Source organism: Abramis brama (assembly GCF_963993115.1).
Source record: "Abramis brama genome assembly, chromosome: 5".
Taxonomy (NCBI): domain Eukaryota; kingdom Metazoa; phylum Chordata; class Actinopteri; order Cypriniformes; family Leuciscidae; genus Abramis; species Abramis brama.
Window position 1 is genome coordinate 44,599,909 of NC_139967.1, and position 121,896 is coordinate 44,721,804.

Here is a 121,896-nt window from a genome sequence, read left to right on the forward strand (position 1 = left end):
AGAGAAGAGAGGTCGTTTCGAGGGGGGAGGGAAGGGTAATGTATTTGATTAAAGATTATAAGGGTACATGAATTTTAAAAAAATAATGAAGTGCACAGACAAATCATTCATAATAAACACTACAATATTACATATAAAAAGAAGATTTGTCAAATTTGATTTCATGCCGACTTTAAGTTACTACTAGCTACTGTACTTTCTACTGTTATGTTCTCATAACCACGGCTGCCGTTTTCTAAAGTTTATGCAAGCTGTTATAAAAATATCAAACTGAAAATGTGCTGCTTATTATTAAATAGTTTACAGAAATATGTAATTGAACAACAGAATGTGTTAAATGTGTTATTATTTGTGGACATGAGTCCATTTTTAGATTTTTGTGTGTGTTAGTGAGCGTGTTACAAACCTGTGAGTATGAGCTGGGACGGCAGCGGATTGGCCGGGACAATCTGTCTCTGTGGGTGTCTGGCCTTTTTGCTAGGAACAGAAGGCAGAATGGATTTGGGCAAGGCGAAGTTGACTGACTGTGAGTTTGGTGAGGCAGAGGTTGATGCCGCAGGCTGTGGAGACTCAAAGCTGGACCTGCGACTGAAGGTAGTGGCAGCATCAGTGGGAGTTACTGTGGAAGGGGCGGAGTGTGTTATTACAGAAGGAGATGGGATGTTTGGGGTGGGCTGAGGGACTGCAGTGACCGTAGAAACATCTCCTTGTGGGAGAGGTGGAGCTGGTGGTGGCAGCAGAGATGGGACGGAGGGGGTCACTTGCTCTGTGAAAAGAGGCATGTAGGCTTGTTGGTAGGACGGGCCAGCAGCATTACCATTGTCCTGGTTGGCGACTGCGAGATGGCTGGGCAGTGGAGCAGACGGGATGAGGCGGTAGTCCAGAGGCAGAGAGGGAAGCTCTGAGGAGAGCGGCATGGATGACAGCAAGGGATTCTAGCAAACAACAGGCATCAATATCAGCACAATGCATACTCTTTTCTGCCTTTGCTTTGTGCGTATGAGAAAAACAAGTACTAAACCTAACAAGTAGGGATATACCTAATAGTAAATATTTGGAATATTTTTGCTACTACTTTGCAAATGTGGTAGAAGATATAATACATTAATACTCATTAAAGCTACAAGAGCAGGGAGTGGTTTCTTCATTTTTGGTAATTACAGTTGTTTTAATTAATATTAACAACACAAAGTCAGCAATAGGTATTTGCAGCTATTATTCTGCATTCAAACTTAGTTAGTCATTTGATTAGTGCAAAATATAAATCCTAATTTATGCAAGTTCAATTTCAGATTGCAGTAAAAGTGTTTTGAGTTCATAACAGTATTGTGCAAGGAACAGCACAAAAATAAGCCATCAATCGATAATCTGCCTCTGTAATCATAATTTGCGTGAAAAGGAATAAAAGTTGTTGTTTACTGCGACTAGTGTTCATTTCAGCTGGAAACTGCAGTAAAATTGTATGTACAGGTATCCTTTTCGGAGTTTTGCAAAAATGTAGATTTGGGTGCACTTTTTTCAATCAGTGTTGGGTTTAATGCACTTTTTATTTGAACAATAGCTTTGTAAAAGACTGTGCCAGTATGCTAATTTAAGGCCTCTTTCGCAGGCATGACAGTGTTACAGATACATGTTAATAGTGTCTACAATTTAAACAAATCATGTGTGTCATGTCTGAAAATTATAAAAGTCCTCCATATAAAATGTTTTAGTAAAAAATATACAGTTTTGGTCAGTTGTGGCAGAATCTGTGCCATGTTAATAATTTTAACAAAATAAGAAGGATAATAAAAATGTCATGTTTTTTTAATTACATTTTTTTTAATTAGTACAGTCATGAATAAGCTATTTTAAAGCCATACATCCCATCCCTGCTGTCAACTGTAACCCATTGTGTCTTATCATAGTATGCATATTTACACAGTTCAGTTATACATACTAATCTTTAATGATTCTAATGGGTTACAAAGACACTGAAGAGTTTCGTAATTAACATGAAGCAACTGTGCATCTGCGGTGGAGGAAAGGAAGTGCACACAAAACAGGAAGAACTTCGAGCCCTACAGATCTGTGATGCATGTTCAGGATGGTTACCTGTGTTTGGGAGCTGCTGCTGGTTAAGGGAGTGACTGGTGGGGAAGTTTGGGAAGTGAAGGGGAAGGCTTGCGGACGCAGGGCGTGAAACAGATCTAGTTGGGAACACAAAAAAGACTTTTGATCCAGTGAGTTAACTTTACAGCTACTCTGACAGAATGAGTGAATTTGTAGGAAATTCATTGATGACTTTGATGAAGAATGTTCCACAAAACTGTTTGATTGATTCATGAATTCAAAATTAACAACTAAAAGAGTGATTTAGTCACAAAATCACCAGTTGCCAGTAGATGTTAGGACTTGGTTGACTGTTGATTTCTCAATTTTAAATTAAAGTAATCGTAATTTAATAACATTAATTACAAACCGCTTTGTGCTTTGTTACTATTAATATGAAACAAAGTCAATTTTATGACAAAATTCAAACAATAAATACCATTTTGGCATAATGTGGCGTGACAGATCTCTGTAGTGCTTCAGTTCAAGCGGCACGTGAACCGATCATCTCTTCCTCTTTACTACTAGTTATAGCATGAAATAAACATGAATCAGAATGTATGTTGAAAGATACAGTGCAAGCGTATGGAAATGTATCATGTCTCATGTGATCTTGTTATTTATACAAATCACAACATGTAAATAGGAAAATGTTGGCGTTATTCTGTCACTTATTGGGAGCAGTATGCTAGCTGGAGCCGTTTACCTCCAGTCTTTGTGCTAAGCTAGGCTAGCGGTGGGTGCGTCAGACAGAGTTACGGCACACACGGAGATGAGAAGGGTATGTATGGGCTTATCTAACTCTGGGGGATACGGTGATAAGCTAAAGTCCCAAAAAGTCGGCGTGTTCCTTTAAATGTCTTTATACAATTCAGTTGTTAATTCTAGCCGTTACAATCAGGTTTCCGGAAGTAAAAACTCCATTCATTTTCTCCTTTGAAAAAAAAAAGTTTTTAACAATGATTTATATAAACCTTTAAAGGAAACTTTACTGTGGGCTACGAGGTTGTCAATCGTTAGTATTTGCAGTTACACTTTATTTTAAGGTGACGTAATTACATTGTACTTCCTCAAATAAGTACTGAGTAATATTAATAAACTACATGTACTTACTATAGAGTTAAGGTTAGGCTTTGGTTTAGGGTTTGTTACTTGCAATTATGCATAACTTACTGTTATCACTATAGTAAGTACATCTCGTAACGTGTAACCACGTCACCTAAAAATAAAGTGTTACCGTATTTGCATCTGTTGAAGACGTCGGCGCACATTATTTCAACTACATTTTAAAAATACTTCCAGAACCAAAGCCGCTGAAAAAGTAGGCAGGCACAAACATTATTTGAGAGAGATTTTTCATTGAGAAAAATTGTCATGTTATGTACATGATGAATCCAAATGAATCAATATTGAATCTAAACGAGATTGAGATTAGAACTGAATTGTTAGCTAGTGAATTGAAATCGAATCATGAAATTTGTTTCAATATCCAGCCCAAGTAGATGGAAGGCCGTAACATTTCTTCATCAACTAGTCATTGTGTCAACAAGTCAATCGTTAATCTGCAAGTTAACAAGAGCTCGCTCACACCTTGCAGAGGCTCAAAAGTGTCCATGAAGTCCAGGTTGGGCTGCAGTGGGATGAGGCCTGGCTGGATCATATCTGCATTGCCTGCATGGGCTAAGAATACAGGAGGGGGCTTGTCAGTTCATCAGTTCATCTTACTCAAGAATAAATGTGTTAACAATGCTGACTTGACTCATTTCTCACCAATCTCCCTTGGATTGGGCCATGCTACAGGTTGATGAGAGGCCAGTGTGGAAAAGAGTGTGTCTGAGAATTCAGACATGAGCACGTCCATGTCAAAAAGGGAGTCCATCTCCATTGGGACGGGTGAATCACTACTCTTGCGGGACCTGCGACGACCTCCCACACTGACATCCTCATCCTGGCAGAAGAGGACACGGTAGGTGTCTGGCCACACTTCCCCAAAGAGCGAAAACTGTTCCTCCGCACCCTTTGGGAGGTCAAAATGCAACAAGCAGGCCAGGTCAACAGACACACTCGAGGTTCATGCAGAGCAAAATGCATCAAGCATCAAGAGTGTGTATTAGCAGCACATGCACTACCAGTCAAAAGTTAGAGGACACAACTGACTTTGTGATCTTTAAAAGCATTTTGATCAAAACCAGGGGTTCCCAAAGTATTTCTGTCAGCCGAAGTCATAAAATATATACCTGAAGTACTCCCTGACATTTTAAGTTAATATTTCAAGGACACATTTACATGTTTATGGTTCATCCAGTTATTGGCAAATGGTTTGGCATTCATCACTACAGGCTTAAACAATTTTGGAACTGCCATTTGGCTGTAAAATAAAACCGACTTTATTCCAGTCATCAAAAGCCAGCCAACCCTCCATGTTCTTGCACTGACTGACACCTGAAGACACAGCCAACGTAACTTAACTTTGGCTTCTCCCATATTATACACATCTCCTCTCTACATGCATCTAAATACTACTATAAAACGTCTGTGCTCCACTCTAAACTTTAGTCTTGCCAACATTTGTCCAGGACCAGCAGCAAGGATCCAAGACACTCAACAAGGAGTCACAAATTAACTTTCCAAAGCAATTTCACTGCCCAAAGGAAATTCAACAATGCAACTTTTAAACAAGGCACCTGTTCAACAACCATTATGCACTTAATATACTCAACTTACCCTTATAAGGACATGGTGATTTTATAAAATGTATATTTCAACACTTTTGCATTCAAAGTTTGCTCACAAAACTTTTATGATTTAAATAATATGACGTGGGAACGCAAAAGCATTGAATTATAAATTTGCCTCCCATCTCATATTTTATTTCCATCACCGTGTCCCTTAAGTGGCTTCAGACTAAACTACTAATATATATATATATATATATATATATATATATATATATATATATATATATATATATATATATATATATATATATACATATATATATATACATATATATATATATATATAAACATCTAATTGAATGTGAACTGCTGTCTTTCAAAAGATTTCAACAAAAATTTGGAGCATTTGAACCAAGATTCGTAACTGAAAATTAGTCTTTGCAAAAACTCTGAAATGCATGGATTATTAAAATCTGATGTGACGTTAAGACAGGCAGTGCTGATCTCTTTATATCAATTAATTACATATGAACAACAAAGTTTGTGTAACAAATAACAGAAAACAACTGCATGCATGTGCACACTTTTTTCTTAGATGCAAAATTACTTGAAAGCAAAGCTTTATCAACAATAGTGGAGAACATTCCAGAAATTACCTTGAGAAGGCTGGACAGGTCTTCATCCTTGTGCTTCTGTAACTACAAATTCCAATTTGTGAGTGCTATTAAAGAAATCTTATTAATTGGTGTATTTATGTTGTAAATATAAGACATTTATAAATAAGATCTGAGTTACACAGTACTGTAAGTTAGTTCAATGTAAGGGGAAAACAAACATACCCTTTTCTTAAAATATGTTCTCCATTTATGATATTCCCTGATGACGATTTCAATTCTCCTTTTCCAGTACTTGCCTTCTGTTGCTATTGCCTATGAAACATAAGAACATGGTGATCTAACTCAAGAAATGAACAGTGCAAATTCTTCAAGGGAAAAAACAGGTTTTTAGGCCTTCAGGTCTACAATATCTGAAAAGTCAAATGACACTCCAAACATGCTCACCTCTGTTGGTCGATGTACTCCCGAATCCATATTGCCATCCAAAGGTGTGACAAAATGGCACACAGGGTTCTGTCTCTTCTCTACATCTTCAAGAAAGACAGGCATTGCAGACAGAAATCAACAAACTCCTGTGTTTTCACATTTCTAAGCAGTATGCATGTTTCGTTATTAATCTTACATTGCATATACCAGGCTCTCCAAATAGCATTGTTGAGGCGAATCTTGTCCCTCCACAGCAGCTTGAGGCCTTTGAAGTTCTTCCATTTTGGTGACACCAACCTTCCACTGTGGACACAGAATAAATGAACCATTTAATTGCCTGTTCTGTTCATGTCACTTACAGTCTAAGCTTGATATACATTGCACATTATAGATACCCAAATATTGCATGGTCAGGGATGGAATTAGACTAAATATTTAAAATATTTTGCTTTTGTATCCACTTAACTCCACTATTCACACTTATTTTCTGGAACCATCAACCTGAATTGTACAGTAATATGTATTATCAGGTGGCCTTAACTACTATGTACAAAGATTCAATGCCTACAAGACTATGAAATTACAGTGTAATTACATATTCTGAAAAAGTATCCAATATTTACCACTAATGAGTTTAGGTTTAGGAGTAAAGGCAGGGTTGGGATTATAGGGGTTCGAGTTTTGGTAATGGTTGGGTTACGGTTAGGGGTAAAGTTAACTACAGATGTTAATCAAATGCAAGTACTTTAAATATCATTACAATGCACCAAAATGTATGTTCATAAGTAAATTGAGTCAAACGATTAAGGCCACTTTATATAAAGTGTGACCATTATTATATTGGTTGGTGTTGCTGTTATGCATATTACAATACTGTGAAAATATTTCTTCATGCATCATTGTGGTCTGACTTATAAAAGGCCAAATTTTTTTGCCATTATGCTAATATATAAATAAAATAAAACAAGAGCGTTTTTCTCAATTTTCAATTGATTATCATCATAATCGGTCTATTGTATTGTTTCATTTCTTGTTGTGTTGAGTATTTGTGCCACATAGGCCTTTACATGTAACTCAAATGTGACTAATCTGGTTAAAAGAAACACTTGCAGCTGGAGTAAACTTGAAGATAATCCTCATGGAGGATCGCATTGCATTGTGGTCATAACACCACCTCAGGGAGTAGTAATGTTAAATAATGAAATGATCTGTTGTCAATTATTCCTTATTAAACCAACAGATTACTTTGGAATATGGCTGTACAGGCAAAATTCATTTTACTACTAGTATAAAACATTTACAGTGAGGAAAATAAGTATTTGAACACCCTGCTATTTTGCAAGTGCTCCCACTTAGAAATCATGGAGGGGTCTGAAATTGTCATCGTAGGTGCATGTCCACTGTGAGAGACATAAAAATAAAAATCCAGAAATCACAATGTATGATTTTTTAACTATTTATTTGTATGATACAGCTGCAAATAAGTATTTGAACACCTGAGAAAATCAATGTTAATATTTGGTACAGTAGCCTTTGTTTGCAATTACAGAGGTCAAACGTTTCCTGTAGTTTTTCACCAGGTTTGCACATACTGCAGGAGGGATTCTGGCCCACTCCTCCACACAGATCTTCTCTAGATCAGTCAGGTTTCTGTGCTGTCGCTTAGAAACACGGAGTTTGAGCTCCCTCCAAAGATTCTCTATTGGGTTTAGGTCTGGAGACTGGCTAGGCCACGCCAGAACCTTGATATGCTTCTTACAGAGCCACTCCTTGGTTATCCTGGCTGTGTGCTTCGGGTCATTGTCATGTTGGAAGACCCAGCCTCGACCCATCTTCAATGCTCTAACTGAGGGAAGGAGGTTGTTCCCCAAAATCTCGCAATACATGGCCCCGGTCATCCTCTCCTTAATACAGTGCAGTCGCCCTGTCCCATGTGCAGAAAAACACCCCCAAAGCATGATGCTACCACCCCCATGCTTCACAGTAGGGATGGTGTTCTTGGGATGGTACTCATCATTCTTCTTCCTCCAAACACGTTTAGTGGAATTATGACCAAAAAGTTCTATTTTGGTCTCATCTGACCACATGACTTTCTCCCATGACTCCTCTGGATCATCCAAATGGTCATTGGCCAACTTAAGACGGGCCTTGACATGTGCTGGTTTAAGCAGGGGAACCTTCCGTGCCATGCATGATTTCAAACCATGACGTCTTAGTGTATTACCAACAGTAACCTTGGAAACGGTGGTCCCAGCTCTTTTCAGGTCATTGACCAGCTCCTCCCGTGTAGTTCTGGGCTGATTTCTCACCTTTCTTAGGATCATTGAGACCCCACGAGGTGAGATCTTGCATGGAGCCCCAGTCCGAGGGAGACTGACAGTCATGTTTAGCTTCTTCCATTTTCTAATGATTGCTCCAACAGTGGACCTTTTTTCACCAAGCTGCTTGGCAATTTCCCCGTAGCCCTTTCCAGCCTTGTGGAGGTGTACAATTTTGTCTCTAGTGTCTTTGGACTAGTGATGGGCGGATCGATCCTTAAGTATCGATACTTCGATACTGACGTGGTATCGAAAAGGATCGATCCTCACATAAAAATATCGATCCAAATGTGTTTTTTTACCAGTAATTTTTTATTAATTTAGCACGCAATTCAGTGCATAAAATAAGCTTCTAATTGGAAAAATAATCGAATGTTAGCGGATAATTGTGTAGGATCATTTATATACTGTCTATGTGTAGGATAGAACTTTTTCTCCTAGTCATCTGGATACAAGACGAAACCAATCAATCACAGAGAGCGTTCGATGCTGGTGCTTCGCTGAGCTCACAGGCCCAGTGCGTTTGGGAAACGAAGCCTTGCTTAGATGACAGAGAAACAATCGGGTTATTTCGCAATAAACAAACCAAAAGTGTACATAACGGTTCAAAATGTTGACGTCAGTAAGATTTTTTTAATGAAATTAATATTTTTATTCAACAAGGATCGATGCATTAATTTGATCAAAAGTGATCAGTCAAGGTAGACTGTTAAAAAAAAATCTACTTCATATAAATGCTGTTCTTTCAACTTTGTTCATCAAATATTTCTGTATAAATGTATCATGGTTTCCACAAAATTATGAAACTGTTTTCAACATTGATAATAATAAGAAATGTTTCCTGAGCAGCAAATCAGCATATTAAAATGAAATATCATCATGACTGGATTAATGATGCCGAAAATTCAGCTTTGATCACATGGATAAATTACAGTTTACTATGGCATAGAAAACAGATAGCCTATGTTAAATTGTAATATTACAGTTTTTACTGTAGGCTATTTTTGATCAAATAAATGCAGAAGAGAATTAAAAATCTTACAGACCCCAAACTTTTGAACAGTAGGCTAGTAGTAGGCTAGTACTATAATTAGGGTAGTTTTGTAAAAGTCACTGACTAATTACAGGCGAGTTGAGAGCACAAAATATTTAGGGCTAGTAGTTATGAAAACGTATTCAGATTTAGCATATTAATGATGCATTCACCTCATAAATCATGACACACGGCTCTAGCACAGGAAAGTGCATACAAGTTCAAGTGCATGCTTTTAAAATAAAAAAGTATTGGTATCGGTATCGATATCGGTGATACTGGCTCTGTATTTACTTGGTATTGGATCGATACCGAAATTTGCAGTATCGCCCATCACTACTTTGGACAGCTCTTTGGTCTTGGCCATGTTAGTAGTTGGATTCTTACTGATTGTATGGGGTGGACAGGTGTCTTATGCAGCTAACGACCTCAAACAGGTGTATCTAATTTAGGATAATAAATGGAGTGGAGGTGGACATTTTAAAGGCAGACTAACAGGTCTTTGAGGGTCAGAATTCTAGCTGATAGACAGGTGTTGAAATACTTATTTGCAGCTGTATCATACAAATAAATAGTTAAAAAATCATATATTGTGATTTCTGGATTTTTTTTTTTAGATTATGTCTCTCACAGTGGACATGCACCTACGATGACAATTTCAGACCCCTCCATGATTTCCAAGTGGGAGAACTTGCAAAATAGCAGGGTGTTCAAATACTTATTTTCCTCACTGTAAATAACACTCTAGAGAAACTCTAATTGAAAAATAAAATCACAAATACAATGATGGTTGTTTGCTTTCTTTCTAGGAATAATTCATTCACAAGCACAATAATAATTATATTTTCCATGCGTGCCCATGTGACGTTGTTCAGTCAATGTCTTGATTGAGCAATAAAGTAAATAAGGAACACTCAAGCGCTCCACTTGTTTTGGATATGTAGCATACAACCAAAAAAAACTGACATGGTAGTCCAGGCAACTAAGCAACGTAATTCAGACAAAACTACACGAGCAAGATCTGATTAAGATAGCAGGGTCATGACTCATATGATTTCCACAAGGCGGAAGAAAATTGTGAAATTTGAAGACGGAAATCTAAAAAGACGAAAAGATAACTACAGTATTTGAACGGATACCGGTGAATGAAAACGAGCGTTTGTTGTTGGTTTGAGATGAATATGCTTGGTAATAAAACAACCACCACCAACACAGATGCTAAAAAAAAGGATATTTAGGACAGAACCATTTCTGAGGATTTGTAAAGTCAAAACTAGACTGTTTTGCTATCATACTAAATTCAATAGCACAACAGATTCATGCATGGTTTGAGATGAATATGCTTGGTAATAAAACAACCACCACCAACACAGATGCTAAAAAAAGGATATTTAGGACAGAACCATTTCTGAGGATTTGTAAAGTCAAAACTAGACTGTTTTGCTATCATACTAAATTCAATAGCACAACAGATTCATGCATTGTCCACATAACATGAACAACCCAAGGCACAACCCTTAAAGCTACAATTAACAGCACAGTTAAATCACTGGATGTGAGATTTAAGGTTTTTTATTCTCCAAAACTAAAATTTAACTATTAAAGATGAAAGAAAAAAGAAGAAACATCCTTGCATAGTAATTACATACTATCAAATGGCTTTACATTTAATCCATATTATCACTCATCAAAATGTAGTGTATTCTGGGCAAGCGCACTAAACTTGACAACTGTAATCCTTTTGAGCTAATTTTCCAAAGCTAAAATCTGTATGGAAATTTACTAAATGCATATAGGATACTTCTACAGTCAACATTATATATTTCTATACACAGTAGTCAACATTTGAAGTGGACCAAACCTTTCATTAAAGTTATACATGAATTTTGAACAATACCCGTTCTTGTTTTAGGACAACTTTGATGAACTACTGTAAATATCAAAGCATTTAAAACAGCATAATAATCATCAGAACATTTCTAGTCACAAAGAACACGTTTTCACAAACTGTCTAATCTTCAGCATCATAAAACAGTGCTTTAATGTGTTTACTGTATTTAACTTTTTTGTTATTTTGTGTACTATACAGCTTATACAGGGCATGCAATTTTTATGTGTTTAGGACCCCAGATTGGTCTAAAACGGGGAACTGAAGGGGACTGGAATGCACCGCTGCTTCAATGTATATGAGATGAGTGATTATAATCAAGGTATTAATCAATGTTTCCTTCTAAATCTCAAATGAGTTGAATGACTTCTCTGGAGATTTTACTTTGTTATAGAAGTTACCAGTGTGATTACTGAAATATTATTTTCATGTGTTCTCTAATGTCTGTATTTGATATCTGAATGCAGTGCTTGCTTCTTTAGCCCGGCTTCCAGAAATGAAATAGGGACTGGTTTTGTGTTTGAGAAAGGTCTTCAACGTGTTTAAACATAGGGGTCATTGAAGCCAACAGTTTAAGGGTCCATTTCTTTGTTAAAGCCTTATTTCCAGTTAGACTAAAGAGTAGCTCTCCTTGAGAGAAAGAACACATTATCTTGATGTTTTGAGACGACTCTCCGGTTTATAGTTATAGTCTGGCCAAACCCAACCTTGGAAAAGCTGTGTGTCGGTGTGTGTGTTAGTCTTCTTGGTTGCAGGTTAAGGAACCACTGGCATTATTGGAGATTGACTGAGTTGTTGTTCTGGACATGCTGGCGGCCGGCAACCCAAATCTGCGACCTGGAAGGTCACGACGACGTGCCTAACTCCAGGGTCCGAGTGTCAGCCGCATTATTGATGGAGATATGCTTCAGTTTATCTGTATATGTGTGGAAAATTACTGTTTATCTATTTCTTAGCCAATCAGAAACTGCAACCTGTAAGCAATGACGTAGCTTAGACCTTGGTGTAGGGTATAACTGCTGTGTGTGTGTGTGTGCGTGGTGTAGGGTATAACTGCTGCAGGGCTGCCAACTCTCACGCATTGAGCGTGAGACTCACGCAATTGACACTTTTCACACGCTCTCACGCCACACATCCATTTTCTCACGCACAGAAAAATTGTGGAGCAAAGAGGTACTTTTAATATTAAACTAATTCTCAGCTCTTAGATTCCGTCAATTTTATTACGAAATTCAGACAAAAATACGTTTGGCGCTTGTAAATGTGACGTGACAGATCGCTGAGCGCCTCAGTTCAAGTGCACGTGAACCGATCACCTGTTACTTTTTTATTTAAAGATGCAGTACAACTTACCGAAAGTATACATAATATCGACCAATTAGTGTTTTTCAACCACGGAAAGAGGTCAATATAACAGCAGGAGAACAATTATGTCACATAACGTTACATTTACCTCAGGAAAGCCATTTAACGACCATAGCATGTTAATTGAATAGAAAAAATACTACATATTTTTACTTATGTCATTAAATAATTGTTATTATAACAAAAACTGCATTATATTTAATTTAATGTTATTTTTAATAATACCAGCAGATTGGGCCCTCTATGTTTACAGCATTAGGTGAGATTATTTTTTTAAATAAAATTTAAAATAAACATGTATCCAAATTAGTCAATATTGAATCAAAATCGGAATCAAATCACAAGAATGGAATTGAAATCTTGAAATTTTTGTCAAGCAATAATAAAAACTGTATCCTATATACCAGTCATTGTACAATGTAAACATTGTAACATGTTGTCACTAAACTTTACCAAATGTTTTGACAATTACACTTATTGTGATGCAATATTTGTTTTTACATCCCCCCCCTCGCCAAAAAAAAAAAAATCTCACTCCAAGCTAAACTCAAAAGTTGGCAGCCCTGCTGCTGTGATCTTAGTAACTGTAAGCGGGGCGGCCTACGAACTCCTGTGTGAGTCTTGAAGCTGACTTCTGCCTGATGAAACTGCAAACTATCTTCAGTAAAACTTTTCTTCAATTTATTATAATTCTGACTCCGGGTCTTCTTTCAAACATCTGGTCCTTGGGTCCTAAACTGTTACCCCTAACAGTGTGTGTGTGTGTGTGTGTGTGTGTGTGTTGTAACTGTAAGCGGGGCGGCCTACGAACTCCTGTGTGAGTCTTGAAGCTGACTTCTGCCTGATGAAACTGCAAACTATCTTCAGTAAAACTTTTCTTCAATTTATTATAATTCTGACTCCGGGTCTTCTTTCAAACATCAGGTCCTTGGGTCCTAAACTGTTACCCCTAACAGTGTGTGTGTGTGTGTGTGTGTGTGTGTGTATGTATATATATATATATATATATATATATATATATATATATATATATGAAGAGTTCAGATGCAAAAGCCTCTAAGTGCATTAGTAGAATTCAGTAAATTCACTTAAATGGTAATGAAAATTACCTATTAATTGTCATTTAAGTGAAATTACTGAACTTAAATATACGAGCTTGATAAAAATGATCATTCTAGAAGAAAATTTCAGACGGCACTTTTGCATCTGAACTCTTCCCATATATATATATATATATATATATATATATATATATATATATATATACACACACACACACACACACACACACACATATATACACACTTTACACATATATAAACACATATATAAACAAAATCATTTTAATTCAGAAATTAAATACCATGTCCATGGTAGAATGATTGTGTGTATGAATTTATAGTGCATTTCTGAATAAATAAACAGATCAGAAAATGAGTTTTGAATTTTTATAGACACATTACACATTTACTACTAAAATGCTAATGTTTTGACTGTCTGTGTGTAGTAGGTTGCTAAGATTGGAAGGGGGAAACAACTATGCAACACTACCTCACAAAAGTGGCGTCTAATTTTGTAAACAGTTTCACTTTTTTAGAATTATAGTCTATTATGTCATGCCTAAAGTCAATGTTGATGAGTTTCATCCAAACTAAAAGTACAACCCTAAACAGGCTAATACAATTGTACTTGTGCCTAACAAAAAACCTAGGAGTTGTCGGCTGTTAAACACCCTGATAAAACACAAACAACACCTCGGGGAAATGAAACCCCAAGCCGAACTAGTTTCTCTACAAGTTTTTGGCCCAGCTAGCAGTGCGCTAACATCTTCACAGGAATGATGGAATAACATTTAATGTGGCCCAACTAAAGTCTTCGCACAAAGAGGCAGTAAATCGCTCTTTTGTTCACTAATAAACCCACCTGTATGCAAGGGTCATGCACTCGAAGAGCTTCGTCAGGGAGGCATCAATAGAGAGATGCGACGTGCTAGTCTTCCCGAAATGATACGTCTGGCAGGTTTGTTTATTCACAGTGTCGAAATCGTAACCTTTCTTTGGGGGGTGATCGGTGTGAGGAGAAGACACCATAAAATGACCACTATGGATGATCTGTGACTCTCGTCCATCAGGTTTCTTTAACGAAATAGTCGATTCCTCTGCGTCAGAGTCGTCGTCCTGCTCTTGCTTGATAGGAGCCCTCCGGTATTGCCGTGTATCTCGACTAGCCATATTAAAAGACTTTTGCTACAATTTTTGGCACTGGCGATACTTCACATTATGCCACGACTTTCGTCCATTGCTACTGAGTTGAGTTATATAGTTGTAGAAGCTATTTAGGTGGCCAGATTTGGCCGCTCGTTCTCAATATTAGCATGCATGCTATCACTATTAACCTGAAGGGATTCGGTGGTGAACTGAACTCAAGACGGTCGTTACGTCGATTGGTTGACTAGAAAGCACACCCACTAACGCTGGGAAACACAATGAGGGCTGCAACTGTGCAAGTCAGTCAAAACATAATTTCACAAACACGGTTTAAAGGGATAGTTCACCCAAAAATCTAAATTCTGTCATTAATAATCACCCTCATGTCATTTCAAACCCGCAAGACTTTCGCTCATTTTCAGAGCACAAATGAAGATCTTTTTGATGAAATCTGAGAGCTTTCTGTCCCTCCATTGACAGCTACGCAACTACCACTTTGACGCCTCAAAAAGTTCATAAAGGGATTTTTGATAACCAAAAACATTACCTTTGATCATAAAGGTAAAAACTAATCCATATGAATTGAGTGTTTAGTCCAAATTTTCTGAAGACTCGATCGCTAATATGATGAACTGTTTGAATTTAGGCTTTTATTCACATAAACATTCAGGGCCAGCTGGCTGAACTCTTGAGTATTACACAAACCTGCTATAATTAAATATGTTAAATAACACAAATATACTTTGGTTTTAATCTCAATTAACCAATGTATTTCCTGCAGTCTTTTTATTAAGTTTATGGCCAGTTCAACCATATGAATAAGCAAAAATTACTTTTAGACAGAGGTGGACGAAGTACACAACTTCCTTACTTGAGTAAAAGTATAGATACTACTGGTCAAATATTACTCCGTTACAAGTAAAAGTTGTAAAGACCTATTTTTACTTAAGTAAAAGTACAGAAGTACTCGTTTTTAAACATACTTAAGTATCAAAAGTAAAAAGTAAATGTCAATGCATTGTTTTATTATTGTTGCATTGTTGTATGTAATACTTAAAGTACCGTATGCCTCTGAATCTACGCCTGCCTACCTACCATCATATCAATATCAAATTTATTTCTAGAACACAGTTCCAGTAGTGGGATTGAATGTGAGATTGAATAAGTGCACTCAATAACGTCCACAATGGTTTCGGACACACAAATGGCTGTTCCCTCAAATATTGCCCTATTTAAAGTTTTTTGGCTTTTAGTATGAATATGTTAACTTTACTGTTATCTATAAGCTAGTGTGCTCCAAAAAAGTGACAAAAGTCGCATTTAGAAGACCAAACCCAACGTTGAAAATGAAAATCAGGTTTATGTCAGAATCCAATGTCAGTTTGACGTTGATCTCCAACGTTGAACAGACGTTGTATTGTGGCTGAAAATGAAAATCGGTTTGACGTCAGAAACCAACATCAGTCGGGTTCTGACGTCAACCCGACTTTTATTTTCAATCAATATCCAACGTAAATCTGACGTCGGGTTCTGATGTCAATCAGATGCAAGGTTCTGACGTCAACCCGACTTTCATTTTCAACCAAAATGCAACCCCTGCAACCAAAATCATCCACTGACTGATGTTACTTTCTACTCAAGGACCTTGACAGAATTGTAGTGGAGTAAAAAGTACGATATTTGTCTTTCAAATGTAGTGAAGTTAAAGTAAAAAGTTTCCAGAAAAGATAATACTCAAGTAAAGTACAGATACTCAAAAAGTGTACCTAAGTACAGTACTCAAGTAAATGTACTTTGTTACTGTCCACCTCTGCTTTTAGATAAACATCATTTTTGTTTCTCTTTTTTTTTTTTTATTGCTGAAGGGTGATTTTTTTGTTTTATTTTGTTATTAAAAACAAACAAGCAAGCCCAGCCCAGGAGAGAAAAAGTAGCGCAAAAGAAATGTAAAGCATTACTTTCCATAAAAAGTAACTAAGAAACACAGTTAGTTACTTTTTAGGGAGTAACGCAGTATTGTAATTCATTACTTTTAAAAGTAACTTTGCTCAACACTGCTCCTGGGACCCATAGACGTTTGTCCTCTGTAGTGGACATTGTATTTTAGTGAATTTCTCTGACAGCATATATGTCAGTTTTAATGTCCTGTAAAGAGTATATTCAGGGCTTTTCAGATATACCAAATGTTTGAAGGTTTCACCATGACTACAAATTCTCCTTGGTCTTTAAAGATTATTTTTAAACATTGATTTAGCGATCTATTTAATTTTAGTTGATAATATTTTGTAATTGTTTGTCATAAATCAACAAAGAAATGATATCAATATTCCAATGAAATATTATATATCATTATTAAAATGTTGCCAATTATTACTCCCATTATTACACTTTTTATTACGTTGCCCCAAGAACACATTAATGTGCAAATTAGATAGTGTATTGAATGGGAAAACCCATTTATGGCCATATTACCAACATGATGCATAAAGTAAAATGGTATATCAATTCATTCCGTTATATCTTTCAGAACATAGTTATGAGAATCATCTTTACACAAAGTTTTGTTTAAAAAAAAAAATCCTGAAACCTAAAAATTGATTGGTGAATGAAAGAAAACAAAACCCATTGGTTTTTCCTGTATGTCATTTAATGCATTTTTATTTTTTTAAACAATTGAGTCCTGGTGGTGTCCACTGTCCCCTACTAATAACATGTGAATAAAATATCTTTTTTCAAAAATGTTTTCCCCCCCCATTTGTTTCTTATGCTCTGAAATGTAAATGACATGAAAAAATACAAAAACAAAAAATAAAATTTATGGGTATTTTTCCCCCCTAAGGCACAATCCTGGCTCAAATCTAAGCCGGTCTGTGAAACCAGGCCGTAATGTTCTTCGCTGAAAAAACTGGTTTTGCGATATTACATCTAATCTGGCTTTGAAACACTTGTAAAATAGTCTATCCTACTTAAAACACACAGATTTAGATTGACAAAGCAAGTGCACATAACATTCAGTAGAAAAATAGTTTATTGTATTAACAGGCATAAACGAAAACATTCACCATTGTTAGTGTTTTACATGACTACCTAAAAGGGATAAATGCAGAAAAGTAGATGAAAATGAACAGCAATAAAGTAATTAAAATAAACTATATACCTACTCTTCGAGAAGGGAAAAACATTCAGAACCAACACACTGATCATTTTAGCAGGAAATGGAAAAAAAGAAGGTTACTTTAAAACAGGACAAACCGCATCCATTTACACGACTGAATCGACCATACAGGGAAACCTTCACAAAGCGCTCCAGTCGATGGACTTCTTTCCTGACTTCTTCAGCAAGTCATTGGCCTTTGAGAAATGTTTACATCCAAAGAAGCCACGGTGAGCAGACAGTGGCGAGGGATGGACGGCTTGCAGGACATGGTGTCGATTCTACAAGTCAACAATCAGAAAACAATGTACAACTGTTTGGAATATTTATCGGATCTCCTGGCATATATTTTCGGATCTCCTGGCATATATTTTCTAGTTGTTCAGTTATGAACTGAAAGAATTACACACATCAAGTTCTATGTTTCCAACATACCTTGTTAATCGCAGCCCCTTTCTTCTGAGCATAAGAGCCCCAGAGAATAAAAACAAGACCCTGCATGTTAGTGCTGAGCCAGTGTACCACCGCATCTGTGAAAATCTCCCAGCCCTTGTCTTTGTGAGAGTTGGCCTGGTGCGCGCGCACAGTTAGCACAGCATTCAGCAGCAGAACCCCTACAACAAGAGGTTGTCATTAAACACATTTACATGCACAAGGAAATTAGCTTATTTGGCTATTTATTCATTATATTGCATCTAACTGTAAACATTTTACTTTTTCTACTTTCTTTAGTGTGTAATATTGCTGTTTGAGGATGAAAAAGGTCTGCAAAGTTACAAAGCACAAAGTCACTCCAGCGGGAGTTATTCTCTTTATATCAGTAGCCGCGTTTCCATTACCCTTCACACTGCGCAAATTGAAATTGCGGAAAATCATGCCCAATGGAAACACGTCAATTTCGCAAAAACTCCCATTAGGGATGTAAACGGTTAATCGATTATCGATTAATGTCGACAAGAATTTACTCGATTAAATTAATTGTCGGCTAATTGAACATTGCGAACGTTACACGAGATTCTCGCGGGCGGCGAGAGACCCGACACAAACCTGAGGCGGCAAAAAAGAAGCCAAACATGAGGCGGTCAAAACGGAGTGGAGTGTGGGAGCATTTCAAATTTGAGGCGAAGGAGGACGAAAAGTGCCACCATTGCACATATGCTTCAGTTAGTGTGTGTGAGAGAGATCTCAGGACTGGTGGGAGCATACTGGCTTTAAACATTGGCTTTAACGAGGAGCAGTGGGAACGAAATTTTGTTGTGTACAACAATATGTTGTGTCAACGTTTGTCCACATTCCTCTCCTACGACGACACAACGTTTCGTCGGGTCATCCGTCCCTTTGCAGATGCGTGTGGGTTTCTCTCGTCATTAAACCGCGGAGACGTTGCCTAATGCCTCAGAAAATCCGACCTGCCTGTTTACATGACAGTCGCATTGGCACATATCCGATTTATTTCCACATATGAATGAGACCTGAAACCGATCTCGATATATATCCGAATGCATGCGTTTTTTTTCCTGTTTACACTGTCATAGAACACATCGGATCTGTGTCACATGTGAGCAAAAAAATCGGAATTTGGTCACATTTCACTGACAGTTTAAACAAGGGACGCCCTCTAATTTTACTGTCACCTTCCTCAGGGATGATTTAAGCTGTGTTCAGTTCTATATTTGAAGTTTCCAGGTCTAGTAATCTTACTGTTACCTTTCTCAGACCAAGGGGGATTATAAGTGCTGCTGCTGCTAATGTTTCAAGCTTTTCATTCAAGTAGTTTACCAGATAGATTATTATATGTAGGCTTAATATTGTAGGCTAAGCCGCCTACCCATGTAGATTTTTATTTAAAATTTATTTTATGTTGCTTAATGTTTCACATGCAACAGGTGAGCCAGTGCACAATTATTTTTTTATGCATTTTAATTTTCTGTAGATAATTTATTTTGTTAAACTACATAAATGCCATTATCTGTACCGTATCCCAACTGTTACAATAAAACATCAATTGAGCAATATAACATGCATTTTTATTCAGTAGCCTATAAGCAATATTTTGCTTTTTATGTTAAAGACACTATTGATACCGTGAGAAATTTACATTCTCAGGAAAATAGCTGCTTATCAGTTAATCGTTAATCGATCTATAAGGTCAATCAATTAATGATTAATGAATTAATCGATAATTTGCATCCCTAACTCCCATTTATCGCAAAAAAGTTTTTACGCTCGCATTAGGTGGTTTTTCAGGCAACTCGAAAAAGAAGTATTTCGCAAAACTGCAATGGAAACAGTTTTTGCGCATTTACAGGTCACCTGACGTAATGACTCGGTGTGTTTGGACAGAATACTGGACAGAGTTCTTTATTAAATTCATAAAAGGACAAAGAATTACAGAAATACTGGATTCTAAACCTCAAAGAAATGCCACAATCAAGACCTCAAAGCAGAAATGCGGGAGAAACACCCAGAAACACATCATATGTGCTGCTCCAAGTGTAAGGGTCTTTCCTTGCCATTAATGATTGGATAACACACATACGTCTCCTTCGATTAATAATAATGGCCAGTGCAGTGGCTGGGATATACATAAACCTACCAATGTCCGTTGCCATGATTTTTGGAATGACTTTTCGCGAGAGGAAAAAAATGAGGTTTTAGTCACATAACATCGGTTAATGGAAACGGCGTCATTTCGTAATAGTTTTTTGTCGACATTTACAAAAAAAAGGGGAAAAAATCTGTAATTGCGCAAATCTGTAATGGAAACGCACCTATTATCACTGTTTCTGAACTCCCTGAAACGCTTCAGTTGTAGTCTTGAGTTTTCTTCTGGGAACAAACATGTCACAATATTCCTCATTTTAATAATTCCTGCACAAGACATATGCTAAATAAAGGGGTTGAGTTGCTTTCGGAATGTTTTGAAACTTGAGGTTATGGTAAGAGGCGTGACATTTCCAAAACACGCTCTAAGCGGTTGACCAATAACAACACAAGGATCCAGCCGACCAATCAGAGCATATTGTCCTTTTCAGGAGGGGCTTCACAGAGACAGGAACTAAACAGGGCTGCGTTGTGTTTCGAAACTGCCAATGGTTCTATGATCAACTTAAGCTTACGATGCTTTTGAGAAACGCAGCCCTGAGCGTTACTGACAGACTGGGAAGAGAGGTGCTGCAACAATGTAAAATATGTGAAAATAATGAGGGTTTTTTTAACATTCAAGCATGAAAACCTATTCTAGTAGAGACTCTAAAGCCTGGAACACACCAAGCCGATGAACTAGCGCTGATGAAAGCCGACGGTGTTGTCGCCTTGCGTTGGGGTAAAAAGCTGCACTTTGAACACACCGAGAGAACTACTGCCGACTGTCTGCCGACCGTGTAAATGAGACGCCTGTCTATTTCTGCAGATATATTCGTCATTCAAAAAGGGAAACCGACACTGCAGGCTGCAGATACACAAACCGTAAACAAAGCAGTGCGTGCTTAACGTTTTGAATATAAATCCTGCTAAACACTTTCTTTATTCCACTCCGCTCATGTTAATATTGTGTTACGGCTCAGTTTTGTTTTGGGTTTGTTCTGTTGCTTTTCTCTTTTTTTTCTATAGGTTGCCAGATAAGGATCCACACCTGTGTTGAATTTGGAAAGCAGTATTTAAGATGGCTGTCCTTTGTGGGAGGGAGTTCTGACCCCTATCCTGCAGTTGTGCTTAGGAGCTGGACCTTCATATTGTTTTTCCCTTTATTGTTTACTTATTTTTTGTTGAACATCTATTTTCTTTATTATGTAACCCCTAGACGTAAATAAATATTTTGTCTAATTCATTTTTGGATTCTGATCCCTTTATTTTGTTACTTCATTGAGCCGGAATGTAACAATTGCAATATTCGCCAAGGAACACTCAGGTAAGATGACGTAACATTAGAACAGCCTTCTATCTGTACCGTTTTTACTTTGCTCGCTGTTTTGCTATTATTCTCATGCACTGTCTCTTCACTAGGCTGAACAGCCAATCAGAGTTCTCTCTCTCACCGACGGCCCGATGCTGATTCAACATGTCGAATCAGCCGAAAAAAAGCCGACGAGGACCAATTTCTGCCGACAGTGCGGAACACACCGAGAAAGTGCGGACTTAAGACTTTGAAAAAAGGAATAATAGGTCAGATGGGAGAAAAGCATTTTTGCAAATTACTGATTCAGAAGATTGAGTTAATCTTTGAGTTAAAAGCCAAATTAATGTGCAATTCCAAATATTAGTTGTTTAAACAAGTGTTTTCTTTCTTATTTTCTTAATAAACAATGGTTCCAGTTCTACATTTGCTTTGATTTGTTTGCATCGTCCACTGGTCCAGTGCTCCTCTCTCTGATAACATAGCATTTCTTTTACATATCCTTTTTCTTATATTTTCAGAGTGAGAGAAGACAGGAAGGAAAAGGAGAAGAGAGAGGACAGGAGGACCAGGAAAGGACCTCGAGCCAGTGGGGCCAGTTAATGCATAAGCATAGCTTCTATGTTAAGACTGTCTTAACTCTTTCCACGCCAGAGTTTACTAAAAAAGTTGCAAGCCAGCACCAGCATTTTTGATCACATTCACAAAACTTTCATAGCCCCCAGAATATTTTGTTGATGAATATGTAAACAGTCAATATCTCTAAAGAAAGAACAGAGAAAAACATTCCATTGCAGCTTCATTCATTATTTTTTCATCAACATGTGAAAGTGGGTAGGTTTCTTTAAAGGGTCATGAAACCCTAAACCAAAATTTCTGAGATTTTAACAGAGGTATGTGTGTTGAACACCATTGAAGACAATGTTAGCATCTGTTAGATTTAATAGTAGGGGGAAAATGGTTAAATTTTAGTTTTTATACGCTATTTTCCTCTTCCGGGTTTAAAATCTTCATTGTGTCCACGTCACAGGTGGCAGAGCACTATAGTACTTTGATGACTCATCGGTGTCTCATAATTATTAATGAGACTGAGTTTTTTATCCAATGAGAAGACACTTTCTCTTAATTATTCATGACACCATGTGGAATTTTCCAATGACAGACATGTCAAACTATGATATCGCGTAGTAGATGAGAGAGGCAATGATGGGACGCGCGTTTGTTTTCGTGGTGCAAAAGTTCCAGTGCATCTTTCCCCGCGATGCTGCCCGGGATGGACTCTGACTGCAGGCGGCTGGATGGCCATCAACCACGGACACTTCTAAACTATGTGTGTGTAGCAACCATTCAACGGGAGAATGGTGGACTTCGGCCTTGTACACCAATGCAGGTTTCGTCTTGCGAGTGATGCGGTCCCGTCCCGAGGACTTTTCTATCGCTTCAGAGGTGTGTGTGTGTGTGTGTGTGTCTAAAATGTAACCCTGACCGTTTTACTTGCCTTCTGTTAAATCACTCGTTATTAAAATTTAGATATTTCGATAATACCTCAATTGACCCTTCGCTAAGCCCCGCCCTCCTTAGTTACTGTTGCTACGCCTGTCAAGCTTTTGCGCCTGGCACGTCTATTACAGTATGTATGCACTGGTTTCAGACATTCCTAAGGAGATAATTAGTCATTTTTGTCGAACAGGTGAAAATATGAGAGAGCAAGACTGCAGTATGCATTCGAGGGCTATATCCACGACATAATATGCAAACGATTAGAGAATAATTTAATCAAAATTGAAGCTAAAGCCTATAACGTTAGGTCCCAGCGCAAGCAGTAGCCGCCTCGTACGCTGACCATTCAAATGGGAAACACACAAATTGAGGAACAGCTGTTCATGCACAGCAGGGTAAGTGAAATGTGAAAATATTCTAATATTTATAAATCAAACAGCTTATCCATAAGTATTGTGGAATAAACACAAGACATTAGCCTGACCACTTTGCAATGATAACATTCTCCCGCTTATATACTGTTACTGCTCACACGTCGTGGGTCATATTAGTGACTACTGTTATGAACTGATTAATTTTGCATAACGTTACCAACCTTTTCCTTGGAGATCTCCGGCAAGCCCCGTGATGTTCCCTGCTTTTACTAACTAACGTTACCTTTTACTTTTACTAGAACTAACACCGGGAGAGTCGCGATCGGATTGGGGGTAACGTTACTAGTTTGGCCGTCGATTAACAAAATGCTGAAATATATTTTTAAGTAACGTTAAGTTATGTCAGTGAGCCTCCGTCTTGCCTTTAATCACACTGTTTAATCCACGAGCTGGACAATAACTTTATTCTAGAGCTGCTATAAAGCCAAAACACTTTACTTTTAATTTCCTATTATCAATGTAAAGCTGCTTTGGAACAATCTACATTGATAAGAGCGCTATATAAATGAAGATGACGCCCAGCATTTCTCCCCTTGGGTTTTAGGTTTCGGGAAGGGAACAAAATCCACCACCCTGTCCAAACTTTTAGGATACCGGGTATCAGATTTGCACAATCCATACGCGCAACGCTTCGGCATGTTTCCCTCTCGCTCGAAAGCTTGCCAGACCTCCCGCGCCTAGTTACGGTTGCTAAGCCACGATTGGCCAGTGGCGGTTTTCAGGCGTGGCTTAGCGAAGGGTCAATTGTATGGAACGTATACTTAATTTGTGCAAATTTCTATGTCACTGTACATCTTTATTATGTGTGTTTAGGGGGTGCGTAGATCTAGGATATGTAGGCTACTGAATTTTTTTTTTTTTTAAGAGAATTTTTTTTTTTTTCAAATATATGCATTTATAGTGTGTATATAAACAAATATATATTTTATAATGACATAATTATACATATACATGTGCATTTATATGTTTTAAATACAATTATAAGGTGTCAGTGTATTTCATTAGACTATAACTTTGCCAGCTATAAAAAAAATCTAGCATTTCCTCACGTTTAACCCCCCCCCTCTCCCCTCTCCCCTGCCGTGCCATACCACACCCTCCCCTCCCTTCTTCTCACAGCCACCACGCCCAATTAAGTTGCATTTTTCAAAAAGATTGTGAGCTAGACTTGAGCTGAAAGAGGGGGGTGTCGTTACCCTTTAAAAAACAACAACATTTTGATGACAAAACAAACACAAATCGTGTTTTTGTCAAAGGCTTTACCAGGAATTGGTTCTAGAATGATCAAAACAGATGGAGTAGGTCGAGTCCATCGACACCCCAAAGCTTCACAGTCCTAAAGCTCTTTGTGGGTTCCACATTTTTCTCGCTAACGTTAGGCAGTTTTGATTTATATGCTGTTGAATGTTTGATGATCACACCTTACAAGCGCAAACATCCTATATCCGCTCCTTCTGGTTTACGCAGATCTACTTCGCCTGTTTTTGGATCCGGAGATGCTGTACTATTCCAGAAGGTATAAGAGTGAAAACACAGATTGCCCAGAATAACAGAAATAAGTCAATGACGGGGAAGCACCGTGTCATAAAAGACGGAAAATCTCGTCAATGGCGGGGAAAGAGTTAAGAGCTAGTTTGACCAGCTAGCAGTTAGCCAAGGGGTAATCAGTCTTTTCCAGTTATGACCAGTTTTAAAGAAAAGAAAAAATGAATGACTAACATGTTAAACTAGTAGTGCATAGTTTATGCAACCAGCCATGGAACTCAAACCTGAGTCACACAAAGCACTAATGCATCAAATGTTGGAACACCGCCTAAAACAATATGGCTGACAGTCTATTTGATTTTAAGACTTTCACTACGTAATCTTTGTTTCATTACTGATTTATTGTGCAATCAAATGTGGTTATTGATGACCGCACCGGTAAAAAGAGTCTCTCTTGACTAGGGCTGCATGATATATCAATTTAGCATCAATATCGAGATGTGCGTATCCACGGTGGTCGCAACACATGATGCGTTATGTCAAGTATAGGGATCGTAGTTGATCGGTTCCGGTTCGGAATGCATGTGAATCGCAGATTAATTGCAAAGTTTATCCATTATTGAAGAAAAGTTTATCATTTGCATGCGTTTATAAGTCCTGTCAGTTTACACATCGAGCGCAAGAAGAATGAAACTCACACAGACAGCACATGAACAGTGAATTCAATTCTCTTTCTCTTGAGATTAAACGGTCACGTGCACGCAAAATTAAGTCAAAATGCCCGTCTCGGCGAGTATCCTCAAAAACACAGTCTTGAGACTTGTGTTGTAAACAAGAAAACGGATGCATATCATGATTATATTGGGTCCGTGCATTCATCTTAAAGGACAAATCCAGTGAAAAATGAACCTAGGGGTAATTAACACATGGTAACCGAGTCGATCGTTCCCTGAGATGCGTTTTCATGATAATCGAATATAAAGTGTTTTATCTTTAAAAACAGATTAGCTCATAACACTAGTATATGGGGCACAGAGTAAGTAAAAGTAAATCGCTAGTTAATACCACTAACAAGGCTCAAAATAGCCTCACACTAACACGGTAGCATAATGAGGGTCCCTACATGCAAACCGAAGCATTGAGAACTTTGTAAGTGTACTTACAGTGTACTTGTAAGTAAACTTCATCTCGTTTACATGCAGGATCCATCTTGGAAAACAGTCTCGACTAATCGAGCCACGAACGCCGTGCTACGTTAGATTTCACAAACGTAATTCCTATCAACAAGCTCACCTAGCGCGGCGTTCGTGGCTCGATTAGTCGAGACTGTTTTCCAAGATGGATCCTGCATGTAAACGCGTAATGTACTGTCTTTATAAAGTATCTTCTTATTAAACTGTAAGTACACTTACAAACTTCTCAATGCTTCGGTTTGCATGTAGGGACCCTCATTATGCTACCGTGTTAGTGTGAGGCTATTTTGAGCCTTGTTAGTGGTATTAACTAGCGATTTACTTTTACTTACTCTGTGCCCCATATACTATTGTTATGAGCTAATCTGTTTTTAAAGATAAAACTCTTTATATTCGATTATCATGAAAACGCATCTCAGGGAACGATCGACTCGGTAACCATGTGTTAATTACCCCTAGGTTCATTTTTCACTGGATTTGTCCTTTAAAGTGACAGCAGCCGAATATACCCACAAAATCATGTTTGTAGCTTTAACAAAGATAAATTGTATTAATTAATTATATTTAATTTATACATTGTTATTTTACGTTAGTTCGTTTCAATGTCCGTACCTGAATACAGTTAAATTTAGCTGAAAAACAAAAAGCACTGCTTATTACATTTGTATCTTTGTCCTGTTGTATTTATCTATGCCTGTAATTTGTTTATTATTTTGATAATGAATAAAATTTCAGATGCACTCTCCTAGAAAAATCACTTCAATCATTGTAGAATGATTAATTCTGTACAAATAGAGCTATTTAAATCATCTGGTGAAATTGTTTTCATATTGCAATATATATAGCAGAATAACTAAATATCGCAATGTCAGATTTTACCAGTATCGTGCAGCCCTACTCTTGACATATCGTGCGGTGTCATCAGTTCTGTAATGAACCAGTAAAGTGCATGCCATGAAAAGGAGAAAGCATGAATCACACCTTGCGTTGCCCATCCTGTAAGATCTCCATGGCCGGGTTGCTCAAAGCCTTCGATGTCTGAAGCCAGTTCTTTGAATATGTTCACCAAGCTGTGAACAGCAAAAGTGACATAAAATAACTGCATCCAAAACAAAGAATCATATAGCCCTTATAATAATTTGAGTAAAATACATATTTTTATGCTAAAAATAAAAGAGGTTGAAATTAAACATAAGCTGTCAGAATATAATTTCGCAGAGTGTCTTGTTAAATTGTCTTTTACAGTTATGAACCTGAGAATTATGTTTCTTAACCTTGAGGCTCTTATCTCAAGGGCATCAAGCCCATATTGATCCAGACGGATTTTCTACCTCATCTGTAAATCAGGAATGACATTCAAAGACGCTTATGAAGGGTCCGATCCTGGAATCCACTGAGTGGATATCTAATGAGTGATTTATAATCAAGTTATTAATCAATATTTATCCTTCAAAATATTAAATGATTTGAATTACTTCATGCGTATGTTTAAGCATTTGTTTTACTTTTTCTCTTCGATCTCTAGAGAATAATGATAAATGTTGTTTGTACCTCTTACTGAGAGAAAGAACATGCAATCAGGATGTTTTGGGAAAGTTTCCCGTTTAGAGCAAAAGCTTGACCGACTCCACCCTTGAAGAAGCTGTGTATCGGTGTATGTGCGCTAGTATTGTTTGTTACAGGTCCTGTATTGGTGAGGTAAACATCTGGCACCCTGGGGAGATTGACTGACGTTAGAAACGCAGTTCTGTGACCTGGAAGGTCACAACGTGACTCAAACTAGGGTTCAGGTGTCAGCCCTGTTATAAATTGAGATATGCTCCTGCATATCAGCCCACGTGTGGAAAATTTCTCTATTTCTTAGCCAATCAGAATCATCCAACCTGAAGTAATGACGTAGTTGTGAGCTTAGAGAAAGGTGTAACTGCTGTGAAATGTGAACGCATGTCAGGGCGGCCTACAAATTCCTTGCTGAGTATTGAAGCTGAACAATATAGTAACATACACTGCCATTTAAAAGTCTCTTCTGCTCACCAAGGCTGCATTTATTTGATAAAAAAAAAAAAAAAAAAAACGTAATATTGTTAAATATTAGGACAATTTAAAATAACTTTTCTATTTGAATATATTTTAAAATATAATTTATTCCTGTGATCAAAGCTGAATTTTCAGCATCATTACTCCAGTCTTCAGTGTCACATGATCCTTCAGAAATCATTCTAATATGATGATTTGATGCTCAAAAAACCTTCATTATTATTATCAATGCTGAAAACAGTTGTGGACCATTTTTTTCAGGATTCTTTGATTAATAGAATTTCAAAAGAACCGCATTTATCTGAAATAGAAGGCCATTTACACTTGGCCACATAAATACGTCTCCACAAAACAAACATAAATCCGATCTAGTTCAATTCCCACGCTATATGCAGATTTAACAGTTCACGTCAGCGAAAGCAACAGATATGAGCTGCATTTTATTGATCATCAGCTTATTTCAAAATCAAAGACCGCAATAGGAGAGAGAGCGGCAACAGCACTGGTACGATCATTTAGTTTCTTTACTTGTAAATGAATGTGATGTTTTGAGCGTCTGCGACTTACAGTTTTATTTCCGGTAGTTTGTGCATTGTCTTGCTGAAGAGATACTCTGCTCATCTGCGGTCATATCTGGCTATAACGTCATATAGCCAATAACACGCTCTCACACGTTTCTTTTTTTAGCATTGTTGAGATGAATAACATTTACATAATGTGGTTTCAACAACCAGATGCATTTACACTTGTCCAGTTTCGTCTTGTTTCAGTTTCAGTTTTTTAGAGGGCATTTACACCGGATCTTTGCACGATCGGATAGCTTTCCGATCTGAGAAAACGCATGAAGTGACCAGGTGTAAACACGCCCTTTGGTTAGAATAATTAAAAAATGTGTAGTGTTGGGGAAACACAGATCTAATATCATTCAATATTAAAGTGTCTGTATAATTTGTGTTATTTAATTCAATTTTAGGGGTTGTTTTGTTTGTTTTATGGAGAGCTTAGATAATCAGGCCAATAAGAGACTTTTAACTACAATTTACATTTTTATTATACAAAAGTTTCATAAAAAAGGTCTACAGACTTATAGAGATCAGGTAAAACCATTTAGAAACTGGTTCACAGGAATTGCCCCCTAGCTGCAAACCATTAAAATGCTTTGAAACGGGTATGCCAAAGCCCTGTCACATGACTTTGGCAGTCCATGCTCCGAATCACTGGTTTAAAACAAATGGTTCAAAACAAATCAATTGCTAATTGATACAAATCACATTATAGTAACCTGTAAAGCTGCTTTGAAATGATGTGTATTGTGGATAGTGTTATGACGACTGCAAGACAATACCTTGGTGGAGGTGGCACAGGTCTCTGAACGCTGAAGCAAAGCCCATGAGCCTGGTTCGGCCCATGATAAGGGTCCTGGCCCAGAATCACAACCTTTACCTAGAATCACAAGAAAAAAAATATCATTATAAGGTGCCAGACACAGTGTTTTAGTTCTGCATGATGCCATTTCATGCAACCCCTTTGCACCCTTTTAATTTCTTATAGTTTCCATTCACCACCATAGAAGTTTATATAAATTATTTATCAGTGCACATTTTTACTATTGCGCCATTGTAATCTTTAATCTAAATATCTTCCCCTCCCTCTTGCAGCACATCTCTTCTCTGATGATGTGTTTCCTGGCGCGAGGGAACCCGTCACTCACATGAGATCCACCAAGAGCAAACCACAACCATCCAAACAATTCCCCCATGGACAAAATCAAGTCCCGTCCTACATTTTTTTCTTGCTCGAGAAGCCGTTTCACGCAGATATACGTCACAATAGTAAAGAAAAGACTATCGCAACTTCCATTTCATGTCAAGACTGTTTCCAAATGCCTATTTAACATCCGACTGGAAATGTTTTAGGAAAACATTGCTGATGAGCACATGCAAAAATACCACTTCCATCTGAAAATATGCATATCAAAAAGAGATCTTTGCAATGTATGCATGCCATCACATATATGTGCTATTAGGGGATGACTATAAAGCTAATAGATATTGAAAAACTAAAAAAAATTGACTTAATGGAGTCTTTAAAGCAAAATAAAGCAGCTAAATTCTCTGTGCAAGCTAAATGCTTTTGAACATAGTTCTTTATCTGGTGATTTTAACATTTGGCAACTAAAACCAAAATAAAATTGCCTCCTAAATGTTTCATTTTGTCATTTTTTTCTGTCTAAAGCATTGCTAGGGTTTAGTTTGACCTGCCTTACATACTAACATGACATTCAACTCACATCTTGTACGTCACATGTCCGTGTCCAGGAGAAAACTTCATTTGCAGGAGGATAGATGGTGTGTTTTTTCCTCTCCTCAGCAACAAAAGACATCAACTGCAAAAGACAAGCACTGCTGTATATTACTCTTCTTTTATCAAGGGTTAAAGTTAAAATGATTGTCCATGTCTTACTTACTGACTTAAAGTAGTTCTTTCCGAATTCTGCACTGAGAGCTTTCCTCCAGCTCTCTCCAAACCCGTCCGGAGCAGTTTGGAGAGCAGAGAGCCTTTCCAGAGCCGCCTTTTTGTTTTTGTTGATCCGTTCAAGTTGCTCAGGACTCAGAGGTAAAGATGAGCAGGAGACGTCTTCGCTCTCCAACTTTTGCTTTTTCCCCTGAGGCGATATTTTAATGTATTTGGTTGAAGTCCATGATCGTTTGGAAGCACGGCCTAGCATTTGTACATTTAAAAAACGAAGACAAGCTATACTTGAAAACATTGTCTATTTGTTAAATCATAGAATGCCTTCTCAAAATGCATCAAAGTTTTGATGCCAAGACCAAATATGCCATATTGGTGGCAGGCACGACCAGAATGCGCGAGGTTTTGATTTATAAGCAACTAAAATATGTGCAATTGACATGTAAGCAGTTTTGTTTACACTAACATTTTCGCAGTTTGTTGTTTGAAGTGATAGCCAAAACTACTTCTTCTGTATTATAAAGGTGCATTAGCGCCAACCACTGGACTGGAGTGTGGCCAGCAGATAGACGGGAACAAAGAAGTAAATAAATATAAAAATTATTATTTTATTCAATTATTACATTTTTGAATTAAATAATTAGTATTTTTCAGATAATTTATTAGGACGTAAAACTACTTCCGGAATTGTGTAATTCTACATTTCGCGGGAATAGGGGAAAAGAACAACGAGGTGTCAGACAGAGCCAATTCTATTTGCTCGTGAATGACACTATGTTCAACATATAAATAAAGCACCACCACTTTCATTCATATTTCAAGCGAAATATGTCGACATATGACTCCCAGTCCAGCCGCAACAGACCAGAGTAAATAAAGTGTGTTTTACTCACATCATCTCTTGCATCTCCTGAGCATGTAAGATTTCTTTTTTTGCACGCTGGCGAAAAGAACGACTTAATACTTTTCTGTCCAATCATTTCCGCAAATAAAATGAATAGTTAAACGAAATCGACTTTAAAAGAGCAATACTCGAGGTGCGTGCAGTTATAACTCCCGCCAGATTTCAGAGACGTATATATATGACGTGAGGACGTCACGTGCTCGGCGCGCGTACATAGAGTGACAAAATAAGATAAAAGTTGTTACATTTAATACTTTACATAAATGTTACCCCTTTCTAAGTAGGCTATATTCAAAACTATTGAGAGAAAAAAATGCTATTTTTGTTCTTTTATTTTTACAACACAAACTCTTGGATTCAGGGTTGCTATAATAGGGTATAATTCTTATGTCTATGATGGTCACAAAAAAATCTTTGAAATGTCCAAATTACCCCGTGTTTACACTATAATAGCCTAAAGCCTAAATGTTTTTCTCTGACTGTTGGTTTTGATTTTATTGATGTTGCTGTTGTTATTAGCTACTTGGTATAATTTAAAGTTAGTCGATTTTTGCATGAATAAAAAGCTTGTGTATGCCATGACTATAATGGTTTTGTACATGCAACTCTGTTTTGTTCTGTACTTAAAGCACTTTTTTTTCTTTTTTTTTTTTTACAATATAGGCTAGGCCTACTACTACGGCGACTACTACTATTAGGCCTATTTTCATTAATAATATGATTAATATTATAATTCATGATTATAAATTCTTTACTGAAAAGGGATGTGGCATAGGAGGGAAAGACAGTTTAGGCTGTAAGATAGACATGTCAATAAAACCACAGCGACCCTGTGTGGCCACTGGTGAAGCAAACTGCAAATCCATTACACTATAGTTAATATTTATTATTTCCAAACAAAGTTTGTTTTCTCAACTGTGATCATGATAGTAATATTTTGTGAGGATGACTGCACACATAATGTGTTGCAATTTTGCCAAAAAACAAGAAGCATTATTATAATGAGCATTCTTATATACTCACTCCTTATCTTTTGCTATAGAAATAAATAGTTTACTATTTAGAAGAAATATTATACCAACATGCCTTCTCAAGCAAAACATTTCACAAAAAGTTTAAATGTTTCAAATTAAGATGAAAAGCATTCGGCAGTTCTGATTATTAAATGTTATTGGAGCATAGGTCATATTCCATTGTTAATTTGATTACATAATTCTGAAAAATTAGATCAGCATAATTTGATGTCAGATGTCACTTGGTTTGATATTATCTAATGTAGAATGGGGTGAATTCATTTTAAGTGGGGTTGATTTCAGGATACTGTATATGATCTGAAATTTGTTTATCATTTTGAAGTGACGGCTTTGTCAAGTAAAAATGTATTTTCAAGAATAGCAACGTTGTTTTCCTCACTCTTCTTCAGTCATTTTCTGTGGACTTCTGTTAAGGTGAATAGCATGTGGTAAGCTAAATTAAAAAATAAAAGACTAGCCTATAGGAAAAAGAGAGATGATGCCTCATCAAGCCAGTGTTGAATGAGTTAATATGAGGTATTAAACAATAACAACAACAAATCTGAAATTAACCATGTGAAAAAGTTATGGTATGAGGTGTCATGGTATGGTATGGTATGTATGGTGTTAATGTTTATTAAGGAAAAGGTACTCTTTAATTTTGTTTTGCATTTTGAAAATGTAATTTTTGGATATTCAAAGTATGATAACAGTGTGATTAAGGATGCTTTTGTAATGAATCTGTTAATTTTATTAGTCAAATTTCACATCCATAAGTGTAAGTTTTTTTAACAAAAAGCCCATTTTCTCAGTATTCCTTAAAGAATTCGAAAATTACTTTTCTAATATTCAATCTAGTACTAATGGAAAAGCTATTAAGACTGTTAATTTGTGTACTGTCTTCAAAATCTTTGATTGATGCAAAGGTCTTGTATTTTTGTGTTTTCTTCGCTCCCCTGGCTCTAAAAGTGTATGTTGTATTGTTTTGTTGTTTAAAGCTATATATATATATATATATATATATATATATATATATATATATATATATATATATATATATATATATAAATTAACCACTTTGCATGAAAAAACAAACAAAAAAAAAACTCTACAATTATTCACTGATACATGATATCATATTAGGCTATATTAGTACTTTTTTTCTGATCCCGCCCATCGGTCCTAACAACAAATCATTGTGTATTGTAGCCTATTGGTAAGGTTATTTTTTATTAATTAAACACAGAAAGCGCAATACATTTATCATCGTTGCCAGCTTTAGCCAAAACCAGGAAAATACACATTTCCCCCCATTACGCGGTTAGTGGTGAAACGTAAGATTTGTCTGGAGTGTTTGTGTTTCATCTCTTTAGCAGTTGATGGAGCCACTTGTCGCTAATAGTCCTTTCATATCAAAGCGCATGGAATGGCCTATATGTGTATTCTAAGCTCAATGTATTGGGCTAAATGATGGAACAAAATAGAAAGGTTCAGTAAAAAAAAAAAAAGTGTAATTTTCGCAATAGGCTATCCTATATTAAACAGCGCAACTCGACGCAAAGTCATCTTTTCCCCAAATGTTGCACATGTTAGGCTAATTGTGTGCATTTGGTAAGATGGTAAAAAAGAAAGAAAGTTGTCTTTCTGACCTGAAATTGACCTGAAAGTGATGGAGCCTCATGCCAACAAAGTTGAAAAACGCACAGATTACTGAAGTAATCTCGGGTTTAGATTACTGTTCATTCGTCGTACACCGCTCTTAATCCGTAATATCATCCTTAGATAATAATATGTCCCTGGATATTAGAAAAACGCATCCAGGGAATAGGTCTAAAAATATTACCTATATAACGGAACACGATGTTTAACTGCTGACTTTAGCTTTGTGTATTGCCAGGCTGTACACAGATTGCTGTGACAAATCCTTTGCAGTTTTTCGATCATTTTGAATTTAAGTTTTTATTTGATGAATACAATTTTTGATGAATGAAACTCTCAAAACGCTTTTATTTATTCCCCTCTTTATTGTGAGGTTGTTGGAATATCAGTTGGTCTCTTTATTTTTTTTATTTTTTTTGATAGCCTAGTATTTTATTTATAGCCAATGTGTTATTATTTAATAATTGTATTAATTTATTTAGGTGCATTTTTATTTAATATATGCCTATTAATTTTGAAAATTTGCTTTGAAACAACTTGATCCAACATTTTCTGAGAAAAAAAAAGATGTTGGACATCTGAGCCTTTGAGGAGAGCGTGTTTTGTGGTTATTTGCCTGATAAAAGATCTGAAAGACATCAGACAGAAGCGGATCTCTGTTTTCCTGCAGCTTCAGGACAGGAGATGGGCACGAAGTTGCCAGACATGCTAGAGGGATTAGGTGGAGGGGGGGAGGGAGGGGGGAAAATCAAAGTTGAAAGCATTTGTATTCTCCTCTGATTCAGGCTGTCGCTGTTCCTGCGACGACACCTTGAAGGGCGATAGGAGCGTGTGGGTGTGAAAAGCAGCGAGTATAAAGTAGGTGGGTTTGAATGCGCTCGGAAACATTTCAGCGTTGGACGCGAGCAGGACTGGAACCTCAGACCGAGAGCTGAACTTTTACAGTGCAAACTGGACTATGGCATTGTTTTTTGACCAGTCGTTCGATTTAGTTCAAAAAATAACCGTGGACACTGAGAGAGATTTTATTTTCAACTCAAACATGGTCCAGTTTACAGGTGAGCAAGTTAACCCATACCCCATTGGGTTAAACACGTTTGTTGGATTGGGTAACACATTATTTTAAAGGCTATCCTTGTTAGCTACATATGTTACATGTATATATATATATATATATATATAAAGATTTATCGCAACTTAAAATTCAACATTAAAAGAAGAAATATTTAATGTATTGTTTTAACTTTTAACTTATTTAAGTTATTTTAACGAATTTTTTAAGTTGTTATAGCCTAACTAATATCAGCAACATTTTTACCATAGTAATTACAGTAAATTATGCATAATTACATGCAACTAACTCTCAACCAAACCCTAATCCTATATTATGTTGTTAATTAATATTACTTAGTACTTAAATATATAATTACACTGTAACAATGACATATTTAAATAAAGTGTAACCTTGGATTGTTATAGACTACTTTGAGCAATTGAATAATCATTGTTCTTATTCTTTCTTTTGTGTTATTTCCGCTACATATTTTTAAAATAGAAAGACCGTTCTTTATAAAAACGTCCCCTCTAAAAAATATACCAGCACTCTTCTATTATTTATTTCCATTGATGGCTCCATGAAGAATCTTTAACATCCTCTGAACTTTTCAATTGGACAAAAGGTTCTTTAGATTATTAAAATGGTTATTTTAAGAAAAGGACTTTATGGAACACAGAAAGGTTATTCAATGGGCGCGGGACCTTATTTTAAGAATGAATCGGGAAAGATGTGTTTTCTGACACTTTACTAAACAAGTGACTTTAATTTTTAGATGTAACAACCAAGCATACGCTGTCTTCTCCTGAACTCGAAAGAACGTACAGTGCTGATGGGCAGAGGAAAAGGAAGAGGACGATTTTTAGCCGCGCGCAATTGTCAGAATTGGAGCGCGCGTTCATGATTACGCCGTATCCAGACATCACTCTGCGCGAGAGACTGGCTGCGCTCACACTGCTTCCAGAGAGCAAAATTCAGGTAATACAATTGTAGTGTAATACGATGAATAGGCATATTATGTTATTTTGATTTCAACGTCTTGATTTGACATTTTAATATTTATTTCCAGGTGTGGTTCCAGAACAGACGGGCGCGCAGTATGAAAAGCAAGAAGCTGACCGCACCAGTAAGGAGGAGTCTAGGCGGGGAAGTGAGCTCTGGATGTATACCTGTCACTACCTTTCAACCAACCAGTCTTGATTTAAACCTAGAACTAAATTCTGGCGTCCATGAACAAAGAGACAGGGCAACAGAGGTCAACAGAGGCCCGGGTCACCATCAGCAAAGCCTTAGACAAGCTCTGAGTCCCTGGTCTCAAAATCTCCCGCACCCAACGCCACCCCATCCCTCTATCTCCTCAGACCTGCCTGGAGTCCTACAGTGGGGGAATAGACACTCGGAAACAACCGGAGTGTCATCTTTCTCCAATTGTCCATCAGACAGATTGGCTCAGTATCCGTTCCAAAACCAGTCGAACAGTCTCTGGCAGAATAACTGCTTCACGGCTCACCCTGAAGCGTTCTCTGGACACCAGCTGAAATCATACTGTCCTGCCAATCAGGCCATATATTCCTCCATGTCTGTGGACCAAGTGATTCCCACACATCAAACCAGTTTAGATGGAGCACTTCAGAGACAGGCTTTGACACACTACCCTCAGACCTCACTGGGAGATATTTCTGACCTCATATATAAAGCAGCTGTAGTCACCAATCTGGAGGACTGCTGAACAGAATATTTCATTTATTGTTACATGAACACTATTGTAAAAAATATTCTCTCTGGTGAACTTGTATTTGTCTCCAATGTCTTAAATGTGCTAATGGTACTTATTTTTACAGTGGAACATCCTTTCCTCCTCCTTCTCTTCTTCTTCCTTTTTTTAAAAGTTTTTTTTATTGTTGTTGCTATTTTGCGCAACTGCAAATGTGAAGAGCTAGTTTAGGATTGTCCAACATAGGCAGGGTTGTGAAAATGCTTTTATTGTTGCGATACAGCCAGCAAAAGAGAAGAAAGCCTGCACTCTAAAATGCTTTGACCTGACCAGCTGTTTCCCTGTATTAATTAATACAAAATATTTTGTATAACAAATGTAAATAATGTTTTTAATGTGTTTCTGTGGGTTGTGATTGAAAAACTTTCCTCTGTATTCTCTGTATCAAGATGTTCACATTGTGTGTATTATTATTATTTATGTAAATAAATCACTTGTATATTTATTTACATTCACATTTAACAAATCAATTGGTATATTTGCCATAAAAATTACACTTACATCTGACAATAGTAATTCTTCACAAGTAAACATCTCCTTTGTTTGCGAAACGTGTAACATATCAGGATATTGTTGCATTAATCTAGCATGTATTAATGCGCAAATCAATTTCGACCAGTCTTTTATTCATAACATCAAAGGTATTGTTGGGGTTTTATATAATCTTAAATATAAGACAACCACATGTGAAATACAATGTGTTGCAATAACAAGGAACAGAAATGAAATCAAAATTCCACCTCACCAGAACAAAAACAAAAACAAAACCTCGGAATAAACAACAAAATAAAAAAAAACAATAAATGAAAGATAACAATAAAAAAAAATATTTAAAACCCCCCAGGGCTCATGTTTTATCAGCTTATGGGTCTTAGATTACATTTGGATTTGAAGATCCAAACAGTATATTACTGTCGAAGTAATTATGGAGAAAATATCAGGGATAACTGGACACTGATCTCTATGTATCATAATCATCTCAACACAAAATAATCTTCAAATAAAATATAATAAATTCTCATAATCCTAGTGTCAAATCTACAGTCATACTCTGTTGTGTGTGTCAGCTTGTGTGTGTGTTCCTGATGCAGCTACATCCTTTAATCAAAAGGAAGATATTGGAGGGATATGTGCTTATTTTGTTAGAAGCAAAACAGGAAATATAATAATAATCATAGACAGGTTGATCGGTACACAATGTTAGGTGATCCTGTATAATTCCTTTTCATTTTCCTTTTGAGCCTCCAGATCATTCTTTCAGTACAGCACAAGATGGCAGTAGAGCCAACCTTTAAACTGTAATGCATATAAAAAAATAAATATAATAATATTTATGACACATTATTATTATTTTTGATAACTATTATTGAGTATATAACTATGTAAAAAAAAAATTTTAAAAAAATGAAGACTTCAGATGCAAAAGCCTCAAAGTCCGTCTAAAGTTTTAAAGGGGTGGTTGATTAGGATTTCACTTTTCTAACTTTAGTTAGTGTGTAATGTTGCTGTTTGAGCATAAACAACATCTGCAAAGTTACAATGCTCAAAGTTCAAAGCAAATGGAGATATTTTCTTTGAAAGAAATCGCTTTTTAAGGACTACAACAAAACCTAAAATTTACATAAACCACGCCCCCTGGGAACGCGATTTATAGATTATCAAGACAGAATATGTTAATCAATGACTAGAAGATAACTACACATAAGCTACCTAAATCAACTACCATTCAGAAATGTTGTCTATATGTTGCCACTTCTTCTTGAGTCTCTCCATCTTTGTCTGACTCCGGTTTGAAAGGCTAAAAGTTTGTGAAATTTGTCTGTGTGAGTGCAAGCAGTTGAAGCTCCGCCCCCTGTGCCGGGAGCAGCAGCTCATTTGCATTTAAAGGGACAGAAACAAAAACGGTGCGTTTTTGCTCACCCTCAAAAAGTGACAATTTTAACATGCTATATAAAAATATCTGTGGGGTCTTTTGAGCTAAAATGTACATACACACTGTGGGGTCATCAAAGATCTTGTGAAAAGGGCATTATACCACCCCTTTAATATTAACATTTTTATCAGGCTCCTATAGGTTTCTACCCAAGTACCAGCATTTCTGAATGGGCTGAGGCTGGGATTTAGTGAGTTTGAAGTGAAAGTATTTGATGAACATATACTATGTGAGGAGAGCATTCACATTTTGACAGAGGTGGCTTTGAAAGGCTTTTGCATTGGAGGTCTTCATATAGATTTTATACATCATGGATTTTATGTCATAAGTTAAGTTGGCCTGGTGTCTTTGGAAATCTTTATGATTTTATTTCTCATCCAGTGGAAGTCAGGTGATGTTTATCTGATTTCTGAATAAAGTAAGCAGCACATTCCAACATTAATATAAATCAGCATATTAGAATGATTTCTGAAGAATCAAGTGACACTAAAGACTGGAGTTATGGCTGTTGAAAATCCAGCTTTGCATCACAGAAATAAATGATTTTTTAAAAAGTATATAGAAAACTATTATTTTAAATCTTAATAATTTTTTCTGTATTTTTTTTTATCAAATAAATGCAGGCTTGATGCGCATAAGAGACTTCTTTAAAAAAAAAAACATTAAATATAATGTCCAAATTTTTGACCAGTAGTACTGTACTATTATACTATTGCTGCATAATTATCTATGCTAGCATAATTATGTTTACTGTAAACGGTGTATCAACATACATAGACAAAATACAAGTAACTTGAAAACTACTTGCCATTAATGCTACTTTTGGTGCTGGTTTTGTGCAGTGCTTTGTAGTCATTAACATCCATTGTTTCCACAACGCAGATTCAGATCCTTCATAAATGTAAATTTGTCTGTCCATGTAATTTTCAAACGATTTACATTAAATTAGAAAAAATCACTATAGGGCTTTTACAAATCAAATTGTAAACCGTACAATTTGTATCAACAAAAATCTTTTTATTTTATTTCACTGGAGAGAAAAAAATTGGAATTTGAAATGAAAGATGAAGCATACATTTAATAAGATTAGGGAGGGAAATGCCCATTAAAGGTGCAGATATGACAAAATGCAGATTTAAATATATATAAAAGCTGATTGAAAACTGATGAGAACATTGCTTCAGAATAAATTATATTTAAAAGCCAAACACTGTTTTTTTTTCGGACAAGCTGTCATGATTCTGCCCTCGTGTCCTTGATTTTCTAGTCTTGAGGCAGGATCATGACAGGGTTGCGTTTCTCAAAAGCATCTTGAGCTAAGTTGATCGTAGAGACCATTGGTGGCAATGGTTCTACGATCTACTTAGGCTTACGATCCTTTTGGGAAACACAGCCCAGACCCGTGTTTTGTGTGCAAGCACATGGCCTTGTGTTTGGGCCATGTGCTTGTGTTGTCTCGTTCTCTTGCCCCGCCCCCTTGTTATCCTCGTTTTGTCATTATTGCTTTACTATTGTGTCACCTGTTATGTTATTATTAGTCTCCCTATTTTATCCCCTTGTGTTTGCTGTCCTGTGCCGGTTCATTGTTACACATTATCATACATAGAGAAACCTTGTTTGTTATCATACCTTATGAAACCTTGTTTGTTATCATACCTTGTGAAACCTTGTTTGTTATCTTGTGAAACCTTGTTTGTTATCATACCTTGTGAAACCTTGTTTGTTATCATACCTTGTGAAACCTTGTTTGTTATCATACCTTGTGAAACCTTGTGAGTATCCTGTCAAGAGTATTGTCTAGAGAAAGTTCTGATTCTGTATTGCTGTTGGTTTATCGTCTGGTTATCTGTCAAGTCTTAGTCTAGTTTAGTCACTCCTTGTCCTGTCCATGTTTTGCCCCCTTGTGGGTTTTGTTTTCCCCATTTTTTTGTCCATAAATAAACTGTGTCATGCATCCTGTCTGCGCATGGGTTCATCCTCAAATTCATGACAGAATGAACCAGCCCAAGAAGAACCCAGCAGACAGTATGTCCTCCCAGCTCCAGCGACAATCAGAGTTCTGTGAACAATGCTGGTTGTCAGCTCCCACCGACAGAAAGAGGGTCAACCTTCCATTCCCGTCCCAGGGTGAGTGGATCCTGAGAAATTATGCCCAACTCTGGGATCGTTTCTCCCGGGAGGAGCCACAGGCTTCTTCCTCGAGGTCTCCACCTTCTGCCAAGCTGCCAGTGATCTCGGAGGGTCGTGTCCTAGCCGTAGCTACACTGGGGGACCAGGCTCATCCCTCTTCGAAGTCTCTGCAGGAAACAAGGGAGAAGGATCTCGTGGGAGTCTGCTTCGGAGTCCTCAGCGATGGAGTCAACCCTGCCTGAGACTGTCCTTCCACTACCAGTCACGGTTCCTGCTGAGCTTCCCCAACCGGTCACAAGTCCGGCTATGGCCTCTGCTCCGCGGCCAAGGAGAAAGATGAGGAAGAAGGGAGCTTTCTGTCCTCCGTCTCTGTCTCCCCCTGAGTCCGCGATGGCTCTCCAACCCGCCGCTGTAACTGAGAGCACTGTTCCTGAGCCTGCTGCTGTAAGCGCGGTTCCGGACTCTTCTGCAGGAAAAGCTGTTCCTGAACCCGTTGCAGAGAGCATAGTTCCCCAGGACTGTTCCTGAGCCTGCAGCAGTGAAGGCTGTTCCCAAGTCTGCTGCTGTTAGCGCTGTCTCTGAGTCCGCTTCAGAGAAAGCTGCGGCCGACACAGCTGCAGAAGCACTCCTCTGGTCTGTATCAGCTCGTCAAGAGATGCCTGTCGTCGTTGCTGCCAAAACTTTGTCTGACTATCTGTCCAGTCTTGTCAAAATTCTTGAAATTCCTGCCAAACCTGTCATGTCCTCAAGTCCTGTGCCCAAGCCAGCTGCAGAGTGCGCTGATCCCAAGTCCGCTGCTGGTAGCCCGGTTCCAGAGTCAGCTACAGTCTTCGCTACTTGGAGAGCGTCGATTCCGATTCTACTTCGGGGAGCATTGATTCCGGGTCCATTTCTGTGAGCCCAGCGCCTTTTCCAGCTCCACAACCGTTTGTAACGCACCCTGTCATGCGTCCTGTTTTGTTGCCCGTTGTTCCCCCCGTCAAGTTACCTGTTCCGCCACCTGCAGTTCCCCCTGTGTCGGCTTCTGTTGCTTCTCCCTCCTCTGTTAAACCTCGGTGTGTTTCCCCGGTCATTCCTGTCACAGCTCAACCCCGGACTGTTTCCCCCAAGACCACATCACACACAAGACCCAAGCCTGCCCGGATTCCTCGTCCCCAGCCCTCATCCCGTGGACCTAAGACCTCCGTTCCACCCATTCACCATGGACTCCCAACCCCCCCCCCCCCCCCTCCCTCCCTCCCTCCCTCCCTCCCTCCCTCCCTCCCTCCATGAACTTTGTTGTCCCGCCTCCTCCGCTTCCTTGTTTGTTATTTTTGATGTCACCCGGACCCTGTCGTTGTGTATTCTTGTTTACCTTTATTGTTATTTGTCATGTTTTGTTGGTCTGTGTCTCAGTCAGTCTTGTCTCGTGTTTGATGTCCTCTTGATGTCCTCTTGTCCTATCATTAGTCTCCCTATTTTATCCCCTTGTGTTTGCCGTCCTGTGCCGGTTCATTGTTACACATTATCATACATTGAGAAACCTTGTGAGTATCCTGTCAAGAGTATTGTCTAGAGAAAGTTCTGATTCTGTATTTGCTGTTGGTTTATCGTCTAGTTATGTCAAGTCTTAGTCTAGTTTAGTCACTCCTTGTCCTGTCCATGTTTTGCCCCCTTGTGGGTTTTGTTTTCCCTGTTTTGTTTTTTTTTGTCCATGAATAAACTGTCAAGCATCCTGTCTGCGCTTGGGTTCATCCTCAAATTCATGACACAAGCAACTTTTTTTACTCGGACAAGTGAATGAAAAATTTGCTTGTCCAAAGGACAAGCTCATGAAAATGCTTAACATCGAGCCCTGGCTTTAAATGACACATCTGATACAGATTCTGTTTTCTCTCCAGTAGAAAAAAAGAAAGAAAAACTTTACGTTGATACAGAGTTCAATTTGATTTGTAAAAGCCCTATAGTGACTTATTGTTATTGAATGTATTGATAAAATGTAAGAATTTGACATGAAAGATGACAGCCTGAGGTTAGGGGGAAATTGCCTTTATAAAAGGTAAAAAAAGAGAGATGTCCTAGACAATGACTAACATTAAAATTTTATATTCTTGAGAATTTTGATATGGCCGACACTCGACCAAAGAGATGACGTTTCGATGAACAAATAACAAAGAATAGGGAAAAGCATTCAAAAGGTGGTGAGAACTACGCCGGCAGAAGGGCTTCCAATCCGACATTCAGGTGGCTCTGTTTTTGCTGGACAGGTGGGTAAATACAGTTTGGTTTTTCTAGATGGACGTTCATATTCGCCTTACCAACACAAGGATATAATTCATGACTGTTTCAGGAAGCACGGAAGGGAGGGGGGTGGGGTGACGGGATGAGGAGGAGGGGGGGTCGAGCTAGCCTCCATTTTGTTTGACAATACTTTGAACGTCAACAAGAAGTGACGTCACCCAACATCGCTTAGAGCACCTTTAATTTCTTTTAAAGTCATAAAACCATATTCGACAACATATAAAAACGAAATAATCTTTAGAGTAATGTTATAAAGGTAGAAGGTGTTCTTAAAAACATGTTGAAAAACAAAAAGTTATTTGTGCCCTTTTTGTAAGACATTATTTTTTTAGTTTATATTTTCATTTTTATTGAAATTTGTCCCATTGCATCAAAACACAATACAATTAACAAAATGTAAATAATGAGTCAATACATCATCTTTCTTCCAAAACGTGTTTTGTCTTACCCTGATTCACTATGGTAAGCCTATTATAAGTGTTTATAGTTTAGACCTGTCGGGATGGTTTTTGCGGGAAGTTGCATGGAACTTACCCGTGTGTGTCTGTCATATCCATAAATTGTGTGTCTGGTGTGGGAGTGGTTGAGGTTAGTTTCACAATGAGTGAGAAAGGTTGACAGCTAAATCTCAAAAGTAGGTGAATCATCCATTTAAATAAACAAAACAAACAACAAGTTTGCTGGCAAAAAGAGAAAGCTACAGAGCTCGTAATAAAACCAGAATCAATATTGGCTTGGCTTTTCGGAGATGGCAAAAAATCCTCAGGGATTTAAAATGTTGTAGGCTAAATGTGACGTGGAGATGGTATTTTATATTATTCAACAGGTGAGTAAGGTTTTTTATTGAACATATAAATTGTCATATGTAGCTTTCTAATAGAGTTTATTGTAAAGCATCATCTATTGTGAAGGCTCATTTCATGGTTGTTGTAGCGCTGTGCTGGAATTTATTTTCAAGGAAATGCCATGTCTGTTAATGGGTCAGTATCTTCAGCTATAGTCTATCAGGAAGGAAATGATTGTCTATCTAAAATGGTTGTATCCCTTAAGCCTTGTGGTGAATGTTTGTGAGCAGTAGAATAATCCCTCTCTCTTATTTTTAGTTATGAGAAAGAACCATTTGCGCAGTCACGCAGAGCCGAATCACAATCAAAACAATGTTCTTCCGCAAAATGCATGCAGTTTTGTCTTTTAACCCCTAGAGGGTAGGCTACTTTTAAGCATGTGCCCGACAACTGCAGTTAAAAGTTCTGATTCTGCAAGACCGCACGAGCCGCTGCTCTGCTCCTCCCTCTTATCCACATGCCTTGTCAAAAACAACAACAACAACAACATCCAGTGCCCTGCAGGACATCTACATCTCCCTGACTGACCTCCTGCCTTCATTGGTGACAGACAGCCAGGTAACTATCGTGTTTGCCGTAAAAAACCTGCGCACTGCCAGTCTGCCACTGCTGTGAAATGAAACCAGCCTTAAGCAACAACAAGAGAGCTAGTCTGGTGTGTTGGCGTAAAATAGCGTCGTGCACGGTTGGAAACGCCACCAAAATGAAAAAAAAAAAAGCCCTCAAAATTCAAGACACGACTTTACAGTCGAGTTGTTTTTGTGTGTGTTTATAACATGATATAAAGCGAAATCATGAGCAAGAATACAACTTTTTTTTGAAAGTATGATATTCATTTTATACAACAGTTCAATAAACAGTAAGTAAGTTTTAGACACAGTATTGTCAATTTCGCCAACTAAAGTTCCAACAAAAAAAAGAAAAGCAGAACAGTTCCGTTTTCAACATAGAGTGGTGTTTTGTTCTTGAACGATTCAGATTTTTTTTGAACGAATCATCTGAGTCAATGATTCATTAATCTCATAACAGTATTACTGTTACAGTTGATACAAGTTTGTTTAAAAATTCACCTGGACAGCGAAATGATACACAAAAAAGAAAGGCCATCCAGACTGAACACTCATCAAAGGTGTTGTGTTGCACATTCCAGGCTAGAATGTTTCAGTGTTCCAATTGTACTGCAATCTATATAGAAATGAATGCTACTGTACCTGTGCTAAAACTATACTTTGATGGTAAGCAGGACCTGAAGGTGGACTTCAAACTGAGCCGGGTCTCTATGGGCGCCTTAATAATGATGTTGCCACATGGTTGGGGACACCACATAACTATATTGATAACCATGTCCTGGCAGCCCCATCTTTCTGTCCCGGGGCCTTTCAGGTTCCAGTAGCCTCTGTGCGCAGCTGGTTCACACAAGAATCATAAAGATTCCAGCAAGTTGCCGACTGTCCAAGAGCTTAACAATGTTGTCCTTGGCCAGTGTGTGGGTGCCATAGATGGAAGTCATGTCCGTATCAAGACTACACTGCGCCCACTGGCCAGGACTACATAAATGGGAAGCTCTGCCTTTCAGAAACAGGCAGTATGTGAAGGGCTGATTCCTTAACTTTTTTGTGGGATATCCAGGTTCTCTCCATGATACAAAAGTCCTGAAGAACAGCAGGATATACAGAGAGGCTCTGTATCCTCCACAAGGATTCATCATTGTGGGGGATGGTGTTTACTCCTGCATCATCCATTATGTGGCCATCATTTTCATCCATACCGGGAGCCAGTCCAAGGGAAGGTACAGGTCCACTTCAACCCCCAACATGCCAAGACACGCTGGTGGTGCCTGCTTTTCAAGTCTCTTTGGTGGACCACACCTTTGCCCCAACAGTCATCATCATTCTCCATTATATCTGACTGACAACCGGAGACATGAAGCCACTGAAGTTGTTGATGACATTGGTTGTCGTCAACATCGGCTGTGGGATAGAATGAGTGCACTCTATAACGTCCACTATGGTTTCGGACACCACTACAAATGGCTGTCCACTCAAATACTGCCATATTTGAGGGTATTGGGGACGGTTTCAGATACATACACATGTTCTCATGCATATCCGCCATAGTTGTAGGTCTTTTTATTCACGTTTGTAGTTCTGAACTGATTCCTTCTCCAAAGGGCAATGGTTTGTTGTGGGCAATATCAGCTGTTAGAGTGTGCACAGATCCACACTTTTGACAACCTAACAGACAGGGATTTTGGCATACTCTTTTTAACATACCATGATGCTCTTGTTCTAATCTCATGTAGCCTACTTTTTAGGATGGACTGATGCACATTAGGATGCAGGGATAGATACGCTCCAGTTTTACATTATATATGCAGAAACATATACACATAGACAAATATTGAAAATGGAAAATAGAAACAAAACTTAAAAGTAGATAGTAGAAACAGTTGCAATAGGAAATTCCATCATTTGAGCCTTAAGGAAAAATTATATAAGATAGGCCTACATGTAAAATTTGCCATTCAATCAAGTATCACTATTAGGCTGAAGTCTATCTGGACCTATTCTGAATGCAAAGAACATTTTGGTATAGGCCTACAACTAATTTATTTTGTAGCATAGTATGTAGACAAGAAACACTAAAGAATCCTCATTTTTTAACAATGTAATGAGTGCTCAGAACTAACTTTGTAACACGCACAGACTTGGCATCAACCTACACATTCAGCTTCTCTTACCCAACAACTAACCACAAACAAGAGTTCCATCTAGTGGCAAATTAATGTAAGGACATCACATATTCCCCTCTTAGTTAAATTCATTCTTTCTGTAGTCAATAAAGGGCATGAAATAGTAATAAAGCGCATCAAATTTGTTATGAATAAACAATTTCACATGTATGTAAATAATACACTAAACGGAATAGTAAATAAATGCGAGAAAACACTCAATGATAGACAATAACAGTGCTTTAATCTTTATGTGTGTGTGCTGTGAAACTCCACATCAGTTCCTGTGGCTAGTGTACATATTAGCCAGAACAGACTCGCATCTCTAACTTTTGTCAAGCAGAGCAGAATCATAAGCCTTAGAATTGTTAGGAAATGAAATTTCCCTAATAGACCATAGTCAGTGAGCTTGAGAATCTCAAACAGCAGTCTCAAAAGGGCCCACAATGTCTGCCAATTTTTTAACAAGGTGCAGAGGGGAAACTAATGGGGCTGGAGTGGCACAGCAAACTGCTCTTATATAAAGAATGACAGAGAGCTGCCACTAGTGTGGTATGTATGCAGGCATTCTTACAACTGTGCAGTTATTTCGGGAGACATTTAACTCATGTTTTAGATTGCAGCAGGAGTGTATATAACACGGGGTCCAGCATGCACAATTTACATGCAGTGCAGAGAGTTCAGAACAGTGAACACTCAGTAAAGATCATGGCGATCAGAGCAGTGGACAGGGAACATTCTCAGAACTCATGGTTAAGGTTCTGGCAAGGTTCTCTGAACAAACAATCTTTTTTAATGTAAACGTTCTTTCTGATGGTTTACAGCTGGAGACACAACAATATAGGCCTACACATTTTGGATGTCTCCTTCATCTGACTCATCTATTTGGGTTTCTACTAACGAGCTGGTGAGTTGAATCAGGTGTGTTTGATTAGGAAGAGTTCGAAAATGTGTACTGTTGACATAGGGTTGGAAAACACTGGTTTAGAGGTTTTTTTTTTTTTTTTGTCCCCTATCGTTTCAGAAATAACGGCGAGCGTGGGCGCGCAGTCAGTATATGAAAGCTTTTAGCTTTCATATATTATTTTGTATATTATTTGTCTTCTATTGATAAATGTAATAAAAGGAGTTGGGTCGTTTAGGATGAAAGCGAAGTTAATTTTAGGCATTACCAGAAATAGTGGCCTATGTCTGTAACATCCCTCTCTCCTTTCCTGACATTTGGGACACGTTTATTTTCTTTGGACTGGCATGACAACATTTATAGAAATGAAAATAAATTAAATAAACCCAATGAAAACGAATAAATAAGTGAAAGCATAGCCTTTAAAAAATAGTTATTTTTATTTAAATAGTAATTTATTCAACATCGTTTTTATCCAAAGCTTACAAATGAGTAGCGACAGCGATTCGTCTTAAGGAGGCACTAAGACTCGAGAGAAATACTAATTCCAGACGATGTTTGAAACTTGGGGATAAGTTAGGCTATAGCCTAATGAAAGCATATAAGATTTTTTATTTTTTATTTTTTGGGAGGAGGAGGAGGGGGTGCACCGTGCAGTTAAGTGCTCACGGATGAGATGAGTTTTTTGCTTCTTTAATAGGCTTCTGTAAGTCAGATTCGGCTGTCCGGATAGGGTTGGGAAGATCATTCCATCAGGAAACAATGAACGAAAACATTCTCCAAAGTGATTTTGTGTCTCTATGTGATTGTACCACGAGGCGCCGCTCACACACCGATCGCAGGCTTCTGGAGGAGATGTAGACTCGGAAAAGAGGAGGTGTAGAAGGAGGGAGCGGAGCTTGTGGTTGTTTAACCTGGGCCATAATTTTATCACCATGTGACAGTTCTGACTGGCACTTTTTCCTTAGGCTACTGCGAGTCAGTGATGTAATTTATCTATTGTCCCATATGCCAAGTTCAAGGCTTCATAAAACCTCCGTCTACCTCTGCAGTCCTTCTGTTCGCTTTAACGCACCCTTATAATGACTATGGGCCGGTGCATGACTCAATGGCGGCTCAGTGCATTATCCCATACAAGTTTAAAGGCCAATTAAAAACGGTACAGTAAAAACTACTCTAAATTTGGATTTCGTTAGAGCGGTTAGCTGCCTATAGGCCCAGCCTGATTTGGCCATCTTCAGATCGCGACCTGTGCCACTGTATATGGGGCATTTCAAGGATGTGTCAGTCCTGTTTGTTTGACCTCACAGAGGCTGATCTGCAACTGCTTCCAGACACTTACTCTTAGTCTTAAAGTTCAACCAATACAGTAACTATAAATATTAACATTAGGCCTAGCCTATAGGCTACAGCCTATAGCCAGGGGAGAACTGCCCCGGTCGTTTTTGCCCATATTTTTTTTCTCCAGCATCAAATGTATTTTTTTTTTTTTCCACACTAGGGAACTAGATTATGTAATTTAGGACTAAGTCAGTTCTAATGTACAAGTATGCGACTTTCAATTAACTTAAAAATCGTGAAAATGAACACGGAAAATGGATTTTGTCTGATAGTTCTTAAAATTGGCTATAAATGATTGGGTTAGGTCGTTAATTGGCAAATCCAACCAAAAGAATCACTTGCATGCAGTAGCTATAGCCTACATCGACTTATTAATCAAGAATAACATTTCTGAATGGGTAAAATAACTGGATTTTACAGCTGCCTGATTAAAATTTTGGTAGGCTATTAAATTACGCTATTTTTGTTCTTCTCGAGACATGACATTTGCTAACAAATTTTACCACCTTATACACTGGCTCAATTGCACAAAAATATCTTCAGTTTATTTCAGGGGCGTCTCGAGCATTTGACAGCCAACGATGGGACACGTGTAGAAAAACATAAACAAAACATTAATAGCCTACTAATATTATTGATAGCCTACATACATTATTCTTTCACAACACGTTGAAATGTTTTTGAAATGAATCTAGTTGATTGGTTGCGCACCATTCTCCTCTTCAAAGGGGCGTCTTCTCAGAAAATGACGCATTGATCACATTACGAAGACCTAAATATTAAACAAAAAGTATTTATTGGTCTTAAACCAAGTTCCGTAAAATAATAGCCTAATTTAGACCGAACCAAGAGTTCTACAAATGTTGCTGTTCTTGCATAGCCTATAGCCTATTATGCACAAAGTTAATGCTTAGCTGAACGCCTGCTGGCAGAACATTAGGCTATTTTAATGTAATATAGGCTTTATAATAATAAAGTAATTAGTAGCCTATATCTAAAGATAAAATAACCAATGTGGAAATGAAGGATTGTTTCTAAATCACGTTTTTTTATTATCTTAGAAGGAAATTCACCATAGGCCTAGCCCAAAAATGTTTTCTTGATATGATAATGTGTTTTAATGTAGGCCAAGTAAATGAACGGAGTTCGATAAATAGGCCTTGCTACTGATTCGGTGATGCGCGTATACTCACGCGAATTTTAATCTGTTACAAATTCATTTTCGTTTTTTTTCGTACGTTCTGCTGAGGGGTAATCTTGGTGTAGCTATAGGGATGGAGATATACTTTTTACATACAAATCATAAATTTTCATACTAATCACATCTAGCCAGCCTAGCCTATTCGTTCGAAATTGCGATTGGGGTTAATTACATTCACGCGTAAAACATCTGCTATCCAGTGAGGCCGGGGTTTTTTTTTTTTTTTTTTTTTTTCTTAAAGAAAAGAAATGAGTTACGAAATATTTATTATCGATTACAAAACAAACAACTATGAAATTGTATATAACATATGAAATACGAGTGGTGTGTCTAGTGATTTAGGAAACGGTGAGTGGGCTATGTTGCAGAGAGCGCATGGATTCCGCAACAGGTCACATAATAGGCTGAACAGCTGACTCGAGGCGTGCTGGCAGATGGTTGGTATAAGCCGGGTGGTGGTGGTGTGTGTGTGTGTGTGTGTGTGTGTATGTGTGTTTGGTGGGGGGGCTCACATTCATTGTTTAGTTATTTGAGCCCCACGCACAGACAATAACCCTATCCAGTAGCAAGAAAAGATGGAAAAGCTTCTTCTTACAGAGAGGAAATGGTCTAAAAAAAAAGTTTTGAAAAATCTCATTGTTTTGCCCGTCTGCTGTTTTCTACCCGCAGATGTCAGTCTTTCAAACTCATTTGCGATTCGTTTTTTCTTTGTAACAGATACATTTAGGCTACTTGCATATTTTAAATGTATAATAGCCTAAATAAATAATTTAAAAAGTCCTATATGCTTTAGGCTGTTTAATAGATTATAGACCTGTAATTCTTGAAATCCATGAAGAACAAAAAAAAAAACAATCACTGAAATTTCTCGATATTTAATTGTCCAAAGATGTGTCATGATTGTAGTCATGGTACATGCGATGTCTTTTGAATAGGCTATTCCAACAAACAGTAATTTACCGCAAGAAGTCTGAGATCAGACCCCTACGTCAAAAAATGACTTTTTAATTTGGTGTAAGCGATGTTCTTTGAATATAGTCAGACTGCAAAAACGCCACAAAAAGGGGGACCTTTCACTTCTCCAAATACGGATTTGCCCCTCCTCTTTTTCGAGCTCTGCAACCCATTCATACTATAGGTCCCAACAGACTCTCGCAGCATCATCACGGTCTTATGGTTTTAAACGGGCTCCATCCCCACCCTCACCAGTTACAGGGTAATCGGCAGAGCACCGGCACCTCTTCAGAGCATCTCGTGGATGTTTTAACTCTTATCCTGAGTGGGTTTATTTGGGAAGTGTTTGGGAAGTGAATGTTCTTCTCGTAGAACAGGTGAGCGAGTGGTCTTTGAATGGGTCTCGAAAAAGGATAACCTACGCCAAGAAAGCAAGTTTCCAAAAAAACTTCCAAAAAAGAACCACGGAGGACATCACGGTCCTTTCGGAGAATCTCGGTGTTCCAAAATTCCGGGAAATCGTTCAACTGAGTCATCAGGAGAATCTTCTGATTATTTTGACTGTTTGCTGTTTAAGTGCTTCTGCAGTTTTGCACAAGAGGGTTACCTTGTCATTCCAATTTTGTGGTAAATGTTTGGGAGTCAAGATCACTCGACAAGAACCATCACCGAATTGAAAGTGACAACTTTTGAAGAAGAAATGGATTCTGTTCGTTCTTGGGTGCGGAATGTCGGAGTTATTGATGCAAACATAGCGGCACAGAGGTAGGCTTAGTCTGCATTGATGCACACTAAAATATTTTAATCTTTTACGTACAAAAACACCACCTAAAGAACATTTCTTTATTGACAGTTCTGTCATCTGAGTGAATTTAGCCCAAATAACACGCATAGGCTACTGCACAAATGTTAAACTATTAGCCTAAAAATAATTTGCGTGAGTTTGTCAAAATGTTTTTCCCCACGTGCGGTTGTTAGTGCAGCCTATTTGTATTATTAGTAGGCTAGTATTAGTATGCTAGTAGTAGACGTCAACCACGAACTATCAGTTAACTTTTGTTTTCTATAACTGTAAAAATATCTACAGCAACAGGTTGGGCTTTTTTGTGGCCGTGGATGTAAAATGACACCGGAGATTAATAGCGCCAGAGCTCAGTCTTCAGTGCTGTTGTAGTTTGAGGTGACAGAGTCACGAGCCGAATGAAAGAGGCAAACAAGACAAAACAATGAAACCCTATTGTCTCGTGGCTGTATACTTTAAGACGCTCGAGCACGTCACTTGAACGGCGATTGTTTGTGACGTTCATCTTATTTGCTTTTCATTTCTTGCTCATTTGAAGAGGAGCCGGTATAGCATACTATTCTTTAAGAATAGGCTTTGTTTAATCCAGTATTATTGAACGATTTGTCGAACTTTGATATGCACAATTGAATCATTTTAGGAATTCAAAATCAAATCATTAAAAGTTGGATTCAGTGGTAACTCCAATTTGGCTAATAATCGTAATAGCCAACTATTAACGAAAACACACAAATCTTCTGATCGCCTCTAAAGGTGTATGTTTTGATAAGTCGAAATATTTATTTATATTTCTAATATAGCTATATGTATCGAAGTTAACAACTGCCCAGAGCTGCGTTTCCATCAAAACATCAAGTCTGCTTTTAAGAAATGCAGACAGCTGTTTGTTGGCAGGTCTATCTAGGACTATAAATAATTTCGTAGTAAATTAGCTTTTTGTTTTCTGAACAGTGTAGGCCTAGATATATTGCGCTAAAGACTGCAGCTTCTTTCCAGCTTTTTTATTTTACCTAAATTAATTAGAGAAGTCCGTGTTAAATCTTCAAATGATACATTATTAGAACAATCATAATAATTGTAATAATAATGGGAAAAAAAATGAAAAAAATTGTTGGCTACATTTGGGTTGTTCACCAAGTGCACACTGTGCCTTTGAAAGACTTTTGATATAGCCTATCTTATATTGCTGCAAACACAAACACACAAAGAAAAAAATATAAATAAGATTTAGCATTTAAAAAACAGAAAAAAAACAACTTGTAATCAAATTTGATGAGAGCATTTAATAAAAATGAAACAAACATTTTCGAAATTAGGCTTTTATAACACTTTTGTAAGTTGTGACAACAGTGTACTTTCTAGGCTTAAACTGTTGTCTTCAGAGTATGTTATAAAGATTCTGACACAAGCAGACATTTTTAATAGGTGGAATCAGTGGAAATGTGCTCCAAATGTGAAAGTATTTTTCATTTTGATCTTGTCTGAGACATGCATTAAGAATTGTACAGAGCTTATGTTGAATTTAGTTGATGGTATTATATCAGTAAATGGTCAGTTATATGAATTGTGAAAAAATTATGAAATAAACTGTCTGTTTTTTATTACTCTCCGAAACCCTACATCCACAGTGGAGTGGCCTTATCCCGCGCTCACTTTGAAAAACAGCCTCCCTCCAATCTCAGAAAGTCCAACTTCTTCCATTTTGTTCTGGCACTGTATGATCGCAGTGGGCAGCCTGTGGAAGTGGAGAGGACAGCTTTTGTGGACTTTGTGGAGCAGGACAAGGTATATTCTATACTATAGCATGTTCCCATGATTGAACATTTCTGGATTTTTGATGATGTTTCCTATGTAGAGTTCAAGCTTGAGCTTTAAGAGAGAAAACAAAACCTTATAAACACACAGGATGTATGGAATATTTAAAAATCCAGAAAAATTAGAGAAGCCATTCTTGGACACTGACACTTATTTTACAACATCATCTCCCTCCTTCTTGTTGGTCACCTATGTCATTTTTTCCCTTCCTTTTAATCCATCCTTGGTAGGCAAGACAGCCTAATGCAGGCTCTCAAACTCAAAAAATGAGTACTTATTACTGTTTTTTTTTTTTTTTTTTTTTTTGCTTTAGCACTATTTTCACAAGTGGTAATTTTAAACTCAAACTGTTCACACTTTCAAAACACAAGCCATTTTTTTTTCCAAAACATAATCTCATGCTTTCATTACAGTTGTAGCCAACATATTTTCTTTCCAAGTAAACATTGTTTCACAATGCAATATTTTAACATAATGCGAGCACAATAGATCTTCTTTCAATTTAGTTTTAACAGTAAATGCAGTGCAACAATGCAAGATACATGTTTCAAATCACTCTTGTTACTAAATATATTACAGTAATTCTATACAGTAGTTGTCACATTAGAAAATGCACTTACATTACCTAACTTTATATAAAATCTGTAATGTTTGTAATTGTATCTCTTCATCAAAAGTTGTAATAAATATATGACACAGCCATGAGTTTTACAATAAGTTTGCTACCAGTAGTAAATGTTTTCACTGTACTTAAAGACTAAATGTATACAGTTAAGGGTGACTAACAGTAATTTCAAGTTTTGAAAATGTACCACTTGCTTGTGATAATTAAAAATATATATATTGTTGTGTAGACAATACTCAATCATGAACTCCTGTATTTAAATGTTAATTTTGTGTAGCTTAATCGAAATTCTTTGTCCTTCCCTTGCCTTTCCCTGCTGTTCTTCTAAGGAGCAGACGGGAGAAAAGACCAACAATGGAACTCACTACAAACTCCAGCTCCTCTATAGTAATGGTATGCTTATCATTTCTCTTCTCATATAGACCTTTATGTCCATGTAGATAGCATATAGTATTCCACATTTTCACATTTTTAAAAAAAAGCCATCATTGTGTGATTATATTATACATTAAATGAACATGTACATTATATATTTTAGTTTACCCAACAAAGAAACAACTGATGGTAGTAAAACTACTATTGCCCAACTCTCTCCTACTATTTGATCCAGTGGCAATGTGGTTCCAAATTTGTACATTTGTTTCAGAGCGTGACATCAACAAGGTTGTTTTGTTGTTTTTGTTCACAGGTGTTCGCACAGAACAAGACCTTTATGCACGTCTCATTGATTCCGTCACTAAACAGGTAAAGCACCACCTTTTTTGTCTTCTAGCCACTAGAAACTTGTACTTAGTTTTGCTCTGTGTGTTGATGACCTCTTTTAAACTCTGTTTTACATGGTTCAGCCCATCTCATATGAAGGACAGAACAAGAATCCAGAAATGTGTCGTGTCTTGCTAACTCACGAGGTCATGTGCAGGTGAGTAAAAAACACAATCAAACCAGCAATGTGCTATTGGAAAGGGCGGACTGTTCTGAAAAATGTCTGAAAGAGTGCAGCACATTTGCTCTACAATGATCCATACTCCAGCCACTTGGCATCAATGTTTTCATGAGGAACCTTTAACAGCCATGTAACATTTCCACTGTGCAAAAGGTTCTTTATAGTGGAAAACGGTTCTTTAGATTATTAAAATGTTACAAAAATGTATCTTTTAAGGACCACCTTGTCTTTGGTAACATGTTAATAGCAGAAGTAGCTTCTGTGTTTGAATCCCTTGGTAGAAGTTTACATAAAAGAAATACATCTTCAGGAAACATGCTGAATTTCCAGTCTTCTAACAACCAAAAACATTTCTCGAGTCAGTTTCATGCACAGTGATGTTCGTTAAGAGTGTTCACAGAGGATATGACTTGGAAACATCCTTTTTCTACATCTTGGCCTTCCGTCCACTATGAGAAGGTGTTTTTGTCCAATCGAAAACTGAGCTTTTTGAAGATAAATTTGAAAGTGGCGGTTTCTCATTGTAGTGTGGTCTGTGAAAACGGAGGTATTTGAAAACGATGGCATGTTTAGTCATGTGACGCGTATTGTACCGATCTATGGTTAAATGGCATGTGCCTGCTATGTGCTATTCTCTTTCATAGTTTTGCTAAAGATAAATGTTACTTTGTACAATCATTCCTGCAAAGATGACAGAACATTCACTCGCAACTACATTTTTGCAGAACTCAAAACACTTACCGATACATACAAATCACTGCATACATCAACAACTTTTATTTCTTTTCACACACAGAAATAAATATGATTACAGGGGCAGATTGCGGTTAATAAAAACTTATTTTCGCACAGTTCCTTGCACAATACTATGACCTCAAAACACTTTTACCATAGTGTATCAAATAAACAAATACATTTTGAGATTTGCATCACTTAACCATCACCTGGTACAGCATTGCACTTGCAAAGTACGAGTCCAGTGAAACAAGAGTCACGATAAAAGAGCTAGCACACTAAAATTGCATGGTTGCTTTAGTAATTGTGATTTTATCTCACGTTTGATTTATAGTTAAAGAGTTCACTCAAACATGTAAATTCTGTCATTAATAATCACCCTCATGTTGTTCCAAACCCGTAAGATTTCGGAACACAAATGAAGATCTTTTTGATGAAATCTGAGCGTTTTCTGTTCCTCCATTGACAGCTACGCAACTACCACTACCACACTTCAAAGAGTTCGTAAAGAGATCGTAAAACTAATCCATATGAATTGAGCAGTTTAGTCAAAATATTCTGAAGAGAAACGTCACTTTATATGATTAATGTTCATTTTTGGGTGAACTATCCCTTTAACACTATCAGGTGTGTTTAGGGTTTAGTGTAGGTGGTACGTTATTTTCAAACGCAGTAGAGCATTAACATTTAATTTGCGAACTGTGAAGTGATACGTACAACAACCAACATATAATAAAACCTTGCCAGATTCACGTTCATCTGTTTCAGATAAAACCGAAAACTCGTTTAGCGTCACTCACTTGACATTTCACTTTAAAAAAGTGTTGCGAAACGTTCACGACACAACGTAATGTCATTTTTGCATGTATGTCGCCACAGGCACGTTTTCTCAATGAGCCTGGGTTGGAACAAGCACAAGCACAATGTCCAAGAGAGTATATGGTAGCTGGACGGAGAGAAAAGGGAACAGCAAGTGTCACAGGAGACAGAAGAGACAGGGGGTGTGCAGTGACCTCAGGCTTCAGGACAGCATTAGGGAGGGCAGAAGGGGACTCAGAATTGGCTCTGCCCCCATTGTGTAGCCAGCAGATGCCCGAGTGGGCGCTCACAGCTGGTTAATAACAGAGCTGATGGGGAAGGGGGTGCAGAGGGCAGGCCACACAGCTGGGGAGTGACTCTGTCTGACGGGGGGGACTGTGAGGAGAAAGCATATAGGCAGATGGCCAGGGGTGGGGGGCACTTTTGTTATGCTGGTGGCGTGGTGCATGGGGGGGGGGTTGTGTGTGTGTGTGTGGGGGGGGGGCTGCCCTGTGCCCTGCACAGACAGGAGGTCCACCGACGGTGTGTGTGTGTGTGTGTGTCTGATAGGGTCGGGTTTGTGTGTATGCTTTAGAAGCAGGGATTGAGCTTGATCATTCACAATCAATGTGACAGATTGCTGGCCTGCCTTTTTTTTCTTTAGTCTTAATTGTAGTGGTCTTATGGAGCAAGTTTTAATAATTCATGATGTTCTCTTTTTTCCGTACAAAGTCGCTGCTGTGAGAAAAAAAGCTGCGGCAATCGCAACGAGACGCCATCCGATCCTGTCATCATTGACAGGTAAGTCCAGTTACAAAACTTTTCTAGTTCCCTACACACAAGTTTGAGTGATTTATATGTTCACACAATCCACAGTATGTTCTGCTTAGATTTTGTGCAGGGTGTGTTATTAAAGGGAAGGAACTCAACTCAAGGGTCCTATGAGTCCTAATACTAGCATACTAAAACTAGCGCCTAACTGACCAATAAATTCTCTTTGGGACAAGTTTGGTTTATATGTAAAGAATATAAGTAATTTTTTAATTTTAGCTATACGCTCTTAAAAAAAATGCTGGGTTGTTTCAACCCATGTTTAAGTCAAATATGGACAAACCCAACCGTTGGTTTACATTTTTAAATTAAATTTTGAAACCCACGTTTTTTTTTTTTGTACATATTTGACCCAAACATGGGTTGAAACAACCCAGCATTTATTATGTAGAGTATAATGATTTGGGGTTTAAGAATGAACACATCTGTCCTTCTTTATTCATTGCCTCATTGCGCAGAAAGGATCAGTATCTTACATATTTTCTCCTTTCTCTACTCACTACATAAATACAAAACTTAAATGCGAGTTGTTTTGCTCTCTTATGCATACTAAATCACTCTTTGTACCACAACTTGATCATCCCTAAGCTATCTTTCAAAGACATATGGATGATATAGTTTCCCTTATTTTCAGATATCCCTCTTTACCTCTCTCTCCCTTTTCAAGCTAACAGTGTTTATAAAGCGTCTCTGAGGATCTGCTCTGTCTTTCTCACGTCAAGAGTGGAAAGTTGTCTCATAGAGTTTCCCAGAATTCCTTAGTACCACAGCTGTTTTTATAGTTTTCTCTGTGATTCCCCCCCCCCCCCCCCCTCTCTCTCTCTCTCTCTCTCTCTCTCTCTCTCACTCACTCTCTCTCTCTCTCTCTCTCTCTCTCTCTCTCTCTCTCTGTCATATCTGTTCCTTCTATCTCTTTAATTCTCCAAACAAGGTCAGACTTACCCAGAGTTGTAATAAAATGAAGGGATTAGACAGCCACGTTTGGTATTGACAGTTTTTTAAAAAAAAGCTGTAGCTTATATATTGCCTCATTAGTGCATTATGATACTTCTCATATTTGGCAACAGCATACAAACTGGTTGGCTTTTTTTATATTTTTTTTATTTTTTTTTTATGTGTTGTGTACCATATGCCTGTTGTGTAAAAAAAAAAGCCTGTTGTGGATATAGGAAGTGCTACATCATTGATAGAAATTGAAATTTGAAATTTGAAAGTGCAAGGGACTTTTTAAAACTTACAAATGAGAGTTGACAAAGATATTTCATATATTCATATTCAAGTATTTTTCGATAGCAGATTTTTGTAGTTTTAATACCCTTCACTCTCTGGTTTTCTATGCCACCCTCAACCTTTCCCCCTAATATTGATATAATTAGTCGGCTCATCAGGACACCTCCCCGATGCATGTGGGAATTGGGATCCCAAAGCACCTTCACCCCCCTCCTTTTTTAATCTGTGTCCGTTTTGTTTGGACCTGCTGCTCAGTCTGTCTGTCTCTCCACCCCCTTTCTGCCTCCACAACTAATCCAGTTATTAGCAGAAGGGGAGAGAATAGCTCTCAGCTGATGCTGAAGGAGGCTTTTGTCACATCATGATCCCCACATCTTCCCTCGGCTCTTCTTGCTGCCAGAGATTATGGCCTAGCTTTTAATCATTACCTGCCCTTATATTATTCTTATATTAAACATGAATTTTAGCACAATGAAACCTTCATTAGTTTGTTTGTATAATTGTAAATCTCATCATGTGCTTGTGCATATTGATTGAGAGACCAGTTTAGTCAATCCAACAGTCCATGACTGATCAATACACACATGTGCTTTGGCCACATACTTAAATCTTGTGGATGAAAGCTACTGTTTTAAAAATGTCTCATGCAAATTGGCAATAGTGATAATATGTTAATGAACATTTTGGTTTGGCATATGTTGACAATGAGGTGTGTGTGTGTGTGCCACTGATCTATACTTGATTTACATATTTGTCCCTAGAAAGAGCTAATTCTGACTAAACCAATCAGGGACATCTGGTGCTATCATCACTTATAAAAACAATATATAGATTAAGTAAAAATGTTTAATTGTAAAAAGGGTTGAGTTAAGGTATGGGTTTAAGTTAGAGTATGAATGATTAGCTGTATGGAAATGAGGACTTTTTTTAATTTAAGTGTGTGTGTGTGTGTGTGTGTGCGTGCGTGCGTGCGTGCGTGTGTGTGTGTGTGTACCTACTTAACCATATTTGCAACATGAGCTAAACATGACAAAATCCCACAAAACCAGATGTTCTCATTTGTAAAAACAGTATAAAAGGAAATAATGTTGTTGTTTTTTTGTGGTAAAAATGCAGAAAGTTTTCAGTTAGGGTTAGGGTTATGGTGTGGGTTAGGGTTAGGTTTTAAAACAAACGGTATATAAAAACAACAGAAGTCTATGCAATGTTCCCATTTAGACAGCGAAGTAAAGGTGTGTGTGTTTGTGTAAAAGTTTTTAGCATTGCTCATAACATGCCTTAATTGGATTAGGAAAAGTTTGGCAAAGTGGAAGCACTAATTATGTTTGGCTTCATAAGAAAAGTAAGATTCCTGAAAGTCCTGGTATATATCCTGCTATATCTTTTAAGCTTTGTAGTAAATGTACAGCTGGACTAACAGCTTGAGACTCAGCAAGTCACTACACACAGGTTCAATAAATGGATGCATACGATTAGTGAGGGATGAAAAGAACTGTTGAAAAGAAGGAGAGGGTTGAATAGGGATCAATCTCATGGTGGGTTTTGTGGGTTTCCAATCTATATGGGTTAAAACAAACAAAATAATCAATATGGTATAATCTTATCAAGAGAATGAGGCTACCGCAGGAATAAGGCTGATGGATTGGTGTGCATGTTTATTTGTTTGTCAAATCTGTTTCCAAATGTTGTCTTGGTAATTGCTGAAAAAGTTAGTAGTTTGTAAAATCTCTCTACACAGAATTTGGATGTAGTTATAAATGCAGGTCCTCTATGCTCAGCTGCCTAACGTTACCTTTGAAAAAATGGTTATTGTGTTCTCAAATTTAAGTACAAGGATGTGCACTTGAATACAATCTTGGGGCTGTTGTTTTAAAGACTGTTCTGACATAGCATTTCATTCGCTTCCTTAGGTTTAGCTACAATGAGTGCTCTGGGAAAAAAGAAAAAGAGAAAAAAATCACAGTAATAGGAACGGTACCATCTGTCCCTTCTTACTTTGCTAATCAAACCCAGGGGAGTGCAAAACTATTGGATCAATACAGAAAGACAATTATCTGTTCCTGAAGGGAATATGTTCTGCAACAGCACCAACAAAGACAAGTGAAGGGATGGCAGGACAAAACAAAAAAAGCATTTCTTTGAGCATAATACAAGTTTCAGCATGAGTTAAACTACCAACAAAACTAGGTATTTGGAATCTGAGTGGTGAGATAAAATTAACAATCAAACGAGAATATTATAAAGTACTTTTTATATAATTTTAATTTTAATAATTAGAATTGTTTCTGCTTTGAAACATATACAGTGCCTTGCAAAAGTATTCAAGCCCCTTCCTTTTTTCCTATTTTGTTATGTTAAAATGCTCTCAATTATTTATTTTTGTGACTCCTTTTTTATCATATTTTAAAATTATAACTATATACAAAGGCCAAGATCTGCCCAGGATCATACTATCAACAAAACAAGCAACAGACAAGAAAATACCCATAATAACCAAAAATAAAATACCGAAGTATGGATCGGATAGAGTTTCAGTGAGGTCTAACCAAAACACTTTAAATAATATTTAATGATTTTCAAAAGCCCTGGTTTCATCCCTGAATCATCTTTGAAATTTGAGGTTTCTAAGTCCATCTGGTTTTAATTCAATTGATCAGCCATGATTTGGAAATGTCACCGCTGTGAGGAACAGTGCTGCCTATGGTGCTAAAATATAATGTCCATAACTAATCCATAGCAAATGTGTACACATGCAGACAGGAGTGAGAGCAGGGAGGAACTGTGGAGGAGGAGGAGAGACTGACAGGGCTCACAGCAGGCCTGCTGGGAAGCTGTCAGTGGCCCTATCAACCCTGACCCGAGTCCTGACAGATTCATCACACACTACACGTCCACGTTGCCTGATCTCTCACAAATGCACGGCTATGAGATCAGTGCTGTAAACTAATTCAGGGGCATCTGTCCTGATGAATTTATCCTTAGTCCTGCAGTATATACAAAAAGCAGGAATGCACTACTGTGGAGAAAGTGGGATTGTGTTGAGGCATATGGAATTTACCATGGAGGATGAGATCTTCTGGATCTCCTCCAGATTACACACACACACACACACACACACACACACACACGCACAAACACAAACAAACAGAGGGGCCAGACTAGCACCAGGGGGCATCATTAACTCATTAGTGAAATTTAAGACAGTCAAGCACACACACACACACACATCTCAATATGACTTGGTGGCAAGGCTGTTGATTAAGCATTATCTCTAATATCTGTGAGGCAAAAATACGAAAGTATAATTTTTTCAAGCATTTATATTTCTGTCTGTTTTTGCGACATGCTTTCCTCTGAAAACTCACATCAAGCTGTTCTGTTTGAGACATTCGGTAAAGTGAGTGCTGGCATTCTCCATTCTACCCCCCTCCCAGACACACACACACACACTCCCAATTTGGAAACAGATGTTGTTTGTCAGATCCCATCATTACTGGCTAATTAAGCAGACATCTTTCCCTTCTCTTCTCCTATCTGCCACTCTTTTATTCATGCAGATTTTCCTGCCTTTGTTTCCCCACAAAGATGAAGGCTTGTGCAGAAATGTATTTTTTTTTGTTTCTGCATTGGTTAAATAAATGTGCGCTTACACAGACATACTCATGGAAGCACTGAGCATTATAACACACACACACACAATTAAAAAAAAAATGCTGTTTTCCTCATGGGGACCTCAAGGATTTCAGATATTGCCATCTTTGTGGGGAGATTTTATTCCTCATACGTGTGTGTGTGTGTGTGTGTGTGTGTGTACACATAAACTTTCTCTGAGTATGTCTATGTAAGCACAGACTTATTTATTTAAATAATGCAGAAACAAAAAGTCTGAACTAATTAGGTAGTCAGTGAAAGAGTTACTAGAGCTTAGGACCATAATGACTAAAAAACAAACAGATGTTATAATGTTATATGAATAAAAAATATTGTGCAGTTTATATTGTGCAGTTAAGTCACTTAACAACTAATCAAATTTGTGACATGACTACATACTCTGTTGTATGAAAAGTCATTTCCTCGCTGCAATTAAAGCACAAAACATGCTCTTTGGAATATTCTCAGAATTTGCTGGGAAAACATGAATCAACAGGTAGCAAATATGAAATTCATGTGAATTCTTTCAATTGTTATCACTTAAATTGTCATGCTTATAATATATTACATATATAACTTTTTTACAAAAATACAAAATAGAAGCTCTGGTTACACTTTATTTCAATTGTCCACTTTAGTCATTCTACTAACTATAAGTAACTGTCAACTAGCAGTCATTAGAGTATTAGTAGACTGTCTGCTTAAAGGGATAGTTCACCTAAAAATGAAAATTCTGCCATCATTACTATGAAAAAAATACTATGGAAGTCAATGGCTACCATAAACTGTCTGACTACCAACATTCTTTAAAACATCTAAATGATACATTTTGATTGATTGATTGATTGATAGTCAGACATTTTACTGACCATAAGCAGTGCTTAATTTGAGCCGGATCCTGTTCCTGAAAATGTCAGATTTTGGATTTTTGCGTTCAGCCATTTGTTTTTAAAGTGTATATCATGGTAACAGTGTATGCGTGTGAGAATGCAGGTTTATACAGATGTATTTTGGATTTTGTGTTTTGCTATTAGTCCTCAACATATTTTGAGGACTAATAGCAAAACACAATCAGCTTCAAAATCACTCTTATTGGTTGGTGTTTCTTACTGCTTATTGTTTTGCAGAAAGTTTGGAGAGAGTGCATAGGCCTATACTTGATGAATTATTCCAATAAAAATGAGTTAATATCACCAAAATGTCAATAAGACAGTCAAGCATATTTTAATTTTTCATATCCGTGAGTAAAGCTGAGGGTGTTTCTCATCAAAAGTGATCTCGAGAAGATGGAGCTAGTCTGCACCTCTGGACAATTCTGCTGATAGTCATCAGGATAGTGAAAGAAACTTGTGAATTATACTTTATAGTCATACTTTTACGTCATTGAATGTCACGGGAAAACTGAAGTTGTATGATCAGTGTCGGTCACAACGCAATTATTAATTTCCAAATTAAGCACTGACTATTTGTTACTTTACAAGTACATGTCAACTAACCCTTCTAACCCTAAAAGGTCTACTAATAATCGAATGAAAGTTAGTTGTTGACATGTAGTTGCAGAGTTACTCAGTCACTTTATTTGGTAACACTTTATTTTACAGTGTCCTATATGTTACATTTACTTACCATAGTAATAACAGTAAATTATGCATAATTACATGCAACTAACCCTCAACCAAACATAATCCTACCTTAACCCTATAGTAAGTACATAGTAAGTGCCTAATATTACTCAGTACTTGAATATATAATTGCACTGTAACAATGCCACCTTAAAATAAAGTGTAACCCTTTATTTTAAGGTGACGTTGTTACATTGTACATAAGTACTGAGTAATACTAATTAACTACATGTAGCCTACTTACTATAGGGTTACTGTTAGGGTTTGGTTTAGGGTTACTTATAATTATGCATAATTTACTGTTTAGTGAGTACATGTACACGTCACCTTCAAATAAAGTGTTACCGAAAGTGAACCACTGAAATAAAGTGTTATTGAAGCTCTCACAAGCATTCTCCAGAATCTGATGACTGAATGTTTAGAGCAGTCGGCTGAAAGAAAAAATCTTTGTAAAGGCAAGAGTCCTGAAACAAGATGTTGGCTGGTTGCTTTTATTTTCCTTAGTTGTGGGAGCAAGTGTGAAAGGTCCCGGTGTGGTATGTGGTGATGGAGGTATTGATTTTTAGAGCCTCTATGTGTGCCCTGTTAGTGGGGTCAGAGGTCGGGAACGTGCCCTGTTAACCCCACGACCAGTCTGGCCCCAAAGTCTGCCAAGGGATTCTGGGAGCCCAGAGTATTTATGACCAGCCCTAGCTAACCTCTGCTACCCAAAACCCCTCAGAGGCTTCCCCCACAACCCTCACCTATCCAACACTACACTTTACGGGGATTTGTGTTGTTGTTTTGTTTGCTGATGATGAATATAATGCGTAGGATATCAGTACGTCAATGTCTGATACTTCATTGGTTCAAATCTTCATGGTTGCATTTGAAATAATTTGGGTTTGATATAATGTTGTTGTGATATAAAACTCTTGTGTCGACTCGACACACACTCACACACACATGTGGCATACAGTCGTTGATGAATTGATGCCGAAACTTTTCAGCATGTCAGTGTTTCGATGCTGCACATCTGGTTTCCTAATTTTCCTTCCCCCACTCCCTCGATGTCATGACACTGTTTTGTTTTTCTAAGACGGAACGGGAGGGAGGAGAGATGGACAAGAGGAAAGACTGATGAGTGATGGTTCTGCATCTAACATATCAACTGTCTCTTTCTCATCCTTTGTGTTTTGTCTGTGGTAATGGGCATTAGTGCTATTCAAATGAGAAATATATAACTTATATTCAGTTCATTCTGAAGTGTAAAAACACCAACTTACAACCATCAAGAAAACAGTTATTGTTTGAGTTAATACACATCTTATAAAGAAATTGCAGGAAACGGTGGAAATTTAACATTTGGAAATACCTACTTATCTTTAATATGACTTTTTTCTACATTTTAGGATTATAGTGATAGTAAAATAATAATAACTTTCACCAATTAAGTGTGAAATTACTGAACGTACAGGTGACCAAAATGTTAAATAAATCAAAACTATCCAATATTTTAGCTTCTTCTGGACATGAATTCAACCCACTTCATGAGACACATTGCTTTTTAAACCGTATTATATGGGTTCCTATGCCTTTTCTTTATTCTCTGATCTTACATAATCATTTAAAACCTTAAAAATACTTCTGATTAAAAATAAAAATTATTAGGTTTGGTTTTGTAAATAAAATCATACACACTATTCACACATTTGGAATCATTAAGATTATTTCAAGTTTTTGAAGTCTCTTATGCTCACCAAGGCTGCATTTATTTAATCCAGTATAAACGGTAATATTGCAAAATATTATTAACATTTAAAAATAATTGATTTCTGTCGGAAAATATATAGTAAAATGTAATTTATTCCTGTTTTCAGCATCATTACTCCAGTCTTCAGTGTCACATGATCCTTCAGAAATCTTTCTAATGATGATTTGCTGGTCGAGAAACATTTCAGATTTTTATCAATGTTGAAAACTGCAATGTTTTTGCTGCTTAATATATTTTTCTGGAAACTACTAAAAAGTTTGGGGTACGAAATTATTTTAATATTCGCTGTGATCAAACTTGTAAAAGGTTTAATGGACATAGCCAAATCGCATTAGGAATGAGATCGCGTGGATGCTTGAATCGAGCCCGTGAACTTTTAACGATTAATCGTGCAGCTCTATAGTGACGTACGAATTTGAATTTAAATATCCATCACTGGGGTCTAAACAAATCTTACAAAAATATACAAGTGAGGTAGGCCTAGTACAAATTTGTATGAATTAGTCACCTCGTAAAACACTTACGAATTGCTGTGAGATTGCGTTGGTGAAGAAGACCTTACTCCAGTGAATCTAAATATCACAGCTGTGCAAAACGTGATTATTAAACTTTTCCTTATGTCACAACCGAGATGGAGGGATGTTGTGCTGAAGTTGCAAGGTTTTCCAGGAGTCCTAATTAATTATGCAAGATGGGTCTAATTATGATGCAGTGAATGGATACATGGCAGAAGGTGCAAGGCAGCGAGGCTTAGAGATTTGCATGCTAAGTGGGTGGGGGAGTGACTAATGCATGTTAATGTGTGCCTGGCCGATGTGCTTTCATTCGTCTGCTTGCAGCTGTGCTCTATGATTTCATCAAGGACTAAAAAGTTTATCATAGTTAAAGTGATAAAGAATGGTATGCGAGGCACGAAACAGCAAGCAAGACCTCGACAAGTGTGTTGTAAGATACTGTAAGAAAGGGAGAGGGTTGGAGGACAGTGGTTCAGTCATTTGTTTAAAGTCTAGATCAGATGGTAAAACTTCAGGCAACTATTGGTCAGTCTTAGTTCAACTGTATCCACATGTTTTTTGGGGTTCATGCAACAAAAAAGGTTGTTTTTTTGTTTTGTTATTGCTTAGCCTTGCCAAATTGTTATGGAATGGAAATGTTACATACATACAGGGGCATAAAAGTACTTAAGGAAAATTATACTTAAGGGAAAAGATGGATTCTGTGTCAAAAGATAGAAGTTAGATCTGCTTCATGATGACCTGTGAAATATGTACTTTGTACTTTGAAGGTCTTGATAAGTTTAAATGTAGTAATGAAGTGCAATTAGTAATTTACACCTCTGGACACATGTTCATCATCTCACAAATAACAAATTTGATTCAAATTTAGGATTTCTGGGGGATTTAATCCTCATGTTCCGGTCATTTTTACACAGAGAGAATTTTCTTTTTCCCGAAAATGCTAGTTAATGTTATCGCATTGAACTTGTTTTAATCTTTTTTTTTTTATACTTGTGGTGTTCCAGGTGAAAAATGACCGCCCTACAAAAATAATTGCTGATTCATGTTATTCCCAAATATTAGACTCAATCTTTTTATCAACTTGTTTTCTTTCAATGAGCACAGGTTTTGTATTTCTTTTGGGAACTGACTGATCGTAGGCATCGTTGATCTGAGCTTATACACCCCAGTTTTTGAATGAAAAAAATTCACCTCAAAAAGACTGAGATGCATCAATGAGGCCTACGATCAATCAATGTATTTCAAACCCTAAAATATGAACCCTAACCCTAACTATTATTCTTCTGTCAATTCTACAAAATGGTCGAGTGAGAGACAGAGAATTACTTTTGCTTGTGGACTTTACGCTGACATAGATTAGTAACCAAAAAATGTCTATAAAATAAAACACTGAAATGTTGCCATGTTGCCATGAACTGCACAGTACCAACATAAAGTACTCCCTTTTAAAAGTGGATATACTTATTTTTACTTATTAATTTATAAGAAAGCTACTAATAGAAGCAGGCCATACAAGTCTCTCCCTCTCCATCTACAGTAATCCTCTTCTTCTTGCTTGGTTTACTGGTTTACAGCTTGGTTTTTGTTTGTTTCCCACAGATTTTTCTTGAAGTTTTTCCTGAAGTGCAATCAAAACTGTCTGAAAACCGCAGGGAACCCCCGAGATATGAGGAGATTCCAGGTATGGATCATTTATATGTATTTGCAAAATGCTGAAATGTTCTGTTGTCTCTATTGTTGTTTTTATTCCTTTATGCTGAGTTTATTCTTTTCTCTACACTACTAAAAATCATATTCTTAATCAGCATCTTTGTTTTATATCCAGTAAAAATATCCAAACATCCTAAGAGCAAGATATATACATTACAATGAAATTTGCACAAGAAAAGGATAAGGATTTGACAGAGAATGTATGTTGAATGTAAGGTTGTAAGACAACACAGGCAAAAAAAAGAAAAAAAGAAGAAGAAGCAATTGACAAAAGTCTGCAAATCGAAGAACGCATTATGTATGCCATATGTCTCTCAGGTACATTTATCTTGTTTAAAAGATATATATACTGGAAAATAAGACAAATATACCGATGTAAGGTTTTGTTTGCAGTCTAGTGGTGGATAAACTGAGATTGTGAGTTTAATATCTCATGAGAAAAATCCGGAAAGTAGTAGAAGCAGGGATCATCAGGAAGGTGCTTCAGGAAGTTGTCAGGATTTGAGTGATGGGCTCCAGATGGAGGAGGTCAGCTTATGTGACCCAGGAAGTGTTCACTGGGGACCTCCTGCTTTACTTCCTCACACTTGTCTTTCACTACTGGAGCTGCTATCTGACATTTCATCCCTCACTCTTCATTTCCCTGCTGTCCTTCCTCACTCAATTTTTTTTTTTTTTTTTTTGGAGTGAGAATTTCTTTGCAGCATCCCTCTTATCTATTCCTCTTATGTGTTGTCACGTTGTTTTATCATCTTCAACTCTACAATCTTTTGTACATGTGTGAGCACTAGGGCTGCACGATATATCAGAATTAAATCAACATGGCTTAGTATGGCTTAGTGCTATTGTCAAGTTGCACAGGGTGCTAATTAATTAAAAATATATAAGGGCTTCCATTTATAAAGAGTGAAGCGATGCATTTATACACCTGATATCATGAGATGCATGCGTGGAAATGAACACAGTGCCGAGCCTCAATCTGAAACCAGCAGCACATGCTTTTATTTGCCAGCAACTCGTCTAAATAAAAGCACGATGGGTTACTGTTTGGAAATGAAGAAATTAAGATGTAAATATAAGTATTGTCATTTTACATGAAAATAAATTATAGTACAATAGTGTTATTACAACATATATATATATTTTTTTTAATAAAAATCACAATAAAATCAAATTATCATTTTATATTGAATTTGACAAAAACAGTGGGGATGCATACATTTCACTAATAATTACAAAGAAATTGCAAGTAACACATTGAATTAAACATGAAATTTTGAAGTAGGAATACTGAAATAGTTTTTTTTTTACTCCTAGCTTTATTATTATTATTATTGTTTAGCTCTAAAAGGATTTTTACATTAAAAAGTCTTTAGAGTAAAAAAATATTTTTATTTTATATACAGATGCAATTCCCACTTACAGAACGAAACATACAGAACAGAACAAATATAGCAATTCAAGTCATCTGGTGAATATTCCTGGATCTTTTTGAAACCACATCAGTTAGTATGTGGTTTGAAACCTATTTAAAATTGGCTCAGTTTTTGGCTCAGTTTGAATGGTTGCGAGCACATAGGATTCACTCCATAGTTTAAAAGACTGAGATTTGAATATGGTTTTCTAGAGATAAAGAGAACAACAGAGAAGAGAAAAATCTGGAGGAAACATGGGGAGGAAAGAGTAAGAGAGTAGATTATAGGAAGAAGAATACAAAAGGAAGAGAAGGAAAAGAACAAATAATTTCAACAATAAAGAGATGGATGTGAGAGGACTGCAATATTCTGTAATTATCACAATTTGTTCTTACACTCTTTGGCTGTTATTTGTGTAGGGCTCTTTATTACAAACGTTTCGACAAGTGCTAAAACTACAGATTTTAAATCAACAGTAGAAGCCGTTTCTAAAGATAACATTGTGAGGATATCACTGATCATATTTTGAGAGGAATCAAAAGAAACCGACGGGAAGGTTTTTATGAACTACATAAATCTCCGACGAACTGTTTTTGTCATCAATATGTCTTTTTTTCCCATTCCGAACAGGTGGTTCTGTCCACGACGGTCAACGTGGATGGTCCTGTACTAGCCATTTCTGATAATATGTTTGTGCACAACAACTCCAAACACGGACGTCGCGCTCGCAGAATGGATTCAAATGAGACGATGGAGACTAGCATGGAATACGGTGAGATTTAGAAGAAATGCCATTGAGAGAAAGCAAGGGGAGTCAGAAGGGGGGGCTCTAAATGTGCTTATTCTGTTGCAAGACTGTGTCTATATGGTCACTTACTTACTGGGGGGCGTTTATCAGTCCTCGCGTGATCATTTCTTGCATTTTTAATCACCTTTCCATTCTCTCTCCACTTCAGCTACTCCCTGTATCAAAGCCATCAGTCCCAGTGAGGGTTGGACGACAGGCGGGGCTATGGTAATTGTGATTGGGGAAAACTTCTTTGACGGTCTGCAAGTGGTGTTCGGGAGCATGTTAGTGTGGAGCGAGGTATGTGTGTCCAAGCCAGCTTTGACTTCTGATGTAATATTTGAATAATTGGCTCAATGATTGAGTACCAAGAATCTGTAACCAAACTTTTCTGTCATTATTCATGCAGCTGATCACTCCTCATGCAATCCGAGTTCAGACTCCTCCTCGACACATTCCAGGGGTTGTAGAAGTGACGCTGTCCTACAAATCCAAGCAGTTCTGTAAAGGAGCTCCAGGGCGCTTCATTTATACAGGTAAATTGTATAATTTGTACAATAGATACATTAAATATACATTTATACTGGTTATAAAACATACACATAGACATCCACACTCATGCAGAGTTGCATATTTAAAGACAAGTATATTATGTTAAACCAGTGGTTCCCAACCCTGTTCCTGGAGCCGCCACAACACTGCACTTTTTTAATGTTTCCACCCATTTCAGGTCTTGGAGTCTCTACTGATGAGCTGATGAGCTGAATCAGATGTGTTTGGTTAGGGAGACATACAAGTGTTTTGTGTTTTTTGTTTTTTGTGAAGAAAAAGTACATACTTTTGAGTGTGTAGCAGAAGAGTACGCACGATTTTGGACAGATTGCGTCTTTAACGGGCAGCTCTGTCACTTAGTTACGCGCATCTGTCACCGTTTAAACTGCCCTGTCAATCATCTTGTCACAGTTAAAATCCCCCAAATTTGATTTAATTTAATTTCCTACCGAATCTGAGAGAAATGTAGAAGCACGTTGATCTGCCAGTCGTGGGTCTTTTTATGCGGAGACTCTCCTCATGTGTTTGCATAATGATGCATTTCAAAGTTAATGTATCATTATAAAAGTTAAAATATATAATATGGATAACATTGAGAAAATATATTTTCATCAAATTTTTCATACTGATAGTTAATCACTCAAACCTTTATCTAAACCGCTCTACTTAACCGTCACTCTGGTACATCTGCCATGTTTGTAGTTTTTTAACACTTTTTATTTGTGTTTGTAGTTCTAATCGAATCCTTATCCAACACGCAATGTGTTGTGGGCAATATTATCCGTTAGCGTGTGCACGGATCTGCACTTTGGATTCTAACCGGAAAAAGATCATTCGGGTTTCTTTGGAATACTAATTTCAGCAGTCTACTATTTGGGACGCACTAATTCTAATTTCGCATACTATTTAGGATGGCTAGCATGCGAATTGGGACACAGCAAAAATGTGCAGTGTTGTGGGTTTATAGAAGAGGGTTAGGAACCACTGTGTTAAACCACTAAACCACTGTGTCTTTCTATGTTTGAAGTCCAGAGATAACTAGAAGTCATTTGTAAGTTGACTTCCCCAAGCACTGTGGATCTTTGGCACTTTCTGAAAACCAATACATTGCCAGGTTTATTTGAGTGACCCAACATGTCATCTTCTGGCTTATCCAATCAAAGTTTTGTGTGAAACTCCCTGTTTAGCTGGACAATGGAATATGGTATAATGGGAGTTGGAGTGTTTGGGAAACCTGTTTGGAAACAATCATGGTAATACTAATTCGAAAGTTCACTTTAGACATTCTACTAACTATAAGTAACTTTGCAACTACGTGTCAACTAGCAGTCATTAGAGTATTAGTAGTCTGTCTAACTTTATTTTGATGGTCCCCCAACAGACATTATACTGACTTTGCAAGTACATGTCAACTTATACTAACCTGAACCCTAACCTAGAAGTCTACTAATACTCTGAGAGTTAGCTGACATGTAGCTGCAAAGTTACATATAGTTAATTGAATGTCTAAAGTGAACTATCAAAATAAAGTGTAACCACAGTCATTTGCAACTCTGATTGGTGCCACTTATGAGGAAGAAATTACATACTTCACCTTTAACAACTGATAAAAGACTGAAAATATCAATCAGGACAAGAGTGGCTATGGATTCATACATAAATCCCTTTCCTGATTCCTTTTCATTAACTACATACAATGGGATTTGTTCAGATATTTTAAAGTAAATAATGGATTCTCACTAAGTATTGTTATCTCTAGCACTGAATGAGCCAACTATTGACTACGGCTTCCAGAGACTTCAAAAGCTGATCCCTCGCCATCCTGGTGACCCCGACAGATTGGCAAAGGTTAGTAAATACTGACGTACATATATAACCGTTAACTCAAACACAGAAGTACACACCAACAGACCCACAGATATGTCATATTTATCTACTCTCTCTGGAACTGATTTTCTATATTTTAGGAAATGTTACTTAAAAGAGCAGCAGACGTTGTTGAGTCTCTCTATGGAAATTCCACCAGCAATCAGGTAACCACTGAATTGCAGTAAATATATGCAGTAGATATAAGAATACTGTCTGTGGCATGGAGTGTGTTGAACACATACATTGGGGTCCAAATGCCTGAGACCACTAGTGAACATGCTTCTATTTTGTTTCAAATGACATTATCAGCATAACAATTTGAGTAAAAATGGAACGGAGATTTCAGAAATCCATTAATATTATGTCAAGGTCCATATTATCTAGCATGATTTGAAAATGTTCCATAGGACAATATGTGCACTTCAATGGAAGTAAGGAAATCTGGTTAATGTAACAAATCAGCTTATTTGATTTGCGAAGTTTTGAATCCAATGTGGTCTCGGGCTTTTAGAACATTCAAAATAATATACCCACATCTAAGAAATGCATGTTCATAGCAACAAATTAATGTTTTTACAAAATGCCTTTTCAATTTACTGACTCAACTCGTACCGGCAGGTCAAACAAACATAATTTTGTCCTCTTTTCTTCAGTATTACAAGTGGGTGAAGTTTACTATCACGGTATAAAATGCAAAGGAACATAAAAAAAAAAACCCACTTAAAAAATAAAATAAAATACATTTTTCACTCCATATAATCCAACAACATTTCCACTCCATCTGTCTTTAGTGGTCAACATAAAATCACAAAAATCTCCCTCATGTCAAATCAAGTGCTTTATACAACAGAAATTGTATAAAGTTGTATATAGTAACAGAATTATGATGCAAACTTCATCAAATGTGATGTAGCAAGCTGTAGCAAAATCATAGTGTCATTATTCAACTCAATTCAGTAACTGTGTAGAGTTCATTCATTATGAAACATGTTCAATTCAGCTTTATACAGCTCCACTGAAGACAAGTAAGAGATGTTTCTGTTCCCTCCTCTAACTTGATCAATTACGATATACCTTAGTGAAGACACAGAATCATTTACTTCCTTAAAATGTGCTTTAACAAGGCTGTGTTAGTCCAGATTTGTAATGCAGCTTCTGAGCTGAGCAAGCTTTGTTTTAAAGATCTTTGGGCCAGGTTTTTATCAAATAAATCTTTTTTTTTGTGTTTGTTTGACCTGATGAAGACCCTTTTCAGGTCGGTAAACTGGAACTGTTGGCAGTCTTAGACCTTAGTCTCCTGTTCGTATGGAGAGAAATGAAGTGATGTCACCCAATAGGTTTCCCCGTCGTGTAAAACTTGTCTTTGATGTTGTGCCGTTGCAGGACATGTTGCTGAAGCGGGCTGCAGATATAGCCGAGGCTCTTTACAGCGTGCCACGACCTCACAGTCAGCTGCAGGCCATGCCGAGTTCCCCTGTCCATGGCAGTGTCATGGGGCTCAACTCCTATCCCACACAGCTGGGTGTAAGCATTGGGGAACACGGGCAAACCAGTAGCCAGGGTGAGGATCTGAAGACATTTACCATAAGATTCAGTCTTATTCAGTGTTATAGATGACCTAGATGTCAATAACACTCATTTATAGAGCACTGACATATTTTTGTTGGCCAACCCAGAAGTTAGGATCACACTGGTTACCTCAACAAAACCCCAATAGGATTTTTCTTTTAAATTATCGCAAAAAATAAGCTCTGTAATCAACAACAGTTTATTATACTAACACGTTTTGTCCATTAATATAATTTCAATGAATGAACACAACTTTTATAAATTTTGAAGTCACTTTCAGTCTTTATTTAACCTTCTAGTGCTGCTCGTGTGGCTGTCATAAATTCCTTTTTTTTAATAAAATGAATGTACTATATTTCAGTTCGATAATGTTTTTTATCGAATGTTTTGTATTTTAGGGGATTTTATGGTGCTAAATTATATTTATGAAGTAGTTATATAATCCATTTCACTTTATGAGCATAGACCTGAAATTGTAAATAATGTAAATAAATGTTGAATGCTTTGGAGCACAGAATAGTTAGGTCTCTTTTTAAAGAAGACAGAAGTTTTAAAGTAGTTTTTTTTTTTAAAGTGAATTTAAAAAAGTTATCAAAGTTAAAGTTTATTGTTATGAAAAATGCACAAAAATACTATTTAATTTTTTTTACATGAAGTATATATTTTCCAAATCATGTTTTACTTTTAAACACACCAAAAAAATGAAAGCCATAAATCTAAACAAGTTGTGTTCCAAATCTGACGTTGATATCTCAAGAAATGACCTTTCAGTAAGAATTTGTGCGCAGTACCAAACACTTCCACTAGATTCCCATTCATTCATGACCACAAACAATACAAGTGTGACTCTTTTTTTTCAGGACCATTTAAAAATTTCGAGTCATGTCTGTTTTTGTGTGTGTGTGTGTGTGTGTGTGTGTGTTCACATAGAATCTTTACCAAGTTTTGTACCATTCGGATGAAATAAAATATATATATATAAAAAAAATTAAAACCACACCAGAGGTTTAAAAGCATTTTGTAAGAGCTTGATTTTTGTTTTGTTGATTGAGTAAAGTATTGTGATTTCTCTCACTTTTATTCAAGGTTACAGTCGCAGTTTGTCTCCACGTGGCTACCCATCAGCATCGACCCCTCAGCAGTCGGGCTATGGGTCCAACGGGGGCATGAGTTACGGGGCAGTGCCCATGAGCAGTCTGGGTGTTTCAGGGTCACCTGGCTTTAACAGTGCCTCCCCAAACAGCTCTCCTTATGCTAGTGAGTTTCACATTTCCCTTTTCACCTTCTTTTTAATAATCGTCCTGCTGGAAATACAGTGATTTTAGACAGTCAGATAAAATGTTGGTATAATCGAAGCATCTTTTTTTTTTCCAGTAATGCCATCTAGCCCCACAGTACCAGGCTCCAGCTCCTCATCCTCCCTCTTGCCCTTCTCATCTTTCCCATCCTCTACCAAACAAAAAAGTGCCTTTGCTCCAGTCCTGAGACCACAGGGTTCACCGTCACCCGTTTGCCAAACTTCAGGAGGCACCAGCTTTAGAGGTATACTGTAACTACACTTATGAAACCAAATCAACAGATCTGCTTTCTAAGTTTTACAAACATGTTTTTTTCCCCAAGGTACACTCTTAAAAATAAAGGTCCTGCTCTGTACTCTTCTCTGAAGTAGAGTTAATTTAGTCCCTCCAAAAGGAGTAAAATTTTTCCCAGTTCCTGCGGTGTTAACACGGCAAAAAGATTTATACTTCCGCTAACAGTTACAGACCCTATACTGGTGCGAAAGACCCTATTGGCATCAATGGTTCCATGAAGAGCCTTTAACAGTCATTGAACCTTTTCATTGCACAAAAGATTATTTATAGTGGAAAAAGGCAAAAAAAATGGCTCTATTAAGAACTGATCACGGAAAAGTTCTTACGGAAACCAGGGCCAGAGTTTCTTCATATTGTGACATAAGCAAAATAACCTTGTATGACCAACACTGCTACTTTTCAGGAAATGGATGATTTTTTTAAAATAAACACTGTGTTATCAAAGTTGATATTGTGGCTTTATATATGATCATATACTTGCATGTGTCATTATATTATTAACACTTTACCAAAATCAAGCTCAAATGAAGTTACAAAGGTTTTGACCTGCGAATGTCGTGTATTTTTAAGGTTATGAAGTTATTTGTAGCAATGTGGGCGCCCAGTTTTTTCTATCGTTTGGCCAAAATGATTGTTATAAAAGATGAAGCTGCTACGCTCAGGCTATTTAAGACAGTATTGGCTATGACTCAACGACAAATCCTAGACTTAGACACTCTTCTCCGCGCCTCAAAATACATAGAACATTAGTCTTTATATATATATATATATATATATGAAGAGTTCAGATGCAAAAGCCTTTAAGTGCCATCTGAAATTTTCTTCTAGAATGATCATTTTTATCAAGCTTGTATAAGTTCAGTAATTTCACTTAAATAGCAATGAAAATTACCTATGAATTGTCATTTAAGTGAAATTACTGAATATATATATATATATGTAGTGTTTCTTGAGTAAAGTGTTTCTTGAGACAACCAGTTCTGTGTTTTCCTTTGCATTGCAAACAAGCAGAGATGCTCCACCAAAATGTGTGCGCCTCTTCATTCACTATAGAGGCGGGTGGAGTTACAAGGTTTAGGAGCCAGATTTACAAATGAGCGTGAGAGCGCAATATCAAACAAGCGGCGATGGGAGTGGAAAGTCCTGCGCGTGATCTACTAATGACGCAAGTTAAAGAACACAGACGCAGCCGGATCATTTCTATAATGACCAGCGCAATCTACCGAGAGCAGTGCGAATTAGCGCCTGGTTTAAGACATGCTTTTTTGGGGTAAATAATGGTACGAATACCAGTAAATTGACTCGCGCAAACATTAGTGAATCGTGTTGCGTGACTCATTTAAATACTCTCCTCCCGTACATTTTACATCTGAAAGGGAAACTCCTATAAATGCATATGCAATAAATCCAGCCACAAAATTAACCCTGTCCACGCCTTTTCAGCGCTAATTTTTCACTGCGTGTCTTTAGTAAATCCTGACCGTAGTTTTCAACGTCAAAATTGCGCTGAAGCGAGCATTTAGTAAATCTGGCCCTAAATGTCATATAAAAGTTTAAAATGCTATCTGTCAAAAGTAACTTATTTCTTGCTACCAGTATACAGGAACTGTGCAGGCATAGCGTATGAATTGTTTATTTAATCATGTTACTGCCATAATGGAATCATTTTTTCTTTTTCTTTTTCATTTCCAGCAATGACAGGTCTCGTAGTTCCTCCGATGTAGAGGACGAGTCTCTTCCAGTCCTCAGCTTTACAGCCCGTGGCCAGACCTGGACTGACACCAACGTTGTCTCTTTCAAGCCACACTGAACAACAGCTGTCATGAAGAATGAAAGACAACAAGGACATATTTAAAACACTTTTGGGAACCTTCTTGAGAGATATCCACTCTATGCACACGTTTTGCCTCTGATTGTGAAGGGATGGTGTTACTTAAAGGTTCTTCCACCCACAAAATGCCAAAAGAGCTCTAATTTGAGAACGTGAGACTTGAGACTGTTACACATTTTTAGCTGTGCTCTCAACAGACACACTGGTCAATAGACTTTCACCGCAGTAGATGCCAGTATGGGATGTCAATTGTGTCAAAACTCAGTCTTTTTTTTAATATACTGATAGATACACATCCCTAAACTGAAATTGTGTTTTTAAAAGTATATATATTTATCAGGATTTTCATTTAGAGAAACAGAAAGTGTTTATTTAGGTTTAGGTTTATGAACTGATTACCTCATATATTGACTTATTTAATGACAAAAACTATATAAGTTATATTTTTAGGTTAAGTACTAATATAAGGAACCATGATTGTATTTGCTATTATTTGGTATTGCTATGTATTTGTTTTTCTGTAAACATTTTTATAGGTTGTCATATTGCTATTGATATTAAAATAGTGACTGTAGATTTTTACATGTAAAAGTTTTGTTGTTAAACATATAGATGATATTTTAATTCTTTTCCAACTTATTTATAAACATGTTTTCACATTTGTATCCCTTTCAAAATATTTCTGACATGCACTAAAATAACAGATTTACTCATGGCGTTATTTCTCTTCCACATGACCAGCCATTCCTTTCTATTTATTTCTTTTAGTAATCATTAAAGAATTTATTTTTTCAAATTTTATGTTATTCCAAGCCAACCAAAGGCAGGGTTGTAATTATGGATTTTTTTTTTTTAAATAGACATATTAATCTGTGTTATCAGGTGAAGGTCACAGAAAAATATAGTTTTTTTTAATCATTTGATGTTGCTGCCTATAGAACTGATACAGTATTGCTCTTCTCTTTCCCCCCACTCTTCCTCAGTGAGTTTTGTCATTAGCATTGGCAAACAGGATCATTCTGACCACCAAATTAATGCTATGCATGAAAAGAACATCTGTTTAATTAGTGCAATGAACAAATTGATATGTGCGCTTAACATATTCTACCCGAATGTATTTACGGCACACAGACATCTGTTTTGATAAAAAATACTCACCAAACAGTGAATATGATCAAATCTTTTTTCATTCTCATCAACAGTGAGTAAAAATGGCGATTTGAATAAATCCAGCCATTCTGCCCTTTCCTCGCAGGATATGTTGAGTTCATCTCAGTAATTCATGGCCAATAACCTGCATAAATACATAATATGTAAAATGCATGTATGCGTTCGTTAAGTTCTGCTGTGATACATACTGAGCTGCAGATTTTTTTTGGACAAAGAGGGTTAAATGGGGGTAAAGATAAAGCTTTTTCTTTCTTTCTTTCTTTTTTTTTTTTTTTAGCTCAAGGCCGTTTGCTACATTTTGACAAATCCTTTTTGAGGTACATTATAACTCTTCCAGATTCACGCCTCCTCTCTGAGTCCCCTGGGTGTCAATGGCAGATGGAACACACAGAAAGAGTCCCTTGTGTGTTTCTCCAAACATAACAGAACGTCTCTCTCACGCACACATGCATTCAGTACACTTTAGCCACATGTCCACTTTCACATAGATTTGTAGTGCATGCACTTCGCATAAGATATTTTATATACTCACATGCTTCCAAAGACTGTCTGAACTTGTGGCATCAAGAAACCAATCATTTATAATATGATAAAACGGTTTTTATTTTATTTTTACTTGCTATATATGTATTACTGAAAAAAACTGGTCACCATCATGATCAAATATCAAGAGAATAGTCTGAATTCTAAAAGTATGATGTAGGATTTAAAATCTAATGATCATTTTCTTAAGAGAGTATCTCAGTTTTCTCATTTTGCCTTTTATCTCTACTATCCACCTTATTTTTCACAGCCGTTTGTAAACTGATCTGCTTCCAGGTAGCCTTTTTTTTACTACAAAACAGCGTGTTATGCTGCTTGATTTTGCATGTAATACCATGCATGTTGTACCATTGAATGTATTATTTTAATTATAACACACTTGTTTGTGGCGCAAATAGTTTAGCTTCCAAATTAAAAAAATAAGGTGTGACAGTACACAATTAAATAAATAATTACCATATAGCAGTTAATGTGTAATTAAAATCCAAAACATAAGAAAAACATAACACAACCATAACCTACAACATGCAGTATAGCCCAATTGCTGTCAACAAAATGTAAACTCTAGAGAAAGAAGATGCATGGAGACAGAAACACACACACATGCATGCACATACACACACAAAGCTAGGAATTAAGATGTCTGAATGCAATATATCTAACTACAGGATACAAAAAATAAAATAACTATATAGGGAAAAAATAAATAGTGCACAATGTCACATATCTGAAATATGAGACGATTTAAAGAGTTCAATTGAGGTGAATGTCTTAATTATGCTGAGACGGTTGCTGGGTGAATGACAAATGAAACAAATCTGACAGATGGACAGCACACAATACCCAGCAATGGGGGGGGGGGGGGGGGTGGGGGGGAGGTCCTCTAGATAATTGTGTTGGAGTCAGTTGGGTCATCAATCACCCTGAGCTGTAAAGCAGCGTTCAGTCCATGGCACTGATGTAAAAACATGCTTGATGTCATGTAATATATATGTTTAATTCACCATTCACAGATGAGCACTGCAGCCTATGCGTGACAGAAGAGGAAGATGGCAGTTTGGAAGTGATTGTTGGTCTCGTTTGGGTGGTTATAGGCTCAATAGCCAAATTTGAAATGATAAGAAGTCTAAAAATAGCTGCCTAAAAGGACTAACCAAAAAAAAAAACTAAAATTATGTCTTCTGGACATCAAAGGCTCATGCTTAGGTATTTATATATAAATTACTGAAAATATTGTAGAGGATTCCATCAATAAAAACAAAACCTGCTATAGTTTAAATGTATGTGTGATTAAATATGCAAAGCCATATATGATGATTATTCATTAATTAATTGGGGTTGCGGATGTTCTCTCTCATGCATTAATTACATCAGCATTAGCATATCAATTAGATGAATCAGAGATCATGTAATTAAAGCCCGAGTAGGAGCACCTGCTGCCTCTGTTTATGTTTGTGTATGTGATATCATGAGCTACACTTGTCAATCAATTGCCTCTTTATTCGGTTTGCCTCTGATGGAATGTTTCACATGTAGATATTTTACGAACATTTCTCTTTTTTACATTTTAAGTAGAAAAATCAAGTAAATTGAATTAAAATAACTAGTAGCCTAATTATTATGTGATTTGCATGGAATGCAACATCGTTTCACAAAAGAACAAATCTTAATTAGAGGAAGGGTTTTCCACACAAATATCGAATAAAATCTAAAATCCATTAGCTGTTGATCAGCAGTCCTCTTGAATCAGTCCGCTTGCTCAAACTTCTCATGGCTTTTGAGATGGGTCCATCTGCTGGCCACATGATGTCCCAACAACTCTGATTGGCTCCTTGCTTGCAGTTTCAGCTACATAACACATAAGTGTATTTTCTAATGCAACAACTTCAAAAACTACATTTTATACGCATGAATCTTAAAACATTAATGTGTCCAGGAATCCCTCATTAACAGACACAAAACCCTTTGATGCTCAACATGTATCATGGATACACTTGATTGTAAAATTGACAACTTGATTAGTTTTACACACACTAAATATAGTCTATATGATTTATCCTTTAGTTTTCCTGTGCATGCGTCCACCGTATACTCCATTTACTTCCGTATTCACATGTCTCTTTTCATCACTTTCATCATTTTCTTTTCCGTTTCTCTTTCTGCATTAAACTGATTCAATGCTCGTAATTCGTTTTTCTTCCAGTTAAACTCGTCAGGTGTAATTAACTTACAGTGGACATAGGTAATCTCTTCCTGGCATCCCAGCAGCGCAGGGTCAGTGGTGGTGGCTTCTGCGATTTGAGTGGCCAGGGTCCACTGGATGGGATTCACAATCACCGGAAGAAGGATGGTCTCAGGCTCAGGGCAAGGAGACTTGAGTTGAGACGAGACTGGGAATCTGCCTGTTCTTGGACCCTGGACAATAGGAGACCATGAAGTCAAACCAGCTGAAGAACAGGGCCCACAGCGCCTGGCAGAGGTTCAGCCGGTGACAGATTTTCCAGGTGGTCAGTAATGATGAGGAAAGGATGACAGGGACCCTCCACTCCTTGAGTGCCAGCTTGATTGCAAGGAGTTCCCTGTTGCTAATATCATAGTTCTGCTCCACCAGGGAAACTTCCCATGGAGAAGGCGGCACAGGTGTCCAGATGTCCTGTTTTTCCCAGGACAGTCCCGACTCTCTATTTTTAGTCTCCTGACTTATGAAAAAAAAAAAATCTTATGAATTAGCATGTTGCTAGCATGTTTTATCACATTACTAGCATAGATTATCATGTTTTAACACATTGCTAACATGAATTAACATGTTACTAGCATATTTTACCACATTGCTAACATGATTTAGCTCGTTGCTAGCATGAATTAGCAGGTTTTAACCATAGACTGTAAAAAAAAAATCAGCGTAGTGTCCGTGACATCACCCGTAGGTTTCTGAAGAGCCTTTTTGAAGCCCAAAGTGTGCGGAGCCGGCTGTCGCCATCTTGGCAGCGTGTTCCCGGATAACCAAAAATGGGCAAAGAGTCGGGATTAGCTGAGGTGACCTGACGCTAACAGACAGCAGACAAATGGCTAGTAGTGACAGCAGAGACAATCCACCTGTCACTCAAGTGGCCACAGCCTTAATTATGCAAAACTTTAAGGCTTAATATAATTTAAATGGATGAGTTATAAAAAAAAAAAAATCACCCCCCTCACAGTTGTCATGAAGGGCAAAATTAGCTATATAGCCTAGACCAAAACCACTTTTTGTACCAGGCTGTTTTCTGCTGTAAATTTGCAATCAGCAATTTTTTTTGTGACACAAAGTTGCAAATCTGATAAAGTGCATGAATTTGAAGACCGTTTTGCATACAATTTTGTTGTTTATGGTCATAGTTTTGGGTCAGCTGACTGCACTGCAAAATTGATCAAGAAGGCTATGATCCAAAATTTTCTTCTGCTCGCATCAAATCTGAGGCTATAATAGATAGATAGATAGATAGATAGATAGATAGATAGATAGATAGATAGATAGATAGATAGATAGATAGATAGATAGGCCTGCTTGTGTGTAAATCCTTTTCAAATGTCAAGGGCTCTGATGGATAGAGGTTTGATTGAACATCAACAAAGATAGGCTACTGGTAGTAGGGAAGGAGGAGTGCCAGTAAAATCTCTGTTTATTGAACACAAAAATAAAACATGGACACAATGAATCAACAACAAACGCAGAGTCACTCTCAGGTCTCTCTTCTCGCTGGCAGGCAGCAGGTTTTTTGATAACACCTGTTAGTCTCAGTTACATACAGGTGTTCCCTTACCTCACACATCTCTCTCTCTCTCTCTCTCTCTCTCTCTCTCTCTCCATCCTCAGACCGCGCCCTCTAAAATGCTCAATGTGGACTATGATTTACTATAAACGTATCTAGAAATGAGTGCTTATGAAAAAATATGGCAGCAAGCAGGCAGTATAATTCCAGGAGGTCACGTGCCAGCTGAGCAATTATTATTAAGATAATTATGATAACACTAACGGATATAATACTATCCTCGTTTATGGGAAAGAGGAAAATGAAAGCTCTCACCCAAGAAGAGAATTGACATCTTACAGAAAAATCAATGCTTTTAAACTACATATCTCCAATTTTGCATTTCAAACAAAAATGTTTAAATAATGAAAAATCCCAGCTGTTATTATTACTTCCAGTTCATTTGTCACACTGGAACCCTCTATATTCCATATTCTTGCTTTTACAAAAAAATATTAAAGAATGCAAAATCTGTCTATGTACAAAGAAGAAGAAGAAAAAAAAACAGCCAATGGCGTTAGGAGGTGTGGCAAGATGTAAGGAGAGATGTTGTGTTAGAGGTGTAAAATATCGGAGATATTTGGTTGCAGTGTGTGGAGCAAACATGAATATTCATGAGTTTCCTGTTTCATGCAGTTACCATGAAATCCAAATTTACACTTCTAATTTTTATGGAATAATGCAGTTATTATTATAAATCAATTATCAGTGCACATTATATTTTTTTATTCACAAGCCCTCATAATTTTTAATCAAAATAACTTCCCCCTTCCTCTTGCAACAACATCTCTTCTCTGATGATGTTTGCACCATAACAATTTTAGAGACAAAAAAAAAAAACACCTGATGCAATGTGAATCAGATCAGTTTGACACAAAGTCATGGTACCATTATTGTGTTGGTCAATTTGTGAACTTTTAGTTCTATTCTACAATAATAATTAAACAATTAAATAATAATAATAGGTCATATAGTAATTATGCACATTTATTGTAAATGTCAAAGATAAAAGTTACTCAATAGAGTCATTTTTTTGTGCTAAAGAAAGAACAACTAGAGAACAACTGATAAACAACTGATAAAACTGTTGGTAATGTTAAAATGTTAATGTTGTTGAATGTTAAAGAATCATTCTCAAATGAGAAAACATGAGACATTAATTTGTAACAAATCATTTGGAATTTACATACATATTTAAAAACAAATAGTCTTATAATACTGGACAAATGAAAATTGCTCCAAAACTTGTTATATTGGTTATATTGTTGGAATTGGTCATTATTACATACATAACTCATCACCTCCCATTAAGATCTTAAAAAAAAGGTTGCAAAGAAAATGTTGAGGTGAGGATCTATTCGCAATGGTAATTTTTTAATCAAAAACAAAAGACTAAGGAATAAAACACCATACACGATAAGAACAGACCAATAACCAAACAGGTTCATCTATGTATGTGTATATATATATATATATATATATATATATATATATATATATATATATATATATATGTGGGAGAAAACAATGTGGGAGAAAACAAGGAACAGGTGGGACTAAACAATTAACAAACCAGTAACCATGGAAACAGATGAAATCGGGACTAAACACGGGATGAAACTGAACTCAAAATAGAAAAACACAAACAAGATGAGACATAACCCCCCTTTATTGGAACGCAGTCAACTCAGGTGTGACGTCATTCCAAGCTACGACATCCCTCCGTCCTCCGAGGTAACCAGCATTAAATCCAGTACCGACAGGCCAATAAGCTCTGGCTCCAGGACGGACTGGGCCTCTGTCAGACAAGCGCACATACACTAGTTCAGGGTCTATAATGAGCATGACGAGGGCCGGGGACTCGGGGAGGTCTCTGGAAGCACATCCAGGACAGATTTGGGGAGGTTGAGATTCTTCTTCACCTCACCCACTGTGAAGGTGCTGAGTGCCCACTCCATGTACTCACAGAAGGTCCCTGGAGGACCAGCCCCAAGCAGAGGAGATTTTGTATGTGCATTTAATCCAGCATGGAAAAATACTCGGAGGTACAGTAGTCGTCTGGGTGATGCACACGCGATCAGGTCTGAAAACTCACGTGCTCCTCAAGGGGACGATCCCCCTGAGTGAGGAGGATCTGCACTGCTGCTAGATCCATATACATCTCTTCTTCTGTCACAAGGTGGTTGCAAAGACAGAATTAAGGCCAGGATCTATTAACTAAACACAGGAGATGAAACTGAACTCAAAGTAGTAAAAAAACAAAAACAAGATGTGACGCATTCAGAGGATGTATCCCATGTTTACACATGAATGCAATGCTGGACTCATATTTATAAAAGACATGAGAAATTCAGGTCTCCCCCTATTATTTTGGGAATAAACAAATAAAATGCAAGTATAGATTAAACATTTGTATAAATGCCCCACATAAACAGCCTGATTGAAAGCAGAGAGGTACTGTGTCATACACTTGATATTGTGAGATATAAATTTGCAGATGCTACTTGCCTGAAGGAACTGCAATATTTATAAAATGTATAAAATAAATGTTTAGCGCAGTATATTTGCTTTAAAATAAGTTCATCTTCTATAACTTTAACTTGACAATTAAAGGGGTTATATGCAAGAATTTTCATGTATTCATCGCTTTTTTGTTTTGTTTTGTTTTTTGAACAGCCTAAATTCAATCTGTTCATCATATAAAGCGATCGTGTCTCTTCAGAAAATTTGTACTAAACTGCTCAATATGGATTAGTTTGATCTCTTTATGAACTTTTTGAAGTGTCAAAGTGGTAGTTGCGAAGCTGTCAATGGAGGGACAGAAATCTCTCAGATTTCATCAAACAGTTCTTCATTTGTGTCTGAAGATGAACAAAAGTCTTACAGGTTTGGAATGACATGAGGGTGATTATTAATGACAGAATTTTCATTTTTGGGTGAACTGACACTGGTGTGGCTAATAAAACTATAGGGTTTCTGAATTCTGCATAGCCCCTTTAACAGTAAATAAGCTATTAAATAACATATAAGTTGGAGGGCTATACTGTGATTTATTAGTGCTGCCAGTTATCAGAAATGATTCAAATTAAGCCTATATCCTACTGACCATTTGTAGAAAGCAGCTTCAACTTAAGCTGGTTTGGTGTGGTCTACCCATCTACCACCTATATGTTCCAAAACGCAGATCGAGCTGGTCATGCTGGTTGACAAGCTGGTCTAACTGGTTTTTCCAGGTGCACTCGCATATCACAGAACAGTTCGTGTTTCCTCCTCCCTACAGTACAGATGGACCAATAACAAAACACACCAGACTTCCCGCTGGATCTCGTGATCGAGGCTTTAGAAAAGCCATTGAGCGCGTCTATAAATTCGGTCATTTCGATGGGTTTGGCGAACAGCCTTCCCAGACAGCCCGCAGCATCACGCAACATCACGCAGCATCACGCAGCATCACGCAGCATCACGCAACAATGAGTGACACAGCCATTTCTTTCGCCAAGGACTTTTTAGCAGGTGGAATCGCCGCCGCGATCTCCGAGACTGCTGTTGCGCCCATAGAAAGAGTCAAGCTGCTCCTTCAGGTACGCTTTATAACGAAGTACTATATCTACATTACCATATACACACGAAATATGTAGGCTATTACATTCTAAATTAGGACAAATGATCTTTTTCACACATTTGTCCATCTTGGTTAATAGTAGGCTATTAATTTATGAATAGGGCTTGTCCATTATAAGATCATGTTCTTAATGATATACTACATAACTTTATCTTTATAATAGGCCGATAATAAAAATATATTGAACCAATGATGATTCTGAAATATGATTCGCCTGGACTGGAGCCAAAACTGTTGCTATGCACGCGCATCTGACACAAACTGCGTGCTATATTTCAGTGCTGTTGTTCATGTTTGGATATTTTAGCAAGCAGTTTGCTTTGTGTATAATCAGTTTAACAGCATTAAGTTAAAGTGAACTTTATCATTCAACATGCATTGTGCTTGTGCATTGTAGACGTTTTCTTGAATTCTTGAATTCAGTTAAACTACTTTTGTGAAAATAGAGAGGAATGCTATTATATCTCTAAATCTATTTTCCATTAAGTAGCCTATTAACGATAAAAATGTTTTATTTTAGTTAGTAGCCTAGATACATAATCTGTCAATCAGGTGACTATCCACATTCTAGGTATTTATCCAAGCTATGAACAAATTATTTTGTCAGTAACATCTAAAATCTGCTTTAAAAAAAAAAAAAAATCCAAAGCCATGTAATGCTGAGTTTGGCTAATAGAATACGTACTTGATTAAGGGTTTTATGTAAGGTGTTTTTTGTGTTTTGGGAATTGACAATGTTTTCTTCACATTGTCAAATTCCAAATATACCCCTCATTATAGAATGCCCATATGCCTCATTTCAGAGGCGACCACAATTGCAATAATAAATCAATCAGAAGCTCAGAGCTATAGAAATGCATCTTTATATTTACAAATAGGCTAAAACCTAATATTGCGAGTATATAGGCTACATGAGTACGTTATTACATGATTCCCACTCTGCTGCAATGTCAGCGAGCAGCAGCATCACACAACAAAACAGATTATAATCAACACAATCTATTTTTGTCGACTTGCTCAGTTTCCACTGGTGTAAGGTCTTTCAAGCGCACAACCTGTAATTAAACTCTCGGTTTGACCTGCATTAGTGTGTGGTTCCCATGCTAATGAAAACGATCTAAAAATCATAATTTTGGAGTAGAAAAGTTACTAACTGGTATTGAAATATTTAGTTGACTGACTGACAACTCTGTCAACAAGATCGTGCAGACAATTAGAATTCTTTAAATGATGTGCTGATATTTAATTGTTTGAAAAACTGTGCCATTTTCTTACAGATCCAGCATGCCAGCAAGCAAATCGCAGTAGACAAACAATACAAAGGTATTGTAGACTGTTTAGTACGTATTCCCAAGGAGCAGGGCTTCCTGTCCTTCTGGAGAGGCAACTCGGCCAATGTCATTAGGTACTTCCTAACACAGGCTCTCAACTTTGCTTTCAAGGATAAGTATAAGAAGATTTTCCTGGATGGCGTCGACAGCCGTACTCAGTTTTGGAGGTACTTCGCTGGTAACCTGGCGTCTGGTGGAGCTGCTGGAGCCACGTCTCTGTGCATCGTCTACCCGCTCGACTTTGCCAGAACCCGCTTGGCTGCTGATGTCGGGAAGACTTGTGTGGAGAGAGAATTCTCAGGCCTTGCAAACTGTTTAGGAAAGATCTTCAAGTCTGATGGTGTGAAGGGCTTGTATCAGGGCTTCAACGTGTCTGTGCAAGGCATCATCATCTACAGGGCGGCGTACTTCGGCATCTATGACACTGCAAAAGGTAGCTTTTCAATCTGCCACCATCAGGGGCTTAGCTATAGGGCGGCACCATAATCAGGATTATTTTACTCGAGTTATAATTGTGATTATTAATAATTTTTCAATTGAGAATGACTTTACTTTTTTTTTTAATTATTGCTCTTTCATGCACAGATATGCAAAGATAGGTGCATTTATTCAGCAACCACAATTGCAAATGATGTAGTCGAGACACATGTTTGGAGGCTTGTTACCAATTTAAAATAACGGAAATGTCAAATGAAAAAAAACATTTTCAGTGTAAAAAAACAATGGGCCAATGGTAACACTTTATTTTACAGTGTCATTGTTACATAGTATGTTACATTTATAGTAGTAACTATAAATTAAGCATAATTACATGCAACTAACCCTAAAACAAACCCTAGTCCTAACCCTATAGTAAGTACATGTAGTTAATTAATATTACTCAATACTTAAATGTATAATTAGAGTGTAACAAATACACCTTAAAATAAAGTGTAACCATTTATTTTAAAGTGTCCTTGTTACAGTGTAATTATACATTTAAGTACTGAGTAATATTCATTAACTACATGCACTTAGGGTTAGGAATAGGGTTTGGTTTAGGATTGGTTGAATGAAATTATACATAATTTGTAGTTATTACTTCAGTAATTACATCTAACATGTGTAACAAGGACATTCTAAAATAAAGCGTTACCTTGCAGTATTTATTATAAAGGATTTATCCATGCACATCATTATTTTTTTCAAACAATTCATGTGACCTCATTATCATTACTCAAATTTGACTCAGAGTATTTTCCCCTCCCTCTTGCATCGACATCTCTTTTCTTCTATAATATTTACTGTCTCGAGGGCGGGGCAACCTCTCACTCACATGAGATCTACCAAATCAAAATCAAAAATTTGTTTATTATGTCCTCAAACCAGGAGCCTCCAACATTTGCAAAACAAAGCGTAGAGAGGGCGGCGCACTGAACGACAAGCACCACGTCTTTAAAATATGAGTAGATCGTTTTCTATGTGTGTGCACTACTGGTGGCTGTTTAAAGTCCCTCACCACACCCATGTACTGGCCGATGAGGGCCCCAAGAGCCCCCATATCCTAGGACAAAAAACAAACGAACAAATAAAATAAATACATAAATAATTACTTTGGGCCCTAATAAAAAATAATCTTTTGGAAAACAATAGGGCCCTTCACACTTTCAGTTCTTGGGCCCTACAGCTCTACACCATAGAGGTCCCTGAGGTCCAGACCTCGGTATATAATAAAGATTGTGAAATAACTGCCTAAATTAACTCTACTTTAGGGCTGTAGGGATATTGCACAACACCAAGATAATCGACCGTGTCTGTCACCACTCGTCAATGTCAAAATGTTTGAGATGACCAATAAAATTAAAGATTTATGTTCACAGAAGCTGAGTGAATTCCAGCGCGATGAAACATTTCATATTTGACTGCTGTTTTACGATAGAAATGTAATCAGTGATGCAAACTAATACAATTTTGTTTAATTTAGCCATTTTGAATTAAGAATATATAATTTATGTGATACATATAATTTAATTTGTAATGGTCAATGCGATGATGCATGATGCATCAAATATTCTTAATAATCCACCTTTCCACACTGAATCAGAGCAGGTATTGTTCAACACTTCTACATGGGGCTGGGACAGTTTTGTTGGGACAACCTTTTTTATTTGTCCTGTTAATAGACTTGCACTTTCATAACTCCTGCTTCTGAAAATTGTTAGCTGTTGGTCTTATATTGTTAACCCTTACTGGGCAACGGCATCCATTTTGGTATGTTTGAAGCATGTGTGTTTTCCAGGCATGCTGCCCGACCCTCAGAACACTCATCTCGTGGTCAGCTGGATGATCGCTCACACAGTCACTATTGTCGCCGGGTTCATCTCGTATCCCTTCGACACGGTACGCCGTTGCATGATGATGCAGTCTGGACTTAAAGGAGGTAATATCCAAAAACTGTTTTCCTCACGTTCCATCCAAAATCTGTGTTTGTTTGGTTATGTCTTTAAGGTCATGAGTGTTATATTCTTTTATTTTAGCTGATATAATGTACAGCGGCTCGCTGGACTGCTGGAGGAAGACTGCGCGTGATGAAGGCGTCAAGGCCTTCTTCAAGGGTGCCTGGTCTAATGTTCTCAGAAGCTTGGGTGGATCCATCGTCCTGGTGCTGTACGACGAGCTCAAGAAGAACATGTAACACTTCACAGAGTTACACTGTTGAAGAAAAAACGTTCAAACCTGTGTATATGTGAATTGCATGTGAATGCTTTACTCGTGAGGCTGGACTACATTCTTAAAAATAAAAGTTCTTTATTGGCATCTATGGTTCCATGAAGAACCTTAAACATCCATGGAACCTTTTTGTTGCACAAACGTGTTCTTTAGATTATTTTTAAAAAATGGTTCTTTTCAGAACTGTTCACTGAAAGGTTCTTTAGGGAAACAACGATGGTTCTTCTATGGCATCACTGCAAAAAAACCTTGGAACCTTTCATTTTAAGGGTGTTGTACTATAGTTATATGATACATGTGCAGTTTTTCTTTTCTTAAATGCCTTAAATTCTTTCCTTGACTTATCACTGGTCAATGTTGTCATTCAGATATCAAATACACTCAAAAAAAAAGAAAAAAATTGTAAGCCTTTTTTCAAGATTTACGCATTTTAATTAACTGTAAAATTCCATCAAATTGACTTGAATAATCTTTACATATTATTCATATTTTGAATTAAGAATTTTAAATAAGTTAAAAAAAAAACTTTTGTATAAATCTTAAATTTAAACATATTTAAAACAATTATTTTATTTTTTTTATGAATATGAATCACATAAACTAAAGGGTCCATTCCCTTGTTCCATTAACATTTCTAAAACATTTTCTGGGCCCATAAGGATCTCAGGGGACTCCACCACACCGTCCCGACCCCCCCCCATGACTTCTTGTTTCACAGGAGTATAAATATGAGGAAACAACAAAGGCCAAATTCCCGTAATCATCCAACACAATGAGTGAAACCAAAGAATATAGTTCTGATGTGCAGCAAAAGATTGAGATTCACAAAATAGAAAGTGGCTGTAAGAAAATATCTAAAGCATTTAAAAGTGAAAGTTCCAATCAGCTAAAGATGCTACGAATCTGCCAGGAAGAGGATGTGTGTGTATATTGTCTTAATGCAATAAGGAGGAGAGTTTGAGTGGCCAAAGACTCTCCAAGGATCGCAGCTGGAGAATTGCAGAGATTAGTTGAGTCTTGGGGTCAGAAAGCTTAAAAAAAATCAAACAAGCCCTACATCGCCACATGTTGTTTTGGAGGTTTTCAAGGAAAATCCTCCTCGCGCCTCCAAAAACAAACTCCAGCATATTCAGTTGTCAGACACGACTAAAACTTCAAAAGGGATTCTATGGTCAGATGAAACTAAAAAAAGAGCTTTTTGGCAGCAAACACACCAGATGGGTTTAGTGCAAACAGGGATAAAAGTACCCCATGCTCGCGGTTAAATACTGCTGGATCTTTAATGTTATGGGCCTATTTTTTTGCTGGAGGTTCTGGACATCTTGTTCAGAAACATGTAATCATGGATTCTAGCAAATACCAACAGATTTAAAAAATCAAAACCTGACGGCCTCTGCTAGAAATCTTATAACGGGCCGTGGTTGGATCTTCATCAGAACAACGATCCAAAACAAACATCAAAATCAACACAAAAATGTGTCACTGAGCACAAAACCAAGCATCTGCCATGACCATCTCAGTCCCCTGACCTGAACCCTATAGAAGATGAGTGGGTGAACTGAAGAGAAGAAGCGCCAACATGGATCTGGGAATCTGCAGGATCTGGAGAGATGTTGGTCATAATTATTGGCACCCTTTTATTAAAAACTTTTTGCAACCTCCTTTTGCCAAGATAACAGCTCTGAGTCTTCTCCTATAATGCCTGATGAGTTTGGAGAACATCTGACAAGAGATCACAGATCACATTATGTTTTTTTATTTATTACAAATTTAACAATTTGCACCCTACACAAAGGAGGGCTCGTGTGAGAATCACTGGCATACGCATCCTGAAACAGTTTTGTTATATCTATAAATCTGTTTATAATTCGTTTTCGTTTATAAAGCCTTTAACCCTGGTTAAAGTTTAGCAACATAGCGATGTTGTGCCAACAATGTAGCATATTACTCTTTGAAAAGTTTGACATGCTTTAAAAACATAGTAGGCAGTATATGCAGTATTTCAATGTGTTAGGCTCTATCGCTTTTTACAACACATTGTTCCAAAGCAGCTTTAATAGAAATATATATACACTACTGGTCAAAAGTTTTAGATCGGTAAGATTTTTAATGTTTTTAAAAGAAGTCTCTTCTGCTCGCCAAGGCTGCATTTATTTGATAAAAAAAAAAAAAAAAAAACAGTATTGTGAAATATTATGACAATTTAAAATGACTGTTTTCTATTTTAATATATTTTAAAATGTAATTTATTCCTCAGATCAAAGCTGAATTTTCAGCATCATTACTCCAGTCTTCAGTGTCACATGATCCTTCAGAAATCATTTTAATATGATGATTTTATGCTCAAAAAACATTCATTATTATTTCCAATGTTGAAAACAGTTGCGTACATTTTTTTTTCCAAAATTTTTCAAAAGTTCAAAAGAACAGCATTTATTTCAAATAGAATATTTTCTAACATTATAAATGTCTTTACTGTAACTTTTGATCAGTTTAACTCATCCTTGATGAATAAAAGTATTTATTTTATTTCTTTCCCCCAAAATTAAAATTCTTACTGACCCCAAACTTCTGAACGGTAGTGTTTAATGTTACAAAAGCTTTAGATTTCAGATAAATGCTGTTCTTTTGAACTTTCTATTCATCATAGCATCATGAAATAAAAATGTAAAAAACTGTTTTCAACATTGATAATAATCATAAATGTTTCTTGAGCATCAAATCATCATATTCGAATGATTTCTGAAGGATCATGTGACACTGAAGACTGGAGTAATGATGCTGAAAATTCAGCTTTGATCACAAGAATAAATTACACTTAACTATATATTCACATAGAAAACAGCTGTTTTAAGTTGTAATAATATTTCACAATATTACTGTTTTTGTTTGTATTTTTAATCAAATAAATGCAGCCTTGGTGAGCAGAAGAGACTTCTTTTAAAAACATTAAAAATCTTACCGATCTAAAACTTTTGACCGGTAGTGTATATATATATATATTTTACAGGGGAATAAAAACAGTGTGGGATCAATTTTAAAATCTTCTCCACTGAAGACAGCACAGCCTCCAGTTGACACATATTTAATGCAAATATAGATACAGACATACAAATGTTAATTTGAGCAGATATAATCCAGACACATGGGTGACCGGTGTAGACATGATAATATTGGACTAATGCGACCACATCTTCTGGACCTGCTCAGAGCTCCTGAGGTTCCTGGGTTTTAAAAGAGCTGTGCTTTATTAATGGAGATAATGGGTCATCTATCTAAAAGCTGTTTACGGTAATCCACCATTGAAGTCATGATAGATACAGAAATGTCTTCAAAATGACAATTACTGTCAAATATGACGCTGAATCATCAATGTGTCATAAAACCAAAGAGTTGATGACTTCCATAGTATGGAAAAAAAAGACTATAGAAGTCAATGAGGTGACCAACATTCTTCAAAATATCTTCTTTTGTGTTCAGCAGAAGAAAGAAGCTCATACAGGTTTGGAACAACCTGAGGGTGAGTAAATGATAACAGCATTTTCATTTTTGGATGAACTATCCCTTTAATTCTTTTGTAATGTTTCTGATTTTTCACCAGAGTAGTAAAATCTGAGTTTATGCACAAGGCATAATGTATATTCAGCTGGACATTAAATAAAACCCCAAATAAACCCAAAGCTCAAAAGAACATTATAGTGTTTTTTTTTGTGTGTGTGTGTTTTTTACCTATCCGCTAAATATAAGCAAGACAAATGAAATTGTGCATCTAAATATTTAATGCTGATTAAATATTTTATACTGAGTAACTGAGCTAGTATAATTTACTCTGTCTGGATCATTCTTAAGCAACTAGACATTGAACATTTGCCATCAGAACAACAAGAAGTATCAGGACAGGTGTGGCAGTTCTTCCAGCACTATTGTTCACATCGAGCGATGTTCCTCCACCTGATGATAGGAGAGGAAGATTATTAGAGAGTTATTAAAGAGGGCCAAATATGCTGTTTTACATGTTCAACTTTCTTTAGTGTGTAATGTTGCTGTTTGAGGATGACGGTCTGCAAAGTTACAAAGTCCCTCCAGCGGGAGTTATTCTCTCTATGAACTCCCTCAAACGCCTCAGTTGTGGGAACAAACACGTCACAGTATTCTTCTTTTAAATAATTCCCACCCAAGGCATACGCAAAATATGTGAAAACATTCAAGCATGAAAACCTATTCTAGCAGAGCCCAAACATCTAAATCAAGACTTTGTATAAGAGTATTGTGACAGCGTTTTAATTCTACATAAAATGTACAAAACTACAGGGAATTATCCGATTGTTTCCATTGTTACTCACTTTGGGTCAGAGTCGGCGACTTCACATTTACCCAGAACACATTGCGCTGCTGAGCTACGGTGGCCCTGAGGAAGTAGTGGACAAATAATGAAGGGTTTTAAACATTTCTATGGGAGGAAAAAAAGCATTCAAATATCGCATTCTTCATTTTTCACAATTTGAACCAAATACAACTTCCATCATTAGTAGGCCTACAGTCATGCAGTATCAGTTTGAGATTGTAACTGTTCACTCTTACATGAAGAAGATGCTCTTTGCTGTAGCCGGTGGAGTCCAGGTATAGACGGTGGAGTTGTTTTTGATGCTGGTGTTGTTATGTGTGATGGCTCCTTGCTGGTTTTCTGAACACTAGGAAACACAAGAGACATTCAGAAACTACAATTACCAAATCTATCGACCTTATTTTCAACACAAGAGTGGGAGCGGCCATTTGCAAATCGAATGTGTCTGGCTTCCGCTGTCATTCGCTTCCAGTTATTCATTTCCAGTTACGCTGCTTGATATTGCAAACTGGTATTTCCTACCATATTATTTGAATGTATTGTCGTAACACACTGGTTTGTAGTGCAGATAGTTTTACCTTTACTGCACTTCTGTTATTCGTCTACTTTACATATAGGCTTAGTCCCCAATGAATCGAAAGTCTCGCACATTCACAGAAAATAGTTTACTTCAGCGTTACAAAATACGGAGGATAACGGCTGTGATTTACTTATAGGTATATTAACATAAATTGGTTATACCACCAAAACAAAGACGAGGAAGCCAGTTTAAATCTTACAAAATGGTTATATATGTGAAATCCCTCAGAAGAATCTTCCATGCATCGCAGTTTGCATGACATTGGAACATGGAAACTTTGATCATCATGGTCATGGTCATGGTTTTGCAGTGCAGTGCAGTGCAGTCTAATATTTCTAAATTAAGTGGTTCTGTCTTACTGAAATCATATCTAATCATATTACGCTTCTATTGTACCACAATGTTTAAACCCCATATCGCACAGGTACGATGTCTGCTAAAGGGCGTTTCATCTGGAAAATATCTGTTGTGTACAAACATCTGATAAGCGTCTTAGAAAAAGAAATCTAAGAATAAACTAATAAATTATAAATATCTTAAAGACATTTTCTAAATGTCTAATTTAACATCTGACAGGAAACAGAGACATATTGCAGGTGAGCAAAATACATTTTGCAGATGTAAATGCAGACATCAAATTGACGTCTCCATGGTGGGTGGGTGTGTGTGTGTGTGTGTGTGTGTGTGTGTGTGTGTGTGTGTGTGTGTGTGTGTGTGTGTGTGTGTGTGTGTGTGTGTGTGTGTGTGTGTGTGTGTGTGTGTGTGTGTGTGTGTGTCAGATATAGCCCACAGAAAGCCTCACCGCTAAGATCTTTGTGTTGCTTGGAGGAGTCTGCCAGGTTCCTAATGCTTTAGTGTCGGATCCAGAGCGAGCCTCAAGGAGAACGCCACTATAGTCTAGACCTTTGATTACAACTGAATAACAACAAATGAATAAACATTTTCAATTGGAGATGCTATCACCACTTTAACCCCATTTTAGGTATTGATATGATATATCCCCTCCAGACATCACTTTTGGCCACTATTGTATTTGTTTTCAATGACCCTACAAGTTTGATTAAACCAAAATATGAGGAAACTATTTTATGTATATTTTAGGTATTTTAAGGTATTCAATTTAAGGTTAAGGTATTTATCTGACAATATTATTTAGCAAATTAAAAATAGGCAAACTGCAGCCACAGGTTTTATTTTATAAAAAAGAATGCTTAGAAAAATAAAAAAGCTCACAGGAAAAAGCATACACTGACTACAGCATAATCATTTATTAATATTTTGTTGGTTCTCTATTGTTTCTGCATGTGTTACTAGTTTCTTTGAATGTCAGCCTGGCCAAAATTATTATTTGGCATGTTTCATTGCATTATCAATAAAAACAATAAAATAAAACAATTGACTCCAAGCACATCTACACAATATGCTTAAAAAAAATCTTTGAAAAAAAAAAAAGGGAAAAAAAGAATAGCATTTGAAAATAGGGTGAAGGCCACTACAATTATGCTTAAGAAATTAAACTGCAAAATAACTTAAAAATGCAGTTAATATATTAACAGAAATTGGCCTGAGTGTTAAGAACTTCATGGTGACAAAGATGACAATTAAAAAAACAAGGTAAAACAGAACCAAACCAAGTCATCTCTGTTAATTTTTCCCCCTGATACATTTATGGACAATACACTTTTTTTTCTTGATTGAGAGTTTTCCATGACATAAAACTTATTGGTATTCCAAATATGGATGATTTACGTGACAGTTTAGTAAGAACTTTGAATTCAGTCGCGCAGATCTTGGAAGAAATCATGCATGTAGAATGTCAAGAATTAATTAATAAAATGTTTCTTCTAAAGACAGCAGTGAGCCGTCGTATTTTCTCCAAATGGTCCTCACCTGTGATGGGTTGTCCGGGCTGTAAAGTGGCGCTGCTCGTCTGGATGGTGTATGGAGCAGGGTTCGGCTGGGGCAGTATTCCTCCATGCCTCGGCATCATATCCACACATGTTGAAGCTGGAGCCCCGGTTGGATAGGACAGAGCAGACGTCAAAACCTGAAGTATGACCACCCCGAAAAACACAGCGTCCATCGTTCCTGAAACAGCTTTTTTAACAGCTCATTTGAAATAATAACATCCAACACAAACGAATTTATACACACAGATACTTGCAGTGGACATTCGACTTTTGAAAGGCACTTTTGCTGAGTCACAATTGCATAAAAAATGGATACTTCACGGCAACACGCCATGCTGCCCCTCCCGTGCATAAAGTATTCACATGGGGTCAGGTGAGACGGATTCTCCTCGGTTTCGGGAATCTGTCATTGATATGGACAAAGAAACAAAGACAGTCTCTATTGGGAAGGAAATAAGAATGGAAATGTGTAATTCGCCTTGCCAGATCATGCTCATGCTCGTCCCACTGATATGAGGGTTGTTTGGTCATGGGGGATCTAAGCATTGGGTGTTTGGTAAACAGCCTTTTTTCTTAATGTCATTCACTAGTTAAATTGTTAAAAACGTACGTTAAAGGCTTTATTATTCAGAAAATGTACACAGACCTACAGCAGCCTTAAAGTGTTTATAGTCTTAAGCCACACTTATGATCACAAAAAATAAAGAAATGACCAAATGTCAAATGCAAACAAACAAGACAGACGTTTCTACTCGTCTTTGCAATGACTCCACCAGTTGGAGTGAAGGTGATTTTCTGAAGGCATGTTCACACAGGTGGTTTATCACAATACATATGAAATGTTACCAATTCAAATCATGAAATACCTTTTTTCATCATGCTATTATATTATTTTTTGAATCCTAACAAACATTAATGTGGCATGTTTTACTTAAAAAGTGAGCTTATGCTGTCTTTGTTTGACTTCCATTGTATGAAAAAAAAAAAAAATACAAAACCATACAACAACGTTGAGACATTTATCAAAATATCTTCTTTTATCTTCCACAGAAGAAAGAATATCATACAGGTTTGGAACAACATGAGTGAGTAAACGGCACAATTTTAGTTTTAACTAAAAAGATTTTTACTGCAGTAAATCTTCTAAATGTTTTCTTCCATACTGGTCATAATTTTCTTTAAGGCAGTTTCACAAAAAGGTAGATTGGTCCAAGACTGATTAGCCTTAACTAATAGCTAGTTGGACAGACTAGCTCTTAAGACAGTGTAAGGCCAGCCCAATCGGTCCAATGACAGTCTTGTCAGCTTGGCAAAGTAATTTAGTTTTATCTGACTCCATTTTATCACAACCTCAAATTTAGGTTGGAATGCCAATTGGTTATTGGACATTTATATAATAGTTTGGCTACACATTTGATTATTCTATTCAACTCTGTACTTTATATTTTACCCATTCATTAGGAATCTGTCGCTTTGAGGTCCTCTTGACGGCCGTTTAACGCAGGTCTCACGATCACAAACTCATCAGTTTTTAGTCACTAAAGAGGTAATTGGCTAATATCCTAGATGGTCACATTCATGTTTAATCTATATGATATTTTGTATAGCCCCCATGGATCTGGATACACTTGAATTAAAATAACACTATCTCTAGTCAGAGGTCATGGCCACTACTACAGATATAAGCCGACCAATATTACTTCTCTGATAGTAGCTTTGGGTTTGTACACTCAAAACTGGACCTTATACGTTACTAATCTGACGCAGCTTTGCGGTAACATACGTATTCGCTTAATCTACTTGGGAAAATAATTTCAGAGTAAGTGAGAATAAAATCAAATGTAACAATTTATTATGTCAGCTAAATGTATTATGCCAGCTAAATGTATTATGCCAATTACATAATCGATTCAAAGATAATCAATACAAAACATGAAATGCTCAGAGATAAAGAATAAAAGATGTACCTGACTCAGGAAAATATTATACATGAGGCTGAGGGTCTGAAATACATTTCTTTATAAACTTTGCATTCATCATGGTCTCCAGAGTTTACACCTTTTGAGGACAGGATGCCATTTTCATGGAAGACAAACCACCCTTTGTAAGCAAGATCTCTCTAAACTCTTAAAAACGTATTACCTTTTGTTTTACTTCTTTGGGTATGAGACCTTTGTACCGGTCACACTGAGACATTTCAAATGATACCAAACATGTATAGTGTTGTATGATAATTGTTCACATTAAACCATATAGATTTTTGGGTGAATTTCAGGTGATCTCAGCATGAGAGAGAGAAGGAATGGGGGAAAGAAGTGAAGGGAAAGAAATGTAACTCAATACTGAGGTGAATGATTTCGTCTTTGGTGGGGATGCTAGTTTCTCGTTTTCTCATAGAGTTGCCCTCTCTTCCAGTCTCACAACAGTCTGAATTTAGAGGCCGTTCACACAACTGGCCTCTGTAGTGGGTGTACACTCATCTATCATTCATCAGTTACATACAAATCAATATATGTGTGAAATGAAAAGAAATACAAAAAGTTAGTTTGGCGATTTATTAGAGATGTCTTCTCGAAACATTTTCCTCACAAATAAAATCTATATATCCGTTGACGGAAGTCACAAATTTCCAAGTCTGTTACTTTTTCCTCTTCTGTGATCTTCTTTGATTTCTTTCTGATGGCCGTTTTGCGCCCCTTCTCGCCCCTTTGTCCTCTCTAAACATGATCGCTGGTCCTTTAGCCGCTGGCGTTGTGGTCCTGTTCTTTATGAAGTCCTCTTTGACCATAGGCTCGATGATCGCACCCATTGTAGTGACAACTTTAGGCTTTGTCATCTTCTTCACAACGCTCTGTGTGTTCCACGTCGGCCCAATAGGAGTACGGATGCAAGATTCAAACTGCGCGGTGTTTTCAAAGGGAAACGGTAGATGACTAACCTAAGAAAAAAACAAACAATAATAATTAGAGAAATGCAGGATTGGGCTATTAAAAGATAGCATTTGAATTGACTGCACTCAAGATGTTGAATTGAATTTCAGCTCCTATCACTTGTTACAGTCAATGAAGAAAAAAAAAGAAGAAAAAAAATCACCTATTTTGTTTAGCATCTCAAATTCAGAAATTCAATGCACTCTCAAAAGAATGAGATTCTAATACTCAATATATCATACTATCAATTTCATATTTTTGAGTGTTGCATGCAGTTGCCAGGCGATTGTTTACCTGATGGGGAGCGAGTGAGGCATTTCTCTTCTCTGATATGATGACATCAGGCAGTTTCTGGTCTTGCCTTGGAGGCGGTGGGGCCACTTTCACCCTAAACCTACAGAGACAAATGAACCGTTAGGACCATTTCGCAAAGCGCTTGACCAATCACGAAACACTGGTCCAGTCGACCAATCAGAGCACTTTGCACTTTTCGGAAGGAGAGGCTTCATAGAGACAGAAACTAAACCAAGCGATACTGACAGACTGAGAAGAGAGGCGCTGCAGCAATGTCAAATATGTGAGAAATATAAGTGTTTTTTTTTTTTACATTCAAGCATAAAAACCCATTCTAGTAGAGCCCAAACACTAAACCAAGACTTTGTAAAAGGGCATTATGGGTCCTCTTTAATGGTAGCACTTGTTTCAAACCTTACATTATGTTTTTATTGTTGTAACCCTTTTTACATGAACAGTATTAAATTACTGTGTTGTTAACTATTGGTAACATTTGAGAAAAGCTGCATTACCTAAAACAGCAGCCCAAAACAATACATTCAATATAAAGTCAATTGGTTACATTCAACTCAATGTTACATCACATTAGTTCGCATTATTTTCTCTGTCGGTGTGGCCAAGGTGATGTCAGTCAAAAAAGGAAAGTTATTACATTTTGATCATAGATTACAAAAAATACAATTTCCTCAGGAATAATGTGCACTGATGTTTGGAAAAAGGGGAAATTTGGATTGCATGTTGACTATACGTTTAAAGGTTAAGTGTGTAATTTCTGGTCATCTTGCATCACCAGACAGAACTGCTAAAACTGACTGGTTTCAAACACTCCCCTTGTCTCAACCAATAGCTTGAGTTTGAAATGAAGCGGTTTGTGAGTCAGTGTCTCCATTTAGGGTCGTTAAATGCTCAGACAAATAGAGCATTTAGAGAGTCAGTGTTTTAGATGTTATCAACAATGGCTTATAGTTGTCTCTGCATATTAAAGTCCATGAGAATCAGCTTGATAAGAGCGGTTTTCTCTCAGAAGTGTTGACATTTCCAATTTAAACATGAAGAGCACATGCCTTTTTAAAACAAGACAAAAGCCAGTAGCATTTAGCATACATTTAAGATTAAAATGTTTGACGTTGTTCATAGAATATTGTGTGTAAATTTAAAACCTAGTCCACTTCAATACTGTGCATTGTGGGTACAGCAATAATATGCAAGAAGGCTGACTTAAAAACTTGTACCAAGTTATCAGTAGTGATCTCAGTAATACTGATGATATCATGTGATATTAATGCATCAACAGTTTAAAAAAAGATTGTTCCAAATAAATTAGTAAATTTCGTGCATTGCCAGTTGAGTTGTGTGAGCTGAAGAGTAAATGAACAAAAAAAAGGTTTTATGGAGGGTTATTTAATGCTTTCTATGAGATTCATCAGACATATACACAACATAAATGTAAAATTATAAATTAAATTGAATTGCATCTATGCAAAATGACACAAATGCTACTGAATTTACACAAAGTGAATTTAAGGGCGTGTTTACACCTGGTCACTTCATGCATGTTTACTGATCAGATAGCTATCTGATTTATCAAAACAATTCCATTTACATGGTCACATAAATGTGTTTTTACAAAACCAGGGTTGCTGCACATTTTTAAAAGTCAAATTTAAGGCTTTTTAAGACCTGAAGAAATCAAAATTAATGCCGTAAATTAGGGGTGAGCAATACTGACAAAAATATATCGCGAAAAATATATCGTGATATTTTCAAAGTTTTATTGATAATAATTAGATGATATTTTACTGATTGTGTTTTTGTGCTGGTGCCATTGCTGGTTTAAGCCTGTTGTTGACAGCTGACTCACGAAGATATTCATATTTTTCATATTCGATGCAGTTCACAGAATTGACAGAAATTAAAAAAATTAATTAATGGGCAATATCTGCCATCTTAAATAGATTTCCAGGGGCATTTTCACCTATATATGGACATTTTTAGATGTATGCAACACCTTTTATGTCAAATTCTAACATTAAAACTAAATTCTATTAGAATAACAACACAATACCACTCTTAGCAGTCAAATTAAATCATTAAATCAAAATCCATCTTTGCAGGGGAGAGGTGACACAGAAGCAGCATCAGAACTGGCATTAATATATTTACACTGCATTTACAATTGCATAAATAAAGCTATGAGATGTTTTATTTATTTATTCAATATTTAAATATGAAATGATTTCTAATTTTAACGTTTTAATTAAAGGCTAACTACTTTAAATATGAAACTACAACCGCCAGTAGGTGGCGACAAGTCACCGTTTTAAGTGAGTTGAGGGAGTCATTCATTCAACCGATTTGTTCAAACGGCTGATTCATTCAGGAAAAGCCAGTGATTATTGAATCGTTAAAATGATTCGTTCAAAACGCGGATTTTAGTACGAAAAAAAAAAATCATTGCTGTCTGTTGGACTCTTCTTTTTCATTTTGAAATGTTCGTCGGCGAAATAAAGGGAAAACAAACAATATTGACAATATTGTGTCTAAAAATTAACTCACAATGTCAACTTATTGTTCATTTAACTGTTGTTTAAAATAAACTAGTGCAAAATGCCTGTGCAAAATCAGTTTTTGTGTGTGTTTTTAGTAATTGTTGGTTTGGTGTGTTTGAGTGCTCATTGTTACAATTACACAGCAAAAGTTCAGTGACTTTTTTTTTTATTTGTGCATGGTAGAAAGCACACAGTGAACTCCGAGAAAACGCTATGCTTGAGCAAACAGTTTGTGAATAGGCTACTACAAATGATGCCGTGAAAGAGACTGTGAACACATTGAATAGGATGTTTAGTTGGTGAATAGCATAGGCTACTATTACACAGCAGCGATAACGTTAAGCGCACCAGAATGAAATATAATATTCAGAAGTAAACAGCATAGCTGACTTACAGATTCAGTTTACATCCACAAATGAATAAGCGCGTCGATTCAGGGAGCAGTGCAAAGTGCCCGTGCAAAATCAGTTTTTGTGAGCTGATCGCCGTCAAAAAAGTTCAGGAGATATTTCTTAGCAATGGCTGGTTTCAACAGTTTCAATATGATAAAAAAATAACTTTTATATTGATTCAATGGATTATTTGCATTTTGAAAAAAAAAAAAGTGTCATGAATTTATTGCATTTTTGGGGGAAAAATAATCCGTTTTTATAATAAATCTTTGAAAATCAAAATCTGGATTTGAATTTTTTATGTTATTATAACCTAAAGATGCTATGTGAAAGTTTGAAACAGAAATTTATCACGATTTGGAACCAAACTATGATATTCAGAAGTAAACAGTGTAGCTGACAGAGTGTTTATGTCAGAATGTTTATTTTTAAACCACAACCTTCTTGGGGCTTCTTTGACCGATATATTTAACGATATCTTTTGTATGTCTAAAAATTAACTCACAATGTCAACTTATTGTTAATTTAACTGTTGTTTAAAATAAATATCACATTTGCAATTGTGCACAGGAAAACGGCACTCTTGCTCATGTGATATTCTAATATAACAACATAATATGATATAAATATACAAAAAACTCATTTGGGGACATACCTATAACTGCACACATCACGCAGTGAAAGCATGAGAGACAAATGCGATGTCAGCTCGCAGTGCCTCGTACAGCGTTAAAACAATGATTACAATATCATAATATCATATCGCACACCCCTACGCACATAAACAATGAACTTACAATTGAACTGAGGTTTACCAATTTTCTTCTCCTCGCGTGCAGGAGACAGACGTAATGCTGCCGCGAATGACGCAAATTGTCACATGAACAAGCAAACCCACAAAGAAAGAATAAAAAAAAAATTAAATGTACGCAAATTATATATAGTTTTAATTTGAAAAGCATTTAGAAATGTCTTAATCAAAGTGTCATCTAAAATGTAAGACCTTTCATAAGTAAAAATAATACTTTAAGACCTTTTATTGTCTTAAATTTAAAAAAAATCTAATTTAAGACTTAAGGATCCGCAGGAACCCTGAAAACGGATATAAATCCTATCTTCAATTCCCACGCTATATGCAGATTTAACAGTTCACGTCAGCGAAAGCAACAGATATGAGCTGCATTTTATTGATCATCAGCTTATTTCAAAATCAAAGACCGCAATAGGAGAGAGAGCGGCAACAGCACTGGTACGATCATTTAGTTTCTTTACTTGTAAATGAAGATGATTGTGTGTTGAGCGTCTGCGACTTAGTTTTATTTCCGGTAGTTTGTGCATTGTCTTGCTGAAGAGATACTCTGCTCATCTGCGGTTATATCTGGCTATAACGTCATATAGCCAATAACACGCTCTCACACGTTTCTTTTTTTAGCATTGTTGAGATGAATAACATTTACATAATGTGGTTTCAACAACCAGATGCATTTACACTTGTCCAGTTTCGTCTGGAGTGCGTCTCAGAACAACTCTCTGTCTCGAATGCTTTTCGGAGGGCATTTACACCGGGTCTTTTCACGATCGGATAGCTATTCGATCTGAGATAACGCATGAAGTGACCAAAATTTCAATATTGTTCTCATAACCATGTTATGCATATGAAAGATTGACAGTGCACATACTGCACTTAACGATTTTCATCAAAGTGATTACAGACATTCAAAGTCATAGTTTCACTTCAATTACCGGTCTGGACGGCATGCTGTCCAAAACAATCAGAAAAACATATAATGTCAATCGCAAACAAGAAAGATGGGAAACGTTTTGAAATGTTATTAAAAAACAGATTTATCGCTCTTACCTTCTGCGTTTCCAGCGGGAGGGTTTGAGCCCCACACCCCCCCACTCCCCCCAGCCTGGCAGGGTCAGGTCCACCACTTTGGGCCTCGCTGCAGCTTCCTGTTTCCTTTTGTCTTTCATGAAATCAGAAATGACATCATCCCCAGCGAAAGCCTCCTTGATGATAGAAATCTGTTCATCATGCTCCTAACAAGAAAGTGAAACCATTTTAAACAGGAAAAAGCAGCATTTGATGTTTCTTGCAAGAACTCAAAAACTAAATGTCAAAGTTAATTGAGACAGACCGCAGTCCTGGTTGATGATTCAATGGGATGTACAGAATATTAAGTCTATTTTCACAACCCATGCTTGAGTATTTTTGTCCACAAGAACACATTATACATCTATATCTGACAGAGTTGTTAGTAAAATAAAATGTGCTGTCTACCCTCAAGATCTATTGGTTACATACATCCCCCCCCCAGGTGAAGCCATTCAACTCACATCTTCAACCACTGTTGGCAAAAAGGGAACTTTGATGACCGTGGCTTCTTTGGTAAGTACTTCTCGGAGGTTGATTTCCTTGTTCTTCTTATTGGTTGGCGCTGAAGTCGCCTCTGCAACAGCTGTTTGAGGCAGAGATGGAGCCACAGTGGGTTGGGGCTCGAAGACCTCACCCAAAACCTCCAGATCTTCTATATTCTGGACTCGAGTCGGTCCTTCATCCAAAAGTCCCTCTCCATCTTCTTGCCCTTCCTGTGACTTCTCAGTCCTCATAAGCTTGAAAAGGGTGTTAAACTCAGAAACATCCACCTCCTCCTCTTCCTCCTCCTCTTCTTCATCATCATTCTCCTCATTGTCAGAAATCTGCACCACATCTTCGCCAACCACCTCGCTTGCATGCTCTGCTAAAAGAATACAAGACAAATAGTTTGAATGAAAATCATCACATACACTGCCTAACTTTTTCAAATTTATATTCAAATTAAAATTAGGTCAAGTCTATTAAATCACCAGAAATGTTGCAAAAATAAGCAGTAAGCTGCCAAGAAGTTAAAGGCATTTTTCAATGAACAAGTAATAGATTAAAGAGTTAATTCACCCCAAAATGAGAATCGGCATAATTTACTCATCCTCATGTCATTCCAAACCCGTAAGCATTTCATTCATCTTCATTCAAACACAGATGAATATATTATCAAACAGCATCTACTCCTTTTAGTCCATCCATTGAAAGTCCATTCAACATTTTCAAGCTTCAAAACATTCACAAAGAGACACGACCACTTTTCATGATGAACAGATTTAATGTAGGCTTTTCTTCAGAAATAAACATTGATCAATTCACTCATATCACATCAAATATAGCAAACTGAATATCAAATGTACTTGCTTGATGTGCGAGAACCAATGCAGTTTCAGGTAAGAATGGTTGAGATTCGGTTGACCATACCTGAATGTGCTTTATATGAGTATTGATCAATGTTTCTATCTTAAAAAAAGCCTAAATTAAAACAAAGCATATTTCTCTTCAGAAGACTTAAATTAAACTGCTTGATTCCTAATATGGATAATTTTACAATGTCTTTATTAACTTTTTAAAGTTTGACAATTTTTGGTTAGTGTGGACTTTCAGTGGATGGACAAAAAGAAGTTGGTGCTGTTTGATAAACACCATAAGTGAATACAAAAAGCTGAATGGCGATTTGAAAACATTTAAATACTGTAAATTCTTCTGCGTGACGATCGCGGTTGTCGGAAAAGTAAAGTTGCACAGCAACTTTTGTTTCCCGAAGTAACCTCTTTTATTTCTACAAGTGCCACCGACTTTCAGAGAGTGAATTTCATTCAGACCGTCTGGCATTTTTTAAATAATAAAACAATTTTCATGCTGAACACTCTGCATTAACATTTCGATGAAAACCTGTACGACTTTCTTCTGTGGAACACAAAAGCAGATATCGTGCAGAATATTGAATCTGCTCTTTTCCAAGTAGACTGCGACTAACAGCTGTCAAGCGGTCCAAATGCACTATACAAGTCTTCTGAAGACATTCAATAGTTTTGAGTCAAACACAGACAGAGTTTCAGTCTACTTTTGATGTTTGGACTTATTCGCGCGTCAAGTCTGACGTCATGCATCACCGTTTCTAGGGCTGTGTCCGAAATCGTCCCCATACCCTTAAATAAGGCACTATTTGAGGGCACAGCTATTTGTAGCGTAGTCAAATGTGGAGAGGTGGAGAGTAGCGTGTCAAATGTATTCCCGCATCTGTCCAGAAGATGGCGCCCGCAGCTGAATCATCCACTCGTTAGTTTTCATTCACTCCTTTAAGTGGACTATATTACTGGAGTAATGAAGGTAATAGTGAATGAGGGTATAGGGGGCGATTTCAAACACGGCCTGGGTCTAAAATCATATGCCAAGAGCAAACTGTGCTAATATACTATATAACACCACAGAAATATCATGATCCTAAATACAAAAATCTTAGTTGTCAATTCAACATTGGTGTTCGGGACACCGTGAGCCCAGACACTGTAGTGTATACTGTGACTTTTCACAAGCTTAGCTTAAATGTTTGACAAGAATAAGCAGTGCTCATAAAGATGTTGGAAACAAGAAATCATATAGAGCTGGAGAATAGCATGAGGGCGAGTAAACAATGACAGAATTGAAATTTGTGTGTAAACTATTTTCTTGTCTCATACCCTTTTCTTCCGCAGGAGTCGAGTCCTCTTCATCAGCTTGCCTCAGCCTCCTCTTCCTCTCAAATTCTCCGAGAAGTTCCTCTTCCTCGTTTTCCTCGACTGCTGTTTCAGCCTCCTCGGGTGTGACGCACCTGACCTCGGGTGTGACGCACCTGACCTCGGGCTGTTCACGTGTAAGCTGGCCTTTCATCCAGGGATTGACCGAGTCAATGATCGGCTCAGGATCGTTCACAAAATCAGGAACGGTCTCCAGTTCTTCGTCCTTACTTTCATGTTCATCATCAGAAAGCACCACCATCTTCTGTGTAAGATCCTTATTCATCTGCAACTGCTCCTGCATTGCTTTACGTGCCTGATGGGAGATACCCAAATATCACTACTGAGTTTTAGTAATGACATTAAATCATGATTTCCATCCCATTGCGGTATAAAAATAAGAACTTACCGAATCATCATATTTTGCCATGATGGCCTTTGATTTGGCCCACTTGCCTTTGTTCTGATGTTTGAGAGACATCCTCTCCTGTAGTGAAAACATGTAAGGAAAATATATTTTAGCCCAACTGATTCTCACTTCTCCTTCATTATCTCTCTCCATGTTTCACCACACACCGTCATCCTGGACAGTTCCATCTTTTTCAGCTCTTCCAAAGCACCTTCAGGATTTGTCTTACACATATCTTCAAACTGCTTCAGAAACTCCTTGCGTCTGGCTTTCTTCTGAACCCTGTGATACCTGAGAAAGATATATTTTGTAGTTAAATTAACAGACATACAAACAAAAAGTTGTCAGAAATGTTCAGCTGAAGAACTCACTTTTTACTCTTGATTTTCTTTTCTCTCTTGGCTTTTGCCTCATAGTATGACTGGAGCGCTCTTGCCTTTTGAAGCTCAGCACGACGAATCTTCGCCTGCCAGGCAAAACAAATTGTTACAAAGTGAAATACAAAAAGAATGTAGAGTATGAGAGCAGGACTAAAAACAAAGATAGAATAGTTAATGTTCTGCTTGATCAGCAAACATAAGCATCAATTTGGATCCATATATACAGTGCAATGCCAGAAATGTGCCAACTGGAAAAGAAACTACAGTATCCTGCCCTAAAATGTGGATTCTACCAAACCAGATTTTATTTATAACTGCAACATACTAAAGGGCTTCCTTATAGAAATGGACACCTATCAATGGAGTCCATGCTAGCTCAAGTACATGCTGTCATTAAAGCAAAAGAAGCACATACTAGACTGGCACGATTAACCATTAAAAGATCGCAATCTCGATTCAAACACCTCTTCTGTTTCACATCTCAAGCGTCAGCAGAGCGTGTTTTGTCGCTGCCCATGATAATGAATGAGAGGGTTGGTCGTCACGCTTCCGATGTGAACGCTTTCATTCACTGATATGGGCAGCGACAAAACACGTGCTGCTCACGCTTGAGATGTGGCAGCCCTCCATACTAAAGGTTCTTGTTCCTTATGTTTATATCCATTAAATACATAGTATATAATTAATAGACATTGTTAGATTCTATCTCTATTCCAGTGCTTGAGTGTGATCAGTGCTTGATGCTATGCTGCTTATTCTCAATATCTGTACAGAAGCTGTGGATTATTGTGCTTGTACATTTTCCCACTTGTACACATTCAGTTTGGACTGTGTGGTAAAAAGCACACATGCAGATCCATGCCATTGTGTTTGTGCATCTTAATAGTTGCAATAGTAACTCATGTGATGTCAACATGCCCTTATCAGAGTCATACCTCCTCCAAGCTCATGGCTTTCAGTGATGCCTCCTCGACGGGAGTCAAAACAGGGTCAACCACTGGCTGGCTGTTGTTGTGCAAGAGTCTGAAAATCTCTTGTTCAAGGGGAGTTTGAACCTGTCACAGAGAACACACAGAGTTATTATTAAAATAAAAGCAAGTGCTTCTTTCAAACATGTTTTAGTTACCTCTCATCAGCGTGCAAAGAAACACACAATTACACTGAAGAAACATTTGGAATGATGATAACACTAAAAATTGTAATGAAGAAACATGAATTTTCCGCAAAGCTGCTTTGAAACGAGGTATTGTGAAAAGCACTATACAAAATAACATTTGTGAATTGTATTCAAGATAACAGTAATTATCTGTAGGCCTATCACTGAATTACAATACAGTTGGATGAAAAAAACTCTCAAACAATGATTTAGACTAAACAAACACGAGAAAACATGACAAAATGGCCATTAGTTTTTGAAAGCCATGTTGTTATTAATGTGAATGTCACTTAAAGGTGCAGTGTGTGATGTTTAGCAGCATCTAGTGGTGAGGTTGCAAATTGCAACCAACAGAAGTTACGGTGGCCGACAGGAAGTGATCTCCTCATCTGAGACAGCAGAGAGAACATAGACAGTAAAAGAAATGGACACAGCGACCCCATTGGAACTCAATTGAGACAAGTGAAGCCCATTTTCAGCGATTTCTTAGCACTTCCTTTCCTGACGCGCAGACTCAAACCGAGCAAAGCGTTACACGGACCACGTGAGCAACCCGTCTGTCTTCTAGTAGCTGTGCCAAGAGAAATCTGAATCATTCCCTTCCGAATCTTGCAGAGACGGAGAGTGTGAGTAGGAGCTGTCCATAAGCTTGGAGCAGGAGAAACTTTTGCTAGGTATTCTGATTAATTATATTGTCATTTTGCCTCCACGTCCCACCGATTGCCCGCGAGCTTCTCCTCCCGTCTATACGGTAATCTCTCTAGTGTGCGACAGAGAGTCGCGTGGTTATGACGCAATCGTTAGCCTACTTTTACAAAAACTGCTTCTACGGGGCCATAACATAAGCTACAAGGTAATGGAGCATTTTATACATTGTCGTGTATCTTTAGAAATAAATAATGGACAAATGGAGTCTTTAAACGCCTCAGATGTAAAGTTATTCGCTGTCAAAGTGACGCCAAAATGAATGGGAGTCAATGGGATGCTAACGCAAGTGAAGTTCTGCTACAAGATGTCGGCACCCGGCTGACTTCAACTTCCGGTCGACTTCCTTCCCGCCTGAGAGAGAAGCCTGTTCAGCAATGAGGTTTCTTTACAAAGATAAATTAAGAAATTAGGTTTACTTAATTATTCAGTAAAACGATATGTTATTGTGAATATTATCGTTACTTGTTCATCATTGTGTCAGTGTTTTGTTCGCTGACTTTAGCTAGCTTCTTTGCACAAGAACAACAGTGACGAAACGTGTTTATCCTTTTAGGGCCACTGTAGAAACATGTCGGTATGTAAGGGGACCCACGGTGTGTGTAGATAGAAATGGCTCATTCTTTATACACCACTGAAAACATAGTTGTGTATTTATACTGCATTTCTGTCAACAGATCCTCCTAAATATTACACAATGCACCTTTAAGGCCCCCGAAATACTGTGCTGTATAATTTACATTTTTCTTCTAGCATCAAATCCATCTTTGCTCGCAAAATGATAAGAACGATTTTCATTTCCCGCAACAATAAAACAAAGTAAATAATGAAATAAATGAGTAAATAAGTAAATTAATGATAAAATAAGTGATTTAGACCCTGGTCCTAATAATAAAATGCAACCCACTTGTAGATATGTAAGAAAATAATGTACACAAATATATATTAGACTTGCCACAATATCATACATTTTCACACTGTTGCGGTCTCCGCATTTAAACCGACTATACTGGTAATTGCACTGGTTTTTATAGCTCTGTCAGCACACATCTGCACAGAAGCTCCCAGCATACTAGACTCATATTAGTAATGATTTCTGACTAGAGTTGAGGCCAAAATTGGATTGCATGTGTATAAGTATACCAGGTGTGTTTGATATTCTTATCTATCTTTTAAACATTCTACATATATTAAATGTTGAAATTTTTCTAAACGTAAATTCTTGTATGAAATTGTACAATGTGGTGAATTTTAATGCAACATATTAAGTTATTACACACAAGAATGTGGTAAAGAGGCTCTTCTGAAAATAAACAATGAACCGTTCAGTGTAACAACACTGGATATTAGGGGTGTAACGGTAAGTGTATTCGTACCGGACCGTTTCGGTACAGGGCTTTCGGTTCGGTGCACGTGTGTACCGAATGACCGATTGCAATATTTTGTATGCGGAACATAGGTACATTTTCGTGTTTCCACACGAACATATTAAGTGGCGGAAGTCTCCGCGTTCAGCGCAAATCCCGCCCTGCAGCTGATTCTAAAGTTTTACCCGTCGTCACCATAGACATATGGTCGTCACTGTAACCTAAACCAATGAAATCGACTGCAGGGTGAAAAAAAGCTTTTCCGCTCCGTGTGCGCCGCCGCACTCTCCGTTCCGTGTGTGTGTGTGTGTCGGCGCGCTGCGCTCTCTGCCAGAGAATGTCTAATAGGAAGAGAATTGGCACTCTCTGCTTACTTCCGGTTTCTGGACTGGCTGCAGTAACACGTCTCTGTCCATGCGGGGGCGCTCGCAGGCGAGTGCAGAATGAATGGAGGTCTATGGCGAAAAACCCTCAAAATCCACTTTTCTCAGGATATAATTTTTTGTCTAGTAATTTGAATGTTGTATTCGAAAGGAGATGCAAAGAAATTACACATTGCTGGGTGTTAGATTTTTTAGAGTCACTTATTTGGTTTAAAAAGTCTTTTAAAATGTCAATGACGTCAGAATGCTGACGTCATTAGCAGAATGCTAGCGTGTTATGGGCAACAACAACTCAACCTGTAAGAAATCGAAAAGAAATAAGTGCTCGTTCATTCAACTTTCGACCTATAACACATGTTGAACTTGCAAAACCTACAATCAAATCTGAGATTTCTCAACGGCAATCGGGTGAAAGAGACACATTTAGCCGTCTAGCCCCATAGACTCCCATTCAGTCTGCACTCGCCCGCGATCACCTCCAGTGGAATTCTAATGGAACTGCAACCAAGATCGATACAATGGGGCTAATAGGAAGTGCCAAGGCTCTCCGTAGACGGGCTCTGTCTCTGCTCAATGTTCAATGTTCGACTCCGTGTTTGCGCTGCGCGTTCTGCTCTGTCGTTAACGGCCCAAACACTCCAATCATGTACCGATCACGCACTGGAAAGCAAAGTCCGCTCAAATAAGGTGAAATTTCTCAGTAGTAGACTTCTGTTTGCTGAGCTGGTATAGCCATGCATGGTAAAATGACCTGCTCTGATCACATGCTCTGGTAATAATAGCTTTGTAGGACTATATTTTATTTTGATAATTAGTTAAAAAAAAGAAAAGAAAAAAAATCTTAAATTGATTATGTTGATTGATTATTGAAAAATAATAATACATTAATATATGTATGTTTAATATTATTTTAATATAGGGCTATTTTCTGTTCCTTTTTTTCCCAGTGTTTCATTTAATTAGGTGATTCTAAGTTTAATTATTGATGATAACAAGCTTGGAGGAATTGCAATTAATTACAGCAAATTGTGCAATTAATTAGTTTTTTTTTTTAATCAATTCCCAGCCTTAATTTTTAAATATGAGCAGGCCTACAAGCTGGGATTGGTAATGCTGCACTGTAATCATAGTTATTTATTTAAATTTTTTCATTAAATTTATTATGTGATATTGGTTTGAGACTGAGTATTTTATTTAGTGGAGAACTTTGCAGCAGTATTTTATTTCTTATTCTTTTTTTTATTTTATATATATTTTATTAAAAAGTGTTTAAAAAAGTGTAAACAAATTGTTAAAAAAGGTTTATAGTAATAAACAACCTGCAGTTTAATGTTTGCATTTATTTCCCTTACTGTACCGAAAATAAACCGAACCGTGACTTTAAAACCGAGGTACGTACCGAACCGTGATTTTTGCGTACCGTTACACCCCTACTGGATATCAGAATCTGCCTCAAAAGGATCTAATCGTGCACCCTTAATAGACAGCTCAAATTTGTCATGGTTCAGTTTGTGTCATTGTTGTGTTGTTACCAAAAATAAATAAATAAACCAACAAACATCCACACCTTCCACCCGGCCACGACCTGCTCCACCCGTTTAGGTCCTAAGGGTTCCTGGTTCAGAGGAAACACCACTTGTTCAGCCTTTCGGTTCTGCACTATGATGCTGTTCCAGCAGGACACCTCTTGAGCGGTCTTCTCATATGCTATGCCTCTCTGAATCTGTGGACATAGAAGAGAGAAAACATTCAGCAAATAAAAAGAAATGAAAAAATGTTCGCCTCATGCCAGCTTCTAAGGCTAAAGTCATTCAAGGATATTCAGTAAACCGGGTAAAACTAGAATCAGAATAAAACAGAAAAATCACATTAAATCGAGCCTTGAGCACCAAGAAGAGTAAATGACTTGGTCCCAGTGATTACTGAAACTAAATGTCACTGATCCCATTCAGGGGTGCGATACCGTACAGCAACTATGGCTGCAAGTTTCATCATTACCAACAGAGTTAAAGGAACACGCCGACTTTTTGAGACTTTAGCTTATTCACCGTATCCCCCAGAGTTAGATAAGTCCATACATACCCTTCTCATCTCTGTGTGTGCCGTAACTCTGTCTGACGCACCCACCGCTAGCCTAGCTTAGCACAAAGACTGGAGGTAAATGGCTCCAGCTAGCATACTGCTCCCAGTAAGTGACAAAATAACGCCAACATTTTCCTATTTACATGTTATGATTTGTATAGACACAGCGTGTGCAAATAACAAGGTCACATGAGACAGCCATCTTCTAACCGTATACATACTGGGAACTATATTCTCAGAAGGCGAAGCACTGCTACTTGGGCTTATGTATGGACTTATGTATCTAACTCTGGGGGATACGGTGAATAAGCTAAAGTCCCAAAAAGTTCCTTTAAACTGAACCATTGCGACCATAGTTGGCGAACGATGCTTTTGGGAAATGCACCCCTGATTGCTACTTGCTTTGACATGAATTTGAGGATTATATGGAGTACATGATTAAAATGATATCCCTGATGATTGCTAATCATTTAAAAACAGTCTGATTTAAAAAGAAAGTGACAAGCTTCTCAGTTTCTCAGAGCGAGTGACTGAACTGAAGACGCAGCGTTTCATGACCTTCTCTGTTTGCTGTTTGTTGAGAGGCAGCTCCAGAGTCTCTTTACTGTTCTGCAGGTTCCTCAGCTGTTTCTTGGTCTTGTTGGAGGTTCCCGAGGTTTTCTCCACGGTTCCCAGGAGGTCAGAAAGGTTGACTTTCTCTCCAGTGCCTTTATACAGAATACATATAAGACTGATGTTCCATCTCGATCGAGATGTGAATAAAGTACGATGCATTCTGCTTTTACCCTCTGCGTTGACGGAGAACTCGGAGACCTGCACACTTGCTTCAGAGCGCTCATTCTGCTTTTTCCTTGGATAAACAAGAATCAAACTGTTAATAAGAACAATGCTAAGTACACAAGCAGGTAAAAAATTCTGACAGCTGGAAATAGATTTATAGTGGAGAATGTGAAGCTGACGTGTTGAATTCTGGGTAACTGTCTTGTTTTGACGCCATATTAGGAGGATCGCACTGCCTTTCTGCTAGTGAGTTTAATGCAGTGTTTAGATTTTCTTTTGTGATTGCCAAAATTGTTGCCATTGTAAGTCATTAATGCTGCATCGAAAATTGCCACAGTAACTCACATCATCGTTCAGGACAACTGATTTATTCCAAGAGGTGCTTAATCTAGAAAACTGAGTTTTCACATAAAAAATGTGAGAAAAAAAGAAGAAAAAAAAATCCATTACAAGATGGCAGGAAAAATATATATTTCAATGCTTTTGCGTTCTCTCGCAATTATACAGTTGGGTAATTTATATTGCATATAATTCACAGGTATCAGGGAGCCGCTATCAATATGTGGGGTTTTGAAATCGCTTTTACCTTTCACTTTCCAGTTTGCAATCATGCGTCCTCTGTGTATAGTGAGCAGCGGTTCTGACCACACACTTTACAAGATTATATTTGTCAATAATGCTCAGGATCTGTTCAGAACATCGTCCTCCCAGTCATCTCTCCGTACTAGCTTCACCTGATAAGTGAAGTCTGATGGACTGTGACGTAACCGCAGCAAGCCTAACCATGACCCTTTAGGGGCTCCGTAGAATGTGTTATTCATTTTTCATGCCTTTCCGAATTCAGAATTAGGCCAATTAGAATTATTTACTTATTCCATGTTCCAAACATAACAATTTTCAGATTTTTTGTTTTTGTCAGTGAAGCATTTTCATTTCACAAGGACCAGCACTAAAAAGATAAATCTCAAATGTCTCAAACCTCTTTCTTCCACCCAGAGAACTGATGGCTTCCAGGAGCTTGTTGTGTTTTCTCTCATCATCACTGCCCTCCTGTATAGAAAAAAGAAGAATTAAACATTTTGGATCAATTTGGCACAGGTACTAAAACATAATAAGTGAACCTTGAGGAACATTAAAATAATAATAATATAAAATCATGTCTTGTTTAAAACGATTTCTGGCTTCAGGAAGTGTTTGAAAACCTAGTTTGAAGTCTTAGATAGATAAAACAACAACAACGAGCAATTTTATCACAGAAACTGTTTGTGGCACAAAATAAATCAATAGAAAACAGCTAAATAAATATGTACATTGTGAAGTACACTTGTCATAACAGCATGACACGATGATGGAGAGTACCTCATCTTCACTGGCACTGATGGCTTCTTCATCATCAGTGGGAAGCTCCTCTTCATCAGCAGCCATAGTGAAAGACACCTTCACTCCTTTACTGTGGAGGAACGCACAACAAGAAATAAGAGTTGTTGCTCATATTAAGGACAATCACGGATGAACGGTACACTTATGTTTAAGACTGGTGCTGGTTTTAGCCAATGCCTCGTATTAATATGTAAGAAAAAAAATACACATTAGATATCTGAAAAGATGCTACTTTGATATGGGTAACAAGATAAAGACGACACGAGCAAACCTTAATGTTGTTTTCTGAAGAGAGCTTGATTTGGCCATGCTGCAGTTTAACCACGTGTCCAGGAGAAGCGGAAAAACTGTGGATTTCTCTCATATATCCTCGACCTGATTTGGAGAATCAGAGATTTCGGAAGTCAATATGTCCGTTAACTCCAAAAGACCAACATGTTATATCTATATGTTATTCTGAAAGACACGAATTCACGACGCACATCTCCAGCGGCATCTGCCTCTTGTGTTTACTAGCGTGTGTGAAGCAGCAGAAGTGCACAGCGCCCCCTCCTGTGCCGGAGTGCAGGATTCAGCGCACTCTCTACTGACACCAACTGGACTGGAGTCTGGAACAGCAACACCGACGAGGAATAAGATCTTAAAGGGATAGTTCACCTGAAAATGAAAATTCTATCATTTACTCACCCTCATTTTGTTCCAAACCTGTATGAGTTTCTTTCTTCTGTTTCTTTTAGTGCTGGGCAACATCCAAAATAAAAGTTTGTGTTTACATAACATATGTGTGTGCACTGTGTATAATTATTTTGAATATATAAATACACACACATGCATGTATATATATATATTTAGAAAAATGTGTTATTTATATATAAAATATTTATATTTATATATACAGTTTTTTTATTCACTTTGGTACTATTTTCACAAGTTAGGTGTACATTTTCAAAACTCTTAGTGCTAATATCTCAACAGATCATCAAAAGTGCACTTTTTTCAAACATTTCATCATGTTTTCAATTGTCTTAGTACAATACACAAAATCACAAAGTATCCTTTTCACAACACAAAATAAGTGTTTCATCTACATAAATGTTTCATTCACAGTCACTGCCTTTCATAAAGCTCTTACTATCAAACTTTTGATTTGCATCTCTTCTTGTGCAGTTTAATACATTTGTCTATTATTTAATCCAACTAATCTTAATGGTTAATCAATGGATCATTTGGTGCACCTATAGATTTCTATAGATATTGATTCTATACACAGTTTCTATGGAACTTGTTTGCAATATAACCAAATGTAATGAATTCTTTTTACATAAGTGATTTATAGATAATAACCACCACTATGTTCAAAGTGTGTGCACATGCGTGTGTGTGTGTGTGTGTGTGTGTGTGTGTGAGAGAGAGAGAGATTTGCCATTTGTGAAAATACTGTAAAGCAGAATAGAGTATAAGGGAGAGGAAACAGTCAATGACTGTAAAACATCAGATTGATCAGAGATGCATCAGTAGAAAGGAGACAGACGGCATCAAATACAGCATTTTTACAGTTTTTTTTATTCGCTTTGGTACTATTTTCACAAGTAAGGTGTACATTTTCAAAACTCTTAGTACAAAAATCCAAACTGATCACACTGATAACACAGCTCATTCTTTCAAAACCTGATCTCATGCTTTCATTACAGTTATACACTTTTCAGTCCACATAATCATTGTTTCATACACAAGATTATTGTAATATGTAATGAGAACATTTGGTTTAATCACAGAAACACAACAGTATGACCTTCTTTCAGTTTAGTACTTTTACCAATCAGCTCATTCAACAGCAAACAATGCAAGATACATGTTTCAAATCACTGTTGTTGCTGAAATAATTACAGTAATACAGGCTGCAGTTGCCACATTAGAAGTAATTGAATCCATAATGTTTGTAATAGTATCTATCCAGTGTGTTCAAAAAGGTGTGATGAAGTACAGCCATGAGGTTCTGTGCTAACAGAGTTTGCTGGCAGTACAGTAAATGATTTCACTCTATACCATTTGACTGAATCTATACAGTAGTGGACCTTTACAGATGACGGTTGAGTTGCAGTAATTCGGCAGTCTCTACCATGGTATTCTGTTTAGAACTGATAAGAATGTAAATGTGTACCTTGAAATGCAATGTAAGTCGCTTTGGATAAAAGCGTCTGCCAAATGCATAAATGTAATGTAAATGTTTACAGTATTGCATACATACTGTAATGTAAAATGCTGTATTTGATGCCGTCTGTCTCCCTTCTACTGATGCATCTCTGATCAATCTGATGTTTTACAGTCATTGACTATTTCCTCTCCCTTATACTCTATTCTGCTTTACAGTATTTGCACAAATGGCAAATTTCTCTCTCTCTCTCTCTCTCTCTCTCTCACACACACACACAGACACACACATGCGTGTGCACACACTTTGAACATCGTGGTGGTTATTATCTATAAATCACTTATGTAAAAATAATTCATTACATTTGGTTTTCCATATCAGAAATTGCAAACAAGTTCCATAGAAACTGTGTATAGAATCAATATCTATAGAAATCTATAGGTGCACCAAATGATTCATTGATTAACCATTAAGATCAGTTGGATTAAATAATAGACACATGTATTAAACTGCACAAGAAGAGATGCAAATTAATAGTTTGATAGTAAGAGCTTTATGAAAGGCAGTGACTGTGAATGAAACATTTATGTAGATGAAACACTTATTTTGTGTTGTGAAAAGGATACTTTGTGATTTTGTGTATTGTGCTAAGACAATTGAAAACATGACGAAATGTTTGAAAAAAGTGCACTTTTGATGATCTGTTGAGATATTAGCACTAAGAGTTTTGAAAATGTACACCTAACTTGTGAAAATAGTACCAAAGTGAATAAAAAAAAACTGTAATACATTTGTCTATTATTTAATCCAACTGATCTTAATGGTTAATCAATGGATCATTTGGTGCACCTATAGATTTCTATAGATATTGATTCTATGTACAGTTTGTATAGAACTTGTTTGCAATATGGATAACCAAATGTAATGAATTCTTTTTACATAAGTGATTTATAGATAATAACCACCACTATGTTCAAAGTGTGTGCACACGCATGTGTGTGTGTCTGTGTGTGTGTGTGAGAGAGAGAAAGAGAGAGAGAGAGAGAGATTTGCCATTTGTGCAAATACTGTAAAGCAGAATAGAGTATAAGGGAGAGGAAACAGTCAATGACTGTAAAACATCAGATTGATCAGAGATGCATCAGTAGAAGGGAGACAGACGGCATCAAATACAGCATTTTTACATTACACTATGTATGCCATGATGTGATGCTGTAAACAGATTACCATGGTAGAGACTGCCGAATTACTGTAACTCACCCTTCATCTGTAAAGGTCCACTATATTCAGTCAAATAGTCAAAATCATTTACTGTATTCATTGCCAGCAAACTCTGTTCTAGCACAGAACCTCATGGCTGTGCTTCATCACACCTTTTGATAACACACTGTAGATACTATTACACACATTATGGATTCAATTACATAAGTTAGGTTATGCACGTGTATTTTCTAATGTGGCAACTGTAGCCTGTATTACTGTAATTAATTCAGCAACAACGGTGATTTGAAACATGTATCTTGCATTGTTTGCTGTTGGATGAACTGATTGTTAAAAGTACTAAATTGAAAGAAGATTATACTCTTGTGTTTCTGTGATTAAACCAAATGATCTCATTACATATTACAATAATCTTGTGTATGAAACAATGATTATGTGGACTGAAAAGTGTATGGGCCCTATCTTGCACCCAGCGCAATTGACTTTGTACACCGACGCATGTATCATTCCTATTTTGCACCCGCGCAAAGCACGTTTTTCCCTCCACAGAAGCACGTCGCTAAACTAGGGAATGAACTTGCGCTCCCTGGGCGGTTCAGCGCAAAAAAGGAGGCGTGTTCCGGCGCAAACGTTCCTTCATGCTATTTTGCAGGTTTAGAAAACAATTGCGCCACTAACCAGGAAAAAATAGTTTAAAGTCAGTGGCGCGTTGCGCATGTTATTCAGATGCTATTGTAAGGGTGCATGCTTGGCCATAATCAATGTAGCGTGTGCACAACGCGCATACACTTTGATTCTCTCATCTACACAGAAGCAGCAGTTTTCATTTTTGCAAATCATACATTATTACGATAGATAGATAGATAGATAGATAGATAGATAGATAGATAGATAGATAGATAGATAGACAATTTATTATAAAAGCATACATCTAGCTTACACATTTACCCAAATTATCATACGCCTTTTT

General features: G+C 37.1%; 7 protein-coding genes across 11 annotated transcripts in view; 3 read left to right on the plus strand and 4 right to left on the minus strand.

The window, feature by feature from the left end:
- The window catches only part of mlxip (MLX interacting protein), a 31,595-nt gene extending 16,709 nt beyond the window's left edge, over positions 1 to 14,886 (minus strand). The window contains exons 1-9 of one of the 2 annotated variants that reach the window (XM_084115741.1): positions 14,340 to 14,886; positions 6,009 to 6,115; positions 5,831 to 5,916; positions 5,609 to 5,698; positions 5,426 to 5,461; positions 3,862 to 4,108; positions 3,682 to 3,771; positions 2,095 to 2,189; positions 407 to 935 (exon numbers count right to left, since the gene is read on the minus strand). In XM_084115741.1, the coding sequence (XP_083971867.1) occupies positions 407 to 935; positions 2,095 to 2,189; positions 3,682 to 3,771; positions 3,862 to 4,108; positions 5,426 to 5,461; positions 5,609 to 5,698; positions 5,831 to 5,916; positions 6,009 to 6,115; positions 14,340 to 14,647 (1,588 nt within the window). In that variant the 5' untranslated portion in view covers positions 14,648 to 14,886. Of the gene's footprint in view, positions 1 to 406; positions 936 to 2,094; positions 2,190 to 3,681; positions 3,772 to 3,861; positions 4,109 to 5,425; positions 5,468 to 5,608; positions 5,699 to 5,830; positions 5,917 to 6,008; positions 6,116 to 14,339 lie in introns of both variants that reach the window. The other variant, XM_084115740.1, reaches the window with a different exon arrangement.
- A 2,747-nt stretch (positions 14,887 to 17,633) lies between these two features.
- Positions 17,634 to 31,910, minus strand: unga (uracil DNA glycosylase a). Of its 2 annotated transcripts, XM_084115754.1 has the most exons (7): positions 31,687 to 31,910; positions 30,789 to 30,986; positions 30,612 to 30,707; positions 29,667 to 29,764; positions 27,266 to 27,354; positions 18,213 to 18,391; positions 17,634 to 18,058 (listed from the first exon to the last, which is right to left on the minus strand). In XM_084115754.1, exons 1-7 carry the CDS (start codon positions 31,771 to 31,773, stop codon positions 17,918 to 17,920), a joined length of 888 nt encoding a protein of 295 aa, XP_083971880.1. In that variant the 5' UTR covers positions 31,774 to 31,910; the 3' UTR covers positions 17,634 to 17,917. The 2 variants fall into 2 exon arrangements, with proteins under 2 accessions (XP_083971880.1, XP_083971881.1); XM_084115755.1 differs by lacking the exon at positions 31,687 to 31,910 and having other exon boundaries at positions 30,789 to 31,330.
- Positions 31,911 to 35,147: 3,237 nt separating this feature from the next.
- sebox (SEBOX homeobox) lies at positions 35,148 to 37,657 on the plus strand. Its single transcript, XM_084115954.1, has 3 exons — positions 35,148 to 35,427; positions 36,199 to 36,401; positions 36,493 to 37,657. Exons 1-3 carry the CDS (start codon positions 35,328 to 35,330, stop codon positions 37,150 to 37,152), a joined length of 963 nt encoding a protein of 320 aa, XP_083972080.1. The 5' UTR covers positions 35,148 to 35,327; the 3' UTR covers positions 37,153 to 37,657.
- Positions 37,658 to 51,769: 14,112 nt separating this feature from the next.
- ebf2 (EBF transcription factor 2) lies at positions 51,770 to 78,737 on the plus strand. The gene is made up of 16 exons (XM_084115751.1): positions 51,770 to 52,281; positions 53,947 to 54,103; positions 55,094 to 55,151; positions 55,447 to 55,502; positions 55,604 to 55,677; positions 57,967 to 58,035; positions 68,439 to 68,520; positions 70,595 to 70,736; positions 70,921 to 71,051; positions 71,161 to 71,287; positions 73,063 to 73,151; positions 73,271 to 73,336; positions 74,556 to 74,733; positions 75,828 to 75,998; positions 76,116 to 76,283; positions 78,026 to 78,737. The coding sequence occupies exons 1-16, from the start codon at positions 52,148 to 52,150 to the stop codon at positions 78,055 to 78,057; spliced, it is 1,734 nt and encodes a 577-aa protein (XP_083971877.1). The 5' UTR covers positions 51,770 to 52,147; the 3' UTR covers positions 78,058 to 78,737.
- Positions 78,738 to 86,947: 8,210 nt separating this feature from the next.
- Positions 86,948 to 91,710, plus strand: LOC311083580 (ADP/ATP translocase 3). Its single transcript, XM_084115191.1, has 4 exons — positions 86,948 to 87,246; positions 88,565 to 89,051; positions 90,897 to 91,037; positions 91,135 to 91,710. Exons 1-4 carry the CDS (start codon positions 87,136 to 87,138, stop codon positions 91,290 to 91,292), a joined length of 897 nt encoding a protein of 298 aa, XP_083971317.1. The 5' UTR covers positions 86,948 to 87,135; the 3' UTR covers positions 91,293 to 91,710.
- A 3,378-nt stretch (positions 91,711 to 95,088) lies between these two features.
- On the minus strand, positions 95,089 to 98,455 carry LOC311082944 (putative defense protein 3). 2 transcript variants are annotated; one of them, XM_084114133.1, is made up of 5 exons: positions 98,143 to 98,455; positions 97,055 to 97,167; positions 95,909 to 96,018; positions 95,671 to 95,735; positions 95,089 to 95,278 (listed from the first exon to the last, which is right to left on the minus strand). In XM_084114133.1, the coding sequence occupies exons 1-5, from the start codon at positions 98,333 to 98,335 to the stop codon at positions 95,172 to 95,174; spliced, it is 588 nt and encodes a 195-aa protein (XP_083970259.1). In that variant the 5' UTR covers positions 98,336 to 98,455; the 3' UTR covers positions 95,089 to 95,171. The 2 variants fall into 2 exon arrangements, with proteins under 2 accessions (XP_083970259.1, XP_083970260.1); XM_084114134.1 differs by having other exon boundaries at positions 95,671 to 95,724; positions 98,143 to 98,445.
- Positions 98,456 to 99,992: 1,537 nt separating this feature from the next.
- LOC311083972 (U3 small nucleolar RNA-associated protein 14 homolog A) lies at positions 99,993 to 118,092 on the minus strand. Of its 2 annotated transcripts, none has more exons than XM_084115743.1 (15): positions 117,825 to 118,092; positions 117,533 to 117,623; positions 117,153 to 117,223; positions 116,179 to 116,243; positions 115,952 to 116,100; positions 114,879 to 115,034; positions 110,636 to 110,755; positions 109,692 to 109,786; positions 109,488 to 109,611; positions 109,321 to 109,398; positions 108,876 to 109,227; positions 106,668 to 107,068; positions 106,186 to 106,370; positions 101,387 to 101,486; positions 99,993 to 101,100 (listed from the first exon to the last, which is right to left on the minus strand). In XM_084115743.1, exons 1-15 carry the CDS (start codon positions 117,860 to 117,862, stop codon positions 100,801 to 100,803), a joined length of 2,325 nt encoding a protein of 774 aa, XP_083971869.1. In that variant the 5' UTR covers positions 117,863 to 118,092; the 3' UTR covers positions 99,993 to 100,800. The 2 variants fall into 2 exon arrangements, with proteins under 2 accessions (XP_083971869.1, XP_083971868.1); XM_084115742.1 differs by having other exon boundaries at positions 106,668 to 107,071.
- Between the last annotated feature and the right edge of the window lie 3,804 nt (positions 118,093 to 121,896).

Bases quoted from the DNA above. Each gene is read 5' to 3' on its own strand.
- unga (XM_084115755.1), bottom strand. From the start codon at position 31,091: ATGTTTTCAAGTATAGCTTGTCTTCGTTTTTTAAATGTACAAATGCTA. The intron at 29,765-30,611 runs GTGAGTTGAATG...TTGTGATTCTAG, and splicing joins GGACATGTGACGTACAAGAT to GTAAAGGTTGTGATTCTGGG. The intron at 18,059-18,212 runs GTATGTTGGAAA...GTTGACTTGTAG, and splicing joins AAGGGGCTGCGATTAACAAG to AATCGACACCATGTCCTGCA.
- sebox (XM_084115954.1), top strand. From the start codon at position 35,328: ATGGCATTGTTTTTTGACCAGTCGTTCGATTTAGTTCAAAAAATAACC. The intron at 35,428-36,198 runs GTGAGCAAGTTA...TTTAATTTTTAG, and splicing joins AAACATGGTCCAGTTTACAG to ATGTAACAACCAAGCATACG. The intron at 36,402-36,492 runs GTAATACAATTG...ATTTATTTCCAG, and splicing joins TTCCAGAGAGCAAAATTCAG to GTGTGGTTCCAGAACAGACG.
- ebf2 (XM_084115751.1), top strand. From the start codon at position 52,148: ATGTTTGGGAGTCAAGATCACTCGACAAGAACCATCACCGAATTGAAA. The intron at 73,337-74,555 runs GTAACCACTGAA...GTGCCGTTGCAG, and splicing joins GAAATTCCACCAGCAATCAG to GACATGTTGCTGAAGCGGGC. The intron at 76,284-78,025 runs GTATACTGTAAC...TTTCATTTCCAG, and splicing joins AGGAGGCACCAGCTTTAGAG to CAATGACAGGTCTCGTAGTT.
- LOC311083580 (XM_084115191.1), top strand. From the start codon at position 87,136: ATGAGTGACACAGCCATTTCTTTCGCCAAGGACTTTTTAGCAGGTGGA. The intron at 89,052-90,896 runs GTAGCTTTTCAA...TGTGTTTTCCAG, and splicing joins CATCTATGACACTGCAAAAG to GCATGCTGCCCGACCCTCAG. The intron at 91,038-91,134 runs GTAATATCCAAA...CTTTTATTTTAG, and splicing joins GCAGTCTGGACTTAAAGGAG to CTGATATAATGTACAGCGGC.
- LOC311082944 (XM_084114133.1), bottom strand. From the start codon at position 98,335: ATGGACGCTGTGTTTTTCGGGGTGGTCATACTTCAGGTTTTGACGTCT. The intron at 96,019-97,054 runs GTGAGGCTTTCT...TGTGTTTCCTAG, and splicing joins GCAACACAAAGATCTTAGCG to TGTTCAGAAAACCAGCAAGG. The intron at 95,736-95,908 runs GTAAGAGTGAAC...CTACTTCCTCAG, and splicing joins GCAAAGAGCATCTTCTTCAT to GGCCACCGTAGCTCAGCAGC.
- LOC311083972 (XM_084115742.1), bottom strand. From the start codon at position 117,862: ATGGCCAAATCAAGCTCTCTTCAGAAAACAACATTAAG. The intron at 110,756-114,878 runs GTGTGGATGTTT...TCTCTGTGACAG, and splicing joins AGGTCGTGGCCGGGTGGAAG to GTTCAAACTCCCCTTGAACA. The intron at 109,612-109,691 runs GTGAGTTCTTCA...TATCTTTCTCAG, and splicing joins AAGAAAATCAAGAGTAAAAA to GTATCACAGGGTTCAGAAGA.